At 32.4% G+C, this 135352-nt stretch overlaps 21 protein-coding genes and 5 non-coding genes across 41 annotated transcripts; 13 read left to right on the top strand and 13 right to left on the bottom strand.

Annotated features, from left to right (window-relative positions):
• The first annotated feature begins 2849 nt into the window (after positions 1-2849).
• Positions 2850-5259, top strand: LOC103482903 (cell division cycle 20.2, cofactor of APC complex-like). The gene is made up of 5 exons (XM_008439286.3): positions 2850-3199; positions 3434-3706; positions 3817-4086; positions 4185-4766; positions 4877-5259. The coding sequence occupies exons 1-5, from the start codon at positions 3092-3094 to the stop codon at positions 5018-5020; spliced, it is 1377 nt and encodes a 458-aa protein (XP_008437508.1). The 5' UTR covers positions 2850-3091; the 3' UTR covers positions 5021-5259.
• Positions 5260-6029: 770 nt separating this feature from the next.
• Positions 6030-9792, bottom strand: LOC103482904 (short-chain dehydrogenase TIC 32, chloroplastic-like). Its single transcript, XM_008439287.3, has 8 exons — positions 9565-9792; positions 8942-9173; positions 8655-8734; positions 8382-8535; positions 8019-8097; positions 7498-7582; positions 7187-7233; positions 6030-6329 (listed from the first exon to the last, which is right to left on the bottom strand). The coding sequence occupies exons 1-8, from the start codon at positions 9668-9670 to the stop codon at positions 6153-6155; spliced, it is 960 nt and encodes a 319-aa protein (XP_008437509.1). The 5' UTR covers positions 9671-9792; the 3' UTR covers positions 6030-6152.
• Positions 9793-10282: 490 nt separating this feature from the next.
• LOC103482905 (short-chain dehydrogenase TIC 32, chloroplastic-like) lies at positions 10283-15966 on the bottom strand. Of its 2 annotated transcripts, none has more exons than XM_008439288.3 (8): positions 15354-15966; positions 13986-14217; positions 13727-13806; positions 12991-13144; positions 12432-12510; positions 11951-12035; positions 11125-11171; positions 10283-10751 (listed from the first exon to the last, which is right to left on the bottom strand). In XM_008439288.3, the coding sequence occupies exons 1-8, from the start codon at positions 15457-15459 to the stop codon at positions 10593-10595; spliced, it is 942 nt and encodes a 313-aa protein (XP_008437510.1). In that variant the 5' UTR covers positions 15460-15966; the 3' UTR covers positions 10283-10592. The 2 variants fall into 2 exon arrangements, with proteins under 2 accessions (XP_008437510.1, XP_050945901.1); XM_051089944.1 differs by lacking the exon at positions 15354-15966 and adding an exon at positions 14470-14588.
• A 1457-nt stretch (positions 15967-17423) lies between these two features.
• LOC103482906 (SKP1-like protein 21) lies at positions 17424-24047 on the top strand. Of its 5 annotated transcripts, none has more exons than XM_051089946.1 (11): positions 17429-17639; positions 17731-17804; positions 19600-19948; positions 20935-21156; positions 21290-21481; positions 21573-21683; positions 21981-22056; positions 22332-22444; positions 22573-22754; positions 23015-23145; positions 23467-24047. In XM_051089946.1, the coding sequence occupies exons 3-11, from the start codon at positions 19913-19915 to the stop codon at positions 23481-23483; spliced, it is 1080 nt and encodes a 359-aa protein (XP_050945903.1). In that variant the 5' UTR covers positions 17429-17639; positions 17731-17804; positions 19600-19912; the 3' UTR covers positions 23484-24047. The 5 variants fall into 5 exon arrangements, with proteins under 5 accessions (XP_008437512.1, XP_050945903.1, XP_008437514.1 ...); XM_008439291.3 differs by having other exon boundaries at positions 17434-17639; positions 23462-24047; XM_008439290.3 differs by lacking the exon at positions 17731-17804 and having other exon boundaries at positions 17424-17639; positions 23462-24047.
• A 1374-nt stretch (positions 24048-25421) lies between these two features.
• LOC103482907 (uncharacterized) lies at positions 25422-26865 on the bottom strand. Its single transcript, XM_008439293.3, has 2 exons — positions 26262-26865; positions 25422-25989 (listed from the first exon to the last, which is right to left on the bottom strand). The coding sequence occupies exons 1-2, from the start codon at positions 26703-26705 to the stop codon at positions 25699-25701; spliced, it is 735 nt and encodes a 244-aa protein (XP_008437515.1). The 5' UTR covers positions 26706-26865; the 3' UTR covers positions 25422-25698.
• Positions 26866-27195: 330 nt separating this feature from the next.
• Positions 27196-27267, top strand: TRNAD-GUC (transfer RNA aspartic acid (anticodon GUC)). The gene has a single exon. It is a non-coding gene; the product is annotated as a tRNA-Asp (tRNA).
• Positions 27268-28936: 1669 nt separating this feature from the next.
• On the top strand, positions 28937-29008 carry TRNAD-GUC (transfer RNA aspartic acid (anticodon GUC)). The gene has a single exon. It is a non-coding gene; the product is annotated as a tRNA-Asp (tRNA).
• An 82-nt stretch (positions 29009-29090) lies between these two features.
• LOC103482908 (30S ribosomal protein S9, mitochondrial) lies at positions 29091-35938 on the top strand. The gene is made up of 4 exons (XM_008439294.3): positions 29091-30008; positions 34090-34530; positions 35496-35576; positions 35678-35938. The coding sequence occupies exons 1-4, from the start codon at positions 29405-29407 to the stop codon at positions 35767-35769; spliced, it is 1218 nt and encodes a 405-aa protein (XP_008437516.1). The 5' UTR covers positions 29091-29404; the 3' UTR covers positions 35770-35938.
• Positions 35939-36634: 696 nt separating this feature from the next.
• Positions 36635-36718, bottom strand: TRNAL-CAA (transfer RNA leucine (anticodon CAA)). The gene has a single exon. It is a non-coding gene; the product is annotated as a tRNA-Leu (tRNA).
• A 361-nt stretch (positions 36719-37079) lies between these two features.
• On the bottom strand, positions 37080-40778 carry LOC103482909 (protein DETOXIFICATION 35-like). Its single transcript, XM_008439514.3, has 7 exons — positions 40194-40778; positions 38921-39546; positions 38526-38582; positions 38012-38250; positions 37807-37925; positions 37541-37627; positions 37080-37316 (listed from the first exon to the last, which is right to left on the bottom strand). Exons 1-7 carry the CDS (start codon positions 40446-40448, stop codon positions 37236-37238), a joined length of 1464 nt encoding a protein of 487 aa, XP_008437736.2. The 5' UTR covers positions 40449-40778; the 3' UTR covers positions 37080-37235.
• A 669-nt stretch (positions 40779-41447) lies between these two features.
• On the bottom strand, positions 41448-46898 carry LOC103482910 (cucumisin-like). Its single transcript, XM_008439297.3, has 10 exons — positions 46735-46898; positions 46527-46627; positions 45935-46029; positions 45472-45718; positions 44736-45252; positions 44096-44199; positions 43759-43980; positions 43538-43649; positions 42835-43048; positions 41448-42142 (listed from the first exon to the last, which is right to left on the bottom strand). Exons 1-10 carry the CDS (start codon positions 46825-46827, stop codon positions 41607-41609), a joined length of 2241 nt encoding a protein of 746 aa, XP_008437519.2. The 5' UTR covers positions 46828-46898; the 3' UTR covers positions 41448-41606.
• A 1496-nt stretch (positions 46899-48394) lies between these two features.
• Positions 48395-50951, bottom strand: LOC103482911 (uncharacterized). Its single transcript, XM_008439301.2, has 2 exons — positions 50441-50951; positions 48395-49202 (listed from the first exon to the last, which is right to left on the bottom strand). Exons 1-2 carry the CDS (start codon positions 50784-50786, stop codon positions 48499-48501), a joined length of 1050 nt encoding a protein of 349 aa, XP_008437523.1. The 5' UTR covers positions 50787-50951; the 3' UTR covers positions 48395-48498.
• A 13117-nt stretch (positions 50952-64068) lies between these two features.
• Positions 64069-66756, top strand: LOC103482912 (scarecrow-like protein 8). The gene has a single exon (XM_008439302.3). It carries the CDS (start codon positions 64501-64503, stop codon positions 66295-66297), a length of 1797 nt encoding a protein of 598 aa, XP_008437524.2. The 5' UTR covers positions 64069-64500; the 3' UTR covers positions 66298-66756.
• A 5702-nt stretch (positions 66757-72458) lies between these two features.
• On the bottom strand, positions 72459-78417 carry LOC103482913 (uncharacterized). Of its 3 annotated transcripts, none has more exons than XM_008439304.3 (7): positions 77632-78417; positions 76964-77092; positions 75740-75850; positions 74680-74835; positions 74198-74439; positions 73235-73566; positions 72459-72856 (listed from the first exon to the last, which is right to left on the bottom strand). In XM_008439304.3, the coding sequence occupies exons 1-6, from the start codon at positions 77684-77686 to the stop codon at positions 73243-73245; spliced, it is 1017 nt and encodes a 338-aa protein (XP_008437526.1). In that variant the 5' UTR covers positions 77687-78417; the 3' UTR covers positions 72459-72856; positions 73235-73242. The 3 variants fall into 3 exon arrangements, with proteins under 3 accessions (XP_008437526.1, XP_008437525.1, XP_008437527.1); XM_008439303.3 differs by having other exon boundaries at positions 76964-77190; XM_008439305.3 differs by lacking the exons at positions 72459-72856; positions 73235-73566 and adding an exon at positions 73773-74197 and having other exon boundaries at positions 74311-74439; positions 76964-77190.
• A 151-nt stretch (positions 78418-78568) lies between these two features.
• Positions 78569-81747, bottom strand: LOC103482914 (uncharacterized). Of its 3 annotated transcripts, XM_051089949.1 has the most exons (6): positions 81586-81747; positions 80833-80905; positions 79790-79878; positions 79384-79457; positions 79168-79294; positions 78569-79090 (listed from the first exon to the last, which is right to left on the bottom strand). In XM_051089949.1, the coding sequence occupies exons 3-6, from the start codon at positions 79790-79792 to the stop codon at positions 78779-78781; spliced, it is 516 nt and encodes a 171-aa protein (XP_050945906.1). In that variant the 5' UTR covers positions 79793-79878; positions 80833-80905; positions 81586-81747; the 3' UTR covers positions 78569-78778. The 3 variants fall into 3 exon arrangements, with proteins under 3 accessions (XP_050945906.1, XP_050945905.1, XP_008437528.1); XM_051089948.1 differs by lacking the exon at positions 79790-79878 and having other exon boundaries at positions 79384-79480; XM_008439306.3 differs by lacking the exon at positions 79790-79878 and having other exon boundaries at positions 81586-81746.
• A 67-nt stretch (positions 81748-81814) lies between these two features.
• TRNAR-CCU (transfer RNA arginine (anticodon CCU)) lies at positions 81815-81887 on the top strand. Its single transcript has one exon. It is a non-coding gene; the product is annotated as a tRNA-Arg (tRNA).
• Positions 81856-83383, top strand: LOC103482915 (septum site-determining protein minD homolog, chloroplastic). The gene has a single exon (XM_008439308.3). It carries the CDS (start codon positions 82038-82040, stop codon positions 83013-83015), a length of 978 nt encoding a protein of 325 aa, XP_008437530.1. The 5' UTR covers positions 81856-82037; the 3' UTR covers positions 83016-83383.
• A 2732-nt stretch (positions 83384-86115) lies between these two features.
• LOC103482916 (probable polygalacturonase) lies at positions 86116-88544 on the top strand. The gene is made up of 4 exons (XM_008439309.3): positions 86116-86384; positions 86633-86968; positions 87253-87619; positions 87708-88544. The coding sequence occupies exons 1-4, from the start codon at positions 86352-86354 to the stop codon at positions 88412-88414; spliced, it is 1443 nt and encodes a 480-aa protein (XP_008437531.1). The 5' UTR covers positions 86116-86351; the 3' UTR covers positions 88415-88544.
• A 1108-nt stretch (positions 88545-89652) lies between these two features.
• Positions 89653-89743, bottom strand: LOC127151079 (small nucleolar RNA SNORD96 family). The gene has a single exon (XR_007823818.1). It is a non-coding gene; the product is annotated as a small nucleolar RNA SNORD96 family (small nucleolar RNA).
• Positions 89744-91995: 2252 nt separating this feature from the next.
• On the bottom strand, positions 91996-96917 carry LOC103482918 (protein REVEILLE 6). The gene is made up of 8 exons (XM_008439311.2): positions 96583-96917; positions 95688-95745; positions 95054-95177; positions 94777-94944; positions 94402-94506; positions 94109-94218; positions 93854-93913; positions 91996-92488 (listed from the first exon to the last, which is right to left on the bottom strand). The coding sequence occupies exons 1-8, from the start codon at positions 96783-96785 to the stop codon at positions 92381-92383; spliced, it is 936 nt and encodes a 311-aa protein (XP_008437533.1). The 5' UTR covers positions 96786-96917; the 3' UTR covers positions 91996-92380.
• A 4711-nt stretch (positions 96918-101628) lies between these two features.
• On the top strand, positions 101629-103242 carry LOC103482919 (heavy metal-associated isoprenylated plant protein 39-like). Its single transcript, XM_008439312.3, has 3 exons — positions 101629-101933; positions 102043-102118; positions 102661-103242. Exons 1-3 carry the CDS (start codon positions 101928-101930, stop codon positions 102999-103001), a joined length of 423 nt encoding a protein of 140 aa, XP_008437534.1. The 5' UTR covers positions 101629-101927; the 3' UTR covers positions 103002-103242.
• Positions 103243-107234: 3992 nt separating this feature from the next.
• LOC103482920 (uncharacterized) lies at positions 107235-113118 on the top strand. Of its 4 annotated transcripts, none has more exons than XR_536520.3 (10): positions 107252-107848; positions 109377-109471; positions 109638-109717; positions 109858-109899; positions 110045-110172; positions 110504-110684; positions 111158-111336; positions 111439-112022; positions 112352-112415; positions 112680-113118. XR_536520.3 is itself a non-coding variant. In XM_008439313.3 (8 exons), exons 1-8 carry the CDS (start codon positions 107397-107399, stop codon positions 111947-111949), a joined length of 1668 nt encoding a protein of 555 aa, XP_008437535.1. In that variant the 5' UTR covers positions 107235-107396; the 3' UTR covers positions 111950-112262. The 4 variants fall into 4 exon arrangements, 1 of the variants encoding a protein (XP_008437535.1); XR_536519.3 differs by having other exon boundaries at positions 112690-113118; XR_536518.3 differs by having other exon boundaries at positions 112352-113118.
• A 6929-nt stretch (positions 113119-120047) lies between these two features.
• Positions 120048-121718, top strand: LOC103482922 (probable WRKY transcription factor 27). The gene is made up of 3 exons (XM_051089950.1): positions 120048-120666; positions 120886-120995; positions 121146-121718. Exons 1-3 carry the CDS (start codon positions 120181-120183, stop codon positions 121591-121593), a joined length of 1044 nt encoding a protein of 347 aa, XP_050945907.1. The 5' UTR covers positions 120048-120180; the 3' UTR covers positions 121594-121718.
• Positions 121719-124683: 2965 nt separating this feature from the next.
• Positions 124684-126821, bottom strand: LOC103482923 (60S ribosomal protein L9). The gene is made up of 3 exons (XM_008439316.3): positions 126315-126821; positions 125171-125293; positions 124684-125060 (listed from the first exon to the last, which is right to left on the bottom strand). The coding sequence occupies exons 1-3, from the start codon at positions 126687-126689 to the stop codon at positions 124974-124976; spliced, it is 585 nt and encodes a 194-aa protein (XP_008437538.1). The 5' UTR covers positions 126690-126821; the 3' UTR covers positions 124684-124973.
• Positions 126822-127025: 204 nt separating this feature from the next.
• On the top strand, positions 127026-130075 carry LOC103482924 (uncharacterized). Of its 4 annotated transcripts, none has more exons than XM_051089953.1 (6): positions 127026-127254; positions 127729-127967; positions 128233-128347; positions 128924-129042; positions 129814-129874; positions 129970-130075. In XM_051089953.1, the coding sequence occupies exons 2-5, from the start codon at positions 127744-127746 to the stop codon at positions 129863-129865; spliced, it is 510 nt and encodes a 169-aa protein (XP_050945910.1). In that variant the 5' UTR covers positions 127026-127254; positions 127729-127743; the 3' UTR covers positions 129866-129874; positions 129970-130075. The 4 variants fall into 4 exon arrangements, with proteins under 4 accessions (XP_050945910.1, XP_050945909.1, XP_008437541.1 ...); XM_051089952.1 differs by having other exon boundaries at positions 127739-127967; XM_008439319.3 differs by having other exon boundaries at positions 129814-130075.
• A 1664-nt stretch (positions 130076-131739) lies between these two features.
• On the bottom strand, positions 131740-133457 carry LOC103482925 (membrane-associated kinase regulator 5-like). Its single transcript, XM_008439321.3, has 3 exons — positions 132528-133457; positions 132098-132172; positions 131740-132003 (listed from the first exon to the last, which is right to left on the bottom strand). The coding sequence occupies exons 1-3, from the start codon at positions 133333-133335 to the stop codon at positions 131966-131968; spliced, it is 921 nt and encodes a 306-aa protein (XP_008437543.1). The 5' UTR covers positions 133336-133457; the 3' UTR covers positions 131740-131965.
• Between the last annotated feature and the right edge of the window lie 1895 nt (positions 133458-135352).

Here is a 135352-nt window from a genome sequence, read left to right on the forward strand (position 1 = left end):
GGTTAATTTACAGATACGAATTAAATAAATACACATGCCCAAATTAAGACTACAGAGGCTTTTCCTCCAGATGAAAATTTGCGGTTCATGTTTTAAAGAAAAAGGAAATGAGGAATTCCTACGTGAGGATTCGTTCAATACAAAAGGCTTTATTGTTTTATTAACGGAAATGATTTTATTATTGCGGCTACGAAAGAAAAAGCTTACAAGCACTGAAATAGCAATATTTTCAGACCCTGAAATTCAGAAACGAAAAGAAAATTGCAGAGATACAGAAAACGAACAACAGTAGAGAACGGATTCATATACTATTATTAAAATTGATAAATAATTAATGCAATAGCAACCAAACAGACTCACAGAGTTGACCGGAAACGTTTTAAATAGTTGAAACACCTATCTAAAATGGAAAAAACAAAAAAGAAGTAGACGAACTAAAGGGAAATAGAAGTACACAGCAGCAAAATTAGGTCAAAAGATTTCTGATCCTTTTGCGGAAACCTTTCACTATTTCACTGTTTTTGCAACTCAAACATTGATCTAAAATAATTAAACAAAATCGATCTCAGTTTCAAATGCCTGCACTACGTAAGCCACAAATGATCAACACACTTAAAACAATCGATTCAAACTTAAATACACACTAAGAAACCTATCCAGCTCGATCAAGTTAGATCAAAAATTAACGAGGACCAACAAACCAATTCCATATCTAGTTCTTGAAACACCGTACAGATCAAATAAAGTAAGTGTCAGTATAGGAACATTCCAACAAATTAAAAAATGGAGGCAAAAGTCCAGGAAGTTCAACATTGGAAGAAAAGAGATTAGTATACTTACTTGGAATAAATTTCAAAAGTACGTACAATCAACAAAATGATGGTATATATATATTATTAGTTAAAGACATGGATGAACTAACATTCCAAACAAGAACCAAGAAAGAAAAACAATCAATAAACTACAACAAATTAAAATCATAAACTCGATTGAGAGATCAAGAAGAAACACAGTAATACGTAGAGATTGAATTCAAGACTCATATTGATTGATAATCATCAGAAAACAAAAACAAAAAAAAAAAAAATCAAAGGATTGAAGAACCTTTTTCAATTTTCCGATGGAAAGCTGCTGAGGTTTAAGGGAGAGAATTAAGAAAGAAATGGAGCGTAATCGATTTCAGTTTTGAGATCTCTGCATGAAACTGAGCGAAGAGGGGAGTGATATTTGAAGGAGGGAGAAGTAATGATTAGAATTTTTACCGGACGTGTTGCACCTCACGTGACCTTGGCCTTCCCTTCCATTCCATGTTCGTGGTCCCCTATCCTACCTTCAACAAACACCGTTAAATTAATTAATTAAAATAAAATATTACAATTTATAACTATTTTCATAATTACAGATTTACCCCCAAACAGAATTCTTCCTTTTTATTTCAATCCTTTTAATTTTTTTTAGTTTAGTTTCATTTAATCTATTCTTTTCAATTCCAAATTTTAATTTATACACTTTGCTAATAAATTTTCTCAAAATTTGTTATAGTGATGAACTTTTCTTTACAGTAAATTAGTGAGACCTTAATTCAATTATATATCATCAATGGAAAGTGATAGTTAGTTAAAATAAAAAGTGTCATAAATAAAATCTGCAATTTAACATTTTTAAAATCATATACTAATTTAGTAAAAAGAGAATCATATAAACTCTTTTATTTTTTTAATTATCAATATATATATTAGGAAGTGAGAACAATGACAACTTCATTTCTTGTCTTTTTAAACATTCCTTACATAATAATTATAATATATATCCAATGATTTAAAATTGCTATTTCTAACCCTTTTTTTTCTCTTTGACTTCTCAAAACTAACCTTTGTTTTCAAAATTAGTTCTTTTTTTCAATTTTTTTTGGGAAGGTCTCACGTTGTGATGTTACGAAAATACCCCTATGGAAATAAATAAACGTTTATGTTCCTTTCCTATAAGTAGAACCATATGAAAAGGCAAATAAATGTTTTTAGAGGGAAGAGATCGAAACAAAGATTTGTAAGTAGGTTTCAAAGGGAAGGAATATTTGATGAAATTCACTTTATTAATTAGGACTCGTATTCAAACGAGAATGTTTTTAATAAAAGAAACGAGATTTAACTTTATGGAGTTCAAAATTTTCTTTAAGAAGTCGATAATTTTATAAAATGAATATTTTTGTAAACTTTTCCATTGTTTTTTTAGTAGTAAATGATCACCAAAGCCTTATGAAAAAAAAAAGAGGAATACAATTAAATTTAATTTTCTAAAAGAAACCATAAATATCTTTATATATTTTTCTTATAAGAAAATCGATCGGACATTCAAACACAAGAAAACAAAAATATAAAGTTTTAGAAATAATTTCTTTTTGAAAGGGCAACATGCATACCCAACAAAAATATCTTATACGTTATATTTTAAATTCGTTTAATTAAGCTTTAAGAGTAATTTATAAACTCTTTTTTATTAGTATCGTTAAATCGATGAATTAAATTAAACCTTTGATCTCTAGAGATAGATATTATGTCAATTCTAAACTAAGTTTATTTTCGCTTCAAACTCCTCTTATTAAGTATGATATTTCTTTTACTTTTCCCAAAAAATGGAATGAGCCATGACAACGGCTCTTTATAATTAATTATTGTTATTTCTTAAACAATACGAGCGGATTCGGTGACCATATTATATTGTCGATAACACCCCTTTCATACACACTGGCTAATAATAACATGAAAGGGTACTTTCGTCAGATTGTTTTAACGGTCGAAATCTAAAATGGTCTCTTTCGCCCTATATAAGTCCCACATCAAAAAACTCCTTAACTATCCGCAATTCAACTCTCTCTCTCTCTCGCTCGCTCTTGCTCTTGAATTTCCTCACCGTGCTCTAAGTTTGATTCTTTGGTTGTTGTTTGATTTCATATACAGTTTCACGAATTTCTTTTATTCAAGTTTTTGCATGCAGGGGTTTCTTTGTGCTGCAGCACCGCATTGATCTGTTCGTTCATCTTTTTTTTTTTTTACTGTTTCTTTTTTGTGCATTATTGTTTTGTTTTTGGGAAATGAACGTTATGGATGCAGGATCTTTGAGTAGTTCTTCTTCTAAATCCAATAGCACTCGCTTTCCCCTTCAAGAAAAGCAACTTCAGAAAAAGCATTCCAAAGAAAATGTAAGTGTTTCTTTGTTTGTATTCATTATTTACCTTAAGATGAGCAGTTTGTTTTATAGATTTTTGAAGAAATTGTTGGATTTTCTCTGTTTCCATATTGAATTTTAATTGGGTTTTCTTTAGCCGAATCAGTCTTGATTTTTTTTTTTCTATATGTTTTTATTTTTCTCGATCAAAGAATTCTCTCTGTTTCGATACTGAACTTGAAATGGTTAATTTTTTGTTCGATTACAGTTGGATAGGTTCATTCCGAATCGATCGGCTATGGATTTTGATTATGCGCATTATATGGTTACTGAGGGGATGAAAGGTAAGGAAAATCCTTCTGTCAGTTCGCCGTCTAAAGAAGCTTATCAGAAGCGATTGGCTGAGACACTGAACATGAATCGAACTCGAATCCTTGCGTTCAAGAACAAACCTCCTGCACCAGTTGAGTTGATACCTAAGGAGTTCTTCTCCTCTGTTTCTTATGATAAACCCGTCAAGGCCCGTCGTCATATCCCTCAGGTGAGTTGCAGTTCAAATGTTTGATAATTTTCCTCAATCATAAGATGGTAGATTTGTGTGAAGAAATCATCAGTTGGGTATTTTTTGATGTTTGAATTTTGTTATGATAGACCTCTGAAAAGACATTGGATGCTCCTGATCTTGTTGATGATTACTACTTGAACTTATTGGATTGGGGCAGCACCAATGTGCTTGCTATAGCTCTTGGGAACTCTGTCTATTTGTGGAATGGACAAGATGGCTCTACTTCAGAACTTGTAACGGTTGATGACGAAGTTGGTCCTGTAACAAGTGTGAATTGGGCACCTGATGGAAGACACATTGCTGTTGGGTTGAACAATTCTGAAGTACAGCTTTGGGATTCACTATCGAATAGACAGGTTTCTTTCTTAGACTTCCATTTCTAAAATGCATTTCTTATACACATTCACCAAAACGCTTATTGATCTGAATTCTGAATTGTTTTGGGCGATGGCAGCTAAGAACTTTGAGGGGTGGCCATAGGATGCGAGTGGGCTCACTGGCATGGAACAATCACATTCTCACAACTGGAGGAATGGATGGGAAGATCATTAACAATGATGTGAGAATTAGAGATCACATAGTGGAAACTTATAGAGGACATGATCAAGAGGTTTGTGGGCTTAAATGGTCATTATCTGGACAACAATTAGCAAGTGGAGGGAATGACAATGTCCTCCATATCTGGGACAAATCAACAGCATCTTCAAACTCAGCTACCCAATGGCTTCACAGGATTGAGGATCATACTTCTGCAGTCAAGGCTCTTGCATGGTGTCCATTCCAAGGCAACTTGCTCGCATCTGGTGGAGGCAGTGGAGATCGTTCCATTAAGTTTTGGAACACCCACACTGGAGCATGTTTGAATTCTGTTGATACTGGCTCTCAAGTGTGTGCTCTACTATGGAATAAAAATGACAGAGAACTGCTTAGCTCCCATGGGTTCGCTCAGAACCAGCTCACTCTTTGGAAATACCCTTCAATGGTGAAGATGGGAGAGCTCACTGGTCATACATCAAGAGTTCTCTTCATGGCTCAGGTAATTTCATTGCTCACAAATCAGGAAAGAGTATGTTCTGATGAATTTGAACAATAGTAATAGTTTAAATCAATAAACTAAGCTTTGTGTTGGTGTGATGTTCCATGCAGAGTCCAGATGGCTGCACTGTGGCTTCAGCAGCAGCAGATGAAACATTGAGATTGTGGCAGGTTTTTGGGGCTCCTGAAGTAGCTAAACCTACTCCAAAATCTTATAATACAGAGCCTTTTGCTCATATCAATCGTATTCGATAAATTTTGTGTGTGTATGTACATACTTCCTCAATACAAATCATACGGAGGAAAACCTTGAAATTATGTTGATAAAGAAAGATTTATGTTATACAACATCTTTGTTGTATTTGTTATATATTAACGAGTTTTTTTTTTTTTTTTTCTTTTTTTGCGGGGGCAGGCATAAGAGAAATGCCTTTGTATGTACTTTGCAAATAAAGTTTACCAGAAGAATAATAATAATGTGATGTTTAATTTAATTTTTGTTGCGTACTTCCTTAATTCTGTGTTATCAGATTTATATATATATAATATTTCAAAAAACAGAAAAATCGACAAAAATAAAATATTTGACAAAATATATTATTCTTCGTAGAAAAATAAAGAATTATAAATTTTGTCTATTTAGTGATTTGTCAATTTGTTTCTACTGTAAATAGTTTGTCAATTTTTTCTATTTGTAAAAGCTTTATATATTATATGTAGATAGTTTTTCAAAAAGAAAATATAGTAAAAAGAACTTTTTTTTAAGGAAGATTACTGAACTTTTAAATCTTCAAATGCTAAAAAGTTTAATATAGATTTGATTTTTTTAGTAGGGTCAATTGGAGAAAAAAAAACACTTTCTAAACTCATTCCAACTTAAAAGTTTTTTTCTTAAAAGTTTTTTTTCAAACAAAAGCTTAGTTTAACTAGTACCTATACGTATTCGAAGACAAAAAAAAAAAAGATTCATTCAAGGTTCAAATCTTATGCTCCCGATTTGTAAAAATGTTGCCATAATATTTTCCTTCATATTAAGTTCTTTCTACCAAACCATTCCCTACTTTAGTTTCTTCTAAAGCTCTCGTATCAATTAAAATTATTGTCCCCTCATTTATATTTGATTGGTCGTCACTTTCTTTTCTAACCAACGTGAACTTTGTTTGTACTTCTAACCAATAACATATTAACGACAGAGACCCTATGTTTATTCTCCTATAAGTTCCAAATTGATTCTTTCAATTACATCATCGTAATCATCCAAATGTTAAAGAAAACTTACACATTAATTAAACACAGGATGTAAACTGAAAATCTCAACAGTTGGAGATGTTTGATTTACAAATTTATTCAAATTCACAGATGAATGAGGAGTGCATTATAGAAGCTTTTAAGGAATTTGTAAAGCACTAGATACCAACTTCTGGGTGAAATCCCACAGTCTCTTTGCCAATTCACTATCATTGGCTTGTGAACTTGCTTTGGCAATGTTACTGTCAGCAAAATACTGGGCACTGATCCCATTGACTTGTGGATGCAATGCAACATAGCATGTCGTCGCTGCTCCCTGAAAACGGAACAATAATCACAATTATTTCTTCACTGTTCATATAAATCGATCGTGTTTTTGACTTTCTAATTTTAAAGGCGACTTTCTAATTTTAAAGGATAGAATGTCCACGACTAGGATCGTCTAATTGAAAAGTTCAAATGGGAAACATAATTGTTCCCATACCAAAGGCAGGAGCAACTAGGGAGGCTATCAAATTTGTTAAATGAATGAATTTGATAGAAACCGGGCTTCACTTATAAAAATGATTCAACTTCTATTCTTGTTCATGAATTTTTCATTAGAAAAACTATTTTTAATTTTTAATAAACTATTTAACAAAAATTTAACACAAACATCTTTTTGTTTATTTATTTATTTATTAATTTCTTTCTTGAATAAGAATTTTTATTATTATTTTACCAAATTATATAAAAGTAATTTAAGACTAATTATGAGATTTGTTAAAAAAGCAGGACAATGAGTCCCAAAACACAACCAAATGGTTTTACTGAAATATTTTCTATACAAAATTTAGCAACTATTAACACAGCCTTTAAGGTTTAGAAATTAAGACCAAATAATTACAAAAAAGTTATAGAACATAATAGGATTAAAATCACCAATATAGCATAGTTCAATAGTAATTAGCATGTGCTATTTTTTTTTCTTTTTTATCAATTTGGAGATTCAGATCTCTGCGTAGGATTTTACTAAAATAGGTTAGGGTTCTGGAAACCCGAAAATCTATCGGTCAAAAGTAGCAAAACCCTTAACATAAGCCTAAATTTTGTAATCAAGTTGATTTATTAAACATGCAGAAGTGAAAGGCCTACAAATTTGTGCATATAGCTTTTTCTGAAATAGACCATTACCTGTTGTACATTCTTCATGACATGTTTACCCAGAACGCCAAGAAAACCTGCACAAAATTCGGGACAAAGACAGAGAAAATAATTTTTATAAAGACATGTGATGTAGCAGTAAGACAACACTGAAACAATAAATTAAAAAAAAAAAAGGTAATACTGCAACAAAGCATATTGAGAAACAGGTAAAAAGACCTTGGAGATGTGAAAAACATGTTATTAGTGTCAAGGAGCACAGTATTGCAAGTTGAAATCCAGAGCTTTATGAAAATGATTAGATAACGATACCAAAAATAGTACAATAAAAGATTTAGTACCGTCGATGAGGCTATGATAACGAAATAGGTTAGTAGGAATGGCTCCAGGATGTAGTGAATTTGCAGTGATCTTCACCCCTTCTTCCTGTTTAAAAAAGCAAACGATTGCCTGGTAATAGTGTCTGTTTGCCCTAAAAGGATAGAAAAGGCAAAAAATGGTAGAAACAACACCAAAGCCTGGTTTCAATGAAAACTGAAAAGTGTTAAACTACTCGATATATAAAACCCTTAAGAGTGCTTAACACTTCCCTTGTTTGTAGAGTTGAAACAAGAGAGACCCAACAAGTGGATTATCGATAATCATTTGAAGGCAACAATGTGCAACGAGAACTTGAACCTAAGACATCCTAATTTAAGATTATGTTAAATTACTGCTCAACCCAAACTTCCAAATGTTTTAAAACGTTCTTTGTCAGCCGAAAGGAAACTATGTATTCTCTAAATGATAATAATACAATCCGTTACATTTTTTGATTGCCTAAATTTATAAAAAGAGAAAATTTAACAAACATGTCACGAACCTTCAGCTGTCTTGCAAGTTCGGAAGCATGCAAAATATTAGCAAGCTTTGATTGACCATACGCAGATAGACCATTATAGCTGTATAGAATGAATCAGTAGAGATTATATGGCTCAAATTTGATACAGTATTCGCCACAACCATAGCATAGCAACGACATTATGCAGGAATTTGATTCTAAATTTCCTCAATTTGAAGTTATAAGCCAAGAAATAACAAGGAAATAATCCTCATATTTAATGTTGTGGACATCCCTCAGACTCTTCACAAACCTCTAAGCAGAACAAATATGTTCTGAAGGAACCGTGAATTTAGCTTATGCTGGGAGAAAAAGAACTATAGCAAAGGGTGATAGAAAGAGGACCCTGATTGATCGTTGATTTTGTCAAATCGGATGCCTTCACGATACGAAAATTGGTGCCGTCGTGACGAGACATTGACAATCCTTCCTTCTCTTTCACTATCTTTTGCTGTCTTTTTCAATGTCTCCAACAATAGATTTGTCAAAAGAAAATGTCCTGCAAAAAGAACTATCACGAATTAGGGCACCATAGAACAAGAATGACTAGACCATCAATTTCCTACCATCCACTACAAAAGAGAGCAGCAATCAGTCCTCTATTGATGATGTACTTACCCACATGGTTTGTTGCAAACTGCAATTCTATCTTGTCCTTCGAGAGCAAGAAGGGTGAAGCCATGACTCCTGCATTATTACTGAACGAACAAAAAAAAAAGGATAACTACGAATGGCGAAAATGTTCAGCTTTCTCCTCTTTATGCTAATAGCATATACGTACATATAAAAGCACTTAGGCAAGGACAGCTTATACATGAAGATCATTGGCTAGATGAAGAAATAAGAAGATCCATATATTCAGATCGCAAAAGTAGCAGAGAAATTCATGCAGTTCGCCATCTTACACAAGAATATTCAGTGGAAGACCTGAGGACTTGAAATTTGATGTAAAATTCCGAACAGATGCCATTGAGCTCAGGTCCAACTCCATGGTGTCAACTTTGGCAGTTGGGTTTTCCTTGACAATGACTTTTTGAACCTCCCTACCAGTTGCTACATTTCTAACCGCCATTATTACATGTACTCCGCGCAGTGCAAGAACACGAGCAGTTTCAGTGCCAATGCCACTTGAAGCACCTGTGTTAATGCAGAAGACCTTATAATGAGAAAATCCAAGCTCCTCAAAAACTGAAACTTTAATTTTCATCAAACACCAAAGGCAACCAAAACCCTCAGGATTATGCTCATTGTCTACACATTAATTTACCTTTTTGATCAGTGAATATATAATTTGGACAATCAACAAAGCAAAACATTGTATAATACATAGCTGTGAAACATTTTGGCCATTTGGGCATATCATATTTTCAATCAATGACACGTGCAAATACAGGTTCTCCCATTTAAAAGGAATGAAATCCAGTAACCCCTTAACCTCTGATAAGTAACAGAAACAAAATTCATAAGAAATAGGGCGATTTCTTTAATCAATTCAACAATAGAGAAATGAAGTAAGGTGGAAAGTGACCTGTAACAATGGCTGTGAGGCCATTTCCATTGATTCCTTGTGTAACTTCTTCAGCCGTGGAAGAAGCTGAGAACCCAGATGGCCCCTTCCTGTTAACAAACCACATTCCTCTCTTTCTATCCGATCAATCGTCACGGCCACTCGCCAAGTGCAAATTGCTTCGTTTAAGGATTTTTTTGGAGGGGACAGAAATTTTAAGAATTAAATCACACGGAAGGTTTGAATTGTGGATATCAATGAAAATACAGGTGTGAATTTTTAAATATGGAAATATTATGAAATGTTGATTTGGATTGATATTTTTCAATTTAAATTAGTAGATAAATATTTTGTGATTTTTAATATTACATATACAAATATTATATTTACTCTAATAATTAAACTATCGATTTATCAACAAAGATGTAAATATTATCAAATTATTAACAAAATCCATCTTAAATTTATTTTATGATTACAATACTGGCTAATTCAAAAATCGAGGTTAGGGTCATAAAATTTGAATATGTGTAAACTTTTATAATACATTCTTCGACAGGAAAATAAGATATAAATATAAATATTTTGTTATATTTAAAAATAGAAAGTGATAAATTTTACCAGACTCGAAAAATTCACCTCAAAGTTAATGAATCATTTTTTTAAGAAAAATCATGTCTAAAACTTTTTGGCCACATGTCAAAATAAAAGATAAAATAGAGACAAGAAGAAAAAGACATACACGAGAAAACTCAATAAAGATATATTTAACATCGGTCTTAACACTACACAATACCTTACAAACACCAATCTAGAAATCACATTAATAGTAGGTCCAAATCTACTAAATAAGGTAAGGCTTTAAAGACATATACAATACAACTTAACACAATCTAGTGAGATAGAAATATCACATCAACAATCTACAAACAAAAGAGAGAGATTGGCCAATGAGCATAATTTAGCTGTAATTGACATATACTCTCTTTTAAAACTAGAGTTTTAAATCACCATATTGTATCAGAAAATAACTTTTAAAAAAAGTTGGATTATTTGAGTAAATTGGTGGTAAACTCCCAAAGTTTCTTAGCCAAGTCCATATCCTGGCCATGTTGGGTTGCCTTGTGTAGGTTACTATTCATAAAATATTCACCACTCACTCCCTTTACTTGTGGATGCAATGCCACATAGCAGGTCGTTGCTGCACCCTGCAAATTCAGACGTGTGTTAACAAATAAAAGCCTACAAGGAGAGAAATATGGAGAAATTTGGGAGAGAGAATATGATGGAGAACAGCATCAAAAATGAGAACAAGAAAAAAAACGTACATGTGGCACAAACCTATTTGCAGATCAAGATAGGGAATCGTGGAGGAATTATAAACTAATTAGATGGTTTAACAACAAACAACATACCCCAAACGTATTGATCGTTTCAATATTAGTAAAGCCATGCACGTAGTTGAAGTTTCATTTAAAAGTATTTTGAAGAAGTAAATTTTGTCTAAAGTCTTCATTAATGAGGATGATATCTCAGTTTTTGAAAACCACCGTAAAGTAGAGGCGACAGAATGAAGCTTACCTGTTGAACACTTTTAAACATGATTTTGCCAACGGTGTTTACTATACCTGCAAGGAAAACAAACGCTGTGTTGGATAGAAGCTATTTCCTAATGTAGAAGATAGTTATCGTAGAACATAAACATTGGATTAGTAAAATTCTAGGAAAATATTTTCGACAGTGATGTCTACTAAACTGATCAACTACTGCATTTAAAAGTCATGTAGAAAGAAATTGTCAACAAAAAAGATGGTAAAAAGAAGCAAGAAAATCACAAGAACTTAACAAAAGAATCCATCTGAGAACAAAAAAAAAATAAGGCAGAGGAAATATCAGCAGAAGTTCATCTATGCAGTAGTAAGAACATCAATGTGGTATGAGATATCAAGTTCAGTTCAATTAAGAACGAGAATGATTTCTTCAAAATTTTGCTGGTTTCTTCGCAATTTCTTTACTGTGATATTAAAAACTATACATTGTTTGATAACAATTTGATGCTTAGTTTTTAAAAATTAAGCTTAAAAACTTGTATCTTTCCTCTGTTACAGTGGTTTCAAATTCAAGCCAAAGTTTCAAAACTAGAACTTAGATAAGGGGAAAAGAATTCTAATATTTACTTAGATAAGGGGAAAAGCATGGTAAAGAATTTGTGAAAATTAAAAACAAATACAGTTTATGAAAACCAAATAGTTAGGAAGTACAATTCTTTAGTTTCATAAACCTCACTTGAATTTGTAGCTATTTTTAGGACGTGGAAAACAAAAAAGACAAAATGTGTCGTTAAGGTTAGTTTTCAAAAACAAAAATCCAAAATCAAATGACTATAAAACAAAACCTAAGCTATTACCATTGCCATAATTGAAGTGGCGGAAAAGATTTGTGGTGATTATCCCCGGGTGGAGTGAGTTTGCGGTTAAGTTTAATCCTTCTTCCTGTACAAGAAGAAACCACCAAAATTAAATGGTTTGCCACAACCATCCTCGGTAAACATAAGGAGAAAAATGAACGAAATTGTAAACTAAGTCAACAAAAATGAGCTCCTGATCTCAATGAATTAGCACATAAATACCTCCCTACAAGAAGAACATCTCTAGCAGACATGCCAGTAAATACAATCCCAATTTTATCGGATGTTCTCGAAGCCCGTAAGGACGTTAGGGTAGAGAAGTAATAACAGAATTTACCAAGTTTCGGACAGTTAAGAAAAGTTTTAAATTTTGAAGACACTGATTGAACTCAAATTTATCATCTTGTGTCATTCAAGATTTGTTATTTCTTGACTCTCATTTTTGGTTTTTTATTTTCATCAACTAGAGAAGTACTCAAACCTTGAAACGTCTGGTAAGTTCATTGGCATGCAGAATATTAGATAACTTTGACTGGCCATAAGCCTGCATTTTGTTATACCTACAATAAGAGAATTTGAACAACCATCAAACTTTACATGAACAAATGATCTTTTACCAAACTTAAGTTGATAGGCAAACATTTGATCTATTATCAAATTTCTTAATAGAGGGTAGATTGAATATATTATACACACAAGTTATCCTCGACAATATTTATAGACGGTAGATTGAATATATCACACACACACGTTATCCTCAACAATATTTATAGATGGTAGATTGGATGTGTCAAAATGAGTAGAAAGTAATAACAAGGCTTAATACCGAGAAAACAGAAAGAGGGCAGAAATACCCAAATTGAGTTATTACTTTAAGTTTCTAGTCTTCAGACAAGACAATGCAAGGATTGCAAGTCATCCTCCTTTAGGTAGGAGATAAACAAAGAACCGCAAAGCACTTAATTCCCAATTCTCAAGCAATGCTTCCAAACAACAAAAACTCATCCCATGCTTACTTTTGTATGGTTAAAAAAATTTACCTTGATTCATCATTAATTCCATCGAATCGGATGCCTTCAGGATATGTGTAACGATGAGCTTCGGAGGAGACATTTACAATTCTTCCTTCTTTCTTACTTTCAGCGGCAGTTTTCTTCATATTTTCCAAAAGTAGATTTGTCAAAAGGAAATGGCCTGCATGGACTCAAAGTATTAAACAGAAATAACGATCGGCAGAAAACCAATAAGTTAAGTTCCATATAGTTGGTGTACACCAAGGAACTATCCATCAATTCTATTTTCAGAAAAAAGGAAATGCGATTTTGGTTGAAGGGAGTCTCAGTTGCTATAAACACGAGAGAAAGATACAGAGCAAGACAAATAACAAGACATATCTTTTTACATGAAAATCACGTAAGCTCAGGCAGAGAAGAAGAAACAAATCCAGTATAATGAAAGTTGGTATAATAGTTTCTCCGGGTAGCAGCCAATATATTGATGCAATAAACAGAAGTTCCTAAAGCTAAGCAAGGCCTAATGCCTAATCTCCCCATGGCCACAACCTCCAGCCTCATGCCCAGTCATAACAGGTTTGGCTCGTCCATATTTAACAGAAGTGAAATCATGTGTCATCACGATGCAAGTAGTTTGTTTTCCATATCCATTAACAAAACTCTAGATGTGTCAATGGTCTTGAGTGTATCATGTACATCTTCCCGCAAGTTCACAGAGATTACAAGTTTTCCTTATGCAAGAAATTATCTAAACGTAACTTACCTACGTGGTTTGTCGCAAATTGCAGCTCTATATTATCTTTTGAAAGTCCAAAAGGGGTTGCCATTATTCCTGCATTGTTACTTCCACACCAAAGGAAGAAAAGAGATGAAAAAGAATCACTACCTTGTCCTACATCTTCATCAATTGGATAAGCTACATATCATGGCAAGTAAATCCACAACTAGCAGGAGAGATAAATAAGCAGTGAATCAATACAGATACAAACTAGTGAACACAATTAATGCCTTTCAATTCTTACACGAGGATGTTAAGTGGAAACCCAGACGACTGGTAATCTGAGGCAAATTTTCTTACAGACGCCATGGAGCTAAGATCCAACTCCATGGCATCAATTTTTGCAGAGGGATTCTCCTTCACGATGGTTTCTCTGACATTTCTACCAGCTTCTAAATTCCTAACGCCCATAATGACATGGACTCCACGTAATGCGAGAACACGCGCAGTTTCAGAGCCAATACCGCTTGATGCTCCTGTAACATCAGCAAGAATAAAAGACTAGTATTTTGGAAAGAGCAACTAGCAAAGTTTGGTTCCAAAGCAAAAACAAAATAAAATTTAGGAAACTGCAGAAATGTAGTTAAAGCATTAATCCTGTGTTGAGTAATGAACATCCAGCCAAGAGAACGCTCGCTTAAATAGCAAAACTAATCACCAATCATACTTAGAAAAACACGTAGACGAGGATTAAGAATGCAGATTAAATATATAAATAAGTCATCAACCTTTCATTTCCAAAGAAAGTAGAAACCAAACAACTATGCTCGTAAGTCATATCACCTAACAACCTTTCGGTTGGAATTTCTTTCCTCGACCTCTTTCTTACAGCAATAGAAATCTGAAGACAAAAGCCGTATCGATATTTTCTTTTGTTAAAGCATATTCTTTTAGTCCCCATAGTTTCCTTATCATAATGTGTCGTCTTCAGATGTTCTTTTGATTTAGTGTTTGTAGTTAAAAAGTGTGAAAGTCGTCTGTCTTTACTATTAGAACTCTCACCCACATGCTTATAGTAAAACAAGCAGAACTACTACCGTCCAAAATAAATTATTATAAAAATATATAAAAGTACCAAAACTTTCCTAAATGGGGAAGCAATTGGACTGAAAATAAAGACTAGATTACAAACATAGCTCTCGAACTTTCCCCTGTACTTAAAAAATAGCTCTAGAAATCCGCTAGTATGTAGACAAGAATTGAAACTGAACAACTTCACACCGTTTCAAGGACATCACCGCCATGCCATACACTTTAGTTCCATTTTCATGGATTTCCACCTCTTTTTACAAGAATACGAGTATTCACGAAAGTAGAGCAGAGGTACTTCCTATATAATTTTGCTACAAAAAGAAAAAATGAAATCCCATCTCTCAGTACTGCAAGTCGAATCACACACCAGATTTGTCCTAGAAACACTTGAAGAAGACAAGCGCAAGTCCCACGAGTTTCGAATACATAAGAATGATTTATGAGCATAAACTGAAACAAATTCAAGAAACTCAGATGTATAATTGAAGGGTGTACAGTAATTAAGGGAAATTAGAATGAGACCCAATTCACAACTCACATAAAACCACAAAATGAAGCAGTGCTTTAAGTAAATTAGGACCTGTAACAATGGCGGTAAGACCAGTGCCATCGATTCCATCAGTAACTTCCTCGGCAGTGGAAGAAGACGAAAATCCAGATGGCCCTTTTCTTCTGAATAACCACATTGCCTCGATTAAAGAGAGATGAAATCTGAAAACCCAATCGGGATTTATCCAAATCTGCAAATTCGCCTGAAACTTTATGCTTCTAATAACCAACCACCGCCGGGCAAATCACTGCGTTAATAAGAACCATGCATTCTGCCACCTCTTTCCGCGCATGACACTCGTGTCCAAATTCACGTTCTATTGTAACAAACTATCAAGAAATGTCAATTGCCAGCAATAATTGCTCAATTTAACGTTGAATTACTTAAAAAAACGCCATTGATATCGATATTAAGAACCCATTACTAACACACCCATATCGCGATTCAGCTGCTCGATTACCAGCTTGATTCATTCTTGTGGAAAGATTTAAGCAACTTTTAAAACGTCGGCCAAAATATGAGGGGTTAATTTTCCAAGATCATCTATTACGTAATAGTATTCAAATTGGTATCATTTTCTTTTATTTGTATAGTTTGTATGTTACATTAAAATATCGATATACTTCTCGATATCAAACTAGAAAACATATCAATAGAGATATTACTCTATACAATAAGATATGATGAATTTGTATTTAAACGAAGTATTTTAAATCTAAATTGTAATACATGACATTTTCCATTAGTTTGCAATCTAATGTATTACTCATTTATTGATTGTGTCCAAGTTGTGGAAGCTGACAAGGATGTGATGAATTTTGTTGGCCTCAATTAATGCTATTTTAGGTATTTTATCTAGTTTGTTTTCTTTAATGAACTAATTCTAGAAGAATCTCAAGTCTCCAAGTAATGTCCATTATAAATTGCCTATTTTGAAAGTAAACAGCTAACTGTATGACCAATGACTAATACGCTAAAAACATATAATTGCAATGATCGAAAACAAACACACAAACATTCAAATGATATAAGAAAATACTATTAGAAATAACACTATTTTATCTTTTACCATTCACACAATTTTAGAACATTTATTAAAATGATATTTTTCGTTCCTTTCGATCGTCGATTTGTTTTTATTTAATTTTCAAGCTAAATAAGTCAATTTATGATTTGAATATTGTAGTTGACATCGAAAAAAATATTTTTTATATTTTTTTTAAAAGTGTGCTAATCATAAAATGTGAAAATTAAATAGAATTGTTTAGGTAATTTTTCTTTTAAACTAGATTGCAAGTGTATTTAATTTTGAACCTACCTATATCTCCCAAATTTATATGGGTGGTAATTTACAAAAACGAAACTTGTTATATTACAAGTTGATTTTGATTTAAAATTCATATTCATGTTAGGTGCTAGCATTGATTTGGGATGGGTAATTTAGTCTATTACTTCTTTAAGCAATAACTTCACGTTCGTTCCTCCATTCATCTTCTTAAGAAAAGAAAATAGTTGCATCGTGTACTCAATTGTAAAAAAAAGTCGTTCACTATAACCATACTATCAAACCTAAAAATCAAGCCTTCAAATTTACATAAATGCATAAGTAATACGAATGATGATCAAATTTTGCTACCCATAAGAATTGGGTGGTGGGTTTGGGCTAACAAAGAAAACAAGGAATAGACTCTTAACTCCGTCTTTGATGATCAATGTCTATCGTGGAGGGTGAAAGTTCTTTTTTTTTTTTTTTTTTGTTTGTACTATTTCATATGTTAGAGGTGTAACATGATTTATTTCTTCTAGAAAAAAAACGTTAAATTATAACGTTAACTTTTATAATTTGGAAGTTCAATTTCTTGGGAAATAATCCAATTTTAACATTGAAATTTAAGCAATTAGGGTAAAAGTTATTTTGCAATTTAGACCAACTAAAAATGAGAATTTATGAAAGTTGTCCCCATATTTTTCGGAGTGAGGAAGGCCCACGCAAAAACCCAACCCGGCCCAAAAGATTCCGGCGAAGTCAAGACTGATGGCGCTACTTCGTCTTCCACCCGAAACCCTAACTACCATCACGTGCGGCGGTCAGCTTCGTTGATAGAGCTCACGTGCCGAACACGAACCGCACACAAAATTGTTAAGCTGAAGCCTAAGAGAGAAAAATAAAATTTTTAAAAAATTAATAATAATTAAAAAAAAAAAAATTCTGAAAGTGCAGAATATCTACAGAGGCCTTGTCTGAAACCCTAGCTTCACTCCCCTCCTTCTTCCCCTCCAATCTTTCCTTTGTTATGCAACATTTCCATTTTCAAGGTACAAATTTATGTTTTTCGCCCTACTGTGTTTCATTTCCCTATGTTTCCAGCTCTTTCGTGTATTACCGTTTTTTAATTTGTCTTTTTAGCTCTTATTGGTTGGGATTCTGATTCATCTCATTAACTTCAAGAGGGGTTTTTTGATTATGAGCTTGGTTTTTAGGTACGAATTGCTTTTGGTAGTTTTTTTTTTTTTTTTTTTTTTGGTTTCATTGGTAATGAAGTCTGTTATTTTTTAATTTGTCGTGATAGGATACGATTTGTTATTCTAATTAATTAGATTTGTTTGTTTTTATGAAAAGAAAAAGAGGAAATGGGTGTTGAGTTTTCGCTTTTGGGTGGTTTTAGTTTGTTCGTTTGTTGGCATGTAGCTGCAGTGGGCACATTTTTCCGTTCTCTCTTAATTGGAATCTGGGCAACGGAAATTTTTGGATTTTCTCAACTTTTGCTGTATGTACTATGTTTTATGAAATATGCAGAAATATTGAGAATTTCTGGAACATATCCTGTGTTGTGGCTGAAGTGTGGTCAGAATTTAGAAATGGAGGTTCAGTAGCTACTATTATTGAAGTTGTTTCAAATATTTATGCAAGGTGCTCTTGTTGTAAGCCGGTGCACGAATATTTTGAAATTTATTTATTCTTTGCTTTTGACACTTGATTTTGAGAGTGAAGTTTTATCAGTTCTCTTTGAGATTAGCCTCTCGTGACTAGGTTTCAAATTTTGGATGGATAATTAGATTTAATTATAGAGTAATGCACTTAATGGGGCTAAAGTTGAAGGATGTTGTTGAGCTTGCATTTGTAGTTGACTGTTGACCATAGTAATTGAGTGTTTCCTGGAAGGCTGGAACTTGTAAGGTTCATCCTGTTAGTCAATCAAATCGAATTATTTTATCTTCTATCCCAAAATTTTAAAAATATTATTATTATTTTTTGAAATTACTACCTTTGTTGAGAAAGAATAAAAGAATACAGGGGCATAAAAAAAACCAAACCCACAAAACCCTCGCTAAAATAAAGGGGTTTCAGTTTCAACTAAGTAAAATGTTACTTGGGGAATAATTTCATAAAGTCTTTGAAAGTGAATCTCCAAAACAAACATGAAACCTCACGAAGGAACAAACGTCACTAGAGTCCCTCTCCACACTTGTGAACTCTTTGTTGTTCCTCTCCCTCGAAAAGACCCACATCAAAGCTCACACTCCTGCAAACCACAAGACATGACCTTTCTCTCTAAAGGCGGATTGAGGAGGAACTCCCCTAATCTTTTATTCACTCTAATATCCCTTCTCCACCGAGCTATCGCAAAATTATAAACAATTATTTTTGGCGTACCATTTTATGGGTTGGAAGTTTTGTCATATTCTCCACTCCAATCGCCTATGTATTACCTTAGAGTCCTGACATTGTCTCAAGTAGAAATTTTATAAAACAAATCAAATTTGATTATCTTATTTTATTTATAAGAAATTGATTGAACCAAAGTTTATTTATTTTATTTATCCAAGACATGGTGCTTTGCAGGGGTGATCATCGGTCGGTTGGAGTCGGTTTTATGGAAGAAAAAAAAAATTGACCATAGTCGGTTTAGTAAAGTGTCAAACCGACCTCGACATCGATGAGTAAGGGTCGGTCAGTTGGGTCGGTTTAACATTTAAAAATACTTTTTGGAAATTCTCGATTTGAAACTTTCTAAACCGACCCTGACCGACTTTAGTTTGGTCGGTTGGCTCGGTTTTTCGGTCTATCATGTTCACCCCTGATGCTTTGTTCTTATTCTTTTTATGAAATGGTGCTTTGTTCTTATAAACAAAAATTTTTCTGTAAGGTATGTCATGTTCTTTTATTTTGACATGTTACAAGTGTAATCTAGTATGTCTTTTCATGTGACGAGAGGTGGATATATAGTTTGTGTATCTTTCCAATAATGCTTGCTTTCATTTCTTTTGAACTCAGGTCTTTTGGCCATTTGCCAGTCCTTGGTTGCGAGCCCCTTCTGTGTTGTGCCGCTAGCTCTCTAAACTTCTAGCATTAATAAGAGACATGTTTGTATGGGTTCACCTTTTTATCCACTTTGGCAGTATTGGTAAAGAGTTGCAAATCTCAACAAGGTCAAGTTAGGACGTTGAAGAAGTAGAAGTTTTATTTCTATATGACTTCGTAATACCGTCAAGAGGTTCAAAGGGCTTATGCTATTATTCTTCAAAGAGAGTGATAATTGCTAACGTGACCTTCATTTGTGTGCGGCAACCGCAAAGTGCTACATCAAATGTCTGAAAGTGCTATGGCTGTAGTCAAACCTGAGGTACATTGCTTTATGAATGGCTTAAATACTATTTTTAACCCTTATACTTTCAGCTTTGATTCATTTTGGTCCTTGTTCTTTCAAAGTGTCTATTTTGGTACTTGTACTTTTAAAAAGTGTTCTGTTCTTTTTTTTTTTTTTTCCAATTGAAATTCTAGCATGCGGCTCCATTCCCTAAATTTCTTAAAATGTAGCCTTAAATTTGTATTATTATTATAGGGTTTCTATTGTGTGTAAAATTTTGTAGATAGGGATCAAAACGGTTACTTTTTAGAAGTACAAATTCCAAATTAGACATTTTGAAAGTATAAGACCAAAAATAACAAAAGTTAAAAAAGTTAAAACATGTTTGATAGTATGATATTCCATCTTAAAACTAATTGACAATGAGAGGAGTAGCTCATCTATCTTATAAGGAGTGTGAGTCCCCTTGGTTTTTCCAATGTGGGATTCTTAACATCTCAACATGGCCTCTTCGAGATGGTGCCTCTTTGGGTTCACCAATCTTGATCAAATCTCAATTTCATTTTATTGGACTAAATACCCATTTTGAGCTTATGGGCTTATATCATGTGAAAGTTAGAGCAAAACATGAGAGAACTCCCTTATTTCATTCTATACAATAGAGTTCAATATATACAAACCCTAAATAAAGATCAGGAAATTACAATAGAGGACAAAGGACAAATAGAACGAAAATCAAAGTACATGGACTAAAGTAGGATTTTAACCTTTATAAATTTACACCAAGTCCAAAAAACTGTCTTGGCTTAAGGCCAAGGCACAAGATTTTTCCTGGATTTTATTTTACCTCACGCAGACCCTTTGCATGATATATCTAATGGATTTAGAAGATCATTTTATGAGTTTTATGATTAGGATATAGTAGGCGATAGTTAAAGGAAAATTGACACTTATCTAAGTTGCTGCATCAACCACTTCATTATTTGTTGCTTGATTATCTTGTGGAATGTTGATTTTCCCAGATGAAGTCTTATATTTGGCTTCAAACTGCTGATGGCTCAATACAACAAGTTGAAGAAGAGGTTGCTATGTTTTGCCCTATGATTTGTCGGGAAATACTACAAACAGGGATGGGATCCTCCAAAAATTATGCAATATCTCTTCCACAGCGAGTGAATCCAGCTATATTAGGTTTAATTCTTGACTATTGCAGGTTTCATCAAGTACCAGGTCGCTCCAATAAGGTCAGTATATCTCTGAACCGTTCTGACCTTTAACCACTATCATCTGTTATGGAGCTATGTAGATTGAATGATGTTACTTATGGACAACTCAGTAGTTGTTTTACAAATGAATATGGGATATTCTTTACCTCAGGAGCGTAAAACATTTGATGAGAAATTCATTCGCATGGATACGAAAAAGCTATGTGAGTTGACGTCTGCTGCTGACAGCCTCCAATTGAAACCTTTGGTTGATCTAACTAGTCGAGCACTTGCACGAATTATTGAAGGAAAGACTCCAGAGGAAATAAGGGAGACATTTCATCTACCTGATGATCTCACAGAGGTGTGTCCTACACACACACAAACTCTCAGACCCCAACACAAACACACCCACATATTCAGTTCAAATGTCTCACTCAGATTTAATTCTACAGGAGGAAAAGCTGGAGCCCTTACGAAACATAACAGATGATCCACGCATTCGGCTCTTAAATAGATTATATGCACGGAAGAGGAAAGAATTAAGAGAAAGAGAGAAACTGAAGGTGCATTACCTTTTCTTTAATGGGAAGCAATACTGATGTGACAGGAGGCTTTTTCTTTGGAAAAAAAACAATAAAATACTGGAGAAAGAGGATTATGTAATCTCTAATAAAGAAAAAAAAACCACAAGATCAAAAGAGCCTATAATAATCCCAAAATCTATACGTTTTGCTACTTTGTTCACATCCTTGTTTTTAGCACTTTAAGGCTCTGAGTTGTATACTTGATCTGACCTTGGGTTGAGTTATTAATTTTAATCCCCCATTAGTTCTTTACCATGTCATTTCCACAACTTTCAGAATGTTGAGATCGAGGAGCGTGTGGATGATAGATCAGTCGATGACCTTTTGTCTTTTATAAATGGAGGAGATGGAGGTACTTGAGAATTATTCACTTGCTTTTGCTCTCTGTCTCATTTCATGGTCTCAACTTCTAACTGGGCTGTCTTTTTATTTTGATCCTATAGATTTCATATTGCACCTTGGATTTTATTCACTTGCTTTTGTCAAGTGTGGTTTTGCAATCTTTAAGATTTTGCAACAAAATACCTGTAAACAAGTTGCTACCGATCCTTGCCCTTTTGAGATTTTCAATGCTAGAAGTCTCTTATTTTATTCTTTGTATTTCAACAACCGTTCTTCCACATGCAGATTCAAAGGCAGTTAAAACAAACAAAAACAAAAAGAAAAATCGGAGGAGAAAAGATCAACAGAAGGATTCTTCTTCAACCACCAATGAAAATGGGAACCATGATAAAATAGAGGTTTGTATCTGTTCGTAGGTTTTTGTTTTTGGCCTGTCTAAATATGTGCCTTTTGTCTAATAAAAACTTCCTTTTTCCCCATTGGAAGTAGCTCTGATAATTGAACTCTGCTATCTTATATTGTTTAGGAGTTGGATGCTCTTCCTTCTTGTTGCCAGAATAATGAGTTTAACAAGATTTTGGGGGCATCTCCGAGTAGAACTGTGAAATCACAAGATTCAGCAGCTGCCATGTATTCATCAAAGATTGAGTTCGATGATGCTGATATTTACGATGATCTAGATCCTGCTATGAAAGAGGAACTTGATAGGTTAGATGTGCCAAATGTATTTTGTTCTGAACCCTTTTTTCAAAAAATTTCATTCAGTAGTCAACTGTTGTAACGATAACCTCAGTTGACAATATTTTTCTTTGTGAAAAATTTGTTATACTTCTTGTACTACTTACTAGTCTTCTGTCATACAGAAGTCAATCATATTTTCCAGTAGTGTGTAGTATAGCTGACAGGAGTCATCCTCGAAATGAACTTCTTTTGGTTACCATTTAAGTTGGTCATTCTCTTGGATGCAGGGAAGTAGAAGACTTTGCTAGAAGATTGAATTCAGATTGGCCGGAAAGAGTGCAAGAAATTTTATCTCTAGGCCAAGAAAGAAACTTGGTGACAGTATTAACTGGCAATGGTTCATCGCCCAGATTCACAAGTAAGTTTTGTGTTAATCATTTCATATCCTTAGAAGACATTGTCTTTAACGACGGTAATATCATATCTGAAGTACAAAAGGCTGGGTGCTGGTTGATTCAAATAGGCAATAATTAGTTGAGAATTAAATATCCCGCATTTTTTGTCTTCCAAATATTTTATTAAGTACAGGGTGATACTATCGAAATGGGTCGCCACAAAGATTTGAGGGGTGAAGCATTTCAGTTTTAGATAATCGCTAAACTAAACCGTGCAATTGAGAATTAGATAAAGTAGAGCTATTGGAGTGACTGGTGCATTTTATTTGATATGTCTAGAACAGGTGCTGATAGGAGGTAGTAGTCTTCCTGTCGGTGTTCAGAGGTAGTGCCAGTTAGAGAAGATCTCTGCTTTCCAGTACATGAATACAGTACCCCAGTCGATTCGAATGAAGCCAGATTCTGGGAGAAACCTACTGTTGGAAACTTGGAAGGAAGCAAGAGTTTGCAGGATTTCAGTGTAAATGGTCAATGGGAAGATCTATAAGCATTGTTACGTGAGGAAGATGCAAATTTTTGTTTTGTGAGATTTTGTATGGCAGAGAAATGAAAGAGAGTCACAAAAGGAATGGGAGCGAGCGAGGAGAGGAAAAACTGGCGCTGTATCGCTGAGAGCATAATTGGTTCATCCCTTTTTCTTGAGCCTTTTTCTTTTCTTTCCTTTTTTTCGGTTTTTTCCATTTTGTTTGTTTGTAACTTGAGCCAGCATTATTTTGGCTAAATGTATTGTTGTTGAAATTAATGTCCGTTGCATAAAAAATGGTAATCTTGATTCTTTCCATTTGTTTGTAACCCCCAATTTTGTTATTCAATAGTGAATCGGTTTTGGTGATAATGCAAGAGACGATGGTCATTTGATTCTTTATTCTTTTAGTAATCGTCACTTGCTTTTGTACGTATTGTCTTAGATATGAGCACTTCTCACTATCTTAGCAACTAAAACATATATTTCAACTTGTTTATAAATTTATAAAGTTGATTACTTCGAATGGGGGATTGAATTTCTATCCTCAAAATTATCATGTGTATTTTTACAACAACAATGTTAAACTATTTTTAATAATACTTGGTTAATGTAACAATCATAGCTCAGTTAAATGATCAGAAAGAGTCACTTTATCTGTTTAAAAAGACTTGGAATGAGTTTAATTATTCATAGCAGTCACTTACCTAAGATTGAATATCTTAAACGATTTTTCTATACCTAAATGTTGTAGGATTATGCAAATTATATTGCAAGAATAGTTGAGGTATGCCAAGTAGGTTTGAACATTCATCTATATTAAAAAAGAAAATTACTTAAGAAAATGACTTTTCGATCTAACATCAGTCAAGTCTTTGGATAAGTAAATGACTTTTCGATCTAACATCAGTCAAGTCTTTGGCACTAGTTTCACGATGCCACTCATTTACCATAATTCTAAATTTAAGTTCTTTATTTCAAATTTGTTTGATTTTTGAGTTTTAAATTTAATTATCAAATATAACAAAATAAACCAAATATTTTATAAAATATAATAAATATTATCGTCGATAAACCATGATAATTTACTATCTATGTCTATCATAGATAAATTATGATATTTTGAGATATTCGTAAATATATTTAACCTAAATTTTGTCATTTAAAATAAAATTTCATAAATTTTATACTAATCATCGTTAAAATCTAAAAGAATTGAAGCATAGATGGGAGGTTAAAATTTCGAAAGACTCCTAAACATGCACATGCACTTAAAAGCAACATTTTTTACTTTACAAGATTTAAACTACAAATTAGAACTTACATAAAAGATTAAGGACCATTCGTTATATTTAGCACTGTGTCTGTAATGTATTTCAATCAAACTCAATTACAATATATCTAAAACAATTAAATTAAGATACCATTTTAGTTTTCATATCTGTTGTATGATATGACATAAAGTTAACAACAAATTACCATAGAGAAATTATTCTATCGACTTTAAAGGTAAAAAGAAATGAATGATAACAAAATTGATATGGTAGTCTAAGAATTTAAATACGTAATTACACTTCATAAAACCAAAGCTTTAAAGAAGGGTAAATTTGTTCGATTACTAAATTTTTGTCACACGATACATTAAAGTCGGGCATTTACTATATAATCATAAAGTTGGCCAATTATCTGAACTAGCATAGTCGTTCTTGTCAATAATAATAAAAGTTCAATGGTCATTCTATCTTCACCTCCTGTATATATATATATATCCATGAATTAGAAGAGAGAAAGAGAAAAGGTCATTTCTTTCCATCAGTCATCCACTACAAAACATGGACATGATCATCACTCAGCTATGCAAAATTAGGAAACTTCCAACTACAATGCAGAAACCCAAACTATATTCAAACTCACGTTGCTACCTTAATTAAAAAAAAGAGATTAAAATGAGTGTCTTCCACAATGATTATTTTGAAGATCAACAACGTTGGGAATCGGCAATAATATATGTGAACCAACCAAAAGAAAAGAAAAAAAAAAAACCAAAGATTTCTCAATCTTTGGATTTGTAGAGAGAATAATATCTCTTGAAAGCTCTTGGCAAATACACTGGCAATAAGAACCCAAAGAGATTGAAGCTCCAAAGCGCCATGTTGGCCACGGCAAGGGCTCTTCCCACCATCAGCCGCCTCACCGACCCGCTGTACTCCTTGTCTTCTTTGGCGAACTCGTCTCGTAGCCACTCCGTCAGGGTGAAGATCCTTCTCGAGTTGTAGAAAACGGGCACAAACACACGGATTGGCGTCGAGAATCTGTCGTTCGCCGCCACGCCTTCCATGAAAACCTATAAAAACAACAGTTTTATACAATGATTCAACATGTATAGCATGGCGCATAGTCTTAATTATATATATTTGCATAACCACAGCCAACAACAAGAGCTTAGCTCATCTGGTGGCAACTGTACCAAAAAAAATTCTAAGTAACCATCCTTTACTTGTAAGATTGGTGATGCTCAGAATTGACCCAACTATTAAAAAAAGAACATATATATACAGTCAAATTTTTAAACAAAATCTATCCTATTCTGTGTCACTTCTGAAAAAAAAAAAAAACCTGGCTAGCGAGAAGAAAGACATGTGGAGAAGCAGCTTTAATGCCTTCTTTATCTTCTTCAAAAAACCCTTCAAGAATATAAGCTATGGGAAGAAACAGCCCAATCATGGCGGCGAATAACACATAAAGCCGGAGCACTCTATTCTCCGGGCCAAACACCGCCGCATCTCCGGCGCCTCCCATCCTCGGAAACGCCACTCTCGAAATGAAATACATATACATAATCGAAAACACCACAAACGCCAAATCTTCTGCGCAAACCATCCCACTTGCCGAAAATATAATCACCACCGCCAGCGCATTCAGTTGCCGAAGACTCAAAAACGCCGCCGCCTTCCTCCGCCCAACGCCGCCTTGCTTTGGGTCCCATGCTTCTTTGTGGATGCTCTCTTGCTCCTTTGGGAGGCTTATGTCACTGCACGTAGGTCCCACCCCACCAGACATTTTCTCTCTTTCTTTCCTTCTTTTTACTCTACTCAGGAGTGAGGAAGGAAATGGAAGATGGGAGTTTAAGGAGTGTGGCGGGGAAAGCGGGACATGTGGCAGGCTGCGAGGGATTTGCGGGTGAGAGTATGTACGTGCCGGGTTCTTGTTGGTTCTACGGACACGTACTGAAGGTTTTTACCACGGGAAAGTTGGATCTTAGCCATACGAAACTATTGTGGGGCCGGATTATTTGGGCCTCGCCTTCAATCCGAAATTCCATTTCTATCCTTTATATTAATTAAAAATATCAATCAAGCTTAAACTAATATTAATCGTATAAATTTGATTTTTTTTTTTTTTTTTGTGACATTTTTGTTGTATTTTGATTTTTTAATTCTAGAAACAAACTCTAAACCACATAACTTAAAAAAGAAGTAGATATTGGACAAAAATTTGATATCATATACAAAAGACAAAATTAGTAAACTGAAGTTCCAATATCAAGCAAGTCGTTGTAGTATAGTGGTAAGTATTCCCGCCTGTCACGCGGGTGACCCGGGTTCGATCCCCGGCAACGGCGTAAGATTTTTTGTGAGAAGTTTTCGAAACCGAAACGACGTCGTTAGGAACTTGGTTTTCTTCCAATTTTTTAAATTTACGATAAATTCCAATTCTCTTCCACGGCCACAGCATTTTTCGAAACTATACCTCTATTTTAAATTCCAATTATGCCCTTATTTTTAATCTTGAATTTTGTCGGTTTTGTTTCCAGCTATACCCCCTGTATAAGTAAGTCTTGTACTTGTATAAGTTTCAAACAAAATATATCAAAGCTATATAAATTAAAACAATATTTATTTATTTATCTAACACTATAAGTATATAATCTACTCTTTAAGCTAAAATTAAACCATCATATTTGATTACATTTATGCATGATTTTGTTTAGCTCACTCTAGACTCTAAATATTTACGCTAATTTTAAATTAATATAGAAGATGACTATATTGATGAATATTATGTGTATAAGTACTTTTCATATCTTCTTCCTAACACTTCGGTCTCAATGAAGGGGAGAAAACTTAAGATTAGGGGTATAAACGGGTTGGGTTGGGAGACATTTTCAACCCAACCCATACTTTCGGGTTTGATGGATTGTCAACCCGAATAACCCGAATTAAGTTTCCAACCCAACCCGTAAAATATGAGTTGGGTTGGGTTGTCGGGTTGTTTTTTTTTTTTAATGTTTGTAAATGGAAATCATCAACCGTAAATAGAATGTGTTTTGCATCAAGTTAAGTAAAAAAAAAAAAAAAAACTCTTGTAACTCAAGATTGTTTAACTTTTATTAAATAAATAAATAATAATGAAATATAATATATATTTATTTATTAATATTTATATTTATTATATTAATTTGGGTTGGTCGGGTTATTCTTACACCCCTACTTAATATGAACCTCATGAATTAGTCTTTCTCTCTAATTTTGTCTCTAAAGAGGGGATAAAACTTCTTGTGTTATTTCGAATTGGTTCTCCTCTACCTTTGTTGGGAAGGTTTGTGTCTCTTGTTAATTTTGATTAATGAATTATTCTTTTTAAAATAGACGTGTAGTTTTTTAGGTCAAGTTATTGTTAGCTTTTAATTTTCGATGTTTTCATAAATATATTTTATAAATTTCATAGAATTTGAGTAGGAAATGACGATTCAACAGTTGACATTGAAAAATTGTGACATGGAGAAGTGTTTAAGAACATCGAAGTGTTAACAGAGAGTTGCAACACGAATTCTCGAAAAGACAATGTCTCAACATTACATACAACTTAACCTCAAAAACTACATAACAAGCATCTCAATAACGATACTAGCACTATATGATTTAAACAAGTATATTTTTATCTAGAGCCATTGTTTCTCCAAAAGTTGGTCTTTGATTTGGCAAAGAGACAAACGATCCTCCATACAAATGTTAAATCGTAATAGAATCATTGTTGTATACCTATTTTTAGTTTAACATGTGTGACAACCAATTAAATCTATATAAATCAAAACAAATGTACGTAATATTTTTTATTAGTAAAAAGAACAATATATACCTCTAGTTTCTCCATACTTCTCTTTTAAATGCACGTATTAATATTTTTTAATTAAAAAAAAGTTAAAATCATTTTACTAATCCTTTTGAAGGGTATTAAGTAAAAAATGTTATTAGTGTTTTATAATTTGAATAACTTCCTCTGTCAAAATAGTCGTTGTAGTATAGTGGTAAGTATTCCCGCCTGTCACGCGGGTGACCCGGGTTCGATCCCCGGCAACGGCGCCATGTTTTTTAAACCTTTCTTCTAATGTATATATGAAACGACGTCGTCATGAACCCCAATTCGTTCGTTTTTCAATTATTATGCTTTTAAACTCTGTCTCTCCCATTTCGCAGAACTGTTCGTTTCGGTAAAAACCCTTCTAAATTCTCGTCGCTCATCACACCAGCGTTCATGCCGCATCTTCACATTTCCATAGACAACTCTGTCGCCGTCGCCGCCACTCGCCACCGTTGCTCGCCGTCGTTGCTAGTCGTTTCTCTGTCCTTTTCCGCCATTTAGATCTACTCGTGTTCGCTATAGTCTCCCCTACCTCACGAAAATCTTCTTCTCTCTCTCTCTCAAAATACTCAGCGTTGCGGCCCGCTCTCTGCTATCGTAGCCATCTTAGTTTCACAATGCTTTCTCGTTTACTTCCTAAACCTTCCCATATCAGATTACTCGCCTTGATTTCCACTAAACCACCAGCTCAAACTCCTAGTTTTCATCTCCTTCCCCGATTCTTCTCCACTAATAACAATGGAAGTAATAACAATAATAACAGTGGAAGCAGAGACCAACCGACGAGCAATATCTGGAAAATTTCACAGGAAAACGATGAAAATTTTGATAAATTGTTCACTCAGGAAGCTGACAACCTTGACGGCATTGCGGAGGAAGACTCTGCTCCAAGAAACGACGATTCATGGGTGACATCGAAGAGCGGGGATCGGGATGCGGAAGGGGATATTTTTGCGAGTTTGGAGAAGGAAGTTCAAGGAAATAAAGATGGAGATGGTTATGATGGATGGCCTATGGAGAAAAAATTCGACGTGTGGAGCCTGGTAGAGGATGAAAAGAGTGATGTCTTCAACATTGAGGAGGGTGGAGGCAAAATTGGTGAATTTAGAGATGAGCTTAAGGAAGTGGATACTGAGAGCATTGAGGATGCAAGGAAGCTCGAAAAGGAGAATGCAATGAAGCTCGAAAGGGAGGAGCAGGAACTCACTGCCATCCTAAAAGGCAAGTTTTTCTTCTCCCCCTAGATTTGGAAGACTGTATTTCAAGTTCAACAAATTAATGCATTTGAATGGGTTACTAATTCTGAGTATGTATGTATCGTTTGGGGATTTAGGTTCGTTAAGTGTTGGTGTCTTCCAGATTATTTGATTATTTGATGACTATCCTGATTGACAATTCATAATAATGGTCTGACTCATTGCTTTTGTGTTTAGCTCGAGAACGGCAAAGATGTAGGTTTGATGCCATTGAACTCTTTATTTTTTTTCATGTGTAGTGGTTTAAAGGGTTGTCATTCGTTAATTTTATTGGTTCGTCACTCTTCTGTGATGTATATTAGCTGATATGCCCCTCGCGCTCTTTAATATTTTAAACACAAGGTTTTCAAATTTCTAAATTTGTAGATGTGTATTGGGAAGTATTTTCAATCAAAATAAGTAATGGTGCATCTTTGAGACAAAAGGCTCTAGTGTGGTGGGTCCAAAAAGTGGGCGACTCTCGTATCTCCTTCTTTCACAAATCTTCTCTTTTAATGAATTGCAAGCTTGAGGAGACATAAGGCTGCCGTTACCTCCCTTGAGGCTGAGAATGGTCAGGTGGTTGCTGGGGTTGAAGTAGTTGGGGAGGACATCTTATGTTTTCTTAAGTTATGCTTAGGAGTGCTTTTGGTGTGGTTAAGAGCATGTTTCTCCCAAATTTGTTTTGTTTGTGAAAAGCGCACATTTTTGGTGCAAATGCTTGACCAAGAAATACTTTCAATAGTTGAAAACCAAACGGAAAAGTGATTTGTCATCAATAACTATTTTTAGAAGGTTTAGATTGACAATGCATTTTATTAGGTACTGATGCCTCTTTCTCTCTGGAGGAATTAGGAAGACGATCCTTAGTCTTGAGAGTGGTGATGCAGTAGACCTTCATGGTTTCACTATGACATTCTTTGAAGAGAATTGAGAGCTCATAAAGGAAGATATGGATGAAGTTTTAGGTGAGTTTCACAAGTGTGGAATCATTACGTCATCCTTGAACAAAAGCTTAATTTGCATTATCCCTAAAAAGGTGATTGCATATAGAGCTAATGATATTAGACTTGTTAGTCTTATCATCGGCTTTTATAAGGTAATTGCTGAGATATTTCTTGATAGATTTAGATGTCCTCCTTAACAATGTTTCTGCGAGTTTTATCATAGGTTGACTGATTTTCAATAAAATCCTTATTGTCAATGAGGTAGTTGATGAGTACGAGGCTTGTATGTAGGAAGGGGTTGTCTTCAAGATAGATTTTGAGAAACCTTGTGTTAGTAACTTGTATTATTGTCTATGCATCTATTTCTCTTAGATTATGAGTAAATTTGGGGCTCAACCTTCTAACTGGATTTCACTTCTTGGGCTAAATGTACTTGTAGACCCTTAAAGATATCTCCTTTAGTCTTAATTCATTTTTAAACTAATAGTTTGGACATTCTTTTCTGGAAGATGGTTGGTTCAGAAATTCCTGTTTTTTGCTATTTTCCCAGGTCACTTTTCCCTATCTTTAAAATCTACTCCTATAGTTCATGTCTTTCCTTCTTTGGAGATTTGGTTTTCTTTAACTTTGGTTTTGTATCCCCACTTCCATTTCTTCTTTTCATTTCCTTATTACTAGGGTTATGTTCCATCCTGGCTGTAGGAAGACTCTTTTGGAGCCCAACTTCAACCCTTCAGGTGGGTTTTTCTACTAGTTATTTATTTTTCCTCTCGTGTGGTTTTCCCATCCAAACCCTTTCTGTTTTTCTGATGGAGGTGAGGGCCCCAAAGGTGTTAGATTTTTTGCCTGAAAGCTCATGGAGTAGAGGACCCGAAGTTGTATATCCTTTCGTTTGTCTGTGAAATTATGGTTTCTTTAATTAAAAAAGAAAAGTAATTGAAAAAAAATCTGTGGAAGCATTCTTGGGTCAACTATCACCCTTTAACTCTCTGCTTTCCAAGAACTAAGAAAGCAATGCAAAAAAACATGCAAAGTCCTAGGAAGTATATGGTAGAAGAGGTTTAAAAGAGAAAGAACTAACTATTCTGGTATTTTGGAACTATTATGAAGATCTCGTTCTAGAAGTAAAATGGAAAGGTGCTCGAATTTGGAGTTACGGTTCTTTTTCAGTTAAGTCATTTAATGAGAATGTTGGAGTGACTTTCTTAGGAAATTCCTTTGTTTCAGCTTTATGCTGGTTAAATATTCCAACAAATTTAAATGTTGACTCTTGGTTTTTCTCGAGGTTCTGCTCCAAGCAACAGAATTCCAAGAAAATCTCCAAGAAATCCTAGTCTTTTTCCTCCTTGTTTTAATGCTGGAGATTGGAGAAGATCACCTACCCTTTTGTTATTGTTATTGCAAGAAATTACGGGACAGAAATTTCAGGGTTGAGTGTTATGGGTCAATATTGTTAAGTTTTTTATTTGAGAAGCACGTCCTGAAAGAATTAGGCTGGTTTTCACGTAGGAAAGCATTAATTTAGTGAAAGTTTATATGGCTTTCTAGAGTACTCTATCCATAGCGCTTCGTAGCTATTCATTGATTATTTATTCTTGGGATGCTTTCTTTTCTGTACTTTTTCAGTTTATAGCTTGCTTGGCTTTGGTTTTAGAGTTTTTTTTTATATATATATATATATATGTACAATTTTTTTATATGTTCTTTACCATTTCTAGTTTGTAACTTTTCATATATCCATCCAAATTTGGGTTGCCTATCCAAGAATAGGGAAAAGAAAAACAAAAAACAAAAATAAAAACAAAATGGTTATAGTTATGTTACTTGGCTGGCAGCCTGACACATCTGTGTGGATGAGTTTGCTCTCTGCTTCCATATTCTTACTGATTATTAAATATCAACTATCTCTATTTGCTAAGGATGAGTATTTTTAATATGGCGAAAATAGTGTTCTATTGACTTTTATCCCATTTGAGGTTATTGTGGAAATTGGGAGAATACTATTTTGGGAAAATAAGGGGTGTGAATGAGCGAAACAGTAACTTTAGCTCTAAGATTGTTGTTTATTTATGCTATTTCCATTTAAAAAGAGGTTTTTCATTGTCCATTGTTGCAATGGGATACTACCAATGTTTGACTTTGGGATTAGGAGTTGACTCTTCGATAAAGAGATGAGAAGCTTGATCAACCTTGTTGTTTTAACTAGAAACAAACTTTTCATTGATAAATAAAAAGGAAGAAAAATGTTCAAGGATACAAACTCCTAAAGGGAGAAAAAGAAGGAAAAGTAAAGAAACAAAATACTGGCTACAAGAGATAAGAACAGTGATAAAACATGAGCAATGAGAACTATAAACAAATTTGCTACACCCTTCTGGTTGCGAAAACTGCTCTAAGCTTAGAAATTTTTGAATGAAAGATAACATGAATTTGTATGAATCACCAAATCAAGGTGCACCAGTGCATCAAGAAAAGCTAAATGCATCGGTATATCACGTTCAGCAACTGAAACCATGAGCTTAAGAAAGGTGGTTCACATTATTCTTCACTGTCGGTTTGAGGCTAAAATGTGGTTTCTTTATGCAATATTTTAGAAGGGCTTGATGGAAAGGTTTTTGGTGGTAGGGGCGAAGATCTCCGGTCCTTTGGAGATATGCAATTTGCTCCCTTCTTTGGTGTCTTTAGAAGGAAAGAAATAGTAATGTTTTTAAAGATAAATGCTCCTTCTTTCATTCCTTTTGGCATTTGTGCAACACATTTCTTCTTGGTGTACACAAATCACTACAATTTTTTTTTGTAGTTGTATCCTTTTGATGATTATTAACGACAGAGATACTCTCTTTAACTAAGTGGAGGGGTTATCTCAACCCCTTTCCGTTAAATTGTTCTTTGTTTTGTTTTGTTTTTTAGTTGAATATATTTCTGTTTCTTATCAAAATAATAATAATAATGATAAAAGAACAATTATTTCTGCATCAGTCGGGTGAATTTGTCTCTTTTTAGAAAAAAAAACAAAAACTGAACTTTGTTGATGGTTTGGAATATGGATCCTGGGTGCGCTTCTGTAACATTTCACTTTTTTTAATCAATTATTTTATTCTTTGAATATGGCAACTGCAGGTCCTGATCGAGCATTCGGAGATCTTATTGCTGCATCAGGAATCACGGATGATATGATAGACAGTTTGATGGCTCTGAAAGATTTGGAAGGGATTGAGGGGTTGCCCCCTCTAAGTGAAATAGAGGATATGCGTTATGAGAAAAACACAAGAAAATCCTCAAGAGCTGAAATTGAACGCCAGAAACAAGAAGAGGTTGCAAAAGCAAGAGTGAGACAGGTAGATGACAAAGGAAGAGCATATGGCACAGGTAGAAGGAAATGCAGCATTGCTCGTGTATGGATTCAACCAGGAAATGGCAAGTTTATAGTGAATGATAAAGAATTTGATGTCTATTTTCCAATGCTTGATAGTCGGGCTGTTCTTCTTCAACCTTTCGCTGAGACCAAAACATTAGGCCTTTGGGATGTCTCATGTACTGTTAAAGGAGGTGGTACAACGGGTAAGCTTAAGCTCACATTTAACACTTCTCATTACGTCTTTAGATTTAGATATGTCTTTTTAAATTTTGTTTTCATGGTTTTTGTGTTCCGCTTGCTGTAGCCCATTTTCTTTTCACTATCCGGCATTGAGTGGGTTAACACTTCTTATCACCTTGTCTTATTTTGTGTAGTGTCATCACACGTGATTAAACCCGGCTATTAAAACATAGAATATGCATAAGTTAGTGATCATGTTATGATTGAGACAAAAATAAATGTTTATGTCTTCAGTCTGTGCTTAAGTTCGTTGCCTTGAAATGAGTGCTGAGTGCATAAACTTATTTGATCTTTTCTCCTACCATAAAGGTTCAAATAAATTTGAGCTTCATCATAGAGTTCCTGGACTTATGATGCCCCACCCCTCATTTCCAAACCCGAGTACCTCTGTTCACGGGAGAAATTTTCTTTTTTACTCCCATTCAATAAGTTCCTCATTGTTCACCCCGTTTGGGGACTTGGGATAATAAAGTTCCCCGTTGTTCGCATCACAGCTCTCTTACATTATATGACTTGGACATAAAAGTAGGTTGTTTATAACAATCTAAGTGCTGCCTCCTTTAACCTATTTTCATTAATACACACCTTTACTATTGGCGTTTGATCATCTGATCATCTTATCATATGTTCATTAAAACTGACAGATGTAGTATACTTCTTTTATCGTCATTATCATATAAGATCTATTGCTGCCAGCACCGCAGTCTAATGGTTGGATGGAAGCATTTATGCTTTTGACTATATTAGGAAGGATGAAATAGAGTTTCGACTTTGCTGTTTATATGTTTATGCTTCTTCTGGAGTTTTGTCCCGTCTCTAAGTCATAGAAAGTCAACTATTTTTGCATCCATCTGCTTCAAATACAAATTTCCTTCTCTCTACCCTCTTCGTATGTGTTTTCAAGTGACTGAATGTTCTAAATCTTCAGGTCAAGTTGGAGCTATTCAGCTGGGGATCAGCAGAGCCTTGCAGAATTGGGAACCCGATTTCCGTCCTCCATTGCGAGCATGTAAGATGAAACAATTACACTTTTTCTTGGTTATCTATGATGAAAATGATGCATCAGCATTTTATTTGTATTTTTACTGACCAAATTTTCTGGATTGGTAGGTGGTTTCTTGACCCGAGACTCACGTGTCGTAGAAAGAAAGAAGCCAGGTAAGGCGAAAGCAAGAAAGAGCTTCCAATGGGTGAAGCGTTAGGATATACATGTGTACTTGTATGGAACTTCTACTTTATTCTTCTTCAATAAATTGATTAAAGGTTTACAAACAGATTGGTTCTTGCATCGTTTTTGTAATGTATACACAATTTGTTTGTTCCAAAAACCCTCTTTGTTTTTAGCAGATTAGCACTAAGCTATTGAATTCACTCTTTCCCTCTTCTTTCTCCATGGGGATTTATTCTATTGCTCGATGGTTATTACTTTTGATATTATTTTTCTCATACTGGAATGTAACGAACATTTTATTATGTTACAACTCTCTTCCTCCAAGGACACATTCTAATTCTATAATTGTTTTCATTTTCTCATTGGAATTTAATGGGCCGGTTTCTTAAGTCACAACCTTAGTTTACAATTTGAGAGGACGTCGAGAACGGATAAGATGGCTGTATGTATTGTGTTGGGTATGAGATCAAGAAGTGGATTGATATTTTCGGTCCTGCTCTCGCTTCCACTCTCTTTTCGGCTTCATATCATGAAGACTTCTAACCTTTAGAAGTACACTAAGGAGGCACAACAACATCACAATAGATCTTGGAGTTTTTTAGTTAATATTAACATTTTCTCTTGATTTTCTAAAATTTGTATTGAAAATGGACCATTTTTTATCTAGATGTTGCTTATTTTTTTTAGATCTATCCCGATTGATAAATTCATTAATAGCTTTATTCATGATTTTCTTTTTTCAAAAAAAGAAAAAAGAAAAATCTGTCGGCAAGGATTTTTTCATAACGATATTTTCATATCTATGCATACTATACATTTTAAAAAAAATTATGCATACTGACTTTAATAATAAATAAATTAAATTAATGAGAGGGAAGAAAATAAAATGAAAATATTGTCAGAAGTGGGATTTGAACCCACGCCCTCTCTCGAAGACCAGAACTTGAGTCTGGCGCCTTAGACCACTCGGCCATCCTGACTTGATGTCTGATTAGGTTCATAACTAATTATATACACCGACTAATTATTTCTCTATGTATACCTTGCTAATTAATAGCAGGCAGTTAATTCTATTCTTGCACCCAGTTCAAGGAATCAATTTAACTCTTTAACTTACAATTTTGTCTAACACCTAGAATTTGAATAAGTTACTATTAAAATTTGTTCAAAAATTAAGTTTAAAACATCATCCATGGATTCTTATCCTTCTTGGATAATTTTGAAAATCACCACTTGATATTTTTGACTATGGTAGATAGATTGGCCAGTTGAAACTATGAACAAATAGAAAGAAAACAACTAACAAGGTGTCTATGTAAGCGAAGGGAAGAGCTTGGTTGCTGACTATAAGGATTTTTTTAATTATTTATAATTAAGTTATTTTAGACTGGCATGAAGAACTAAGGAGGAATAGAAATAATTTTGGAACCAAAAGAAAAAAAATAATCAAAGCTAAGTTAGAGCAGTTGGTCAAGATGTTTTACTGACTAGTGTACTTCATATGTAATCAGCTGCTGCAACGTCACTTTTCACCCCTTGTCCTCCCCATCTTTTCATCCGTTCTATCGACAGATTCACCTGCCAAATGTGGTTTCCTTAATTAATTTTAGCATGTTTGAAAGTGAACTTCAGAATCACTTTTGTTATGTAACAATTCAAATCAATTTTGATTGTATGGTATCACATTTGAGTACAATACAATTGTGAATATGAGAGATTGGACCTTTGATATGTGAAACAGAGTTGAACTGCTATAATGTGATGAGAGGGAGAGATTTAGGATGACTAGAGATTAAACTTACCTCATGGGTCCAATTTGTTTTATAGAGTGTGATTAGAAGCAAAATGGTTTGGAGAGAAAGTCCACAGATCATGCCTCCCCACAGTCCCTGTGATTATAAAGAATATATGTTACATTTGGTATGGCTGATCATGCATAATATATAAGATGTATTCTACATCTATGGTTGTTGAAAACTCCCCAAAAGACTCCCATATTCGTCATTTCAATTTAAGTTTTGATCGTTTTGTATTCATTTTGGTGAAAAGGGAAAGGAAATTTAATGACCTGAACTCCAAAATGTTTTGTATAACCAAGAAGATAACCAAGGGGAAGACCAAAAACATAATAAGAGCCAAGATTGATACATGCTACCAACGTTTGCCAACCAGCTCCAATAGCAACACCTGAAAAAACTCGAAAAAAGTTAAAAAAGAAAGTGAGAATCTTATTAACTTATTGATGACTTGTAAACACATGGTGGATTTGGTACCTGAAATTACTGGCTGGACACTATTGAGAACCATAGTGATTCCAAGAAGGTATGCTAGTTTAGAGACGGCAGCTTGCATTTCTTCGCTGCTGGTGTAAATGACAGCAAAATGATCCTTCGTGATTAAGATAATCACCATGGAAAGTAATCCGAGAAGGAGAGACTGAAATACTGTTACATAAACAGAATATTTGGTTGCCATTGGATGTCCTTGTCCAAGTTCATTGGAAACCCGCACGCTGGGAAGATGACACAATTGCAAATTCAATACATTAGTAATAGTTATTATCTACACAGATCGATCAATACATTTTGACACTACAAATAGTGGTATGTTATCAAATTGTTCTGTTTTTTCTTTACACCATAGTTTATTTAGAGAAAGAGATAAACTTTCAATTGAACTATATACTATTGAGTATATTTATGATTTAAGATCTCTGATATTAGAATTGTCAGATGCAAAAACAGGCCATCAGAGGGACAAGAAATTTAATGGATGAAAATCACATACCTAATGGCAGCATTTATACCTATGAATAACATTGCCTCGAATCCGTTGATGTTCATGCTGTAAAAAGTAGAAGTAACTGGATTAGTCAAAACTCGACATCCTTCATTAGATGTACCTACTTCAAAATTCAAGTTCGTAAGAAAGGTATCCATTATTTCTGTATGCTTTACAACTCACGAGGTTTTATTTCCTTGCCCTAACCGTATCTCACCCTGTAATCTCATTATTATGCCATGAACTTGCTATCCATTCTCAGCAATGCCTATAATCATATTATTCAGCATAAAACTTAATTTTTGTTGTCGAACTACAGAAGGGTGCAATTGATATTAGTAAAACATAATGTCATTCAATTAGCCAAACATAGAAAGTATGGCACTAAGTTCTGTTCTTACCAAATTGAAAGGGAACCAACAGCATACACCGCATTATCAAGATGGCCAGTAAGAATAATTATACTCATCATATACCAGAGTTCAAGACAAATCATTACTGCAGATGAAAAGGAAAGGCCAACAAAGGCCCATATATCATTGAAAGCCGCGCGAGACAAACCAGTCCATCCATCTTTACACCAGCCAACAACATAGATAACTTGTGCTATAGCAGTAACCCAACTGGAAATGTTGCTTGCAATAGCTGCACCAGTTAGGTTCGAGTTGAATACGAAAATAAAGAGCCAGAGCATTGCAGCATGTAATAATAAGGCCATTAACCCAATATAGGCAAGGACATTGACCTTGCTCTGGGCTTGAAGAAACTTTTGGGTGGGAAAAACAATCGCCATTGAGAAGAGTTCAGGAATTAGCAACCTTGTGAACCATCCTGCAACTTCAGCTATTTCATCTGCTTGTCCTAGAAGCTTCAGGACTGGTTCAGCATACCAGTAAATCGGTAGAATGAAGAAGCTGGAGACTGTGAGAATAATCCATGAACGTTGCATATAAACGCCAAGCAAGTAAACTTGTCCAGCGCCATAAGCTTGGCCACACAGCGTCTCCAGTGCACTTCCCATACCAAGCTACATTTTATAGAAAATCAACTTCAATGATAGTCAAGAATAGAAAAATCAGAAGAAGAGGTATACAGTTTAAAGATATTCGTCTTCTGCTTAAAGCAAAATTAGACAATTATCTCAGGAATAACTTCTCCGAGAAATCATTCAATCAGGTCACCACTGTGGCTGCTGCTTAAGGAGCCACATTTCAATTAATTTGAAATACTCGTATAAAATTCTCTCATACATCAAATCACCAGCCGCATCACTGTTCTAAGCCCCTTCCATTTTCATCTTAGCTAGATAAAAAAAAGCAGCATAGTAGAACACAGAAATTCTTACAGGATAGATACAAATGAACTAAGCGCATATCTAAAGACACAATTCGCATTATCAGCAAAAACTTTGCCAGATCCAGAACCTGGAGAACAATTTCTTTGTAATAAACATTTAGCTAAACGAGAAAGAAAGTCACTCTCCCGTCGTGATCTTACATGATAAAGAATCAATCTGGAAAGAGAAGACGGACATAATCAAAACAGCAACGATATAATACAATCAATCCTTCCTCATAAAGTAGTCCATAAACAAGCACTAAGAAATCATTGATTCTTATTATACATACAGAAAACTAAAAAAAAAAAAAAATCGAAAGAGAGAAGGAAACGGACCATGAAACCAAAGGCGAAGGTTCCAATGACGGAAACAGAGATAGAAACGGCGGAAAGCTCCACGTCGCCTATATGGCCAACGAAAATGCTAGTGAGTGAATTGATTCCGTATTGACAAATTATACCAAAAACAATCGGCGCCGCAATCTTCCAGAGCTTCGTCGACTCAGCAAAGAAGACACGATTGAGGTCGCTGAAAGTTTTGAGTGGCGGATAGTCGGCTTCGGCGACGCCATTGAGCAAAGGAGCTTCCATATATTAATATTTCCTGTGTATTTGGGTGGATGTGTAGCAGTAGAAATGGAGGTTAGGAAGGATATTTTTGAGGTAGAAGCTACCATGGGAGTCTGAATCTGAAGGTCATGAAACTCGAACATGGCGCCTTTCCGAAAGCTACTCGTTGCTACTTATATTGGCCGTTAGGATCATGCAACTTCTTCTTCTTCCCTTTGTATTAGCTCCACCTCACCACCCCAAATATTACAATATCATTTGTCTTTTAATTGTCCTCTGTTGTATTTTCACTAAATGTTAAATTAAAATATCTTTCTACGTTTCTTCTCAATTTATTTAATTATTATTAAATATTTGCATAATTTACGATAATTTCAAGAATAATAATTAAGTATATAACAATATTTTAAAAAATTATAAATTATAGAAATATATATATATATATATATATATATATATATATATATATATAAGTGATTGATTTTTATTGTTGATAGACAAACATTATAAATCAATGTTTGTAATATGGCCTATCATCAATAGATTTTAACAGATTTTACTATATTTACAATTTTTTTTAAATGGTGTTATATACCCAATTATTTTGAATCTAATTGTTATATTTACGATAATTCCTCATTTTTATGACATGAAATCCAATATGGGAATATAATTTCCAAAGTTGATAATAAAAATTATAATATTTGATGATTTTTTCTAAAGAAATAAATAAACAATTATTTTATCGAATAATTTAGACTAAACAGAAATAGTTGTAATTTAAATCATATATATTTTCATACAATTATCTCACATCAAAGGATTGTTTTTCAAATATAGTAAAATAAGTTCATTTATTTACCATTACACTAAAATATCGCTACCACTAGTGATATACTATTATCATTTATCACCGATAAACATTAGTGTAGATGTTTATTTAGTGTGTCCATTAGTTTAGTATTAATTTAATAACACTATTTTAGTCAATTTTTTTAAAAGCCCACCAACAAAGAATAATTATTATTCAAACTACGGACTTTTATTAACCACGAACTTCTTGATTATTAATACAATCATATGTTGGTCGAACAAAGTTTGTTTCGCTGAAAATTTATTAGCCAATAATAATTTGGAAAACACATAGGTAATGAGATAATGGAAATTACAAACTTGTTATTAACGAGGGAAGGTATCGGAGTCGAAGACAATGATAGGACTCCTAACCTTGTGAACACCATCATCCCAAACCAAGGAAGCCGATGCAATGCTTCCATTGATTTTTCCTTCGATTGTGACCTCAAATTTTAGCTCTTCTTCCAAGGCTTTGAATGAAAGAGTGGAAGGATTGACAGTAATATTAAGCTCTGAAGGAGCAAAAATGGTGGCTTTATAGGTAGAATTTGTTGACCCAACATTAGTGACTCTTCTTTTGTAAACTTGACTAAATGGGGTTGAGATATATGTGAAAAGGGCAAACGAAGGATAGTTTAGGTCATAAACTAGGCCAGAATTGGTTGGAGAACATGTAGAATTATCTTTTGTGATTATTCGGAGCAAAGTGGTGTTGTAACCTTCACCACAAAGAAATCTTATGTAGTCGATTTCAGAAGCATTGTAGATTAATCCAGGATTTACTGCGCCTAGTGGATTTATATGGCCAGAACCATATGCAAATTCTGCCTCTGGGTAAAGGTCGCCTCTCATTGGAAATGCTGCATTACATACATTTAAATTGTGTTAATTAACTCTATTTTTTTTTTGACAATAATATGAAAAAGAGAATCCAATTAGAAGTTGAAACACTTTGATTCTATGAAACATTTTGGCCTTTGTTACTGTCATTTTAGAACAATAAAGTTAGACTAGGACCAAGACGTACAAGATTAACAATGATGGAGCTAAAGGTGAGGAACGTAACTAGGCCCGACTTCTCCTTGGCTTTGGAGTTCGAGGTCAAGGTCAACCCCGGACTCTTCGAGGCCAAGGAATCCAACTTTCACATGGTCGTACTCATTAGATTTTAAAGGTAAAAAGACAATACCCAGATCAATTTCCTCTGTATACAAATGCATATGCATCAGTATAACTTCATATGCAATAATCGAGATCCTACGGTTAGAGTCTCTACTTTTCACATTCTCTCACTCTCTGATTTTAACCCTTACAATGTGTGTGCAAACACCCATCTAGCATGCATATTTATTTTTTACAAACCATGCTTTTTTCACCTTCAAACGAATTCATTTTAGTGTATCACGTAAAGGTTAAATATGTTTTCTTTGTTTGAATTTTCACATCAGTAATTTTTCTTGGTTCATTTTAGTTTAAATCTACCTTCATCTGTGTAAGTTTTTTGGATCATAATCGATGATTTAACAAAAAGGAGAAAGTATTAATTTATTACCTGTCGTGATAAGTGCTGATTTAAGGGCAGCAGGAGACCAAGAAGGGTGAAATGATTTAACATAGGCAGCAACTGCTGTAGCATGTGGACAAGCCATTGAAGTTCCTGAGATTATATTAAAAAGAAGTTTTCTATTGTCGCCTTTAGCATCTGAAGGTGAACGTATAGGACTCCATGCTGCAAGAATTTCAACTCCTGGACCAATCACATCTGGCTGCACTTCCAAAATAAAATGTATCATATCACTAAAATAATCACTTACAAAATATTATATTTGTTATATACGAGATTTTTTGTTTAGAGCAGTCAGCATCGTTTAGACATGGCTATTCGAAGTACTCTAGATATGAATCTTCTTCAAATCGGACTTTGAGGACAAAGCATTGCTTTCATAAAGAAAGGTATTGTGTTATAATTTTGAGAGGCAAATTACTCAATCACAAAATTTTAGACACATTAGATCGAGTGAGTAAAAATATCTTTATGTGTACAAAGTTCTGTATTATTTTTTGATATTGTGTGATATAATTCATATAATAAAAAAAAATTCCTTAGGTTTTCATTTAGAATGAGATGGATATGTAAAGAACTCGATCTTAAGAATGCGTAAATTACTCCTTCATAACTAACTGATTTTGAAATGGAACATATATTATCTAAATAGTATTTTAGTATTATAAAAAAAAATTAGAAGTTAATTTACCTTGAGAATGTCGGGGGTTGTAGGATTCGGACCTCTCGAAGAGAAAGATGCAACCAAAGGAGCTGCTTCAAGCTTCAGTTCAGTGCTTTTTAATATAGTTGCCGTTGGAATCCTGAATCAAATCATTGAAAATAGTAAAAAATGGGTTAAACTATCCTTAGAATCTAAAAATCGATAGAAGCTATCATGGATAGAGGTTGGTAAGAAGTCTATGATCTTACCTAGTTAAATTGAGATAAGAGGAAATGAGAGGTCTTTGTTGTGTGCCAAGGTGAGAGGCAGGTAATGGAAAAGCAGCTGTTAGATCTTTTGGACTTCCGTCTTGCATTATAATTCCAAGTGCACTTTCTAAAGAACCCACATCTGATGGTAACACTATACTATCACAAACTGCAATTTTACCCTTCACCAATTCCCTGTCCACTGAGTTTCCTAAGCAAAATCTTTTTTCACCAAAAGAAAAAACACAGAATAATAATATTATTAAATCTTAAAAATTATTATAAACTAAAAGATTGTTGTACAAAATATAGCCATTTAAATATTGATCAGTGTTACCTTGAGATGGATCCATTAAAGCCACCAGTAACATTTGGTATATTTCCAGCATGCACCAATGGATATTGTGTTCCATTTAAATCAAATGTATTGATTGTTACCCCCTGTCATAATATGAAAATGAGCAAGATGAGAACGAGATAATACATGCATGTGGAAAAAATCTTGCTCTCGTTCTCATCTTTTTCTCACTCACAAATCACTACCGATCTCTCTCTTGCTCTTCTTTTTTTTTTTTTCTCACTGACAAATCACTAGCTCTCTTCATTTCCTCACTCACAAAATCACTCCTCTCTCTCGCTCTTGCTTATATCGATTGTTAGTCGCATCAGAGGCTGCTCGTGTGGACATGCACTTGCGGTGCTGGAGAAGGAGAAGATGTGTAGAGGAGAAGAAAAAGATAATGTGTGGAGGAAGAATAAAAGAGAGGGAGAAAGACAAGGCAACGCTAGAGAAGAAGAGGAAAAGAAAAAAAAATCAAAAAGGAAAGAGCAACACAGTAACTTCATATGGTCATGACATTAGCAAAGGATCATTTGACATTTTTTTTTTTCAAAAACTGGATCATTTGCTGTTTTTTTAAATCGTGCTGCACGTTCGTGTATTTTTCAAATTGAATTAGTTTTAACATTTGACTTACATTGAATTTTCTTCCATCTCCAAGTTGAACAGCAGTTAGAAATCTCCTATCGGTAGTACTGGCTGCCACCGATAAAGCCCAAGGTGAAAAATTTGTAAGAGTGAAAGGTCTTGGACCTTCATTGCCGGCGGACGATGATGTAAGGATCCCATTTCTCATTGCATGGAAAGTTCCAATAGCGATGGGGTCATTAAAGTAATTAGGTATCGGTCTTTTTGGTCCAACAGACAGAGAGATAATGTCAACTCCATCGGCAATAGCATCATCAAATGCTGCAAGAACGTCAGCACCAGAGCAAGTGTCTGACCAACATACTTTGTAAGCTGCGATACGTGCCGACGGGACTCCCCCTCTTGCCGTGCCGGTGCCGAGACCAAGCATACTTGCTTGTCTAACCAACCCGCCTGCTACTGTCGATGCTGCATGCGTCCCATGGCCATTTGAATCCCTTGGACCTTTGATATCGTCTATTGGATACCGACCATCGCTACGATATGACTGAGCTCCGATGATTTTACTACATATACAACATGTCCAAGATTATGTTAGTCTCCATTATGGCGTGTTTTCAGGAATAGTGATGGTTAACAAATTGTTTTCTAAACAAGTGATTTACATCTACTCATAATTTTAATATGTAATCATATATGTTTAGGTAATCAAACAAGGAGGAGAACTTAAAAATGAAGTGAAGGAGAAAACTTGATGGTAAATTAAGTGAATTTAAACAACGTACTTGTTACAAGAGAAATTAAGTGAGACTTCACAAGAACCCTTCCACTTTGGCGGCGGGGGGCCATATCCATGGTCAAGGAAACTAGGAGATTCCGGCCAAATTCCGGTGTCAAATACTCCCACAATAATATCACTTTCCACCGATGGTACTCGCTCAACTTGTTCACTAAATCCCATGAAATCCCATGATCTTGTTGTGTGAAGTTGTAGTTCTTCATTTGGAAATACCGAAATTACACCCTCCATTTCTAAAATTAAGAAACAAAAGGAGATACATTATGGACCATTAACATATGCAGAACATATCAACTGCATTAAATGTTTCATATATTTCATGAGTGGGAGACATTTTTGCAAAAATAGTAAGTCCAGGTTATGGACGGACCTTATACTTTTTAAAAACGTATTTTTGTCAAATTTTTTCGAAGCCGAAATATTAAATAATATAAATTATATGTAAGTACCTGAGACTTTCTTGGCTTCAGTTTCAGTAAGCTTTGCAACGAAGCCATTGAAACTTCTCTTGTAGCTATGGAGCAAACAGTGTGGAGCGAAGGTACTGAAAAACGAAGGTTTTTTTTTTTTTTTTTTTTTTCTCTTCATAGTTTAGTACATTTGACTATATTCGATCATACAAATAATGAAATAATTATTCAATATTGAAACATTTGTCAAAAACATGTTTTTGAGATTTTAAAGAGTCTAATAGATTCCTCGACTTTAAAAAATATATTGTCCAATAAATTTTCTTTTATCTTATCCTAGCAAGTCAACGTTAGTATAATAATAATTGAGTTTTAGACTTCAATTTCAATTTCAAATTCCACGTAGCTACTATATCATAAAACGACATTGAATATGACAAAAACTTATAGCTAATTAAAGAAGTTATGAAGACGACCATCTAACTTACATATACTTTTCAAAGAAGGTCTATATAGATATTAAAAAACAGGAACAAAAAATTCAAAGACTAGAGAGATGGATCAATAATTTTAGTCTAAACCCTATTGAATTAAAGTTCATATATCTATATATAGATTACATGACCATCACCTGCCAATGGCTTCTTGTAGCAGTCTCATATGATGATGAGATGATAATGGAGTTGAAGAAACTTGGTCTTTTGGATGACTTCCCATGTATACAATATATGTCTACAAATTTTTTTATATAGTAACAATAATCATATAAATATATATATATATATATATATATATAACAGATCCAAAATAAAAACAAAGATTAGAGTTTATATATATACCTTTCGATATTGGTCATCTTCTTCAGAAAGTGAGCTGAAAAACAGGAGAGAAAAGCAAAAGCAAAGGAAAAGAAGCCTTGAAAGAGATGACATATTGAATAATAGTTTAGTTTTGAGAAATATAATAATGTTTTTGTGGTGTGTTTATAAATTATATTGAAATGATATGAATTTGTATTATTTATATGCCAAAGTGTGATTGGAACTTTTGTGGAAAAATCAAAAGCTCACTTTGAAATGTCAACAATGAAAGTATTGTGGGGTTTTTATTTTAATTTCTTTGAAAGTAACGGTCACGACCTGTGTATAAAGCAACTACTTGGTCTTCGTATATAACGCGGTAGTAAATTAATCAAATACCACATTTGGAATAAATTGTGAGGATGTTTTTGAAAGCCACAATAAATATCAATTTATTACTCTAAAATTAAAGTTTAAATTATTTAGTTTATCAGTTTAATTGTTACACTTAAATTGATTCACTTTTCGAAGTTTACATCGATATAATTATTAGTTTCAAGGTTAATTTATATTAATCCTAAAATAAAATGGTATTGTTTGTATTCGTATGTTGATTGCTTTATCTATCATAGCTTGGAAGTGTGGTTCACATATATATACACATATGTATCATGTCTTAACGAGTCAAATCAATAGATATTATATATGTAAGTCGGTGTGCATGTAGGAATATTTTTACATATCGAGTTACTTCATTTTCAATTCTTATGCTAAAACCAGTATCAATTGGTAATTAATTTATCTTTTACTTTTCAAAATTAAGCTTTTAAACTTTACTTTTCTCATCGTTTATGAAAACGTATTTTCATTTTTATATTTTGACTAAATAATTCACATGTTTCTCAAAAGCAAGTAAAAATTATGATAAGAAAATTGAAGGAAAACAAAGCACAAATTTTTAAAACAAAAATATTGTAAATAAAATGGCTATTTAAAGCAAATGTCTATTTGTCAATTTCAATATAGTTAAATAGACAATAAATCTTAGTTTTTAAAACATGCCTTGATTTTAAGCAATAGTAATAAATAGAAGATTAGAAAGGAAAGAGGCGTCCGTAGACTTAATTTTCAAAAACTAAAAACAAGAAACCAAACGGTGAAAAATAATTGATCTCGACCAAAGTAAACCATCATTTACATTATGAAAGTGTCATTCTAGTGTGGTTGGTAGTTGAGTTATGAGTGCATATATATAAATATATATAGACAATAAATACTTCTAATTTTGATTGAAAACTTTCTTTACAATAAGATTAAATTGTTACAAATTTACGAGGTAGATTACTGTAAGAACTAAATTGTAAATATTATTCAATATCAGTGACTTTATTGTAAGAGAAAAGTTAAATGTGACTTGGTCATAAGGTTCATTGAATTAATTGGGGCAATAGAAAAAGATGACACTAACCAACACAATAAATTCCAAGTTGAAGGATCCATGAAACTGTCTGTTTTGGCTCCTTCTTTAGAATCATTTTCATACTTCAAGTTTCCAAAATTTTCATTTTAGATTTGAATTTGCAAAGATTATTCTATGTTAACGTGAGATCCTTTGTTTGTCACTTTCTAATTAACGTACGACTCCTTCTATCCATTATTCGTTACATATCAACATAGTTGTAGATGATTAAACTGGAAAGACAGAAAATTTTAAAATATACATTGAATGATAAATTAGAGAGTTTCTCTTCTTTGAAATCAATATCCTTGTGAAAGCTAAAATCAAAATTGAAGTGTTTGTATTCATACAATCATCCATGTTAAGTGCCTATATCCAGCCCATTTGGCAGCAGCATGAATTCCAATAGCTAAAGCTACACCCAAAAGAGGCAAGGGAACATCCCACCGATACACACCCTTTTCATCTTCATCCTCCTTCTTTCCTTGTGAAAGCTTCTTCCAATGGTGAGTAATGGCCAAAGCCAGAAATGAACCCATAGCCAAGATTCTTACCCATGGTTCTCCAATGGCAGCAAACACAACAGCAGCAGGTAACGCAGAAGTTACGTCATTTCTCTTTTTGACAAAGCTGGAGTAACCGTATACACACAACAGAATTGTCCAGAAGAAAGGCTCGGAAATGTAACCTCGCACAGCTAAGTAGCCAGCAAGGCCTGATAATGTTAGAAGATACGGTTGACTGCTGACGGAATCAGGGGCACTGGCTTCTGATATTGCAAGCATGGCTGAGGCTAGTACGATTATTGTGGTCAGTTCAGGAATCGGAGCATATGCAACTATGCTCGAGTAGAATGATCGAATCGTGTAGAAAGCTGTCTCAATGCCTCTTATCATAGAAGTGATAGGATCTCCAATAACATAGAGGATGAGGGCCAAGGCACCTTTCAATATTGATGCCACAAAGCTAAAGAGGCTAACAACAATCTTTCTCCAGTTACCAAGTTCAAACAAGACTGCTCTCCACGCATAGAGAAGAAATGGTAGAGCTGCATCATAAATAAAGGTAAAAGTAGTTATTTTAAAAGCAACTCATCTTCCAATTACGATATCGAAAGATAAAGAACTCAAATTTTTATATAATAAAGATCGAATTATTCTGATTAACAACAGAAGTGGAAGCAAAAAAAGAAGCTGCTAAAGCTGCTCATATTGTGAGGAGATGTGGTTCGGGACAAAAGAAAATACCATATTTGCACGAGGCTCAACGGGAACTATGAACAAGATTAAGCTTAATCCACAAGCTTTCCAATTCTTCTCGTCATATGGGAATTATCATGAACCAGATTCAAATACATGACAGAATCCAAATCCAGCATGTGAAAATGATTGAAGGAAACAAAACTCATAAACTTGCTAAATGGTTTAGGCTAATTACATATGGAATAGGGAAAGTGTCCAAGTTTCAAGCACGCTCACACGTCCATACCAAAATTTCTCCTTTTTATTCCGGTAAGAAACTGAGCTTTTATTGAGAGACAAATGAATAAGGACATACGAAAAAAAAATAACCAACAAAAAATGAGAGCGCAAGAACTAGCAACAAAAAAGATCCAAATCCAACAAAACCAAACTAAGATTGTAATAACAAAAAGGCCCAGAGATTGAGGTATTAAGTCTCTCAACCAGTCTAAAGATCCTTAGAACTTAGAACTCAAGGACATAGTTGTAAAACCTATGAAACAGATAATTTTCAAGTAAGGTCGTAACTTGTTTGAAGATCCAATTATAACGCTCAATCCAAATATCCTATAAGATAGCAAAGAAACTAGCATGCCACAGAACTTTGCAGTTTGCCCTTATCACGAAAAGGCGGTGGCAGATTATGGGGTACCATAACCTAAGCAGTGAAATTCAAAACTATAGAGCTTAGAAACTATTGCAGATACAGGTGTTCTTGTTAAAATGAAAAAAAAAAATCCAAAAGGATTTATCAACAATGTTAGGATCTTACCAAGTACCAACACTCTTAAATGAATTAGGCGGCATAGTAAAAGTATTTGTTCTTCGAAAACTACAACTTTGGCAAACTCTTCTACTCTAAATTTAACTATCGCAAGCTCACCAACAAGTTCTACTCTAAATTTAACTATCGCAAGCTCACCAACAAGTTTTTCAGATTAAACTGACATGAAGGGTTAAAATTCAACAAACCAAAAACAGAACAGATTCTGAATCATCTAAAACAACCAAGAAAAAAGAAAGCATAAAGAGTAGAAAAAATTACCCACGAAGAAAGGCCACCTCACAGGAGGATCAGGAGCTTCTTTGGTCAAGTACCTGAACCGTTCAGGCAGAGTACTCTCCTCTCTATCATCACTTTGAGCTTCAGAATCTGCAGCAAAGACGGTAAAAGATTCCAATTTCCTCGAAATCAAAAACCCACTTCGATTATGCGATAACACATTACAATTTCTTGTGGGATTGAGCCAGAGGGTCTGAATTTTGAAGGGGGAGTTAGAAAATGGAACGGTTTGGGTTTGGAGTCGAAAGGTTGAAGGGGAAGATGAAATTGCAGAGAGAATAGGAAGTTTTAGGTTTGAAGAAAGGGCAGCGATGAGTGAAGTGGCCATGGTTGGTAAAATTAATGAGCTAATGAGGGTATTTGGAGGGTTTTGGGAAGCCTTGACTGCGAAACCGCCGGAACCGAAAGAAGAGTGAAGAATGCTGAAGGGTGAAGATGGAGATGAGATAACTTTTTTAAATTAGTTTTTCTAATTTAAAATGTAATAAAAGAACAATGACTTCAAAAATCTACTAAACCTACTCCTTCAAACAATTACAAATGGATGGTTTTGGGTAAATTTTTTACCATTTCATTCAACATATACTTTTTTTTAATATAAGCAAAGAGAAAAGAAGGAATATAGAGTTGACAATCGAACGAGAATACTCTCATCGTACTCGATCGAAGGTTTATAGTACTCTGATTAATCAAATCGAAAATTTCTCGTCAATGAAATGGAGACTCACACCTCATGGAGATTTATGACAATCCTACCAATATCAATTTGGAGGAAAATAGTTGATGTTCTTTATACAATAATGGTTGAGGTAAATTTTAAATGAAAATGTAAATTTCTTAAAATATATACCTTTGAAATATGTAGTAATCCTAAAAATAAGTTTATAAGAACTTGGCCCATAAATGAATCCAAAGTGGGATCGTAGGACCGAGCCCAACGCCTAGGAAATGGGCCCAAATCTTGGTGGGCCTTCGTAGAGAAGCCCAATCGAGGTATATTTATTTTAAGCTTCTGTTCCAAATAATTCGAATTTGGCAAAGTTTAGAACTAAAAAGTAATTTATTTTCAATTTTACATATTAGAGGTTAAATAAAAAAAAAAAAAAAAACTAAGAACAATAGTTTAAACCTTTTCTTACAAATTTTCTATTCCTAATAAGTTTGAATCAAATTTTTTTTGTGCCCTTTTGCCTTTCTTCATTCTTTCTTTTTCCCATTTAATGTATCAATTAAGACAAAAATACTATATATATATATATATATATATATATAATTTTTTTATATAAAAAAAAAAAAAAAAGAGAGAGAAATCATATTTCGACATTAAATTAATGTCTACATTATTCCTAAAAAGAAAAGGAAGATAATTCCCCAACAAACCCCTTCCACACATAAATATTCCCTTAGAATCTCTATCTTTGTCACTACCCTTACAAAGGATTTTCTTCCCAACATATACTATTTCCCCTCCTCTTGCCCCTTTCCATTTTAAATTAATTTAAATTACTTTTCTCATCTTCAAACACAATTTTAGACATAGATATTACACTTTTAAATTCAAACATCATTTGAAAATCTTTTTCTAGATATCAAATATCGACATTATACTTCTTAACGCAACTCTTAACTAAACTAATTTCGACTCTAAACAAAATACATGTTAAACTAAACCAACTTGAACTTTCTAAAATATCCCCACTATGATATGAGTTCAAAGCATACAAATTAGGGGTTTTTTTTTCTTTTTCTTTTTTTCTTTTGTATATACCTAAAAATATTATAAATTTGTTTTAGGGAAATTCCCTAGTTTTTGGTGGTCAAGATGCTTGAACCACAACCAACACCCTTTTTTTCTTCTATAATATTATTATAAATGAAAAAAGATGATAGAGAATCTATTTCTTTGTTTGTGATTGTGAGTGATCCATGGGAGCACCAATTTGAGCCAATCTTAAATACCAAGAAAAAGGAATACAATGCATGGCATGTGACATGTTTGATATAATGTCTATGAGAGTGATTTGTGTTTCTTATATAGTTTTTATTTTTATTTACATTTCATTTTTTGCTATTTAACTTATTTATTTTTATTATTATTTTGCCTCTAAAAGGTGCATGGGTTTGATCTCTTTGAAACACCATTCTCCAAGGAAACTACTCAGTAGGAATTGTGATCACTAAAGCCAAATGTGTTGAGATGAAAAGAAAACAACAACAACAACAACAACACCCACATGTCCATTTCTAATTCTTCTTCTCAATTTAAAAGCCAAAATTAATTTAATGAATCAACATTCTCATTTATGTTAGTTAATATTACTTTAGTAGTGTGTAAAATGATAAAAAAAAAAAAAGTATAGATAAATACTTAATGATGTTATACAAAAGATTACTATAATTTTTTGTTTGAGATCTAGGAGAAAAAACATGTTCTTTGAGACAAAAATTATTCAACTATTGATAACCAAAATATAAAACCTTAATTAAATGTAAATAATTTTGTAAAATCAAATGTATTTCTTCGTTCATTAAGTTAGTTCTACTACTTTGTTATGACTTGAAGAAAATCATAGGTTAGTTTATTTTATTAAATTATAAACTTAACTTTATATATTATTATTGTTCTTTTTTTATATATATATATTAAAAAACACTTATTTAAATAATTTTAAATATACCTATAAACTTTAAACATTTTGTCTTTACAAATTTTCAAGGAATTAACGAAGTTATCTATTATATATATATAAATTTAAGTTTTATCGAAAACTTAGAGATGAATATTACTAAAAATTTTAGTTTAAACTATTTTCTTAAGTCTTTATATTATTTTATTGATTTTTTTGTTTTCTAATTTATTAATTAAGGTTAATAGTTAATTAAATCATTGTTCATTCAAAAGAGAAATCTTTAAACTATATTAGAATAAAAGCCATTCACAAAGGCACCAACAAAATAAAAACAAAAACCAAAGATAAAAATAGAGAGGGGAAAAAGGGAAAAATGAATAGGGTTATAAGTATATACATGCATATATTATCTTTTTGGGATAATCACATCAAACCCACCTAATTTAATTTTCTTTTTCTAAAAAAAAAAATAATTAGCAATTGAAAAATGAAAATTGATAGCTGTTTTTGTTAATGTGAAAAGGATTAATTGACCCAAAATAATTAATAAGTTCAAATTGAGCTTATTGGTATGGGCACAAAATCATATCTCATCATTTAATAGATACTGCACACACAAATAAATCAAATTTATTATAATTTATGCATTAAATTTTTAAATTCTCCTTCGAATCTAAACCCAATCTCACCCTTAATTTTATATATTATATACTGCATTTCTTTGAAACCATATAGTTTGAATAAAAATAATTTTGAGATCATAAACTTAATAGAGTTTACTCAACATGAAATTACAAAGTTACAATAAGAGAATTAAAGAGAGAAGAAAACGGACCAGAAGTTGACCAAAAATAGTACGAACGAACCAACCCTAAGCCAACCTCTACAACCAATAATTATTATTATTTTTGTTTAGAAGTAAAGTTTAATCATAATATAATTAAAAGATTGTTCTTTCCAAAAATTATATTAATTAATTAATTGATAAGATATGATAAAGATTATTGTTTATTAAATTTAGGACCACATGAAGAAAGTATCTTATTTGCTTTACTATTATCAGAAATAGTGATAAGATTGCTTCTTTATTTATTTCTATTATTATAATTTTCCTATACTTAAATTACTTATAAGATAAGCTTTTTATGTTTGTGTCTATTTAGTCTCCTTCTTAATTTTTCAGATTATTTATTTTGCCAACGAAAGGTTCTTCATGTAGTGTTAGAAGTGTGTAGCAAAGTCTTCAAATTTTTATCAAAAAAAATTTAAGTTTTAATATTATATCTAAAAGGTCGATTAACCTAATAGACACAAAATCACAAAACGGTTTGTTAAGTTAAATTTTAGGTCAAATCATTTGTTTTTAGTGCATTTCAATAGAATATATATACATATATAATCATTTGTTAATCGTAATTTATCCAACAAACTAAAATATTAGTGGTAAGCATGAGTTGATTTATTAATGGTATTGATTTAACCTTCGTTTATAGATATTAAAGGTTCGATCTCCGACATCGTAGTGTTGTAGTTATACAAACATCTTTCGATAGAGGAGTAAACTTGAAAATTGAAAATTTTGAATATGTACGGGTTTTTATGTAAACGTATATGGATATCAATTAAATTAAGTTAACCTAAATTAATGTTATTTGGCAAGCCTTAGCTTTTTCCAAACTATGAATGTAATACCTTTTTGGTACCAAAAGGTAAAAAGCCACAATAATAATTTGCTACTGATGTGTAAGATATATATATATATATATTATTTGTATTTGAAAGATGAAATTGGGTCAATAATTTAGTTCAAAACTGAATAGGTCCCTCCCAGTTCCAAAAAAATCCCAACATTTAATTACACTGTGTTGGATAATGCTTTCATTTTTAGTCTTTTTTTTTTCTTCTCTCTCTCTCTCTCTTAAATAAAACACTTGAATTTCTAGTGTATTTTTATATATAATTTTTTTAAAATGTTTTTGCCTTTTCTAACTAAATATGTAAATTCTTGATTAAATTTTAAAAATAAAAAAAAAAATTAAAAATTACAACACAACAAAGATAGATAGTAAAACAATAAATAAATAAATAAACAATAAATGAAAGTCACCTTCATTGTCACAATTTTCAAACATCCTAAAACAACAAATGACGAACAATTTTTTCGATAACTATTCGATAACTAAAAATTTAAGTTAAACTCAAATAATAATTATTATTATTATTATTATTATTATTTTAATTTTCAAATTTTGGTTTGACATTTTTATATAATTTAAAAAATAGATAATAAAACACAACAAAAAATATTTTTCAGAGACTTAACTTTAAAAAGAATATACATATACATACATACATATATATATATAGTCTATCTTATAGAAATAAATTAATGTTGTTTCATTATTTCTTTTGTGGAAAATTTATGTATAAAAAAAGTAAATTGAAACTAATTTATGATGATTAATCATAAGATTCATTAAATATAAATTAACTGACTTTGATTTGTTGAAAGTACAATAAGCAAATCTTAAATAAGGTAAAGAAAAATGCATAACTTTGAGAGATTAACGAATTTTTTCATACTATAATAGTCCTAAAATCTTTTTAAGATTTTTCTTTGATCTCTAAAGATGTCTTTTAGATAGTATTATGCTTCGAAGTTATAGATAATTGTTTGGTTTGTTAGTTAATTGTTAATCTATCGAAATTATATTTTAAGTTTAAAAATTAGCATTACCATTCACTAAATTTGTCACTTGTTTACTTTAGATGTCATATAATCTCAATATTTTTAACAAACAATATTTACTTTTAAGAATCGTATAAAAGAAAAATTGAAAAGTTTAGTGATGTAATTGATTATTTTAAAATTCATTCAATATATGAATGCGACCGTTAATTAATATGTTTATTAAATTTACGACATTACTTTTCAATACAACTTTCGAGATAGAATTGAACTAATCACTTTTCATATATATGAATCTCATCTAAACGGATCAATATCTAACTAACAATATTTTTTCACATGAAAGTTAGATTTAAAAACTCTTAGATGCGAAACCTAATACGTACTTGGTTAAAGATAGTTACTTTGATGTATTAATTATCACGAAGTAAATTAAAAAAATTTAATCCTATTTTTCTAAATGTTTTAATTTCCTTTTTTTTTTTTTTTAATTTTCAATTTAATTCATACTATGAAGTATGAATAAAGTTTTAAAAGGATATGATGTATGAATTTAAAATGGATATAGTTTAAATTATGAGGAGGTGATGGTGTAGGGTAGTATCATTCCTAATGGGCCCTTTATAAAATCAAGCAATTTGAGACTATTATTATTAGTTTGAATAAAAAGCATTCTTTTAGTTAATTAAAATCAACATATTTTTAATATAAATCAAGTGGTTAGGTATTACTAATAAGTTTTGAACTCAAAATTCTCTCTCTCATTTATAATGTAATAATGTAAAATAAATTTCCAAACCAATCCATATATTATATATATTTTTTATAGTCACAAATATCATCTCATTGATAAAGACTTTGTTTTAACAAAATGGGAATCAAAACTTTGAAAGAGAATTAAGAATGAATTTGAGAATTAAAATTTTATATAATTATTTTGTTTTGATCATATGCAAATTAAAAAAAAAAATTGTGTTGTTATTATTTGTAATACTATATAATTTAAAATACGTTAGTTAATATATATTTTAGTTTGTAACCCGACATATTTTAGCTCTATATGTTTTTTTTATTTTTATTTAATATAACTCAACGTTTTAAAATTCAAATTTTAAGATTTGGGTACAATAAAAACACGTAAATATTGTTTTTAGAATTTGCACTATTTTAGATTACAAAATAAACAAGGAGTTCTATGGAATCAAAATAATCTCCAAATCACAAATCTTAATCGGAAACTAAATGGTTTGAAGCAAATCTTATAGAGTAAGTTTTTATTAGAAAAATAGGAGGAAAAAAAAAACTCTCTAAAAGTAAGATTATATATGTGGATGTAATGTGTGAATAGGGTGAAGTACTTGTCAAAATATAAACTATAGTCATAGTTTAAATGAGAATAATATAATTGAATTAAATTATTGGTAAAGTAACTATCTTTTTTATTATGAGAATTGATCACATCCTTAAATTTATTGGGGGGGGGGGGGGGGGGGGGGGGGGGGCACCAATCTAATGATTCTCAAACCAAACCTACACCCAACTTGATACATTATTATAAAAATGTTCATATTGAATAATAATACCAACAATAATAATCATTTTTAAAAGACTCAACTAAGACTCTCTTAAGACCAAATAATAGTTCTTTTTTTTTTCTTTTTTAATTTGGTTAAATGAAAATTTTTAATCTCTATAAATTTAATATAACATTTTAATGTATGAATTTTAATTTTGTATTTGAGAGAATATATATATATGTGTGTGTGTGTGTGTGATGTGAATTTGGCTATTTGACTTAAATTGCAAAGCAAACAAAATTAAAATTAATAAAGAAAGAAATGTGATGTCAAAGGAATTGGTGGCGTTTGCGCGTCAACTTCGTCATTTGCGCGTGAGATTCTTTAAAGTCGGCACTGCGTGAAATGCTTCTCGTGACCGGTTTTTTCCAAGTTGCCGGTCATCCAGTTTCGGCAGGTCAAAGCGCCGCATTATGTTTCGTTAAAAAGACTATATTACCCCCCGCAATTTCTTTTTCCAACTTTACCTTTATTCCTTTTTATATATATATATATATATATACCTCTTAATTTTTGGATTTAGATTATTCTAACTTTTCTTTTTAAAAAAATTGCAAAAATGTACTTTTTGAAATATGGTAAGTTCAATTTTTTCTATCCAATTTAAATATTTATAAACTTTGACGGTCTATTTTTTACTATTAAAAGTTTTAAGGTATAATTACAATTATCTTCGTATTTTATGAGGAATGATTTTATTTTTTTTATTATTTTTGTGATGAATTAATTACATCATGTTGGCGGTCCTTCACCGACTCCTGAAAAATTTGCACCAAATAAAGATACAAAATGACGATATTGCCCATATGTCAAAAAGAGCTTTATAATTTGTCAATTTCATGCGAAGTATGAAAATGATACATATATATTAATATGACACGTGGCATTATTACTATTTTTATAAAGCTATGCCTTTTGCCAATTTGGATAATATAAAATTTTGCAATTTTTAAAAAATGGTCTCTCTCTCCCTCTTTCTCGCTTTGTTTTATATTGAGGAAAAGAGAATTCAGGGGATTTAATTATTCTTCTTAGTTGATTGGTTGGTGAATTTTATATCAATCTTTTCATTTTTTATTTTTTGAGTAAATAATATGATTTTCTCTATAGAATATATAAATATCTTATTGGTTAGAAAAGTTCAAAGAGGAGTATACATTCCAAAGATAATATATCATAAGCAAGTCTTTGACAAATGTTTTAACATAATTCTTCATACTTTCTCCGACTTACTTATTCAAAACTTATAGTATAATTGATGTGTTATAATTTAGTTTATCAATACAATGTAAAAATGTACCTAGAAACCACAATTTTTTTTAATTGAATATGACAATGGTAGAAATAATGCAAAGATAGTAGATGGTTTGGTTAATCTAAAAGTTTTTATTAAAATTGGACACGTTATGTTATTAAGATAAACTCGTCTTTAAGAACATTTAATTAAAAATTAATTTATTGGCTAAATCAAGATTTGTTTTTTTTTTTTTTTAATTTGTAACGTTAAGAGATGAATTCATTCTAAATTGGGAATAAATTTGAAACCAAACTCTTTCTTTTTTTCTTTTCCTCTCTCCAAACTAGTCTAGAAGGAAAAGAGTTATAGGCAAATTTGGAGTTCTAAAGGAATCTCTCTTTCTACCTTGGAAAATAAAGACAATAATAAATGGATTAGAGAGAGAGAGAGAGAGAGAGGAGAGAAAAAGTGATTTGGGTTGGAATTTTGAGTTAGGCATAAGGGGCCATGTGTGAGAAACTGACACGTGTCATTAAGTACGAGAGATTTCAAGGAAAAAGATGAAGATAAAAGTAAGTTAGTTGGTAACTAATTTCTCATTTTGATTTCCCCACACGCTATCACAAACAAAACCGAATCTTTTAATCCATCCATCCATACCTTATGTTAAAAAGTACTTAGGATTTCCTTAATTAAATCAACGATTCAACGGTTAGATTAAGATACACCAGTATACTGTTGTTCATACACACGCTAATACAATCGTTTAAGCGATTTTGTGTAGCAGTTAAAACCTCTAACAAAACCTTCCGCTTAATACGAATGATTTTATTTAGTTTGATTATCTATTTTGTCGCATTGGTATAATTGGAAAAACAAAATGCTTTGTTTTAAACGTTCAACATCAATTTTGTCCAAAATTTGATTACAACCAAAAACCCTTTTACCACCTTTGTTTTAAAATGTTCTAACTCTATCCTAACCCTATTTTTTTTTTAAACTTATTAATCTCAATAATTTCCTTCATAAATAAGTGTTTTAAATGTACCGCTCTTCTATCAACTTCATGTTATAATTTATATGTTTTTTTTTTCGTTATACAACTTTTTCTTTAACTAATCTAGTTAAAGTCACCTTTTAATATATTACATCAATTACTAATTTATATTTTAACACTATAACGTTCATTGAAAAATTATAGTTAGAAAGACACAGTTTATACATAATATCTTTCCAAAGTTGAGAGGATCAAATGTATACTTTATGTTAATTTATTATGTTATTATTATTTAGTTTAGCTTAGCCTTGAAACTTTGTATATTTATATTAATAATTAAAACTTGAGATAAAAGATTTACCCTTTGCAAAAGTCTCCTCCTATTAAAACATGCCTCTAATTAAATAAATAAATAATAAAAAAAAAAGATAATGACTTATAGAAATATATATTTTTCTTGAAATCTTCTAACAAAATTTGATGTAATATTCTGAAAAAGACAAATCCACGTTGATGAGTGATTTGCCAATATTGAAAATTACTTTTTTGTTTTGATTTAAAAAATTAATAAAAAGGAATATTATTCCTATCTATTATTTCTTGGGTTGCTCTTAAATTTTGAAAATTGATCAAATAATATAATTTTAATTAGAATGGAATTGGCACAAAATTACAAAGTGTATTAGGAAAATACAAAGTATATAGTTGGTCCCTTCATCGATATGAAAAATAAAATTAAAGTAATCGAAACGACAAAAGTATTATTAATGAAATTAAATTCACTTCAATGGAAACCGGCCTGCTGTTGTAATAAATGGAATGAATTTATTATCTAAAAACTGATTATCAAATTTATATATGAAAATTCAATGCACATAAAGTCCGTTTTTTTTTTTTTAATAATAAAACCGCTACAAATATCTCTTCAAAAGTTTATATATATAAATAAAGATTATAAGTATAATTAAGTATAATTAAACATTTTGTTTAGTTAGTTTATGTTTTTAATTATGCTAAAGAAAGTTTATAAAATTGACCCATTGTGTGTAAATATAGGTGTAAATTTAAAGTAGTTATTTTCCAAAAGAGTAATTACAAAATCATTATTGTAGTTTCTCTAATTTATAGAATATAGTCCTATATTTAAAAATTATCATATCCAACATTCTCTTTGCAATTTCAAGAAATTACTTACTTTTTTCTACAATCTCTCATTAATATTTTAAGAATATATACACATTGTTTATTTTAAATTTCTCCCATGTATTTAAAGAATCGTTTTGAAATAATTGTATGGGTTGAAAAAACAATATTTGTCAACAAAAAAAAAAAAAAACAAGTAAAATTATATAAATTATGACTTCTAAATTTAAATTAAAAATAATATCGAGTTTAACTATTTATTTTGTTAAAAGAATCCACCTAAGATTAGGTTTAAGTTAATATTTTTATTTTTGTGGAAGTATATGATTTTAAAAAAATTTAAATTTCTTCTATAAATTTAATGTTACTCGTTTTAGACTTTGGTAGGCTTTAATAAGTATGAACAATTGGTTAATCACATCAATATCACACTAGACACCATCACCATTACATCACACTTTCATTAATTTATTTAATTAATATCACCCACTATATGGAATTGATAAATTAGAGATTGAATTTCATTTTAATTTCAAAATTAAACCCTTAAAATAGTTTGATATGATGCATAAATGTGATTCGATTATCTTTTCACGTGTTTATTTTAAAAAAAAATAAGTATTTTTTTAAAAAGGAATTTATATAATAAATCGATTTATGATTTATCTAAAATCGACAAACCCCATGTTTAATTATTATTTAGTTTTAAAATTTTAGTTGTTTAAAATTAAACCTAAAAAAATACATTTGACCCTTTTTTAATATGATTTTAGAAAATACAAGTGAAATTTCGATAAACTAAAAAACAAATTTCAAAAATTGTACATAGAGAAAAAAGAAAGTAAAATATTTGGGATAGGGGGAAAAATAAAATGGGAAGTTGTGTGGATGGGGGTTGGCCAAGGCGTTGGAGGGAAGGGAAGGGAAACCGGGAAACCGACAGGTGACGGTAAGGGCTGTGAAAACCGAAAAGAGTCTCTCATTTTGGCAACTGCTTGAATGAAATGAATAAATGAATGAATGAAAAGGAATGAATAAGAAAATAAATAAAATGAAATAAAATAAAGTGAAGTTGGCTGTGACAAAGTACTGCTGAATGTTCCTCTCCCCTTTGTACACGTGTGAAACTATATTTCCACTTAATTTCATTTCTATGGGCTTTTCTGTCCCTTTATTAAAAAATTTAAAAATTTAAAAATCACCTGTCTGTCAGTTTATCACTCCCCAATTTTGCCTCTTCCTCCTCCACCTCCACGCCTCTTCCCTTCGCGCGTCACTCTCAAACTCCTTCCCTCCCATTCTCTCTTTTTTATATTAAAATATCATTTTTAGTCCTTTCACACTAAATGTAATAAAGATTATTGAAAATTAGGTTAAAAGTCGGTTATTTATCGACTTTTTTAGTTTTATAAAAAAAATATAGCATGTAAATGTATTTTTCAAATTTATAATGAAAATATTCAATAAAAGAAAATTCAATAATAAACAAAATGGTAAGTACTTATTTAAGATTGAGTTAAAGTACATCGATTGAAATTGGACAAATTCTAAAACATTAAGTTTTTTAATCCTTGCCTTTAATATGCATTTTCTTTATATTTAATAGGGACATTTACGCAAAAAAAATTATGATAATAATGTTTATGTCACTACCTTTTCTAAATTGTAAAAGTAGTAGATTTAATAGCAAATAACTCTTGATAACCATCCATAGCTCTATGGTAGTCATTTGATAGTTGTTTGATATATTTAATTACTTGTCATATTTAAAATACGTAAAAAGGAGGTGCCATCGGATACTTTTTTATAAAAATTTTACTAAAAAGAGCAATACATTTCAATTACTTTTTAGACCAAAAAAAAAAAAAAAAACTTTTTCAAGATAAATGTATATTCTTCTTAGTTGAAAGATTAAAATATTATTTTGAGGGATATTTAAAAAAGGGTAAGATATTAAAATATTTATAAAATATAACAAAATTTATTAAATTCTATAATTTATTTTTTTTTGGTTAAATTTTATAAATAGTTTTAGTAGAAATAAATAAAGTATCTGAATTTACATTAAAAAAGTTTGTATTTTGTGCATAATGGCCAACAAAAAATGCAGTATATTAATATATTGGGACTGAAAAATACAAAAAGTATTTATATCATAAGGAACAAATGGAATCAAATTGGCATATTTTAACAAAATTTCTTTATCAAAAACAATCCCACTACCTACGATGACTTATATTATAATATATTTTTCTTTTTCAAACTCCAACATAATAATATTTGTTTTCTCATAAGTACTTACACATTTTCAATTTTTAAAATCATAAAGTTCCAACCACATTATTATTTCATCCCCATCTCATAATAATTCCTTCATCACACACCAAAACTTATATCTTTCAAGGGGGAAACCCACAAAAATAAATTAAATCATTTTAAAACAATTTTTTCCCATTAGAAATTAAAGAGGCGAAAATTATATTTTAAATAGATTTTATCGATAACTATTCGATGAAAATGTGGAATCTTCCCCAATTCAATGTGACTTAACTAGAAAGGATCCAATATTTATTTTAGTGACGTATTTGTAACAACTATTTTTCTTTATTATTATTATTATTATTTTCAAGTTTATTACCATAATTTTAAATAAAATTAAAATTAGATTACTCATTTTGAATAGTGTAATTTTTGTTTTGGTTTTATTTGTTCCTATTACACATTCTAATTTGGTATGTATGTATGAATGATTAAATATTATCATTTGATCTCCTTGATTTTGCTTAAATGTTATTAATTATGTTCTTAGGCACTAATTTTTCTTTCTCTATTTACCTTTCTTTTTAAAAGTTTGGCCAACACAATGAGCAAAATAGAAAAAGAAAAAAAAAAAACATAGCCCCTATTTAATATAATAACAATAGAAGAAAATAGTAAAGTTTGACCAAATTTTATGTATCATAATAAAACTATACGAGACTATAAAATTAAATTATAATATCCAGTTTGGTAATTACCTAAAATCCAAACTTTTTTTTTTAAAATAAATTTGCTACGTACTTTTAATAAAATAAAACAAAAAAGTTTAAAACTAAAGAAAATAAAAATGGTAAGAATATTTGATATTTTGTTGTTGAAGATTATTTATTTGTAAAAATGGTAAAATTGAAATAGGAAGGGAAGAGGGACGCGCGTAAAGATGAGAGTAGGGAAAGAAGTGAAGAAGAAGAAGAAGAAGAAGAAGAAGAAGAAGAAGAAGAAGAAGAAGAAGAAGAAGAAGAAGCAAAAGTTTCGTGGAAAGTAAGGAGGGATGGGTTGGGTCTACCCCTCGTTTTATCACCACAAATTCTTCTTAACTGTCGCCACCCAACCCCATCTTCTCTACATCCAACGGCTCACCTTTTTTTCTACATTTTTCCTTTTCTTCTTCTTTTTTATTATATTTAAATTAAAATAAAATAAGAAAAAAAAAACATAGAGCTATTTGATACATTTCTTCAATATTTTGAAAAAGTTGAAATCTCTCTCTCTCTCTCTCTCTCTCTCTCTCTCTAATCTTCTTCCGTTATATTCTCAAGATTTATTTAACTGTTTCTTCTTCTTCTTCTTCTTCTTCCTTGATATATATATATATATATATACATTATATAATATATATTCTCTCTTTGATTTCCATTCCCATTTCATAATTTTTTTTTTCTAAAAATTGATTCTTTGTAATAATTTCGTGAGAGAAATACAGAGAGGGAAGGAATCGGTTTTTGTAACGATGCAATCAGGTTTCACCGGCGGTGGAGCTCCGGATTTCTATACCGCCGGCAGATCCATGTCTTCCAACCCTTCTCAACAAAATGCTTACAGATCCCAACTCTCCGGGGGTTCTTTCATAGATCCTGCGGCTACTCAGATCGCTCGTCAAATCCCTTCTTCCCTTCTTGGAAAACGGAATCTTGCCGATCTTCACTCTCACAATCAACATAATCATCACAATCTTCCTCTCAATAACTTGTTTCTTCGGTCTGTGAAACCCAGGGCCTTCAATCATCCCATTTCTCCACTTTCTAATTTGGATTTCTACTCCACTATGACTTTGCCGTCGCCGGATGTTCAGGCTCACCGTCTTTATGGGACGAGTTCAGGTGCGCTTCTTCAGCAGCTTCGTCAACAGCCCAACGGTGGGATTCCGGTGAGGGATTTGCAGAGTCTGGAGTCGGAGAAGAAGATGATGAACCACCGGCTTCAGGAGTTGGAGAAAGAGCTTCTTGAGGATAACGATGATGACGATGGGAGTGACGCTGTTTCTGTGATTACGAGCTCGAATAGCGCATGGTGCGAGACGATTTATAATCTGATCAGTCCGAATCCAAGTCCGACGGCCCAGAATCCGAGCCCGACTTCCTCTGCTTCTTCTTCCTGTTCTTCGTCTACCTCCTCCTCTGTTGCGTCTCCGGCGTCCGATTCCTGGAAACAGTCTGTAATCGAGGCCGCTACTGCGATTTCCGAGGGGAAATTAGAGGGACTTGATGAGATTCTTGCGCCGGTGGTTAAGATTTCGAATGCCAGAGGTAACTCTGTACAGAGATTGGCGGAGTATATGGTTTTGGCTCTCAAATCGCGGGTGAATCCTGTGGAATTTCCGCCCCCGGTGGTGGAGATTTACGGCGATGAGCACTCGGCCGCCACTCAGTTGCTGTATGATGTTTCTCCTTGCTTCAAGCTCGCTTTCATGGCGGCGAATCTCGCGATTCTTGAGGCGATTGGGGAAGAGGATCGGAAATTGCACGTTGTGGATTTCGATATAGGAAAAGGCGGTCAGTACATGAACCTAATCCATCTTCTCTCCGGTCGCCAGAAAGGGAAGGTCACCGTGAAGCTGACGGCGGTCGTGACGGAAAACGGCGGCGACGAGAGTTTGAAACTAGTCGGCGAGTCGCTGACTCAGCTCGCGAACGAACTCGGGGTTGGTTTCAATTTCAACATCGTGAGACACAAACTCTCTGAGTTGACACGCGAGTCACTCGGCTGCGAGTTAGACGAATCACTGGCAGTGAATTTCGCATTCAAGTTATATCGGATGCCAGACGAGAGCGTGTCGACGGAGAATCCCCGTGACGAGCTCCTCCGCCGTGTCAAGTCATTAGCACCCGCGGTGGTGACGGTAATGGAGCAAGAATTGAACATGAACACCGCACCGTTCGTAGCACGGGTGACCGAGTCGTGCACCTACTACAGTTCGCTCTTTGACTCCATCGACTCAACCGTGCATCGAAATCACTCCGACAGGGTCAAGGTCGAGGAAGGACTCGGTCGCAAGCTAGCCAATTCCCTAGCGTGTGAGGGGAGAGACCGAGTCGAAAGATGCGAGGTTTCGGGGAAGTGGCGTGCCAGGATGGGAATGGCTGGGTTCGAAGCGAGGGCGATGAGTCAAACGGTAGCGGAGTCGATGAAAACTCGGCTGAGTTCAGGGTACCGAGTGAACCCAGGGTTCACCGTGAAAGAAGAAAACGGAGGGATATGCTTCGGTTGGATGGGACGGACTCTTACCGTCACAACGGCGTGGCGTTAGTTAATAACCTCACTCATTGTTATTGCTATGTTTTTTTTTCTTTCTTTTTTTAATTTTTAATATTACCTTAATTTCCTAAAGTATTATCAATATCAATATTAATATTAACATTTTCCCGAGAAAATGGAAAGGAAAATGCTACCGAGAGAGAGAGAGGGTGGGGGGGGGGGGGTAGTGTTTGGATTCCAAGAAAATTCTTGTAATGTAAAATTATAAAAAAAAAAAAAAAAAAAAAAGGAAGAAAAGAGAGAAAAAAAATTGATAAATATTTTCCTAATTTTGGGGTGTGTGAAAGGGGAAGTTTGGTGTAGTGCCAACTTGTTGTAGTGTGGATTCCCCTCTCAAATTACCAAACTAAATGGCCCCCACTTTTTTATTTTTATTTTTATTTTTATTTTTCTTCCTAATTCTTATTTTTATTATATGGTATGATGATATAAAAAATATATTTGTGAAGGACGTGTCGTTTTGTGATTGGTGGTTGCTATGTTTTCGTTATTCTTTTTCACTTTTTTCTTTCTAATCATTAATAATAGTTTACCTAATTCAAAAGTCAAATTTAGTTTGGAATGTAATCGGATTTTGGCCTTTGGTTTGTAATGTGAAGCAAATTTAGTGTAGTTTTAATTGACTAAATTAGAAAAATAAATTTATTTAATGTAAGATTTCTTTTTATACGTTAATTATTGATGTTGTTATTCATTTCTTCGATTAAAATATTAGAATTAACCAAAGTTTTCTTTGGGTTTTAATAAAAAATAAGTTATTTTACCAAATATAGAAGAATTAATTTGGAAGGTTTCAGAAGCAATTCAAACAGATTGTGAATTTTGAAAGAAAAATTGATATTAACTAATGCAATTTATAGGCGTGAAAAATGCATAATTAAGTGTAATTTATTTATGATTTAGAGAATTAATGTTTCAAAAAAGTATGAGTGAAGTAAACAATAAATAATGGTGGGAATTGGTAACTTTTGTAATTTACTCGTGCATTAATTATTTTGCAATGTTTTACGATATAATGTTTCAATAACTTCGTTGAATTTTATTGTTACCTAAAAAATAAGATTGCTTTTGATTGAGTAAATTTCAATCTTTCTTGATCCTTTCTTTTCTATGTGAAATCTAAAATTTTATTACTTGAAATCTTATCATTTAATTCCTCAATTCTTTTCTATGTTTGAATTAGTCTTTAATTTGAATATCTAACTTCAAGATGAATAGGAATAAAATTAAAATTAAAAGGAAAAAGGAAAATTTTAAAAAAAAAAAAAAAAAGGTGAATATTTAAAAATGAAGTTTGGGGAAATGGAATTAATTGGATATTCATTCTCATTCATTTATTGAAAGAATGGGAGATGGGGTTACATTCATATATACATACATACATCAATAATGCAAAGGGATTATGGTGAGCCCCAATATGTTTGTCCACTCCAATCTAATTTCTTTTTCTTTTTCTTTAATATTCCAATTCTCCATTCTCTAATTTCTTCATTAAACAAACTTAATTAATCCCCAAAACCAAACATTTTAATCTTGCTTTTTCTATCTTTTCTTTACTTTTGCTTTATTATATAAGTTTAGTCATTAATCCAATGATCTAACCCCCCCCCCCCCCCCCTCTTTACTAATTAGTTAGGAATAAAAGAGTATTATGATTTATTTTTTTTAACCAAAGTTTGGATGAAATTAGAAGAAAGGGGTCAAAGTCAAAGGGTTTGGTTAAAAATGATTTTTTTTTAATAATTATGATTATTTATTATTAGTGGAGCCCAAAGAAGGGGTTTAAGGCTTTTAGTATATGAAATGACTTGACATGCAATGGAAGCACACAATTACTAATGCTTTCATTTTTTTTTTTTTTTAATTCACTTTATTTCTAAAAGTACTTTTTTTTTTTTATTATTATGCCTACTTCCTAACACTTCTTTCAATTTTTTTTTAAATATTAATATTAAAATATGGAACAAACAGTTTCAATATTCATTTTGATTTTTCTTTTGTTGGAATAATGTAATTTAGAACTATTACTTTAAAAGGTTGTGGATTTGTAACTCTTACCTCTTTTGTTCATGGTTGTTTCTCTAAAAAAGGAGAAGAAAAAAGAATAGTTTAATTTGTGAGGAGTAAATATAGAAACAAAAGGTTTGGATAAGTTTTTAGTTCAATAGTTTCAAAACCCTATTATGTTTGATGTAGATTATTAAAGGTTTTGTTCGATAAATATTTGATTTTTTTTCCTTATAAAATTAAGTTTATATACGCTATTTTTATTTACAAATTGTTATGTTTTTGTCATTTACTTATTGTTCTTGGTTTTTAAAAAGAAAAAAGAAAAAGAGAAATTGCATCCGACGATAAAAAATGTTTAGAAGAACGGTCCATAACACCTTCTTTTTGCATATTGCGAATATGATAAATATGATAAGTAATTAATGATATCAGACGGCTATCATACGTTATCTGCTTTTAAATTTGTTATTTTTGTAATCTAGAAAATGTAGTGATATGGACCTTATTATCTTTTTCTTTTTTTTGTTGCTATTTTTGCAAGTGTCCAAAGAAAATATGTTAAGTTTTGATTTAAAAAAAAAAAATTAGTTGTTACGTACTTCCAAATTCAAGTGTTTATTTAAAGGAATTGAAAACAATAATTGAAAAAAATGCGAGAAGACAATCACAGATTTCAAATAATAGAAAAATTGAAAACGAAATAGTTATCAAATCGGGCGTTGAGTTTTTGTTTTGGATTTTCTTAAAGGTGTGATCGATCGTTAAATGATTCCTCATCAAAATTATTAAACTAAAAATGTCGATTGATCATGGCCAAAATCCATGTCTTTAACAACCTAGTCGAAATCAAGTTTGAATCCGTAAGTGATTTCTCATTAAAATTTATAGGCGGATCGAGGAAGTCCACGAAGAAAAAAATGTACATCACCACTTATAACTAATAAGCGAAGTGATCAAGAAAGACCCTAAAGCCACAAGAAAAGTAATTGACATGAGAAGAGGAAGAGGAAGAAGACATTTGTGATAGAGATCAAAATTTTTGAAATTTAATATAATTTGATGTCACTTTTTAAAGGGAAAGAGAGAGAATGAAGGAAGAAATTAAAAGATGATTCCTTTGGAGAAATAAACTAAAAGGATAGTTGTAGTAAAGTAGTGAATGATTTTTCAAACAAATTAAACTAATAGAGAAACATACAAAAGATCATAGGGTAAATTATATAAATAATTTAGAAGATGAGATGATGATTATTAAATGATGCTATTAATTAGAAAAGCACTTCTAAAAGCTGTTTTTGACAATTCAAACTTGGAGAAGACAAACATGGTGGGAGACTTTCCACAACAAACAAAAAATCCATGAATTCGAAAAAACACTTTTTCAGCTCTAATATATATTTCTTCACACTTCCATTGCTTCAATACTTCCAAAGAACAAAAAAAGATCAAATCATTGTTTGGATAACTTTTAATTTACAACTTAGTCCTTCCATTTATTTATATTTATTTATTTGATCCCTATACTTTAGAAAATATCTAATAAATTTATTTCAACTTTAAAAAGGGTTTGATACGTTATTATCTATATTTTTAATTTCGTTGAGTAATAACTCCGTAAACTTTTATTTTTGTGTCTAATTGGTCAATTGATTCAACTTCATATCTACAATAGAAAAGTTTTGAATATAAATATCAATGATCTACATACTACACAGATAATTAAAAAATTGATATAATATTCTTCGAGTTCAAGAATCTATAAAATGTAAAAATTGAAAAAGTCGCAGTTGTTTGATGCCTTTTAGAACTCGGTGAATGTTTTAGAGATCAAACTCTATTTTTTTTTTCTTGTTAGAAAATGTAATTGGTATATTTTGTTCACAAAGCTACGTTTGAATCGACAAATAGAGACGTCAGCATTGGTGGAAAGAGACGATGAATGATATGTAGTATATAAAAGAAAGAGTTCACTTTCAATTTGCCTTTGGTTGAATAGTGAAATTAAACCTTTCGGTAAAAAACAAAGGGTGAAAAAAATTCACTGATTAGATCTACGTGTATTTCAAAATGTAACAAATACTTGAGTTAGTTTTTTAATCGGTAGTTGAAGTTTGTAATTCGATTTCAAAGAGGTTTTTTTTATATATTAGATTTACGTTGAATTAGTATTGAAGTCATGTTAAATTTTGCTTTTCTAAGACAATAGTTCAATAGGATACAATAACGATTGACATTTGTTTTTCTAACGTTAGATAATTTAAAGGTTTTTCTTATTTTGATCCAAAATTAAGAGTACTAATATTAGATTAGATTGCAATCCCATTTGCTGTAGTGTTGACTAAGAAAAGGATTTGCAAATCTCTCAAAGTGTAAGATTTTGTTGAGAAAAAGTCAATAATGTTTATCATTAATGATGTTTGCTGTCATGCAATAATAATCCTATGAACTCAAACATCTCATGTTTGCATTTTGCAACCTCATCCCATTCCAATTCATAGGAATTTATGGCCAAAATAATAACAATAACAACAACAACAATATTTTTGTTTCGAATTTGAAACTGATCATCGGTTTTTGTAATCTAAAAAGAGTGGTTTTTTTTTCTTTTCTTTTCAATGTAAACTATAAATTTTTAGCCTTTTCAATCTTACAATCATTTTCATGCCTTTGAATTGTTGGAATTACAAGAATATTATTATTATTATTATTATTATTATTATTATTATTATTCTTCTTCTTGAGCAAATGATTACATCTAGAAGCTTAAATTTCATCTTAGGGTATCAACTTTTAACTTTATTCCCTTTACATTTCCTTTTTTTTCTCTTCCTTTACTTTCAAGAAATCTGTTTTAGTTATTTGAATAATACAATTGTTTGATCCTTGTTGATCTTAAAGTTCTTTCTTTTAAAGAAATGGAGAAAAACGTTTTAGTCGTAGTTCAATTAATATTCACTTAACCAATTTATATGACCAAAATGCACGTTACTATCGATTAAATTTTTAAGTATCACATGGACTATATGAATTAAAATAATAATATGATCTAATGATATATCGAATAAATGTTTACCAAACGTTTAATTTTAGAAAATTATCCCATGACTATATTTTCATAGAAATTGTAATCTTTTAGAAGATGGCATCAGTTGCATATTTCAAGAAATAAATGCTTTAAATATAACATAGGAGAATTTAGAATGACCTTCCCCTTCCCCCACCACACATTAATTTCACTTGGAGTTTTATTATACCTCTGTTAATAAATATGTGTGTATATATATATATAAACTTATTTGTATGTATAAACTTATTTGTTATCTTTTATAAATTTACTGATCTAGTTCGTAAATTGTAATCGATAATAATTTAGTTACATGTATAAAAATTTAGTCTCTAAGAAAAGAGAAAGAAATCCTTGAAATATAAATTTTCATGGACCAATTTTATCGTGCGATGTTGTAATATGATTAGTTTATAAATCTCTAATCAAAAGCTTAGTTTAATTGACACAATAATTGAAATCAATTATCTTCGAAATAAAATATATATCAAACTATTTTTTTAAAATAACATAACAATAATTATCAATCAAAGTAAAATTTAAATTATGTTATAAAGTTTATAAGATAAAGAAAAAAAAATCAAACCACATCCAATGCATACCAAAATCTATTAATTTTATAATATATATTAAAAATTAAAGTTGATAAAATAAATAGATATTTTCAAATATTAAATATTTTAGAAATTTATCGATATAAATTTGAAATATCGTTATATTCGGAAAATATTTTTTAAAAATAAATGTAAAATTTGAAAGTGATTCATTGAAGGAACTTGAGTACAAAGACAGCAAGTACTTTGTTACCTCACCAAATCAGAATTTAAATCCCCTACTCACTACAAATAATAATAACAATAATAATTTTCTTCAAAAAAACAAAATTTAATAATAATAATAATAATAATTGATTGACCACGTGACAAGAATAGATTCTTTTCCAAATTCAAGATAAAACAACCCCACAAGTAACTTTACACTTTTATTTTACTTTCAAATAATGCATCATTATTATCTTAAGAAGAAGAAGAAGAAGAAGAAGAAGAAGAAGAAGAAGGGTAAAATTTTGAGCTTATTCCTTTAGGAAAAAATATATAAAATTTGGTGCTCTTTTATATGTTTCAATGTGAGTCAAAAGTTTCTGTACGTTTCTGTCTCCCTTGTAGGAGTTCTTTCTAGAAAACATCTCTATTTTGACCACTTTCTAAGAGCAAAACAAAACTAAATCAGCTTTGAGCCTTCTATGTCTAACAGTGTCCTTCAAAAGAATCATCATGAATTTTTTGATTATAGTCATGCCCTTTTTCTATAACACTGCTAAATCATACCTTTTGAACTTGCATAGATATAGATCGAGTGCCTGACGAGGCGTCTCTCTCGGTTGAATCCGATCTTTGTCTTTCTCTTCCCCAGTGACAAGAAAAGGTTTGATCCTTTCATCAGTAGATGCCATCTTTGATATGCATTTTTCCATCACCTGAAGCATTGAGAATAATGTTGTTTTGACCAATATAAATAAATTCCAAAGCAATAACAGATTTCCAGCTGCTTTTATAAATCATAGGACACGTCAATTCTTTACTACTTTTCCTTGCTCTTCCCATTTTTTTTATTCATCTATTTACTGTACGAAACCTTGTATTTAGATATTCATTGATTTGTATAGTTTAAGTCCATCCATAAATCAGATATTGCTTTGGGTCTAAAAAGATCATGTGTTAGATCAATAGGGCAAACTCCAGGCTCCTCCGTTGGGGCCAAAGGGAGCCGATGAGAAGATGTTTGTTCATGGAGATACAGATTGAATTGTGTGGAAAGGAATGTGAATAAACTTTTAATGTTTAAGAAAACTTACGTGTTTTTCTATATGTGCCTGAGGATCATCAACCCGAAACCAACACCTAGAAAAGTAGCAATTGCGATACCAAAAATGCCAGCAAGAATACTAGGAACCACCAAAGATCTCCAACCCTTGGCAGTTGCCATTCCACATGCTGTTGTTGGGCCCCCAATATTGGCATTTGAAGCCAAAAGCAACAGCTTTAAATCAATCCTGAACAGCTTTCCAAAACAAAGAATAATAGCAAGATGGACTGTAACTTGAACTAGAGCAAACATGAAAATGCTCGGTGTATTGTTGATGACATACCATACACTCCCACTAGCACCCACAACAGCAAAGAATACCTGTCCAAGTCAGATCAAATAAACAAGCCAACTGAACTTTCAGATGTTCCTCAGTTAACTTTATATCTCATGCCATGCTCTTGTTTTACCCAAATCTACAAGTTACTGAATTTATTATGGACAAAAATATTTAAAATGAGCTCAGAGTAAACCATAGTACCTAGATTTTTTTCCACTACTTTCCTGTTCTCAAATTTGCTCATTCATTAGTGGAAACAAAATAATGAAGTGTTATTGGAAGCCAAAGTTACAAGATCATGTGTAAATGAGATGCCATTAGGGGACAAACTCGGTCCCAACATGCATTCTTTTTTCACTGAGTTGTAATGGCAGACCGTGACTGTATTTTCTTTGTTTACTTCGGGTCCCAACATGTACTTTTTTCAACTAAGTCAAACTGTCAAACCAACATGCTTCCCCCACCCTCCTAGTATCCAACGGAGATGAATAGAGGTGAACCAAATCCATAGGCCAGGCAGAACAAATGTATTAAACTTTTGGGAAGAGGATTGAATTGCTCTCTACAGTAATATTACAAATTCTGTGTGGTGGTTATTATCATTAACAAGCAAGAATAGAAAATGATGCACAAGCTTCCGTAACAGATGCAACTAACTAAAGCTTCATATACCTGCATAAGAATCAAGGCAATGGTATCAGCTGCAGGTGCTAAATAATTGAACTGTTTTGGGAGAATGGTAGCTAGAATGACTACAACTGCAGTTATTCCAGGAAGATTAGCACCTTGAATTTTACACATATTAGTAATCCATGTGACAAACTTGCATATTGCAAAGGATGTAACAACAGCCGTAGCAGTCTGCAACACAGGGAGCTTTGTGCCGTGATCAAAGTCCTTATCGGTTGAAGCATCTGGTAAAACTTACAGGTTTCTGAATAAGAAGTCATGGATTTGGCGGTAGAAAACCAGGAATGGCACTATGCTTTTTTGCTTTCAAAAACTTCCAATTTTGAAAAGATATAAATAGCATGGGTTATACGTGGTTAATGGTGCAACTGCAAGATAGCTTATTATCAAACTTTGTGCAACACACGGATGCAAATTTTCTGAAAATGATTTGCATGAAATTGAAACTAGAAGAAACCATATACCGTCAGTTGATGTCAGAGGTTCAGGAGGCGTTCTAGAAGCCAATGCAAAGAGCGCCACAAAGTATAAAGCAGTGATGACATTGTCAGCAGCCACTCCTGCTGCTAAAACTGATGGAGAAACACCAAGAGCCTCTGAAATTGCAACATAATTAACAGCTACATTGATCAACCGCGAGGAAAGGCCAAAGAAAAAAAAGAGTAGTGTCACATTAACGAGATACTTCAGAACAGAAATATCAAATTGAGAAAATTGCATACAACATGAATAGGATGTATATAGGATGTATATGTTTCTTAGTTTTGGAAGAAAAAATCAGTTGCTACATGCAAAATAAGAGCCATATGTAATTTTGGCAAGGTAAAAGCAAAAGTTATCGGTATAGCCGCAAATTCTGGTTACTAAATATACATTGATACAATGAGTGAAGATAAAGAACCAACGACATGTGCTCCATAGACAATTGTGGTTTGCCATATCAACATTCAATAGGGGAATGGTTGAGTTCTTATATTCATTTCTTTTGAATATGAGAAATTCATTTCTTTCACATCCTGAACATAATTCATAATATTTTCCAACATAGTATCTAATGGAAGAGAGGAAATTACACCCACATTTCATTGCATTAATGCACAATGTGGACAGCTATATTTTAATCAAATTAATTTCCTGAAATCTGCAAGAGCAATTGTAACTTCACCAATATCCGTGAAGGGAATGCATTTCACTTGGATTAAATAATAAATATCTTCCCTTTTCCAATGCCACTGGGAAAATATTTTTAAAGATATGTCCAATTAAGAAAGAAATAGCAATGTAAAAGTGGTCCCAAAACGTCTCTGTAGCAATATAAAGGGCAGAGAGGTTGGATTTTCAACAAGAATCTTTGCCACTAATAGGAGGCTACTTGCCCATATGATGATGACAGGTTTTGATATCATTCAATGAAAAGAAATTGTTCCAAGTTAATTTCATCTAATCTCGTTCGAGTCATAAAGAAAGGCCTCACTTGAGAACCAGATACAGAAGTAACAGAGCCAAAACTTTCTGACAACTTACATCCACCGATATAACTACCCATGAGAGCAGCAGCTATTTTCCAATTGTCAGGACCAAGTGATCTCATAGGCACCATGAGAAATGCTACTACAGTTCCTATAATAGTCGCGACTGCCATTCAAAGAGAAGAAAGTAGTTAACAGGAAGCTTGCAATTTTAAAACAATATAAAGAATGCACCTGAACTTTCAATTCTAAAAATCAGGATGTCAAACGTTATTTTAATTGTAACAGACCTATTAATTTATGTTAGTTGTGTCCAGTTTTTAGCTTTCCACTAATGCACGAAATATCTGACCTGAAACTTTATTTTTTTTTTTCTAAATTTGTTTATTTATTTTTCCCCGCCCATTTGGCCTTCAAGAAATTTCCAAATTCAAACTTCTCAAAATTTATGCTAATTTGAAGTTACAATGAACTTTGAAATATACATGCGCGAAAATACATACATAAGAGAAAAATAGCAAGTTGATTAGTAAATAAAAGAAAAGAATCTAGAGACCTTTTATTACAAGTTTAGCACTCCTTTTTCAAACGCAGTATTAAAGAAAACAAAACCTATTCTGAACTTGGACCCGTATTAATGCAAGAAATTAGAAATTCAATAGACGATAAACTCACTGGACGTAAGACTAGCAGAGAAACTACAGAGACATGAAAAGATTTTGAACTTCAGAATCAGGATCGATTGCTAGTTGGAAGGGAAAAGTTAAGAAATGTGTAGCACCACTTTGCAATAGACAAAAGTTGTTATGTTTTTGTTTACGTAGACGTTTGAAATTTCTGCACCTTTAACATTTTCAGTTACGGTTACAGGTTTTTCTTCATTCTTTTATTTTAAAAAGAAAATAGAATGTATAGAAAGAGAGATATGGGGGGATCGTAAAAGCAAACATTGACCATTAAAAATAACAATTCTTTATTTACCATAACCAGCTAGCATAAGATTATAACTACCGGAAGAACTAAGAAATAGTAGACGTAGATTCACACTAATTTTGAAACATAAATCTCTAAATCATTGTGAACTCAATTGTCATGAAACATGTACTATTAACTTCGAGTTAGAGGTTCAATTCCCTACCCACATATTTTTTTTGAAAATGAACCTTTAAATTATTAATGTTTAAACATCAAACCATTTCTCCAGAGAAGAGGTTAAATTACCAAGTCAATGCTGCCATTAAACATAACTCTATCAAGAAACTGAAGAGAAATAAATTACCTGATCCAAGCAGGAAAACTCCAAGCAATGTTCCAGTTGTTCGGAGTATATGACGAATGTCTGCTCGAAACAGTAGCAATGGAACAGATAGTGGTAGCAGAAATTCCATGACAATTGAATAAGGCATAGCTTCATAAGGAATTATGCCAAAGTTACTAGCTGCCAAGCCAACCAAAGTGCTAACTAAAGCAGCACTCACTGTGCTACCAATCTTGGTCTTCTCAGACCTTTGAATCACAGCCTTTCCCATATTAGCTCATAAAAAAAAAAATCTTTAATACTCATTAATAGGCAACAACAACAAAAATATGCAAACAGTAAGCCTATCAATTCAATTTTATTGGTCATTTGAGAGATTTACTTAGTATAGACGAAGCAGAGTCTCAGAAAAATAAAAAAGATAATTTCCATGTTCAATTAATCAGAATGCTTACTTCTAAAAGTATGATTCACGAACGAAACTAAATTTCTTATCCATTTCGATTTCCCACTAGTCTCTAACTCGTGTTTACTTTGTAATAAAATAATCCTCAGCAAAACAAACACAAACCAACACCAGAAAATACATTCCACGCGTTCAAAAATTCCGTAGCTTTCATTAGCAATAAATGCGAGTCACAATCATTATCCATTTTGAACGAAGTAAATGAAGAATCGAGAGAAAGTACCAGATTCCCAAAGTGCCAATAGCAAACAAAGCAGTCCATGTGCCCCAATAATCATCTGCCGCAATAATTGGATGCCTCAGCTGCGACCTAACTTTCACATTCTGAGACGAGTTGCGGTAGCTCGAGGAAGACGAAGGTGAGAGAAGGTGTCTGTCACCATTTGCTCTCCGGAATGAGGACTTGGGTACGGAAACAGGAACGGGAGCAGAGAGGCGACCATGGAGAAGAGGGAGAAGCGAGTGATGGCAAAATGAAGGAAGTTGGAGCAATGGAAAATGAGGCGCGAACATGGCTGGGTTCGTTATCCTCGAGGACGCCATTAATGGTGAAGTCATCAGAGAATTTCCTCAGTCTGTTCTTTTCTTTTCTTCCAATTATTTTATAAAATAAATATGAATATGATTTTTTTAGTTTATTAAAAATGAAATATAAATTTCTTGTTTTTCTTTCTTTTTTTTTCTTTTCTCAATTTCCTTAAAATTCTTTACTATTTTTTTAGTAAAAGAATTCTAACCCTTAACCAAATTCAGAAAACAAAACAAAGTTTATGAAAGTATTCAAAATTAAACATAATTTTTTAAACCATTATTAAAAAATGAATAACTAAAGAAGAAATTAAGAAGTGAGCAATATATTTATAAACTTAATTTTAAAAACTAAAAATAATAAAAAAAAATAGTTGCATATTAAAATTTGAAAGTTACATCCATTTAAATATTTTTAGAGGAATAACTCTCTCAACTAAATAATAACGCTGAAATGAGACTAAAAATTAAAAAAAAATAATAAAAAAAAAAAAAGGTAAAATCGTCCCCGTGATGACTAATTAAAAGTTTAAAAATAAACATGAGTAACTAGACGCCACAGTAGAGTTATCTTTTAATAACTAGATGTATGTGATTAAAAGATCTATGTCATTGTCTTCGGAAAATCTGCATACAAATTTAAATATTTTTTGCAATTTCTCTTTTATTCGACTGCACGAGTTCAATTTCCCACCAGTTGTTGTCGCAGAATATCAGGCTATGTTATATGTCAGCATCATATTTAAACTTTAACACTATGCATCAGATTTGCCTATAGAGGTTTGATAATTGTAGAAGACATTTGGGTAAATACAAGCTACCAATCTCAGTTTTCTTCAACATCAAGATGTCTTGAGAAATGACTTATCAATATGATCCTTGAAACTGATATTATCTTGCTTCGGTTTTTTCACACTAGAGCTCTCCCCACCTCCTTCCAAAGCTCTCAATTTATTCTTTATGGCAGCAATCTTATCGCTGCGAGTCAACTGTCCATAACTGCTGCCACCGAGTCTTGATTTTCTTGACTCGCTTGCTGCTTTTGAAGTATCATTTGCTGTGTTCACCATGAGCTTTTCACTAGCGAGGCGGACGACCAACGGACGACCGCAAGCTAATTTCCCATGCATCTTCTCTTTAGCCAATTTAGCTTCCTGCATACTCACTTTACAAGCAAAAATAAGTAATTGCTTGACAGAGGCTATCAAGGGGTAAACACCAAGCAACTTACCTCCTTGGAGCTGTACTCGATGAAGGCAAATCCTCGTGGCTCTCCACGCTTCGGCCCACGGGTGTGCCACAAGAAATCCTCAGATATTATCTTCCCAAAAGGAGAGAAGAGTTTAATGAGGGCCGCTCTGAAACAAATTGATTCAAACTTTAGTATAGAAGCGGGAAAACTAGAAGACAAATACATTGCAAATGCTGGGACAGTAGTTTTCCTTACTCCGTAATTCTGAGGTCAAGATTGCCAATATAAAGTTTGCTTTCACACTTCTCATCAACAAAACCGTTTGAATCCTGAGGCGGTAATTCCATAAGATCAAAAGTAGCGTTACATCATCCCAACCAGAAGAAGGGAGAAAATGTCTACAGAAGCTCCACTTAAATTTAAGTACCATCACATGAGAAGCAAAACAGTTCTCAATTATATAGGCTTTAGACTTAAAGAATATACTCGAGAAATCCAGAATCTGCGTTGAGTGATTGAGTCGTTGCCACATTAAATTAGACTGATTTTTGAACCTTAACACTAATACAGAGTTCACAAGTGGAAACAAAATATGACTAGACTAAGCACACTAAGGATCAATAAATGAACGTAGAACTAAAAGGTTCTTACAAAATATTACCATTATGCTACGGTTGCAGCATAGAATAATGTGAGTGAGGTAGGGGAGATGCTGATGGAGCAGCCCACAAGATTTAGTGGTCAAAGAATCTAAAAATAAGAAAGCAGAAACAAATTACCAACCAGAAGACAGTTCTTCTTAGGATGGTTTCACTAACGTACTTGACCACCAGAGCAATGCTCTTTTTGGAATGAAGGGTAGGGATTCCGTTAATGCAAACGTTTGAGCGATTCTAGTCTAGGGAAAAATCTTGAGAAGAAACCACAAAATTATCTTTGATGATGTTCCAAGACTTCAGATTCAAAGGCATAAAAGTGCCCAGGACTTTGAAACTACAGGAGGAGGAGAAACTACTCATATCTCCCTCTATGAAGTTTTACTTAAAAGGAGATTCTAGCACTAGGTAAGAATTTTTCCCCACTCTCAAGTTATTGGAAAAGGTTGAAAAAGAATTCAAGATCTACCCCCTTACTTGGTGATTAAATCCCTCTCGTCAAAATTGAATACCTCAGTTTCTCCTTCTTTCTCTACCAAACTAACAGCCTTAACTTTGAAGGAACACCCAAAATTTTCATCTCCCTGTCTGAGAGCCATTATTGTTGGCATCTCTACAAAATCTTTCCCCCTTTATTGTCAAAACAAGAAGACTGTTATCATGTTGAATCTTAGTTAATTCTCCCCTCACCCAATTTACCACTTCCCTCTAGAGAATCCAGGGACACTAGTTTGTCTTTTAGTTCTTTCATTTCGACAAAAAATTGTCAAATATCCCATCTGTTCAAACATCCAACTTCTCCCTGAGGGCTTTCAACTTTAGCACGAATAAGTGATGTGGCCAGCCATGAGACACCAAAGTTTTCCACCAATCTCCAATGGGGGGAGAGGTTGTTATAAAAAAAAAATAATAAATAAGGAGAGTAAAAGAGTGGTGGTTCAAACAACATGTATGCTATAGAAAACAGGGTGAAGGGCCCCAATTTTAACTGAGTTTTTATCAGAATGAGGTAGTAAAGGCATAAAAAAGAAAAGGGTCAGGAATATACCATAACATAAGATAGAAAATTTGTAAGTTTCAGTTCCACAGAGTAGAAGAAATTTTCTGGACTCCACGCATATCTGCATAAATTTGTACATATTAAAATAACAAATTAGAAAGCATTACTTATTTGGAAACACCCAAATTCACACAAAAATACTTAACTACCGAACCAACAACAGATACAATACAAAACACCAGACACATATTCTAGAAATAAGTTGCAAAAACCCAAGCATAGATAAGACGAGTTGGGAGCAAACATTTAGTCTGAACTAAGTCACATAAATTTGGATCACACCTAACATTTCAAAACAATCAAGAATTTAACTAACACTTTGTACAGTCTAAACCTATAATCTCTTCCTCCAACTCAATCTACTTTTCGAAGTATGCGCACATTCTCAACTCTCGTCCATCAATATACAAAAGCCACGTTCTTTCAACATGTAATGGTATTAATTTAAAATAGTTGAAAATTTTCTGTTCACCTTCGCCACAGCTGAGAAAGATTCTAATAAATTTAATGATCCCAACAAATCAAAGCAAGAACTAAACAACGACTAACCGATCAAACGAGCTGACCTTGTGACACAACAACTAAAGATCAAGAACGATTCTTGATACGAAACAATGAATACGCCAAACATCTCGACTACCATGAAAAGGGGTGGCTAAAAACCCTAGAGGGTGGAGATTAGAGAAAGAAGAAAAATGGAATGGTGCGATGGCTGTGTACAGTGAAGAAGAAAATACTTACAAAGTTACAGATCAAAGAATAGAACGCAGATTGGGAAGATGGGTTTACGATTTGTACGAAGAAGAAGATCGCCGAGTTCAGTATCGACACTCGTAAGCGTCGTCGTCCCACCCAACAATATTGGAACTTTGACCGCCACTCCAACTCCAACCACTACTCATAACTATTGGCAAAAAAAAAAATGTCATCTTGGTTATCAATGGAATTGTTAGCTTGTCATTAACATCAAGCGCCTGTAGCTCAGTGGATAGAGCGTCTGTTTCCTAAGCAGAAAGTCGTAGGTTCGACCCCTACCTGGCGCGTTTTTTTTCTTTCTAAATTTAATTTTCCATTCTTATTATTATTTTTTCTTTTTTTGCCTTCAAAATATCCAATCTCTCGGTCTCATCATCTCTTTCAAACTGATCAAATTCCTTACTGTTGTTTTGCCCTAATTCTTACATTTGAAGGCAATGCGAAGCCTTCATCTTCTTCCCAATCCATTCTTCTGCAATTCCTTCCATTCCAAGACCCTAACATCCCCAATCCCTAACCCTAAATTCCTCCCCAAATCTCCTTCTTTCACCCCGATTAAATCCGTCCTTCAATGGAATCGGAAGCCCGAGCTTGCCGGTGACACTCCCCGCGTCGTCGTCATCACCTCCGGCAAAGGTGGCGTTGGAAAAACAACCACCACTGCTAATGTCGGCATTTCCTTGGCCCGTCTTGGGTTCTCTGTGGTAGCCATTGATGCGGATGTTGGCCTCCGAAATCTCGACCTTCTATTAGGGCTTGAGAATCGTGTTAATTACACGGTTGTTGAGGTTTTAAATGGGGATTGTCGGTTGGACCAGGCTTTAGTGAGGGATAAACGATGGTCAAACTTTGAATTGCTTTGTATTTCTAAACCTAGGTCGAAATTGCCGATTGGTTTTGGTGGGAAAGCCTTGGTTTGGCTTGTGGATGCGTTGAAAGCTAGGCAAGAAGGTTGTCCTGATTTCATTATTATCGATTGTCCTGCTGGAATTGACGCTGGTTTCATTACCGCCATTACACCAGCTAATGAGGCAATTCTTGTGACCACACCGGATATCACGAGCTTGAGAGACGCCGACAGGGTGACTGGTTTGCTCGAATGTGATGGCATTCGGGACATTAAGATGATGGTGAATCGCGTTCGGACTGATATGATCAAAGGGGAGGATATGATGTCTGTGCTAGACGTACAAGAGATGTTGGGATTGGCTTTATTGGGTGTAATCCCGGAGGATTCAGAGGTAATTCGTAGCACAAATAGAGGGTACCCTTTGGTTTTGAACAAGCCACCTACATTGGCGGGTTTGGCCTTTGAGCAGGCAGCTTGGAGGCTTGTTGAACAGGACAGTATGACGGCTGTGATGGTCGAGGAGGAGCCAAAGAAACGAGGTTTTTTCTCATTCTTCGGAGGCTAAGAGATCAAATTCTCTTAGGAGAAAAGGTTGTGTAGATCTGCTCTGATCTTAAGGGTGGCCATGTATAAATTGGAGTAGAAGGATTTTGGTAGTGTTAGAAAAGCAGCTGCAACTCTGCCATTATTTGTTCAAGAGGAGATGCTCCGGTGAGTAGTTTTGTATAGTTGGTTTGATTCTGATTCTCTTTAATTTCACTCGTAGATATCTAATATATTAGTTTTAGACTTGTGTTTATGGTGCTTATGTTTGTTAGTGAGAAAATTTTTCACCATCTGTTTTGAGGTTCTATTATGTTCTTGTGATAGCTCTGCTCTGATTGATTCCAAAGGCACTTCTTGATGGAATGAAATATCTTGTTTGGCTTTCAACTTTCTTGCACATTTATCACACTTGTTAGTTAATACTCGTACAAAGTCAATAAAGGTTCAATCTTTATTAGACATGTGTATTGAATACTTTATTCTAGACAATATAATAACATTGGACCAAAATAATTAATTTTGCAAGGAAAAGATATCAAACTCATTTTTAACCATATAATTGCATAATTGCATAAAAAACTTGACTTTGAATTTCCTTCCCATATGAAAATGATATATATTTTAATAGACTTGTCTGTTGTTTAGGTTGTGTCTAATCTATGAGTTAGCTTTATTAAATTGAAGAGTGTGGTTGAATCAAAATGATATGAAATTGTCTATGATTATAAGACTTTGTGGTTAGATTAGATGGTCAAGGACATCCTACTTTTTAGAATTGCAATAAAGTCCTTGACAACTACAAATGAGGGGAGCTTATGCAAATAAGGAAGTATGTTAGGTTCTAAGATCAAAGAAGAACATGTTTTGCTTAAGCAATAAAGTCCTCGGTAACTACAAACGAGGGGAGCTTATGCTTATGCAAATAAGGAAGTTTGTTAGGTTCTAAAATCAAAGAAGAACATGTTTTGCTTAATATTACTTGGCTCATACCTTGTTTTAATTCAGTATATTACTTCTTGGCTTGCTTATTCATTATGAATTTGTGACATAAAACAAGAAACGATAGGATTTTTAAGGTTCAATTTACATTTTTTTCTTTTGAATTGAGTAATGGTTCCATGTCATGAAAAAGAAAATCAATTAGTTGAACTAATTCTTTCTTAGAAGTTATTTGAGAGTGAGTCGAAGAAAATTAAAAGTCATATACATTAACAAGTTCAATTGATTGTGTGTTCATTTTGTCGTCCAAATTTTAAAATTAGCACATCGATGTTAGGAGTAAAATTTGAGGAGAGTAATTAACACTTAGGTATAATTACGACGAATAAACTACAAAAGTAGTTTGAATTTGTGTTTTTTTGAGACACAAAGGTTTTTTTAAAAATTTATATATACTGTTAATACGAGTAAATGTTGTATAGTCAAGCATGTTGTTTTATATATACATACATGTATGGTTACTACGAGGCAGTTACAATGGAATGGATGATAACATTTTCTCTCTCGTATGTTCAAGACAAGTTATACCCACCCCTCCATGACATGCAATCTCCACCAAACTCTTGCTTGATCAACAACATAATCTTACCTTACACTAAAGTAAACATAACCTAATAGCTTGTTTTGAAATTGGAGGTTTAATTTTCACACCCCACCTGTCATAGTTGAAATGCATATACAATAGCAACTTAAATCAGACCTAAAAAGCTGGTAACGTAATTTACAAATACAATTGACAAGGTTTTTTTTTTATGTTTTCAAAATCAATATATTAATGTGCTTCTATAATAATAATAATAATAAATAAATAAATAAATAAGACACATTGTTCATATATAAAGATATCTAGAAGTGACATGTCTGTTAAACAAAAAAACAATCCTCAAATAAGGTCTAATAAAATCCCACATGTGTAACATAGTTGTACATTGACTTAGAACACACTTCTAACAACCACCATAAGCTAAGATGAGATTGCAATGTAATGGCGGCTAACCAATAGCGATTTAAAAGTCACAAATTATGAGAGTCTTATCAAATCATGGAAGCTATTTATGAAAGTTTGTCGAATTTCTAAAGATTAAATTCTAAATCTCTCAATATCATATAGGTTAATCAAACTTACGACATGAATTGTTTCTACAACGTAATTTATTGGTAGCCACATAGTTCCATATTCGAACCAAATCAATCCATCCATGAAAATTTGATTTGGTTTTTCTAGTAAAGTGTTGGACATGTTAATTTGTTCGGTGTGAAAACTGATTTTTGTGTTCTAGTTCGACTACCATTGAAAAAAAACCGTAAAAAACCAATTCGAACGAACGTCTTAACATCGTCTTAGTTATGTGGAATGGGTAATTCAACTTTTACATGTCGAAGAAAATGATCGATTATTATTTCAAAGACAAAAAACAAAATAAAATTTGAATTCCAATTTAGAAAAAAAAAACGAGAATGTCAAATCCAAAACAGAAGTCAAATAAAAACGAGTTAAAGAAAATAAAAATAAATCTCCGCAACAACCCGAACTACTAGTTTTGTTATTTACTAGACATCGGTTTGATTTGGTTCTAACTCACCCCAAAACCAAAAAAAAGGAAAAGCTAAACAATCATCCCTTAGTGCTCGCAGTAACATACTTCAATTCAACGGTATCGTAGATTGCATACTACATTATACGTACGTAATGAACTAACAACACATCCATCAACCTAACTTATAATCAAAGCATGTTCATATATACATTGCAATGCAAGTAATTATATGGCCATGTGAAGAGATACATAGAATCAAAATATTTTCAGCAATAACATTATTGATCAAGAGACAATAGTCTAAAAACTGTCGAGACAAACATAGTATACGATCGCGTTATGTACTATAAAGTTTGTGATTTGAATTCCGATTATAGAAATTGAAAAATTACAACGTTTTAGCTTATAACAAAAGTTTTATAATGATGGATTCAAATTGGAAGCAGCTTATGACAAAGTTGTTCATAACTTGCACGATTCATGCAATAAATCTTATAGATTAAATGATGATGATAACAATTTGTTGATTTTAGCAATCCAAAACTAAGAAAGAAAGAAAAAACAATGATAAAAACAAATTAAAAAAACAAGATACTAAATTAAAATCCATTCCACTCTTTTTATCTTTCCTTATACGTTATATTTCCCTTAAACAGACCCATTTACTTCTATTCTATGCAAATCCATTGTTTCCAATTTTTCACCCTTTCGATTTATTTTCCATTTTCAGTTCCTAATTTCTCCTATAAAATCCTTCCTCTCTAATCCAAAACATATTCATCATATCAAATCTTTTTAATTTTCTTTCTCATCAATCCATGGATCTTCCTCAAAAACCCACAAAAACTCATGTAATGTTCTTTCTCTTTTTCATTTCTCTTTCATTTTGTTTCACTCGTTTCTCATTTTAATCATTGAACGTGTGATTAGTGGGTTTTTCTTCAATTTCCTCAAGAACAATTCTTTCTTTCTTTAGATCGTTCGAAAATGCATCCGATGGAAAGATGAAAAGGAACCCAAAAATCGTTTTTTTTTCTCTTCGTTCGATTATTTCGAGAAACAAACACATGTTGAATGATCAATTTTCTTTTTACGGCAGGATGCGGCGGCGAGAATTTCGGCCGTCATTCTACTGGCATTGGTGAGTTTAGCCACCGTAGAAGGTAAACGGCAATGCCCGACAAATTACTTACAAGTTCCGGCGATCAATTGCCGACAACACACGGCGGTACTTACGGACTTCGGCGGCGTCGGCGACGGAGTAACTTCAAATACTCAGGCGTTCCGGCGAGCGATTGAACATCTCAGCCCACTGGCAGCGAACGGTGGTGCTCAGTTGATTGTGCCGCCGGGAAAATGGCTGACCGGAAGCTTTAATCTGACCAGCCATTTCACACTCTTTGTCCATAAAGATGCAACAATCCTTGCTTCCCAGGTTTGACCTTCAAACAATATATATGGAAATGCATTTGTTTCATTTCTATATGTATATATGGAAATGTAATCTGTCACATGTGGGGTTTTCTTACTAAAAAAGAGTCGAAATGTTAATCATGGTTTTTGGATTAATTTGATATTAAATATATATGGATCTTAGTATATAGTTTGGATTCAAAAAGGTGATTTTGGAACAAACAGAAAGTGGAAAAAACATATAAGGAATTGTTTAACAAAGCAAAACTATATATTTATGTGTGTTTGCATAATCCAATGGTGTAGGATGAATCGGAATGGCCACAAGTCGCAATTCTGCCATCTTATGGGGTAGGAAGAGATGCTCCTGGTGGAAGATACAGCAGTCTCATCTATGGAACCAATCTCACTGACGTCGTCATCACCGGTAACAACGGTACGATTGACGGCCAAGGATCTTATTGGTGGGATAAGTTCCACAAAGGCGAGCTTAATTTGACACGGCCATACATGATTGAGATTCTGTATTCCGATCAAATTCAGATTTCTAATCTAACTTTGGTCAACTCTCCCTCGTGGTTTGTCCATCCCATCTACAGTAAGAATGTGATTATCCAAGGTCTCACCATTCTTGCTCCCATCGACTCTCCCAACACCGACGGAATCGACCCAGGTTTCCTATTTCAAATCCTTCAAATGGGTTAAGGCTTTTCTTCTTCGTCATTCCCTTCTCCCTAATTCTTCTTTGCATTATTTCACAGATTCCTGCTCCAACATTCGTATCGAAGACTGCTTCATTGTCTCCGGCGACGACTGCATCGCCGTCAAGAGCGGATGGGACCAGTACGGTATCAAATTCGGAATGCCAACTGAAGACCTCGTCATTCGCCGTCTCACCTGCATTTCCCCGGATTCCGCTGGCATCGCTCTCGGCAGTGAAATGTCCGGCGGTATCCGCAACGTCAGAATCGAAAACGTGACGGGAATCAATACACAATCTGCTGTGAGAATTAAAACCGCTCGTGGACGTGGGGGTTTTGTGAAGGATATTTTCGTCCGTGGAATGTATCTATCGACGATGAAATACGTGTTCTGGATGACCGGAAACTATAAATCGCATCCTGATGAGAAGTTCGATCCCGCGGCGTTGCCGGAGATTACGAACATTAATTACAGAGATGTGGTGGCGGAGAATGTTACTTACTCGGCGAGATTGGAAGGGATTTCGGGAGATCCGTTCACCAATATTTGTATTTCGAATGTTAAGATTGGACTGACGGCGAAGCCTAAGAAGTTGCAGTGGAACTGTACGGATGTTGAGGGAATCAGTAGCGATGTGGTGCCGCCGCCATGTGCTCCTCTGGCGAAGGCGGCGAAAAGCGGCGGATGTGACTTTCCTGCGGATCAACTTCCGATTGAGAAGGTTCAGTTGAAGACTTGCTTTGTTCAAAATCCCACCGTCGATTGAAGCCTTTGATTTTTTTTTTTTTTCTTTTTTCCTTCTATGGAATAAATAGTGCTTTGGATTTTATTGTCCATCCAAAAATGAAATGATAGATACAATATTATATACTAATTCCAAAAAGCTTTGTTTGAAATGTTTATGATTATTTAGTATCAATGTTAAACTTCTCTACAAAAGTTTACTGACCCAAAAGTCAAAATTCAAAATTTTTATCAATCCGTAATCATATTGGGATTACTAATGAATAGGTTGTAAAAGTTCTCAATTGCAAGTGCAGTTAGATTACAGAGATGAGGTAGTTTGCCAATCCAATTGAATGAACGGTATTGCAATAGTAATCCACCTTTGCCATTTTTGATTATAGACCTAGGAGTGAAACCCTCATATTTTAAGGTCCAAAAGTGAAAGGAAAAAGAATCCATGCCACGCTTGCTCATATAGAACAAAGAAGACCAAAGAAAAAAAAAACAAGTGGCTAAGCAAAAAAACGGAGTCTTTATAGAACTACTTCCTCCTTGATCAGATTGGATAATAATGACTGATGTTAAGAGTGATTTTACGGCCTAACTATTGATTATATGCCAATTCTTTGATGGGCCATAAAGCATCTAACAAAGCTTCAGTTTGGAATCTAGTTACTTGGACTGCTTTGATGATATCTGGGCAAGGACAGCCATGGAAGGGTTGAGATCCAAAGAGAATTCCACACATTATTGTCAAGAGCAAAAAATCTCAAAGAGAACCTGAGGAGATTTATAGACCATTGACAGAATCAATCTAATTTTGAAGGATGCATGTTATATTCATTGACCAAACTGAAGTTAGATGTAGAAACGTAAATTATAAAATTTGTTAAAAGTCCAATTTTTAAAGGTTTACGGTTGTGTCAAATTCCCAATATAACATGATTACTCTGAGATGCACATCATAGTGATCAAGCTCTTGCATAGACACAAGGCCATCCAGCACAAAAAAACTACAAAGTGAAACGTGAAGGAGACTGAAATTGTGGGAACATTCCATTTCTATGAATAAAAATTTATATCATTAATTGTCAGTGAAGATCAATCATATGCTACATAACGAGGCTTGGAAACAATGTACATTGTTAGGTTTCAACTCCCTAAACACAGCTTCCACAGTCGTAAGGTAAAGATCAATGGAGTCCGAATGGCAAAAGTTTTCACTTCCAAGAACACCTGCAAAAGAAAAAGAAAACAGAGAACAAAAACACGAAAGAGAAGCCTCAGATTATCGGATTTGACAGCAAGGCTTGAAAAGCCATTCAGCCCCGAAAGATGGTATTTTGTTAACCGATATCATCATCAGCAGATTTACTAAAAGATTAAGAATAAAATGTAGGTCTCATGGCCAGTCCCAAGAAGTAAAGGCAGCAACGCTGCTCCACAAGGCAATGGAATATGATACCAACAATCGACGGAGATTCCAAAAAGGAGCCATCGACATCGACTATAATTACTTTGTGACGTTAACTCCGGTAATATACGAACATAACGCGTTCGCTCCATATCTAGTAAAGGATTGGATCTATAATCCCCCATCACATAAACACAATAAACAACACAAACATCACCAAAAATTTTGCAATTGATAAACTAAAATGTTTGTCTCATGGCCAGTCCAAGGTGGCAATTGCAGCGACGCTGCTCCACAAGGCGACGGAATATGAGACCACCCACAACGGAGAACATCCTTAAAAAGAACGTCCATCAACATCGTTAGGAATTTATGTGCAACGTTTACTCGGAACTTTGCAGATATAGGAATAGTCTGCTTCCTTTTAGTAAGAGACTTCCTCGCAGAAGTTTCCCGTCGCGTATGTACACCGAATTCAAGATTGAGAACAAAAAATATCAAAACAGATTACAGAAACCGAAGATTAAAAAAGAGAAGAAAAACCCTAAAACCATGAAGAAGAAGAATAGGTCGGAGGAGAATGAGGTTTGGGCCGTCTGAGTTGAATGTATAGGAAAGTTTGGAAATTGTGAACCGTTGGATCTTTTCTTTGTTTATAGAAAATCAATCTCGGCCTTAGAATTTGTCTAGGGCTACACGCTTCCATGAGGTGGGGTTAGAATCGTCAATCCGTCAAACATTTTTAATTATTTAAAATAAAATTTAGTTAGTAAAACCCTTTAGATAATTTCTTTTCCAAGAAAATAAGGAATTATCATATAGTTTTATTATCAATTGCCAATCAACATCCCAAGCATATGCTTCCTAATGAGTCATATAAACAATGTACTTTTTCTTTTTTCCAAAATCTTTATTCAAATCAAAATTTTAAATTAAGAGGTTCTCCGATCTTAACTATCAAAATTTTAAAAATAATTAAATTAGAGAATCTTATTAAATAAATATGTTTTAAATAGATCAGATTTCTTTTTTAAAAAGTATTCTAATAAAAGGAAAGATTGGTAGACTTGAAATCTCTTGTCCACGTGTGATATAATTGCAAGTTGAGCTGAGGTCATATTGGCAACTAAATTCAATTAACTTTTTTTTTTTTTTTTTTTTGCAAAATATCACATCTCTTTAGTTTTCTCGTCTAGATAAAAAATTTTGGAAACTAAAAATATTAATTAGAGACGAATATTTGGATTACAGTTTAATAGTATTTTTTAAGTTGATATAATTTTTTTTATAAGATATAACTTTTGACTCCTAAATTTAAAATTAGTGTCTATTTAACTTGAAGTTTTAAAATGAACCACTTTAATTAATTTCTAAAGTTTGTTCGTTAACTCATCGTTAATAAATAACATGGTATATTGACTGAACACATCTTAAATGAAGTGACCATTTTGTGTTTATTTTATAGATAAATTTCAATATTTACATCAAAACAAATCCTAAAGCCATCATTTCGAGGTGTAATCCTGACTTCTAGGTCGTGACTCGTGAGTTTAAGGAGATTTAAGAGAAATGGTACACGAAGGAATATGAAATGAAGATGTTTTAAGAACTTGTTTAAAGACTATCAATGGCAGCAGAAAACAAATATTTATGTTAATTTGTCTTTTTTGTCACGTTGGAAATTACACTATGTTTTAACATTTTTACCAATAAAAAATTTAATTAAATGGAGAGGAGAGAAAGAAAGAGAGACATAAATTGGTAGAGAAGCATATACGTTGTAATTTGCAATAAAATAAGAATATTTAGAATTCTAATTAACTAACTATATCAATTAAAAATGATGTCTACGTTGTAATTTTGTTTAAAGACGATGAATAATTATCAAAGTTATCAAACTCAACTAAGAAATTATATTTGACACACCATTTCGTAATATAAATTCTAACATTTTTGCAACAATAAAAGATATGTTCAAATAAATATAACATAACAAAGAGCACAATCATAAATCGAGCTTATTGAAAAATGTAAATTGTTTCACATAAACATAAGATAGGAACATCTAAAGAAAAACCCATCGTATGCAAAAACGACATGGGAAACTATCCAACCATAATAACTTGATCATACAGTCATCAAATAGGCAATGACCATTGGGTATATTCCTTCAACTCAAAAAGGGAAAAACAAAAAAAAAAAGCAAAGAAGAAAAGAAAAGCATTGCTTAGGTTTATACAAAACCGTTTACAAATAAACTGCCAAAACTTGAATACAGGGCTTCCCTACCTAACAAGGGCTATACAGCACTATTTCAAGGGCTCTCCATCTATACAAACAAAGGCCAGGACAGGATTTGGTGGTTATGTTATATACATAAGATGCATCATCAAAATAAACAGACCACATTAAAAAAATATTTATATATATTGCAAGCAACCCCACAATATTGCATCCATACTTGGGCAAGTTATCTGTCTGTTTTGGGTCGGTCTTGCTTATTATTAGCATCGGGGTCAGCATTTGTGTTGTGTTGTCTGAGGTGCACCCATGAATAGCAGCATACTGTCTTATCACCTCCTCCCGTGCCTACTAGTTGGATACCAAATTGGATTTATGATCATCAATATAGATGGGCTTATCCATATCGCCATGCCGAATTGGCCTCGAATCGATCTCATAGGATGAAAGCAACTTCTTCTGCAATGGGAAGAGCAAGTGAGAAGGTCAAGAATAACGATATAATTATCTTAAACGTTGATGAGAACTAAAGAAGGAAGAAGCCAATCACCACCCATCCCCTTTTTATATTTTATCATACAGGATTTGAGATGCAGAGATCGAATTTTCATGTAAAATGACAAAATATCTCAGTTTCAAAATGGAAGCAAATAATAACAGTAATTACATGCCTTAGTTTTGTGTGTTGTTCTCTTTACAACGTGAGTGTTTTGTAAAATAAATAAAAATTGACCTTAAAAAAAAATATATGAAGTTACAAAAAAAATGGAAGTTCAACGCTATGCATAATATAATAAATATAAATGTATAATGAAACCAAATTTGAAACCAAGCAATTATTTCATCAAATGACGTCTGAAGAATCAATATTAATAATGAAGTCTAAAGAGAGAGTGAATGCAAAGCAATAAGGTGATGTGGAGTACACGAAGGTCAGAGAACAAGAATAAGAATGATATTCTCCACATGAACGGCCAAAAAAATGTGTTTTAAATCTAGGAATAAACAACCTATAACCATCATGTTTAACATTAGATGGGAATGAAAACGAGAACTTTCCTGGGGGAAAATGATTTTGCTGTACTATTATAGTTCCTAGTAGTGTAAGTAAATAGATATCCCGATGCCTCCAACAGAATTTATCAACTAAATGAAAGGCAAGAAAATGAAAAAAAATGCTGAATCAAACCAAATTATTCAGAATGGTTCTTAAAGGACGGCCCCTAATCCCAAAACAACCATGAACTTTCTCCAACTACCCAATTAATTTTGATCCACAGGTCAACCAATCACAAAAGCCAGTCTTCAGAAACAGTCCCCAAACAGTCCTTAATATGGTATCAAACTGCTTCTCGTTTAAATACTTTTAGGAATAAGGCAAACCAAAGTGCATATGGCCTTAGATAACGGAAAGATTTGGCAGGAACAGGTAAAAAGTTTGTCCTTCAGTCCCCCGTATGAGAGAGAATGGTTTTCCTCTCTACACAGCTCCTAGGACACATGGTCCCAGAATCTTATAAAAAGAAATACTCTATGTTGTTGAACTAAACCGTAAAAGAGATACTCTGTGATCTGTAACTGTATTCGAGCAACTCATTGAAAGAAAGACGAAATGGTAACATGCTAATTCAAGTGCCTAACTAGAATGTCCACAGCTTGCACCCTAGATATGTCCCTCAAAACAACATAGATGAAAATAAATGGTGGGGGTGGGGGGAAGAAACTTGAAGGATCCGAGAATTTGTAATTGACATTCTTTGACTAATCGTTTCCACCTACCAAAGCATAAAACAACTGAAACTACAGAGTATAATTGGTACTCACATGATCCTCAAAATCAGGACTGATCAGATTGATGGATAAGTTTCTCATCAACAGCAGAACCTACATGAAAGAGATGAAATATCGTTTAGTCAAAACCATGCATATTAACATAATAATATATTTCTAAACTCCAGATGCTATGAAATTTTCTTACAAAAAAAAAACGAAATTCACACTAATAAAATTCACACAAAATCTGTATACAACTAAGCAACAGTGTTATATAATAGAGAGAAAAGAAGGTGTAAATCATACAGTTTCGACATCAATTGGGTCCATCCTCTTCAACTTTTGCAGATGACCTGAAGCATTTGGGTCAAATACACTGCCAATGAATCTGTAAACCTGTGAGAAATCTGGCAAAACTGCACAACAAAAGGGCATGTAAGTATCAAGAAAAACAAAAAAAATACAAAAAAATAAGGATTGAAGATTCAATGCAACCGTTAAAATTTTAGAGGACCCCATACCAATAGTTCAAAGCAATATCAAACTATTTGTAATAAAACAGAATTATTTGAATTACATCAAATAAATAAGAGAATTACCTCTAAGAGAATGATTGTTACTTCCTTGATCAATTGTTTCAACAAGAGGGCGTGCTTTTGAAGGGCTTTCAGTACTACTGCAACAATTATTTGCAGTTGTTGGCACTGCATGCACATATAAACCAAACAAAAAACGTTACCTAAATAAACACTTAATGGAGATATTTAACGGTAGACTCTAGAGACTCAAAGAACATTCTCACAACGCTTGATTCTAGACACGCTCATATGCTCTCCTTCCAAAATTTCCCATGCATGGTAGGTTTTTAAGGCATATAATTACATCCATCTCATCCAGAGTGATTAACTCATACTCTATGAAGTTAGGAAAAAAATTGTGTGCTTTCGATCCATATAATATTTAGCCTTTGATACCTTGAGATGAATTGAGTGGCTGGACAGAGTTCACTGTCCAGGAAGATGCAGCTCCAGCAGGTCCCGGACATGTAAGTATTGAAGATGAATCTGGCCTTATAGTGTATCCAGGTTCCACTGGAGGAGAAGTTGACTGCAATGACCCTGGCACTTGAGAAGGCATGGCAACTGACAAAAAGGTACAATTGAGATTTGTGAGCCACTGAAACAATATAACGTAGTGATACCAAGCACATTAAACATAGATAGGTGGGGGTGGGAAGTGTGGTGAACTAACCATTTTTTGATGCCTTCTGAGGATATGGATGAGAAGCCTTCCTCTTTGGTCGTGGAGGGGGCAAATGCTCACCACCTCCAGTTTTCTGAACTTTTAAGAAGTACTTTTGTGCATGACTACGTATCTGTAGGGGACATCACTCTTATCGTTTATCATTCATAAACTAAAATATAAACAGAAAATTGAACACACCACATTGAACTATAACGAATGTTAGGCACTCATGATATTTTAAATATAAAAATTGAACTCCCTAATTGACATAATTGAGAAAATTGACCCAGTAGGTAACCTATTAAAAGTTAATTGCTCAAAAGATTATAATTGGATTCTCCATCGTCTTATGCTTACTACGTTAACTATACAATTAGTTTTCACTGGTCATGTTGCAAGTATTTCTTTTTTTTTTTTTAAATAATATATAAGGTCTATTATGGAATATGATGTAAACAAATGTTGACAAAGAGGTTTCTCTTAAGGAATTTTCCCGATTGACAAGATTTTTAACTGAGACGACGAGAAATCCAGTTTTTCTAATTATAAAACTTTAAATTCGTCACTTTATTTCAGAAGAGTTCAATCAACACTCCTAAAGGGAGTAAGTTGCAAATAACAGGGGTTTGGCATCAATTACCTGTATAACAGTTTTTGATCCAACAAAAGCTTCAATTTTCTTCCAGTCACGATCAAAACTGAATGTACATTGAACAAAATAATAGAGAATCACAATTAAGGTACATGTCAATAAAAGATCAAAAAACAAGTAGTACCCACAATTCAGCTCACCATCCACCCAGATTCTCTTTTTCCAATTTTTAAATGGAGAAGCCACACATTATATTTTAGTCCATACATCAGAAGTAAGGTATTTAGAGTTACAAATTAATTTCTCCATTAACAACCCTCAACCCCAGTATCTCTTGCTTTTCCACATTTTCATGTGCCTAATAAAAACTCCAATTAACTACCCACAGCCTCAATATCCTCTTGCTTTTCAAGCTTTACTAATTGCCTAATATCGAGCAGGATCAATTATGAGTCCTACATGTTGGGAGCTTGAAACATAAAATTTCCTAATATAGCGACAGCAGTTAAACTTATCAAGAACAGTCATAAACCAAGTGGTGGATTCAAAAAACCCCTAATTAAATAATTTGTCAAACAAATTTCGAAAACCAGATGAACACCAAACCCCTTCGCCCCATCAAAACTCTACTCAAATCCCTCATCATTTCCGTTTCAATAGAAATTACAAATCACAGCTCCCAAACATTTTCCACCAATTAACCATACCTAATATCCCACACCTATCACTCCATCACAAACCCCCACAAATTCAATCACTAAATCCCAAAATTAGCCTCCAATTCCCCACATTTTCAACATTTCCTTCACCACCAAGCTCCAACTAACAAACAAAAACCGAAAACCGAAATCCAGCGAAGAGAAACAATTACGAAATTCAAAAACCCTAAAACGAGAAAGAACCCAATAGGAATTGAATGGAACAAATACGAAAAAAAACGTACAGCTGAAGGGCTTCAAGGAACTTGTCGTGCTCAGGTTCAGTCCAGCTCTCTCTAGACTTGGTAATTGTGTAAGGCTTACGAATCTTCTTAGACATATCCTCAGACGCCGCCATGGTGGTGGCAAACGGTCCTAGTCCCGGCAACGCCATTCCGGATGGATCTAAGTAGAATCCCTCAGAGGGATTGGGGTTGTTAGACACCATTGATGAAGAAGAAGAAGAAGAAACAGTAGAAGGGGAAGAGATTAAAGGTGTTTACGAAGAAGATGAAGAAGAAGAAATGAAAAATCAAAAGTGTGTCGATAGAACGATAGTGAGAAGAAAATAAAATGCGGCTATTCCATGGGCGGTTTCAGAATTTATAGATAAAACTCGAGTTCTCGTCCTCTACGATTACTCTAAGTTAGGTTCATTTAACTACCCAATCAATGCTCGAAACGTGGCATTTATTTATCATTTTTAATTCATAGATTATATGAATAATCATTTTGTTAAAAGATGGAAAAATAAAGCAAATATTGTTTAAATCATCCATAAATTAATCTAATAACTATCATTAGTCATTCTTTTGTACAATTTTTTTACTACAAATTTTAGCATATCTACATTTGGATCGACCATAATTTCCTTTGTCTAATTCATATAATCATGGCATAGTACATTATTTTATTACCGATGTTTCTTATTATAAAGGTTAAATTAATTACAAATTAGTCGGTATACTCTTACGAAATCTTAAAAGTTAATTTTGCTTTGTTTACTACAAACACAAAGAAAAAATTTATTCAAACCACAAATCCATCACTCAACAACATGTTGTATGTCATTTGAAATGTACATGTTTTTATCAATATTACGAATTAAATAAAAAATATCTTAAAATAAAATAATCTTCATATCAATCTAAATTTCGAGTTATCTTCACTCGTATTTTTTAATCTATATATCCCTTTTTACGAATAAAATCAAACAATGTTAAATAGATAATTTTTTTTTTTTTCAAGATATTTAGGCTAAAATCTCATTGGTGTTTTTGTGGTAGTGAAGAGTATTATGCAATTGTAGTGAATAATTACGTGGAAATAAAATAATAAAAGAGAAAAGTGGGAGGGTGTTGGGGGGGTTATGGTGGTCCGCGATGTAGGGAAGGGAAATGTGAAGAAGGAGAGAGAGAGCAGAAGAGAGGGGGGGAAAGTCGGTTATAACGTGAGAGGTTGAATTTGAAAGTAAGGAGGATGGGACACGTGTCACTTAATCACCCCTGCTTTTAATCTCCCTTTCTCTTTGCAATTTTATGTTACCAATACAAACCTAAATAAAATATCTCTCTTTCTTTCTTTTTCTTCCTCAATTGAAATATCTAACTTCACCAACTCAAAATTCGAATTAAATTTAATATATTAAATTAATATTTCGATTAATTTCATGAAACAATTATTTAAAGATGAGTATATTACTACACATATTTTGTGTAATCAATCAAAGTGTTATTTTTTTCTAAACAACACAGAACAACGAACCAATACAAATTTGAAATATCGAATATAAAGTCGTCGTCGTCGAGTAAGGTAGTGAACCACTTTATCACCATAACAATGAGAAAACTAGAATTTAAATAATTTATTATCTAAAATAATTTAGGTTAGTGATGTTTGTTTCATTTTTTTCACCTACCTTAACGTTGTTCGATCAACTTTAATATGATTCTTATAGTTTTTAAATTATTAAAAATATTTAAATTTACTGTCTACATAATACAATACATATTGTAAGTGAGCTAATGAAAATTTATGGAAATTACCGTTTTCTTTTAACGAATAGTTATAATACATATTTAAACACCAATGTCTAAGCAGTCAAAATGTACGTGTTCAACTGTTGGATATTTTATTTTTTAAACACTAAGTGACAGTAATAATAAGTTGAATCTTAACCTAACTCAAAATTTGAATTTTACCCTTTATATTTTGTTATAATATAAAGTTTTTTTTTAAAAAAAAAAACAATGTATGTTTTCTATATATATAAAACAATAGAATTTTGTGAAAAATCTTTTATTTTCAATCATTCCATTCAAACAACCCCAACATTTTTATCTCTTCGAAAGATAACAAAATTATTTCCATATTTCCCACATCACAAATTCTTCTTCTTCTTTTTTTCTTTTTCTAATTTTTTCTTTTGTAAGAGTACATAATTGAAGAAAAATATCAATTTAGATATGTTTTGAGGGAAAAAAAATATCCTTTGGTTAATAGATTTTTATTTTCTTTTACCTTTGTTGTAGATTGACATTTCTACCCTTGACCTTCCTTTGTGATCTTTTGACCGTTGTATTTTTCCTTCCGTATATCTCCTCTGCCCAAATATGTCACCTGCCCGCTGGGTCACTTCCTTATTTGATTTAGAAATTTTAATTTTCTTTCATCCCAACCATTTATTTTTACCATTTTTTCGTTGTTGATGACTTTAAAGTTTATTATTATTATTTTTTGAGTGTTGTTTGATAATTATTTTATTTTTATTATTTATTTTAAAAAATAAGAACACTTTCTTTCGAATCGATAAATTTAAATGTGATAGAAATCTTTTGAGTTAATTAAATATGATAGAAATTTAAATTGAATAATATAACAACAAGGACTTAGGTGGAGTAACACTTTTACATATTAAATGACTTCGATCTAAATTTCTTACGCGTGATTTGTAGTAAAAAAGAATATTATATATAACATGTGTGTATTTTCATAATCCCCTCTTTTTTTTTTAACCTTACTTTTTCTTAACCTTATTGTCAAAATAATAATGTATTTAATTTCAACAAATTTAAATTGGAGTTACGAGCGAAAGAAACTTCGTTTTTCACACTAATTATTGGACAAACGTCCTCATTACGTCTTCTTAATCTAATGTTTTTACCCTTTTAAGTTAAATGTTTCGTAACAATATTGGCAACTGCATCCAATCCATGAAAAGGAAATTATCCCACACCAATAGAAAAAAAAAAGTAGGAGCAAACATATTAGATAAAAAATTGAGCCGATTGATAAAAAACTAAAGACGGTCAGAGAAAGAAGGGACAGTCGGTGTCAGTTTAAAAGAAATTTTAAATCGATAAATCTCAATTTTTTTAAAGAGTTAAACTAATCTATCTTTACTCATCGATGACCAAAATCGATTTGAATACTAAATAAATGCTAACGGTAGGTGTGGAAGGTTATAATCAAACCACTTGTTTAACGCGGGGGAATAAAGTGTTTGAGTTCAAATTCAAAAGGTTTGGTGCTTTAAATGTTCTTTTCGATGTTTGAAAAATAAACGATATTCCTACTAAACCGTGTTATTTCTTTTTCAAATGTATTAGAATTTTTTTTTTTCGGCTAGAGATATTTAGACAAAGTTTGTTATATAATAAAGTGTAGAAAACAAAATCATTACACAATTCAAAGATAGAGTGACTCAATTTATAAAATAAAATTTCATGTAAGGTCCTAAAAGCTAAAAAAATAAATAAATTTGGAATGTCAATTTGAGCATAGCTTATTATTACATGTATAATTCTCCCCGTTGTGTTAGACAAACTTTTAAAAAGCATATATTGAGATTTGACTCTTTTTATTTGGTAAATTTTATAGCTATTTGATTAGAGTATTTTCATGATTAATTGGAGTGTTACCGTTCTTGTTTTCAGTACAATAAGAATTGTGAAATTTGATGCGTACAAATGTTAGTTTATCAATAATTTGCTATTTTCGTATTACTACGAAATGTTAGATGGTTATTTATAGGTTACTTTATGATAGTTTCTAATTTATTGTATTTATAATTAATTTTTTCAATAAAAGACCACCGACATCAACATTCTTTTCCTCAATATTTCTATAGAGACTTTCATAATCGAAACTCAGTTATTTATGATATCGACATTTTAAACTTGAATGACGAATAGGTATTGCATTATCATCTCCACCATTTTCCTCTCTCAATGTTGCTCTTTGGTTGCTAATGTCATGATCCATTCCACAGTTATAGTTATTATTTATTGTTATAATCGGAAGGCATTATTCTATCTCTTGATTATTTAACATTACATTTAATTCATTAACCTTTCTACCTATTTGATTCACGTAGTCTCAATTTAGCTGCGTTTCACGTGTACATGGACAAAAATATAAAATATGTATATATGACTAAGAAGTTTAGAGGTTCGAATAAGCTTTCACTATTAAATTAAGAGAAATAAGTAAAAATATTATTTTGGTCTTTATACTTTCTTTGAAATATGTTTAACTATTATCTACCTACTTTCAAGTTCAGTTTTAGTATATGTACTTTTAGTTAACATTAGTTTTAGTCATTTACCAAAAATGAAAAAAAAAATGTGAATTTCATAACGATGTTTGTTGAATAAGAAATTTCGATTAAATGGTTTGTCAGAGATAAACCAACATTTGTTAGATAGTCTATTAATGATAAACTCTTATCATTGATAGATTTTGACAGATTTTGCTATATTTGCAATTTTTTTTTAAAATGTTGCTATATACTTCCTTATTTTGAATATAATTACTATATTTGCAACTATCCCATTATAATATGCGACGACCGATCGAACTTAACTATTAATAATTTTGGCTACATCTCAAATTGGGCCTGAAATGATTAGTTGGATCATACCAAATCATTAATCATTTAGGCCCAAAGTATAACCCAATTCAAACCCATGGCTCATTTTGAACAAGGAAAAAAAACCCAACCAAAATTATAGTATAGAGATTTGAATATCTACATTTTGATCCTCAACATACACAAATGTCATTTAAATTAAAATTCTCAAACTCACTAATTAATCACAAAAATATGTAACAGAAGTTTTTAGTTAGAATGAATGTTCATTCCTCCCCACATTTACATTTACAATGGTGTTTTTAAATCAAAGTGGTTGACTTGATCACCATTTAGCAGTTGACTCGACATTTCCAAGACTTCTTTCACAAACTTTGCCGCCACTGTTGGCTAAGAAAAGCAAAAACCACTCGCATTTAATTCAACACACTCTTTGTTTATTATCAATGACGACTGATTATTCCAAGAAAATTCCTGTTTTTTGAACCCTTCTCTTTTTCTCTGCTTTGCTCATTTCCTTGACTCTTCATCGCACGACCTTTCGTCATGACTTCGTCGTCACTTTCCTCTATGTCTCTTTTCTTTTTCCCACTATAAATTTGGTTCATTCTTCAGTCTTTTCTTTTCAATTCCAAAACATTTCATCATTTTTTTTCTTTCCATTCTCTAAATTTTCTCAAACTTCCTCTTTGATTCTCGGTTTTAATCTCTCAAGCAATTATGAAGGTGCTTACGACATGTCGAGTTCTTTCTCTTTCGTGGATTTGATTGGTTCTTGTTGTTTTTCCCTTTCTGGGTTTTGTTTTTCTAATAATTTTGTTTGGTTTTTCTGCAGAAAGTTATCGTGAAATTGGATGTTTCTGATGAAAAATCTAAGCAAAAAGCTATGAGTGTTGTGTCTAGCCTATCAGGTATTCAATTTTATTCTTGTTTTGATTTCTTATCCTCTCTGTTTCGTTTGGCTTCTGAGAAAACAAAGGAATTGAAAATATATCATTTCAATTTTTTGGCCAAATAAAGTTTTTATGTGTTGATTCATTGAAAGAACTCAAACACTTTATGACTCGAAATACAAAATCAACCCCATCATCTCTGTCAATGGACTCTCTTTCTCCGTTCTGTTTTTCTCCAAATCAATAGAAATTTGTTCTTCTTCCTTTTCTTTTCATGGAAACTATAAAAAATCCATTATTTCACAAGCAAAACTAAAACCCATGTCTCAAAATCATCTATTTCACTCTATTTGTCTTCTGTTTGGCTTTTGAGAACCAAAAGAAAAGTTTTTTTCTTCAAACCAATTCCAGTTTTCTTTCTTCTTCTTCCTTTTTCATATAAAATAAAAAGAACCCATTACTTTACAAGATAAACAAAAACAAACCCATATCTCAAAATCACTAATCTTTCTCTCAGTGTGATGATCTGTTTGGCTAAGAAAATCTGTTCTTCATTGCAGGAGTGAACTCAATCTCAATGGACATGAAAGAGAAGAAGCTGACAGTAACAGGAGACGTAGATCCAGTAGTGATTGTAAGCAAATTAAGGAAAATTTGTCATACAACAATAGTTTCCGTTGGACCAGAGAAAGAAGAGAAGAAACCAGAACCAAAGAAAGATGAACCAAAGAAGGAAGATCCAAAAAAAGTAGCTGAGGAAAAGAAGAAAGAAGAACAAAGACTTGCAGAGTTCATCAAAGCTTGTCAAGCTTATAATCTCTATAACAATCCACCACCAGTTTTCTACCCTCCTAGAAGCATTAGCATTGAAGAAGATCCAAATGGTTGTGTTATTTGTTAAAATCTCCCTCACACTCTCTTCATAAAACAGTCCATTTCAAAAGGGTAATGATGAGTTTGGAGGAAGTTTCATTCCTTTGCAAAGTTCTAAACCTAAGTTGAAATTTCACCCTCTTTCCCTCTTTCATATTGTGTGATTTCATGTACCAATCCCTCCCCCCTCCCCCCCTTTTTTATGTATGGAAGATTGCAATTTGCTTCCTTCCAAACATGTAGCGAATAAAGGATACATATTCCCTCGATTTAAACCTTCATCGATGTGAATGATTTCACATATTTAAAGATTTCATATCGATATAAGAGAGAAGTGAAAACCAAACGAAAACAAGAAGTATTTGTTTACTAATTTCGAATTAAGATCACTTTAGTATTTTTCACTAATTTGGTAAGGTAACGATAAAAAGAGTACTTATTAACTGTTTTGTTTTAATGGAATAATACTAAAAATCAATCAATGCAATGAACATATAATAACTTATCTTTTAAGTCTTATATTGAGTTGACTTTGAACAAGTTCCTTGTAATGTGCCATACATTATATATATATATATATCAAAAGGTTAATCTTTAGAACGGACAAAACAAATTAATTTTTAAAAAAGAGACATTATAGTTAGTTTTAATTTTAAGAATTTATTAAAAAATCGAACACAAGTTCAATCGATATACAAATTAGATTATACTATATTTAGCCGGCATATAATCAAATTAAAACTAACTCTTTTATATATATATATATATATTATAGTTGTTTAGACGTCACTTTCCTTTTCTCGTCCTTTTTAGTACACCAAATAAATGAAATACTAAAAAAAATATGAACTTTCAATCTCGAAGAATAACTACGAGTTTTTATTAATAATAAGTGATATGAAACTAGAAAGAAAATTAATTTAGGTCAAAATTACCAATTTTGTCCCATAGTTTTTGCTTGAATCCCATTTTGCTTTTTGGTCCTCAAAATTGAGTATTTGTTTTTTCCCCCATAGTTTCTTATGGATTTTTGTGTTTTAAAATTTCAAATATTAGCATATAGTTTTTTTTTTTTTACATTAAAATTCCGAAAATGCCCTTAGTAATAATAGATCAAATTTCCTTAATTAATTAAAACTTTAATAGGTTTTGAATGTGATAGGGAGAGATAGAGGGAGAGAGAGAGCAATATTCAAAATAAAGTAGGAGTGATTGGTTTAGCTAATTTGTTTATTAGTAATTTTAGTAAAAAGAAATATACAAAGTTTGATATAAATTAATTGGTTCAAACCTAATTATATTTTACTTCAACAAACAAAAAACTATCAAAATAATTAACTTTGACCTAATTAAGAAATGAAACCCTAATTCAAGAGTATTTTTCATATAACACTTTTGGTAATTAAAAATGATTATGAAATGGAATAATTTTTGGGGTACAAAGACACATTGATATATGTAAGGAAGTGACATTAAATATAAGGCTAAACTTTAGATGATCTCATTTTCCATAATGAAATGGACATCAGATGTATCCAAAACATGCCGTCTTCAACTCACCAATTCTCTTTTTGTCCATATATATACATATATAATTGAAAATTTAGAATCTCATTAACCCTAAAAACAAATTTTTATATAAATAAATTTACATAATTCTTCTAAGAACTAATTATACACATTCAATCACTAAACTTTTCATCAAACTTATTTTTGGATACATTCTCTAATTCAACAAAGTAGAAGGAAAGGTCAACCTAAATTTAATAATTTAGATTTCAATGTTAATTAAACAAATTATAAGAATTTATTATTACTTAATTCGAACTCCGAACAATCTCAAACATGTTAAAATGGTTAATTTCGACAATTGTGTTATATATTTGCCCAATCACACCATTGTTCTAATTAAGAAAAGTAAATTACAAACTAATTTATTTTGAAAAAAAATGAATTTATATTAATTAATTCGACTACGGTGAACGAGGCGGAATATTTTGAATCTTTAATTTCTTAATAAGGGTATATAGTTTAGACAGTGGTTAAACTATTTTTTTTTGACAAACATGTATGCTTTAAATCAACTGGAATTTACCCATAAAGTGAGCAATCAAATATCCATTCTAAATAAGTAATTTTGCAATATTAATTTGATGAAGATGACATTTAGAAAAGGTTTGTTAACAATGATATTAATATATGGTATTGAGTGGTAGCCAGCCCATCCTTTCCATATATATATATATATATATATATATATATATATATATATATATATATATATATATATATCTTTTTATGCTTTAACTTAATCTTTTTGGTGGTATTATTATTATATAAGTATTACTCTATTGAATATCTTTTTTTTTTCTTTTTAAATAAATATTATTTCACAAATGAGAGGATAATTCAAAACCCAATATTTTGTTTTATAGTAATTTAAATAAAAGAAATAGTAAAACAAAGAAATGTATAAACATTTTGTTTGGTGGACTAAGCATATTTTTTTGGAATAGGTAGAAAAAAATATCTAATATTGCTATCATAATTAATTACGAGAAAAAAAAAATACTTGAAGACAAGAAGTTCTAAGTTGTTTTAAAAGAATCTTAAAAAAAAAGGTTTAAATTGGACACGTGGAAAATTTAAATGGAGAGAAAATAAATTAAGATTATTATCTTTTAAAAGAAGGGTTTACATTTTCTTTATATTTTTGATATGAAATAAATATCATTTGTTGAAAGAAAATTAGAAATGCTAATGTAATTATATATATAAAAAAAAAACCCTTCTCTTAACTCAACCTATGTATATATGATCGATATGAATAATTACCTCATTTTCAATTTGTTAACTATCTTTGGTGCAAGTGTGGATATGTGTGAAGCTATAGCTCGTACCATTTAAGGGAGCTTGAATCTCTCGAACGCAAACCCTAATGAACAATTATAAGTAAACTAAAATTAACATTTGTTAACCCTAATATGAACGCAAACCCTAATAAACAATCTCGTATCAAAATAAGATTAGAATTTGATTCAAAAGAGTAGTTGTCTATCATTTTGAGATTAAGTAAATTAATATATCTCTCAAGCATCAAACCTAATATACGTTTTCACTTAAAGCACGTATTATTTTTCGAATTGAAACTATGAACATACCTATATGGATTGTTTAGTAATTATTCATATAGAAAGAAGAATGAACAACTTTATTTTCTTTCTACTCTCAATTTTCATAACTTGAATAATGCCAATCGAGAAAACAAAATTTTTCGTCCATTACCAAAATATAAGAAACGCACATACTTACATAGATCTACATAGTTAATCCTTATAGAATGATACCACGACAAAAAATGTAAGCAAACTTCTTCCAAACGATTAGGGTTTAAACATCATCAAAGAAATTAAAAGGAAAAATAATGAAAACCTCGATCACCTCGTCGACCATAATTGAGCTATTAAAAAAAAAACAAAGATTTTCAATTTAAATTGACTTGAAATGACAAAGAGTTCTAAAATTTTCGTTCCTGAATTCTCCGACACTTGTTTCTTTTATTAATTTAGTCTTCTTTCTCTCGTCCAAAATACCAGAATGAGTACAACACACTTATCGAATCATACTCATTTTGAAATTTGAAATCCATATTCGATGATGGTTTAAATGATACAAAGATTGTCTAATTTGTACTAAGCTTAACTATAACTTCTATGCCTCGAAAAGTTTTACGTATGACACAAAATATACTTGGAGTCTTAAAATTAGTTTACAACTTTTAATTTTAGTTGTGGATCTTTTCTTCTCTTTTGAAAAATATTAATCTATATCCCAAAACTAAGCAGATCTTAAACTAATAACTATATCAATTAAAACTATAAGTTTTGAATTTGTGTCAATTAATCTCCAAACTAATAATTATCAATTTAAACCGTGTATTAATCAAAAGTCTAAATTGATACAATCATGTAAATTCGAGGTTTAATTGATATGTTTAAAAAAATTCAAGATCTAAATCGATACAAATACCATAATTTATATAATATAAATTGTTATACTGTATCTAATTAATTATTATCTTTCATTTGAAAGCATTGGTGATGAGAAGCACATCAATCACCACAAGAATTTACATGAACTGTGTTATAAGTAATGTTACATGTGGGTTTGATTCCTACTCAAACTTAAGTTATAGTAATGTTATGGGAAAAAGAAAAATAGCATATGGTTAGATATGATATGATATAACATTGTATAATATGAATTGGTTGGTTATGGTTTGAATGAAATTCATTTTGTTTTTCACATAATCCTCATCCCCTTTTTCTTCTTCTTCTTCTTCCCTCAATCTCTATCTCCTTCTCTGCCTAAGTTAAAAATGCAAAGAGTCTGACTCGCATCACAAGGAATTTGTCAAGCTTTCATGGCTTTTCAGATTGAACCTTCTAGTGAACCCCACGAACAAAACCCACTTAATTTCATTACCCATTTCTTCCATTCTTCTACCTCCAATTTCTCAACCCTTTTCGCCAATCCTCAATCCATTCCTCCATTTTCCCTCCAATCCTCTTCTTCTAAGCTATGTATTCCAGTCGCATTCCCGCCCTCCCCAAAACCCCCTTTTCTTTCCCATTCAGGCTTTCACTCAATTCATTATGACCTCGATTCCTCCAAATCCGCGGCTGTAAAGGGTTTGTCGTCGTCGCCCGACTTTGACTCTGGTTTTCCGACGACGCTCAGGATTTCAGGCCTTAATTCCGATGGAAAAGCTGGCGGCCCAGCGTTTGTTGGCCAGGTCTTCAGTATGTGCGACCTTTCTGGGGCTGGTCTAATGGCCGTCACGCCTAATAATAACATTCCTTTCGTTTCTAAGAGGTTCCCCTCCTATCTCTTGTATTTAAGATTGACTCTGTTATTATTATTAGCTTGATTGAAGAGGGTAACTACTGATTTTGCTAATGGGCAGCCAATCATGGCTGTCTAGACTGTAAATTATATAGATTATATTATACGAGAAGAGAAGTACTGCTCAGGGTTTTAGTTTATGAATATGTGATTGGGGGGGAATGTTTATGTGATTCATGTTTGAGTAGCTTAAGTATGGATGAAAAAACTTTACTTTGATTAAGTAACAATGAAAGAATACGCACTGGCATAAAAAAATGAAAATCCCACACAATGGAACCAAACTACAAGTAAGGGCCCGAATCAAGAGAAATAAGGTGAAATGGATAACAACGAAAGAGCTTAGCAACTGAGGTCAGGGAGATTTAAAGAATCTAATAAAGGATTAAACATTGCTATAAGAACTCTCACGCCCTCTAAAGGTTTTCCTTACCCGAAACTCTTACAAAATAACACATGCCTTAGTCTGCCACAAAAAAAACCCTTTATCACAAAGGGGGATGGAGAATAAGCTCCTCAATCGTCTCCCCACAACTCTGAGAGTTGACAAAACTAAAACGAAACATCTCAAAGTAATCGCGCCAGGTTGCATGAGCGAAATCACCGCTCACTTCATTGATCTATGCGTACTGCATCGTTATGGAGAACTGCAGCTTCCTTTTGGAGAAATGGTGTTAAAAGGAGCATCTTTTGAATGATGTAGTGAGGGTTAAGAGTTAATACCATACTACTATGTACTAGTTTTTACAAAAAGAATTTAACGTTCTATCATTTATGGATACCTTGAGAAGACTGGAGCTAAAAAATAAGACGTTTTCTCCTCCTTGCCGCCATAATCAGTTAAATAAACTTGAATTTTCATCTTCTTCTTTCATCCATTGGAGCTTGCATATTTGTTATCCGTAACCTTCTGTAATTTGTTATCTCAAAAGTTCACCTTTGAGATTTCTTACAAAGCAGCTACTTGTTTTTACCATATTTTGATTGCATAACTCCAAACTTTTTGAGAATGGAACGAGACCTACCCACCCATAACGGCAGTCTTGCTCCAGAAAATTATGACATAGAAGAATATGTGAAAGCCATGAACTGAAAAAACTAAATGTAGGACCCCATAAAAAGTTTCCAGACTCCAACAGAAGCTACGCTTTCTTTTTTCAACAAAATTATTACCCACAATTTGGGGGTCGTGTGGCATGCTGGTTCTGTTTGAGTGAAGCTGGCTTATTATGTGTTGCGCACAATTTATACCAACCCAATATCCAATATCACCGTGGCAGTATTTTCATTACCAGCTAGGCATGTTGTGATGTTGGTTTAATCTTTCGTTGGATTTCCACTTTCACTAAATTAATTTTAGTCGCTGAAATTGAAAGAAAGAATAGTTGCAGTCTTTCTTCTTTCTATTAAGTAGTAGTACTGTTCTGAGCGAAGTATCCTTTCAAAATTCCTTCTCTTTTAAAAATTCCTTCTCTTATTTGTGATTTCATTCTTTTAGAACTCAAGAGTGGCTTAAGAAGATGTTCTCAACCATTACTAAGAGTAAAAGAAATGGCCCCATATTCCGCTTCTTTACCGATTTAGGTGATGCAGGTATTGACTCCTTGCTTCTCTTTGTCTTCGTTCCTTTGGCCGTAATTATGTGATTTATGTACTTCTGGACTTTCAAATGCATTTGGAGCATAGCATCTTTATCAAGTTTGTCATTGTTTTTTACCTTTTAGTATCTTAATATTGACTTCTCAATTTTGCTTCTTAGTTACATATGTTAAGCGACTAAATATTCCAAGTGCTGTGGTGGGGGTATGTCGTCTTGATTTAGCGTACGAGCATTTCAAGGTACATCTAATATTGGTGGGCCAATTCTAATTGTTGGTAGTACTATATTTTCCAAAATCTTCTGAAGACTTGCACTTGCTTCCTTGTTTCTGGGCATTGTCTTCCATGTTCTAACTTCTAAAGTTACTTGTAACTTGCAGGAAAAACCTGATCTATTTCAGTTCATTCCGAATGAGAAACAAGTAGGATTTTTCTTGTCTGAAGCAATAAAATTTCATTAATACAAAAAATATTAAAAGATATTGTGAGCATCAAGCATGCTAATCAGCTAGAACATCATGATAGTCACTCATGCCATTGGCCCTTGAATGCTTTTCTAATATGTAGGTTCAAGCAGCAAACAAGCTTCTTAAAGGCCTACCTCAAAATGGTGGAAGCAAAAAGATTGATGGCGTTCCTGTGTTCAGTGCTCAGAACTTGGATATTGCAATAGCAACCACTGATGGGGTAAAGTGGTATGTCATCTTCTCTTTCTATTTTCTTTTAAATTTTTAGTTTTTACAGGAACCAGCTATTTCTCATGTTAGTTATCCAGTTTTTGCCACTTTGAGTAAGTACATTGTTGTTGTTGTGAAGTGCGATCCTTGACATATCAAATCATAAGTTCATAGTGTCTTCAAGAATCAAAAGGCATTCTTTTTATACTTGTGACTGTTAGAATGGCTATTCTTAGTTACTAATTTCTTTATCTATTAGCTCAGTAATTTTATGAACTTGTGATAATTTCGTTATTTTGAAGTTTTTCTCTGCATATTTTATCTTCAGTATTTTCATTTTGTTATTCAGGTACACTCCTTATTTTTTTGATAAAAACATGCTCGATAAGGTTCTTGAAGAATCTGTTGATCAGCATTTTCATGGTTTGATCCAAACTCGGCGTTTGCAGCGCCGGAGGGAGATAGTTGATGATAATGCAGCAGCAGAAGTTCTTGAAGAGATGGGCGATAGTTTGTTGGAGCCTCCAGAGGTATGATGGTTAGATAGTGTTCGTGTAGTTTCTTTCCCTATGTTTGTGATTATAGCCTCACACCTCCCATTGCAAGTTGGGATTGTTTTTTGTAACTCTTGGGGCCTACTTTTCCCTCATTTGATATCATACATCACTGAAACGTTGTATCATGTTTCTCACCGTTTCTCGGTGAGAAACGTCGTATACATGTTTCTCGGTGATTACAAAATAATTTAGGGTGGGGCGGAAGTGCAATCCACCAAGAAACTGTACGTATCTCACTAATATAAAAGGGACCAAAAGGTAATAACTTATCTTATAAAATATTTTAAAGGGAGGGGTTTTGGTAACTCGTTTGGCTTTTTAGCAGGATAGTGGCTTATTCTCCTACTTTTTGTTCACTCTGAGTTCTCTGAAAAACTATTATCCTGGGATTGACTATTGAGCAGAGTGCACCTACATATGTCGTCTCACATATTCTTTCTTAGTAGGTTCAAGAAGTGATGGATGAGATGGGCAATCCTGGAATACCCTTGAGTGTCATCTCCAAGGTTGCTGAAATGCAGCTCCTTTATACCGTTGATAAAGTAATTCTTGGAAATAGATGGTTGCGTAAAGCTGTTGGTATTCAACCCAAATTCCCTTACATGGTCGACTCATTTGAGAGAAGGTATGTGTTCGGGTTTTCCCAATTATTACATCTTCAATACTTGGTGTATCAACCAAACAATTTAACTAACAGCTTTGATGCAATTTACTTTCTTTGTTTCAGGAGTGCAGCTTCTCTCCTAAGAATCCAAGAGTCTGCTAGTGGTCTTACCAACTCTGAATCAGTGAAGGAAACCAAAGAACTTCAGTGTAATAGTTCATCACCTCTCAACACTCAAGATAATAATAGGGAAGCCAATCAAGAACCTAAGCAGCATTCCTTCAATCCTTTTAGAAACTGGTTCGGTCATCTATGGTCAAAACAACGCCAAAGGGATGACTTCTCTAAGGAACGTACAAAACAAAATGTGCAGCCAAGTCCTTTTCTCCCCAAAATAACAATGGTGGGCATATCTACTGGTGAGTCAGCGCACACAAGCAAAGCCAATTTAAAGAAGAAAATGGAAGATTTGACTAGAGAACTAGAACATATAGATCAGGCAAATGCTGCTAGTCATAACGAGTACGAGTTCAACAATGAAGAAAGGGATCCATTATTTGTTGCAAATGTCAGTCATTTCTCCTCGGGCTTGTCAAAGGCAGGATCGGCACGGTGGGTTCGAGGAAATGATTAAAGGACCTTTCTAATGTGATAAAGCCGAACTACTCTTTTTAACAACTCCAGTTTTCCCAGATGCTGAGAGCAGGGTATGAAGTTATGGCATATTTCCCTTACTGGGTGTAGTTTCTTTTTCAATTTGCCAAATGTAAAATCAACCTGACATTCATATGCCTGTGTATGGTAGTTGCTTAGATAGATTGAAAATGTGGTATATGTGTGCTGTATCAACAGAATGAAAAGCAAAAGAGGTAGAAGGAAAAAATCTCTCTTGTTATTCTTTTCAGACAATTTTGAACAATAATGAAATGGAGTTTTGGGTTTCAAAAGAGAGGAGCTTTAACTATTGCATTGCTTTTCATGATCTTCAATAAGTCATAGGATGAGTTGAGTCTCTGACAGATCAAATTGATTCTAGATATCAACAATCATCATAACAGAAGCAAGCAGAGAGAGAGAGAGACAGGCTGGGGCTGCTGCTTGTAAGTATAACAAATCTATTTTTTGTCTACACTTGCTTCTTTTTTCTCTTAACTTACATGGCTCTAGAATCGCAATGATTGTATGTTCAATTTCAGTGGTCTGTCTATTCATGTGGAATTGGAACTGTTATGTTATAGCTTCTTTCTTTAGATAATGGATTTGAAAGAATCTATACTAAAGATTAAGAGGGATATTGCTTCCTTTTTGTGGCCAAGCATTTACTGAAATTGCTATGTACATGAGTTATGATGGGTTTGTTCTAGTTTTGGTCAGAAATTGATGGTGTTGGATGCAGCAAAGAAACAAAAATTACCATATTCAAGGGGGAGAGCAAAAGGCAAAGCAATGATGGGTTAAAGAATGAGGTATGGTATTGATAGTGGGTTTGCTTTGTGGTTTTAATGCCTTTCATGCCTTTCTTCCATAGTGTTTTGCACTTCCTTCCACATTATGAAGTGTTAATATTGACACATTAGCCCCTCCTAGAAAAAGATATTGCCATCATTGTATTAGGATCTTATAGTGTCTTTTCTTTCTTTTTTTCTTTTTCTTTTTTAAATATAAATGGATTTATGTCATGAGTCAGATTAGAAGTACTTTTTGTTATGAACTTAAGAAAGTTCATGGGATAGGTTGAGTTGGACTAAGTGACCCAATTTTTGTAAATTTAATTTTTATTGAGTTAAGCTTTATCCAATACTATCTACATGAACATAGATTGATTCGAGTTATTTAAAAAAAAAAATGATAGAAAAAAATAATGGATTTATTAGTACCAACAAATTAATCTCCATGTTCGTAATTCGAGAAGTGAACCAAACCCATTCCATTAATAATGGTGTAATTTATTTTTTTTACATATTTTCAACCTTAAAGTGCCTTCTTACTTATTCCACCTAAGTAGAAAGTGGACATTTATTTTAAAAATGCCATTTTGGGATATTTATTACGTATATTTAAATCAACAAACTTTTGATGGGAACATTATGGTGAATTACTAAAAGAACAGTTTAAAAGAGTACATTAAGACATCAAAATAACATATTCATTAAGAGCTTATAGTTTCCTTTTTTCTTTCCTTTTTTGTTTGTTTGTCAATCTTGTGGGGTTGGAAATTGGTAATGGGTTGACTAATTCTTTCCTACCAAGGGCACTAGTTTGACTTATTTTAAACTCAAATAATAATAACTAAACTAAATGTGATTAGAAGTTTGACATAATTTTGAATGATACTTATGCAACACAACTCAGTCAAATATATATGCAAAAAAAAAGTGGATGATAGTGGAATTCCAATTCCTAAAGAATTTGGTACTCTCTAGATAATACATCACTTCCAATCCAATAATTATCGAAAATTCTAAAGATGATTTTGAAATGATTCATAGGTAGTTATACTAAATTAATCTTTCCTAAGCTCATACTATTACTAACTACATATCTATATAGTTGAGATTAGGTAGCACTAGTTAGGGTTTATGACTTCAATATCCAATTGCCATCTTAATTAATCCTCTCTTTTTAATTCTTACATTTAATTATAAACTTATTGAATGAAAATAATTAATTACTATATTTAATGTTGAATTAACTCTAAAATCTATTTATTATTTGTTTTTTTAATTAACTTCTTGTGTTAGTGCACACATTACTCTTTTAAAATGGAGTTAATATGAGTTGTTTGATGTACTAAATTTTGACTTAAAACGAAAATTTAAGGTTTGAAAGTCATTTCAAAATGTCTTTACTTTATTTTTTTTTTCTCTCGAATAGTCTTGGAAATGTATATATTTCAAAATTTAGATTATGAATGATGAATATATCTTATAAGAAAACAATAAGGTCATAAGTTCAATACTTAAACTAAAACTTAACCTAAAGTTTAATGGAATAATCTGTAGCTCTCTTTCATCTTTATTTTAATGGAAAAGTTGAAAATTTAAAATTCAAAAGGTGAAAAAGAAATGGAAAATTTGAAAATGGAAAGAAATTAAGTAAAACATAATTTATGAATAATAATAATAATAATAATAATAATATTGTAATTGTGTATATATCTCTGTGTAGAATTTAAAGAAATTGGAATCTCTTACAACAAACTCTTACAACATTGACCTCTAGAGGAGAAAATGACTCTACATTGCATTAATTGATAACAAGACAATGAAACATACCAAACACAAAACAATCCCAATAATATTAAATAAACAAATAAGAGGAAAAAAAATAAATAAATAATAATCAAAATGAAACATATTTGAATTCTGCCTTTTAATTCAAAAGTTTTTTCCATCGCCACAACAATTCTATATATATATTCTCACATTGTTTGAAATATCACACACACTGTTTTTGAAACCATAATATATATAACTTAGAATATTGAGTTTTCTTTCTAGCTAATAACTCTTTATTTATCGTTTATGAATGAGAGGAAAATGGTTCAAATATGGAACCATCAATGGTTAAACTCCCACCTTCCACCACGTAAACACAGACTAAAGACTATATCATAGCTTAAGCACATAGAGAACATCCATTATTGAGTCCATAAACCATCACCAATAAGCTAAGGGAATCAAAGGTTCAAATCCTATCATTGAACCAAACCCCACACAATTAGGTGTGCCTTACTAAAACATATGTGTATCGAGAAGACATCGTTTTTGGCATTTGAACACCGACTGACAAACTCCTCATTCAAAACTCAGCTTGTTCTATAGATGTATACTATCTTCAAAGTTCAAACCCTTAAAATCGAATTTGAGTATATACAAACTGCATTCATGAAACAAACATAACGTATGGGTATTCAGGTGAAATTTGAAATTAGGGGCAGCGTTAAAAGTGCAAAGCTTCCTCACATCAAACCCCCATTTATTCTTCTTCTTCTTCTTCTTCTTCTTCTTCTTCTTCTTTTTCTTCTTTTTCCTTTTTTATTTTTAGTACATTAAAAGAGCATCTTTTTCTTTAATTAAGAAGCCCATTTTTCACGGATCCAGATTCTCTTCCCTACCACACACACACATACACACATAGTAATTAATAACAACAACAACAACAACAATAATAATAATTTCCCTATCCTTTTCTTATTTCCTTTTTCTTTTTAAATATTACATCACTTGTGATATGAGAATTTTAACTAAATAGGCTTAGTTTTTTCTTAATAATCTACAATTAATTTAGAGAGGCATAATATTAGGAGAAGAAAATACGTTACCTTGTCGACAAAAGCAATTAGAAAGACGACGAAACATAAAATTCTCCTCAACAGTTCCCTTTTATGGAAATACAATGAACCAAACACTTCTTTGGATCTTTTTTTAAGGGATAATTACTAACTTTTTCCCCTTTTCTTTTTCTTCTTTCTTTTCAAATTTAATTTAATTCATTACTGAATTGCGAGGAAAAATAGTTAAATTATAGTTAACCAATCTTTACATTAATCATTAATTAGCTACCATTATTATGGGTAAATGAAAAGAAAAATACAGAACGAAGAAATACATTAATGGGTCCTTATCCATAATCCTAATTAAGGAAATAGAATCTAAATTACCCATAAAAGAATGTTAATATATATATTGACACGTGAAGTTACATCCAAGTTTTGCTCTTGATTTTTATATTCTAAGTTAAGAGATGATGTCACCAAACTTAATGGTTTAATTAGGGTTTGAATTATATCTTCAACTTACTTAATTAATAAAATGTTTCTTTAAATCTTTCGCAAATACTTTATAATATTTGATTAAAAGATTTAGAAATCCAAAATGTAATCATGTATAATAATAACTATATCTTTCCTAATAAACAGTCACATTAAAACTAAATTCATTTATTTTTTAGGTTTATATTTAATTATTTCATCATAGATTTTAGAATTTTAATAATAGATAAAAAAAAAATCTACAAGTTTTGGAAATTTTATACTATATGTATATGTATATATATATATATATATATTAAAACGTTTGAAATGATTTTTTTTCACTATTTAAAATATCACTTGAAAATTTTATTTCTTTAGCTCTTAAATTAGTCTACATATTTTGTGGAGGACATTAATTAATTTCTTCTATTAGTTTTGGATTTAGTAGAAAATAATGTTTCTACATGCAATGTTCATCCATTTATATGTGTGTATATGTGTGTGTATGTGTGTGTGTGTGTGTGTATAGACACACACATATATATACATGTAATTTACAAATTTTGTTTAATTGGATTACTTTTTATAAGTTATTAAACATCTATCTCTTTTAATTTACTTCCTACGTCACTATGAAGTTATAAGATTTTGTGAATTTATGACAGAAATCCACATGTTGAGTATCGCATGAGAAAGTGAATAGACTACTAAGTAGGGATGTTAATGTTATGACACTTTTTTCTTTTTTATCTTACAGATGCACTCAACAGATTTGGATTTATTCAACTGTGAGAAATTCCAATTTCAATAAACTTTTCTCACTTTTTAAAATTAAAAGTCAGTTGAGTATTCTGATTCACTGAATCAGATGAGTCATTTATTCATATAGATACACTTCAATCAATTTATGTAAAAAAGAAAAATATTGTTTTGTTTTTTGATTGTAATCTTTAAGTTTCAAAATGTTTGTTTCTATTTTCCTATAAATCTTGAATTTAGTTTCGATTCGGTTATAGGTTTCAAGATTTTACCCCTTTACTAGAATAAGATTGTATGAATTAACTTGAATAAAAAGAATCCAAACAAGATGAGAAATTGTAGTTAAAAAAAGCAAGATTGAAAAGAATTATTTGATTTGATGTGAGGATCAAAAGTTTTTTTATTCTTCATTTATATATGTAAATTGAATACATTTATATCACCACACATTCGAATAGATTATCAAAGTTAAACCATAGGGTTACTAACCAATTAATGTAAAAAGGATTAGGAGAACTAAAAGGTCTATTTTGGTATCCGGAATGCGACCAAAATTCCATATCGATTTATTGTTGGGGCCGTTGTCTTGTAAGATTTCACAATTGTTTGTTTATTGTGATTTTTACCCCTAAAATTTTAACAAAAAGCGACTCCTTAATCTTGGATTTTATTCCTCCTTAATACTTGAGATTTACATATTATATCTTACTTTAGTCATTGAATTAGTTAACAAAAAGATAACGAAATAATTGATCACATATAATTAAAGAGACTATTCGTTGACAACAAAAACGACAACTTTTCTTTAATATGACACACCTACCTTAATGTCAAACAACGACGTAACCAACATCACAACAATGATGATACAATGCTAACGTCAATAATTAATTCGATACACGTAAACAACCATTATAGCTAACTCAAAAACCATAGGAAAGAAAAAAAAAATCGAATTCTAACCTTAACCTTTCCTTAAAAACTCTAAAAAAAAATGTTTAGAACTAAATTGTGAAAGTTTAGAGACTAAATTTGTAAAATAAGAATTAAAAAAAGGAATAAGAGTTGTTGATTTAGGGGATTTTGTAAGAGTTAAATTAGGTTAACGCGTGAAGAACGATGGGATGATTTGTCAAAACAATCAAATAGAAAAAGGACACATAACCTTTCTTTAAAAAATAAAAAGAGTTTAGGAACTTAATTGTGGAAGTTTAGAGATTAGATTAGAATTAAAAAAAGGAATAAAAGTTGTTGGTTTAGGGGATTTTGTAAGAGTTAAATTAGGTTAACGCGTGAAGAACGACAGGATGATTTGTCAAATAATCAAATAGAAAAAAGACACATCACATTTTCTTTAAAAAGTAAAAAGAGTTTAGGAGGTTAATTGTGGAAGTTTAGAGAGTAGGTTTTGTAAAAGAAGGATTAAAAAACGGAATTAGAGAAGATAAATTAGAGAAAGTTATAAACCTAAAATTAGGGTAGCGCGTGAAGAACGACAGGGTGACCTGTCAAACATGCAATAGAAAAAGGACACATGTGTGGGAAAAGTGGAGTTCACGCGAAGAGGAAGCGGGTGGAGAGAAGAAAAGGGTATTTCTTCGGGTAATCCCTATAAACCTACGGACCAATCAAAACAAAGAGAATTGGAATCCGTTTTAGAGTCAAAAGTTTTACGTTCGTAACGCTCTCTCTCTCTCTCCCACAACAAAACAAAACAAACAAACACTCATTTCCCTCTCCCCTTTGCCACCTCCCCCTCCCTCCCTTTGTCCCCATTTGACATTTTTCATAAAGTCAAATTTTAAAAATACAAATTATTATTATTATTAATTCATTTTCCTCTCTTCTCTTTTTTTTCTTATGGAAATTATTGTTTTTATTTATTTTACTGAATTTGGTGAAAACTAAATACTAAATTCAAATGGGTTGTGGAGTGTTAGATGAAAAAATTAAAAATAAAAAAAAAAAAATAAGAAAGAGATTTTTAATACATATATTTTCTATTTTTCAAATAAGAGTAGTTTGTTTATATATAATTTTTAGGGTGGAGCCAAGAAGAATTTAATGAAATATATTTGCATGAATTAGGCTTTATCTCTTCACCACCATTTAAAATTTGACAATTATTTTCTTTTCAAACTGAAAAAACTTACTTCCCTTCTCTCTCTCTCTCTCTCTCTCTCTCTTTTTGAATATTCAGTGAGATTTTTTTTTTCTTTACATAAAATAATAGAGTTAGGGGAAGAGAAGGTTTGATTATAAATTCTATGTGATTTAGAAGACATTAAGTTCTGTGTTCTAAGGGCTTTGATTTGATTAGAACATCACGATAGAATAAGTGTGAGTCAACGTTGCATGTATTTATTTCTTTGAAATAGAAAGATATTTAAATGTGTTAACGACACGTTGTTGAAGTTAAGAAAAAGTTTAGAATTTTAGTTAGAAAATTTGAAACGTAACTTGTAAGTGTATATATGTTTTCAAATGACGAGAACGGTGTTTTTTTTTTCAATGATCGTTATTAATACTATTTTTGTTTTGGGTAATTTTTACTGCTTGTCGTATATATTAAAAGTTTAGATAAGAATCCAAAAAATAACTTTCGCTAGAAATAGCAACTAACAACAATTTGATTAATTAAAAAACAAAATGTTCATTAAATAAGTCATTAATTTTCTATCATTAGTATAGTATGGCACGTGATAATTACATCGAAGATTTTTAACTTTTGACAATTAAGTACCGACCTACCTTAGAACATAATAACACATACAAAAATTTCAACTCTAGAGTTAATTATAAAAATTAAAAATAATTAATTACCGAAAAATTACTCAAACAAATTATAGAGGAAATATACGAATTATAAATTATTAAGATTTAGATATATTTTCATAAACTAATTAACACTAATTCACTTTAATTTACTCTTTTCCCAATTTGCTGAACAAACCCTAGAGGATAAAGCAAAATGTCTAAGAGAAATAATACCAAATGTCAAAATTTTCAAAATTATAATTTTAATTTCTATTGAGGTAAAATTTTTTCTTTTTATTTTGTTTTTTTTATAATTTAAAATTTACGTATTTTTACATATATATATATATTTTTTAAAAAAAATTATGATTTTCTGTGTTTATAAATACATAATTAAGAATTAGTGAATTTCAAAAGTCAGTGCTCTTTCTCTTTCATTTCTTCTTCTCTCTCTCTAAACATTAAAAAGTCAGCGCCGTCCTTTCTGTCTCCAATTCTTCGCCCTCTTTTTTTACCAAATACCTAAAATTTTTGCTTTGGTTTTTTTTTTTTTTAATTTTTTTTTCATTTCGATTTGTGTATAAATTTCATCCATGGCTGCCGGAAACGACGATTGGGATCTTTCCGCCGTCGTCCGGAGTTGCAATTCAGCAGCTTCCGCTACAGACCCAACTTCCGCCGCCGCGGAATCCGCCTTGTCTTGTCTCGCTTCTTTAACATTCGACGACGATCCAGACGACGTTGCATTCTCCTTTTCCGACATCTTTCAACCCAAACAACCAAACGGCGGCTTCCATGAATTACACCAAGCCTTCGTCTCTTTTCTCCCTAACCCCTCCGCCACCGACACCACCACCACCACCACCACCACCGTCACCGCCGTACCCGTCTCCGAGCCCGAGATCCCTTACCCAACCCCCCCGAATCGCCATTTCCGTCAGGGAATCAAACCCATTCGCCCAAACCCACCTCCTGTGGCGCTGCAGCAGCACCCCCACCACCGGCAACCGCCGTTTTCGCCGGACCTCCCTAATTCGCCAATGACGCAATCTCTCATACCTAAATCGAGAAAAAGGCAAGTAATTATTTCATTAATTAAAATCTTCATTATTCTTAAATTTAAATGATTAAATTTCAATTTTATATTTACCCTCTTTATATCTTTCTAAATTTCAAAATTTTAAATAAATCTTTTGAAAGTTTGAAGACTAAATTAGTAATTTTAGATAGAATAAAATATTGGAAATAAAAATTGAAAGTTGTATTATATAATAAAATTATGTTTAAATTATAGAAAGAACCAACAAAAGAGAAGGGTATGCCATGTTACGGCAGATAACCTCTCAACGGACATGTGGGCTTGGCGTAAATATGGGCAAAAGCCCATTAAAGGATCTCCGTATCCAAGGTATCCCTTTTTGTTCTTCGTTTTCAGTAAGAAATTTGGCTTTGTTTATTTCTTAAAGTTTTCATTTTGTTTGTGATTTCTGTTTGTTTCTCGAGAAAATTCGCACTTACTCATCCCCCTCCATCATTTGAATTCATGTTACCATCACAGGAACTATTACCGTTGCAGCAGCTCAAAAGGGTGTGGAGCAAGAAAGCAAGTTGAACGCAGCAACGTCGATCCCGAAACTTTCATCATCACATACACCGGCGACCACTCTCATCCCCGTCCAACTCACCGTAATTCCCTCGCCGGAAGTTCCCGCAACAGGTCCTCCTCCTCCTCCTCCCGACACCCCACCCCGGGAGATTTCGATCCCTCGATGACCGCCTCCGCTCTCGTACCCTCTTCCTCTTCCCCTGCAGCTTCTCCCATCACACCGCTGAACGATTACGAGGGTCCAACCGGAGAGAAAGATGGAGAGATGTTTGAAGACATGCCGATTGATAGTGACGAGGAAGAGGACGATGAGGATATTCTGATTCCGAACTTGACGGTGAGAGATGAAATCTTTGTTGGGTTTGAGGAGGTTGGGAGGGGGAGGGGGAGGTCATCGTAACCCGATGGCGACCGCGACAGCGTCAAGGGTGTTGGAAGTGTAATAATACTTTTCTTCTTTGTTAGCGTTTTAGACATGTAATTAGTTTAAGTTCGGTCTTTTATAAATTTACAAGTGTTAATTAATTAGGCTTAGCTCTATTTTGAATGTTATAATTAAGTTAATCTCGTTTCAATATTAACTAAATCTAAACTAATTAGGAGGAACCAAACTATATATATACATAATTATAACATAAATAGTTCTATAATTTATTCCTTATTTAATTTAATTATAAGAAGTTAAATGTGGGATTTCCCAACCTAACATATACTTTATATATATATATATATCTATATATATAAAGTTTTTGTATGAGAAGAGACAAAAGAATCTTCTCTTTTGGCAATTTAGTATGTTGTGTAATTATAAATATTTACTTTTAAAAAAAAAAGAAAAAAGAAAAAACAAACTTTGAAATTTAAATATTATGAATTTGTGTCTCCAATTTTATCAATTTTTATATAAAAAAAGCATTATATTAATTAAACCGAACTAAACCAATTCATATATACTTTTACTTCATCCAAATTCAATATATATGCGAACTCTACGTTAAATGAAACTAATTGATTTCATCGTCCCTTAAAAATGTATATCTATTTCACATTCACTATAAATACATTAAAAAAAGAAAGTTAAAACTATAAATTATGCTTAATTTCTATTAACTCCCTTAGGTTAACACCTACCTAGTAAATGAACGCTAATTTGACATGTTTAATGAATATTACACACATAGGTAATTTGGACCTTAGTTTGAAATATGTTGAGTGAACTATAATAGCTGAATCGACACTTGGACCGTGTGTTAAGAAAATGGCAGTGAAAGTTCCTTTTAACATCTATTTTTAACACCTATATATTTTGCATGTTTTAAATGACTCCATCCATCAACAATCAACTCCAGCAAACGGTCAAAACTTCAAACTGTTTCTGAATGTCTCAAATATAGATTTTTCAACTTTACAAAACTCTTTTAGTTCATTTCTATTTTACACTTAAGACAGCTCCACAATATATGGATAATGATATTAATAACTCAATTATAGAAACCATTTGAGATAACTGAAAGTGGTTTGTGCAAAATAGAAATGAACTAAAAGGTTTTGTTTTGCAAATATGGAAAAATATAGGGAGAAGCAAAGTGGAAAGGAAATGTTGAGTGTGAGAGAGAGAGGATAGATGTCATTTAAAGAGAGTCTTAGAAACACAATCCAAAGATCCTCTTTTTTTTATGTTTGTTAACTAAAAGTCAAGTTTCTTTTTATAAATAATTTTCTCAATGTTTCTTCTTAATCTTGTTCTAATTTCCTAGATATTAGAGTTGGTCAAATATATAATATTTCAACTTGTATTAGATTAAAACATTGTCAGATTCAAGTTGTCAACTTGTATAATATCCATTTATAGATATATTAATTAGTGTTTAGTTGGGGAGTTTTATTTAAAGAGACAAAAAAAATTAATACAAAGTGATTTTAAAGTATATAGTAAAAAAGATTATTTGGAGAATGTAAGAGTAAATTTAATTACAATTTGCCGATAGAATTAATATGACATTCAAATTTAGATTTTTCCTATGTTGTAAAAGTTTAGTCTTTCACAACTTCACTTTATATCAATTAGTCTTTTTTACAACATGGAGATGGGAGGTTTAGACTCTAAGCAAGATTGAAAATCTGTTTTTAAGAACATTTCAAGGTTAGGAATGAGTTTTCATGTATCGTTCTTAATTTGATTTGAAGGATATTTTGTTTGGAGGTAAGTTAAGTATTGTAGTATTAAGTTTTAGTTTAAAATTTTTTACGTTTATTTATTCTCTCTCTTTTTGTTTTTTTTTTTTTCTTTTTTGTGAAATCTTTGACGAAGTTCTTTGTTAATCTTAAAAAATATATATATTTAGACTATGATATTGAGAACTTGGAAATTTGACTGTTTGATAACATTCATAATTTTGCTGTTTCTTTCTCTCTTTCTCTTAACATAAGAATTTGGTATGTGTTTTTGTTATTTTTTTTTTCTGAAACATTTGATGAATTGTCCATAAACTTTGAAAACCAATGAAATCATTTTGATTTTCTATTTTGAGTAATTCTAACCGAATGTGTTTTGAAATATACAGCTCAACAGATTCAAAAAATTGAGAGACAAAAATGATTCTTGAAAAGAAAGGTAGACTATCCAACAAATTCAAAAGTCTTATCTTAGTTGAAGAACTCTCTGTATATGTTCATTTTCATGATATGATATTATTCTTCAAGTTTATTTTTAGCTAAATAAAGGAAAAAGTATAATGAAAATATTTCATCAAAAAACATATGATATTCAAGCTCCCTGAACTCTTTTCTCTTAGTTTAGTCTTACTTTTTTAGCTAACTTACATAAGAGAGCTAATATTCCCTTTGGGAGTGTCAAATGACGATGCTGGACAATTTATATAATCATGTTTTTAGTGTCAAGGTAGGTTGTAGAGTGTAAAACCGAGCACGACTTAATTATTCACTTAGTAGGTTTGAAACACTAGCTTCACTCTTTCGATGTACAATCCCCTTTACTTAGATATGAACCAGGTCTTTGATCGTAAGATGAACCAAGTCAAACTAACATTTGTTGACATGGTCCCAAAGAAATGCCAATCCACCAACTCTTTATTTGTGTCTAGGAAACTGTATCGCTTGGAGCTTAAATACTTACCCGTCTCCATAACTCTTAACAAACATTTGCTACATTATGAATTTAGCTCCACCAAACTCAAATAAATAAAACGACACTCATGCTCGACGACTTACTGACCAAAACTGATCTAAAGGAAAGGAACCTTCAACCTCATGTCGATTAAAACAAAACTTAGTTTGTGAAGTGTTTATAACAAGCATAGTTTCTAAAACCAATTGAATGATTATGAATTTCGAATCATAACATGGCCATCAAAATCCCCAGGAAATTCAGATTTAAAACCACCTAATGTTTGCCTAACATAAAACATTCACATCAACAGAAGTTGAAGTTAATATTGGAGAAAAAATCATGGCCCAAATGAACAATAACTGCATCCAAAATCAACAATAACTTCACTATAAATTGAAAGATGAACAGCATTCTTAAATCTAAAGTGAGGAACAACATTAGGTCTTCTGGAAATCCCACAACAAACCAAACAATGAAAACTGGCATTTACTCCATCGACCATTACGATTGGTGTCCAACTAAATGCTTTACGATAAATTTTGTCCCTTCAAAAACCAGCTCTCATGATTTTGTCTACGAATTTGATATAAATATATAAAAAGAAACTATCACCGAACGCCAATGCATGGTTAAACAAAACTACTCTTTCATCACTCTTCTTCAACGACGGTTCCCTTTTCGCTAACATAAATACCATCAAGAAACTTCCTGATATCTTTGTTCTTCACATGGCATTTCTGTCACCCAGAAAAGAAACAAAAAGTGAGTATTAAACCAACTACACCTGTGCAGGCGCAAGCTTTGCAACAAAGAACCAATCAAAATGTAGCATGGGTGAAGAAAATACCTGGTTAATCAAGGCAGCAGATCGAGATACAAGCTCAATATCGTTACCATCCAAGACTAACTCATCCTTGACTTTCTCAGATCGAACAATAGATACTCCATCAAGCATATCTACTTTCCGCACCTATTGCACAAAGAAGATGGAAATATTGAATCCACAAATCATACAAATATAACAAAAACATATCAAACATGGAATTTTTCATAAACATTAATTGGAATGTATACCAGATATATTAAAATACTTGTTTTGAATAGAGGATGCCTGAACTATGGATAAAATAAACAAATGACTGTATTCAAAGCAATCAGTAAATTATGTCCTAAAACAATCAAACTCGATGTCATGTTTCTAAAGATCCTCTCTTTCACATACTCCTCAACCCTCTGACCTTTTTCCCTCTCACCAACTCCTCCCAATTGTTCTTAGAACTATCTCAACAACCTAGTACCCAAAAGTTGTTTCACCAAACAATGTTTACAATTGCCCATTATTTAGCATTTTCCATGTAGTCGCAAGTTGTAGTGACTGATTTTACGGCGTATAGCTTCCAATTCTGATTCCTAGTGGATAATTTTATGTTTCTATTGAACGTTATTGACTAGTTCAGTTATTTAAATCCAGCAAATGGTTTGTGGACTCTTCTTGTATTTAGTAGTTTGAGTTGTTGGCTTGCTGCAAACTGCTTCGTAACAGAACCTTATATCGTTCCATTTGGAAAACATTTTTCAAAAAAAAAAATGTACATACTGATGAATAATTCTGCATAATAAATTTGTTAATGACTGTTTTTTAATTGATTCTCAGTACCGAAGCTAAGCTACAACCCTCATGGAGAATCAGAGAATCAAGTGAAGACAATCCAACAGATAAACATTTTTCTACTTCTAAAAAAAAACATGCTCTTGATTTTAACTTAAATACTCAACAAATCATAAAAGCAGGAGGAGAGAAGATGAGACTTCACAGTGCTAGGAGTTCCTAAGTAAACAAGTTAAACACAGCAAGTAAAATCAAAGTTAACCCCAAAACCTTAAACATTTCGCATTCAATTAAGCTATACAAAAGCAGCAAGCATGAATCCAGTACCCAGAATCCAGAAAATGCAATTAATGATAAAAGGGCAAGAGAAAAAGAGTAATACCTTCTTCTCGCCAAGAAAGTTTCGGATCTCGATGGATTTGTTGGAGTTGGTAATGCTAGCATTGATGGGAAAGTGAGCATAAACAAATCGCATCTTGTACCGGTAGCCCTTGGTGACACCGGTGATGAGATTCTCAACATGGCTAAGAGCAGTGCGAATGGCAGCCGAAGTCTTCCTGGAGCCAAACCATGCATCAATCTTCAGCTTCTTCTTTCCGGTATCCTCGTCAGTGATCAACTGGAAATCGAGATTCAAATGCTTGAAATTGCGAACGAGCTTCCCTCTAGGCCCTTCGACCTCGATGATTTTGGCGTTCACTTTGATCTTCACCCCGTCGGGGATATCCATGGTTTCAGATGAGAGGATCGTCTTCATGTTTTACTATTGCAACTTACTCTCTCCCTCTCTCTGGGAACGATGAAGGGGACGGCCAAGAACGAACAAAAACCCTAATCAGGAAAATGGTGAAGATTTATAGTATTGGGAAAGAGAGGAAGAGAGGAAATTAGGGTTTTTTGCTTATTCTTTTGGAGGCCCATATTTATCACCACCCATCTTGGGCCTCCAATAACAACAAAATAGGCCCAATTTGATTTTTGCAATTTTGTGTATATTACCAAATGGTCCTTTAAATTATGTGAAATTAATTTTTTTTTGTTAATGTTTATAAATTTTAATATAATATTTATTTTTGATATAACAAAAATCAAATGTATTAATGCATATCGAAACAGTACTTTGGAGTTGGACTCCGAGAGATCGATTTGCTTACACCGTTCACAAACGACGTTCGTTCACTCTGTCCTTGTCGGAGGGGTCTCCGGTGCCGTAAGGCTCCGATCTGCTGACGTTGTTGTCGCCGGCAATCATTGCCTGACGAATCAAGAGCTTCGTCGTTGAATTGATCGCTTCCTTTACTTTGCAGTCTCTGCTCTTTGAGGTATCTTTCTGCTCTCCGTTGTTTGATTTTGATGCTTCTTCTTGAATCTGTCACCATCCAGCTCATTGGTGATTATCTCTCCATTTTCCCCTGCTCACAGTCTCTTATACGATGCATAAGTAAAATCCATTTTCCTTGGAATTATGTATGAATAGGACTCCCAATTTTACACTAGATTTGTTTCTAACTATATTGAGTGGTTCTGTAGAGAGGCCAAAGGGAAATGCATCTGGGTTATTTTTGATCGAGTCATACAGCTTCTTGCTTTAGTGATTCCTGATTTGGGTCGGGTTAGATTTTACCTGTTGACAATTCGCTATTTTATTTTTAACCTCAATGAATTATTAGGAATGATTGAATTATTAGTTGCTTTGCTAGGTTACTGATTGTAGAGTTGAGTGAAAATGTTGGGGTTTTGTTAGAATCTTAGATTCGTAGATCATTTTATATGACAATTGATTTGATTTAGTTTAGTTTATTCCAGAAACCATGCAGTTCTTTGGTGGGTCAGAAATTAGTCCCTCGCCTCCGGTACCGACAGCGACTGGAAACAATGTGCATATGATGTATATTTTCAATAGGAATGGAGTTTGCTTGTTCTACAGGGAGTGGAATCGGCCTCTCCGGACATTGAATCCCCAGCAAGACCATAAACTTATGTTTGGTTTGCTCTTCTCCCTTAAATCCTTTACTGCCAAGATGGACCCAACCAGGTTCATGTTTCTTCCTTCTCTGGGAAACTACTTTAGTTTATGCTGTGCCTAGTATAAGTAGTGATCCAACCAGATAGGAGATTATTGCAAACCATAGTCTTAATAACGTGACAAATGCATGGTTCGTGGCAATAACTATTAAGAAGTCTAATTTGATTGTAGATTTGATTTTGATCTTTCAAAGTATTAACTTACTGGAAAATGATGAGCTGCTTTTGGGAGTTGGGTTTTGAAGTGATAACTTTCTTTACTTTCTTTGATACAGTGTTGATAAAGGAAATCTTGGGGTGCCTCAATTACCTGGCCAAGGTTGTTCATTTCACAGCTTTCGTACTAATACCTACAAGCTCAGTTTTACTGAAACTCCATCAGGGATAAAGGTTTCCTTAACCCTCCTTCTTCCATTCTTGTTTATGTTTTCCATAGTAGCTTTATGTATGTCTACTTGAATTGTTAAAATACTGAACTTGATATATGACTGTGGCATAATCGGAGCGGACTACATATGAATTATTGAGATTTAATGAAAACAATATTTATTTTATGTCATGGACTTGTTTATTTATTGCTATTGTCATGGTTATTGCCAAGGTATATGGGAGTTTTAGAGGGTTCTTTCCTCTCTGAACTTGTTGTGTCACGTGGATAATTTAAGTTTTGATTTGTAGCCTTGCAAAAAATGTTCTTTCTTTTCTTTCTTCTTCTTAGACAATTCATTTTCCTTGGCGATGATTAGTAGTTTTGACAAATTTTTTTTCTTATTTGCTTCTTGTTTTACTCTTGAAGAATTAAAGTTGAACTTTTGGGAAAAGCCATGTGAAGCTGCTGTTTCAAAATTGTTTCTGTTTTGAAAAAGAAGTGACCAAACGATGAAAATTGGGATCCTTGCAACTATAGGGTAAATTAATTTGAAGTTCGTTGTTGTGTGCATTGATGGAGAGTTTCTTTGTTTTCAGATTATCCTGGTTACCCATCCTAGAACCGGTGATCTGAGGGACCCATTGAAGTACATCTACAACTTGTATGTTGAATATGTAGTGAAAAATCCACTCTACAGTCCAGGAACTCCAATCAGGTAAACTGTTAGCTTTGGTTGATGCATATGTCCTATATACCAAACGTAGTAATTTAACTCAAAGAAAGTGAGTTTGAAATCTTGCCGAATCAAGTCAATATCTTTGATGAATTTGAATTAGTAATGCATGCATTCATTGGTCTCAATTTACAAAAGATTAAATGGCGTCTGGGAAAAGGAAACTTATTATTGGTTCATGACCTTAATTATAACTTATTTAAGTCTGTCCCAGAGGCCTTTTCTGAGATATTTTAGGCTTTTCTAGATTCTCCCTTTAGACTAAATTACCACTTCAAATCCTGGGGTTGAGCTTGGTTTCAATATGATTCCTATGATCTCACGAACATCTATGTGTGGTCACCATATGTTAGTTATTTTCTTACTTCAAATGCTTCTTTATTTAACCTTTAGATGTAATTATATTGAATGGTAGCTCATCGTCCTTTTCCACTTACAAAGAAAAAGAGTAAGAAAACTATCACCCCGAAAATGGTAAGATTTATGGAGCGAAATTGAAACCAAACTCAAACCATGTGGACAATTCAATCCCTCTTTTATGTAGGAGAATTTTTGTTACATTCTCCTGTTTACTCTTTTTAACAAAAGATTTGAAATGTTTCAAAAACTTATTTACAGACTTAACCCAACCTCAAAAGTCAAACCATTCATGCTTTTGTTTGCTATGTTATTGTTCTTATGATGAAAATAAAGTTACTTTATGTTTGTCCTGGCAACACAATATCAACTCTCCCTTGATTTTGCTTTCTGCAGGTGTGAGCTATTCAATACAAGTCTTGACCAATATGTAAGAAGTATATTGTAGAAATCAGAGGTAGCGACTACTCTGCCGATTTAGTTTCATTCAATTTGTATGCTTTGTCTATCTTTTATCTATGAATGAATGTGATTCACTGGATAATGGTGCAGTTGCAGGCAATTAAAATGCCTACATGGGAGTTTCTATTTGTTTTCTATTGGTTTGACTGTAGACAGTGCACCGGTATGAATTATTCTAGCTAATCTTTTACCTTTCCCCCTTTCGTCTCCCAGCATTCTATGGATAGTAGTGGTGGAAGAAAAATGAAAAAGAAAAAAGGAAATTCTAGTGCAACTGTTTGCTGCTCATGTATAATTTGTAGTAATGCAACTACAGTTCTTGTTTCATTTACAAACGTACAAATTAGACTTTGTTTGTGTAAAAATGTGAAAGGTTTCAAATGTGAGATATTCCCTGTTTATTCAACCCTAGGATCCCACCCATCATAATATGGGAAGATTGTCCATCTTGAGGAATGGATCTTGGTGCTTTAAGGTTTATAGGCCTCAAACCATGTTACGATACATTTGTAGGGGAGCTAACCGAAGAATTTTTTGCAATGACGACTTATATCCGAACGAGATTAGACAAATTCTGTGCTTCCTTTGCTTTGATTCCTGATGTCTACCAATTAAAATTCTTGTTGCCTGGCATGTGCGATTGTGTGTTCAGCATATTCGCGTTGTTGTTTCTTCTCGAGCACGCTCAGAGTTTTTGTTATTTGCTATTAGCTTTATCGTTTTACTAAAATACTAATCGACATTTTCATAAATTTGAACCTCGAAGTTTTCATTAGCATTTTACATTCCATCGTTTTAGATAAGTGTAAATATCTTATTATTAATCTTACATTTGCATCGGTGGTATTTTGTTATTATATTTGTTATACTTTATCCGTTTTTTATAATATAACAAAAATGTCAATTTGCTTCTTATGCCAATGCTGAGCTCATAGACATAAAAACAAAACAAAATGTATTGTCGAAGTGAAAAAGACTACAAGTCAAGGTCTTTCAAGTCATACTACACCTATACAACACAACACATAAATATATATTTGCATATCTAAACTCGTTGGTTATTTGGAATGGCTGTCCAATTGGATTTCAAATCAAATCATGAATAGTTAAGTTAAGTTAATGAAGGAGACAAGACCATACAAGCCCATAATACATATAGGGAAATTTTGAGAATGAAACATTGAGAGTTGATAAGTAAACGCTAAAGACCAAGACTAGACAATGACAATGTGTCAAATTGGAGGCATTATGAATGTTGGAATTGAAAGGAAAGACTAATGACAAGTATGCAACTTTGAAAGAAAAGAGAGAAACTTTTTATTTACTTTTTTTGCGAGAAAAAAATACTCGACAAGCATAGTTCGACAATAATTGACATATAAATTTTTTACCAAAATCAAATTCATTTAAATTACTAGTGTTTTCAACTTTTAATTCATTTAAATTTGCATCTATGAATCCAACATCTCTATCATCACAAATTTGAATCATCTCAACTAATTAAAACATATATTATCTACCGATAAATCAAATAGTTAAAAAGAATGCAAACAAAGAATATCATGATAAGAAAAATGTAAGTGAAGATAAAACATCCTAAAACAACATAAGTCGATTTGGGAGAACAATCTTTACTCTTGGAAGAAGTTTGAGATAAGTAGGTAATATAATCAAATATTGATCTAATTTGAATGAAAGTTAGATTCGTTAGGTCATGAATCTTGATCTAAATCTTGGATCGGAGCTTTCCGATAATGTGTGAATATATGTAAAAGAATAGAAAGGGAAAAGATAGTGTTTTGGGAGGGGGTTGATGTAGTTGGGGGGTTTGGAAGAGACAAAATCCAACACAAAGGCAGATTTTCAGAATCAGATATCTTTTCAAATTCTTTGATAATAATTATGAGCCCTTTCCTCTTTACACATCCCATCCCAAACTCACTCGCACCCTAAAACCCTAAAAAACCCAATTTTTTTTTCTACTTCATCATCATTTTTCTTCTTCACCCAAAAATTTCCATTCCCTTTACAAACAACAAAACAAATTAACCATTTCTTTAATTCCACCCTTTCTTCATCATCCTCTTTAATTCCCTTCCTCCTTGCTTTCTTTGAAACTAAAATCTGCCAAAATCATCATAATCACATTTCATTAAGTTTTATTCAATACTAATTAAATCAATGAAGAATAATGGTAGACATAAATATATAAAATTACCTTTGCAAGATAGACTTCTTGGCCTTTCTTGTGAAGCTGTAGTTTCAGACCTTGATGACAAAGACAGAGGTTTCTCTGACCACCAAAATAAATAAATAAAAAACATTAATGTCTTTTGAACAATTAAACCATTTTCTTTCAAGTAATTTTTCTTTTTCTCTTTTTGGTTGAATTACAACTTTCTTCCCCTAAATAACTTAAACTTACAAAGTTATCAAAACCCACCTAACTTCCCTTGCTAAAATTTAGATTAAAAATGTCTAATGTGTATCTAAATGTTGTTTCATGACATAAATTGATTAAAGAAGTTGGACCAAGATGTTCAAGTGTTGATTTAGAAGTAAATAAACAAAATTGTGTGAAATATTTGACAAAATTAGAAGTTTTAAGTTCAAGCTTTGATTTTTCTTAGTTTTTCTTTTCCTTTTACCTGAGGAGGCGTTGAAGGATCTTTTGCAGTGTAAAATGGCGCTTTGAATCCCGTCGTGTTGTTGCAACAACGAATCATCCCTCCGGTTCGGCGGAGGAACCACCGCCGCTGCCAATCCTCCAGCCGCCGACGCTGATTTGCTCTTACCCAGATGTCGACACACCAAACGAATCCCCGCCGGAAGTCCATTCTCGTGCTTCTCCCTCACCGGCGAATCCACAGCCGCCGCCGACGACGACGATAAATCGCTGCCGCTGTCGGTGGGTTTTCTCAAAACCTTAGGCTTAATCAGTTTGAAATATTTCCGCACCGCCTCCTTCGAGAACCGCCTCGTCGGAGCCGGAACTGGAGGTTCACATGGGTCAGACGGAAAAATGCCTCCGAATCTTCTCGTGCTGTTGTCTCTAGTGAGCTTGGAGCTCGGAACTCCGCTTTGGTCTCCTTCTTGTCCGGTAGGTGCTTTGTTTTTGGCCATTGATCTCTGTTTCTTGAAGATGAAAACAGGGAACTTGGGTGCCGATTTGAGGAGCTGAATCGGAGATTGCGGCTTCGAAGTGGGCTCGATTGGAAGAATCTTTCTTTTGGAAATGGAATCGGAACAGAGGTTTATATGGTCTCCTAATTTGGTCGGAATTTGAGGTCTCTGTTCTGGGCTTTGAATCTTTCCAGCGGAAACAGAGAAAAACTCGATATCAAAGAACGAATCTTCTTCTTCTTCTTCTTCTTCTTCTTCCTCCTCCTCCTCCTGTTTCTGTAATTCGTCGGCGCCGGAATGTTTGAAGAACTTGAGAAAGGCGACGGAATCCATGGTTAAATGAGAGAGGAGAGGGAGAAAAATGGTGGGGGGTTTTGTTGGGTTTTATAGAGAGAGAGATAGAGAGATTAGTTTCTTTCAAATGGAACTGAAAATGGTGTTGGGGAAAAAAAGAAAGGGATGATGTCAGCCTTTTTTATTTATTTAAACTTTGGGGTTTTCTTTTTGGAATTTTTTTTTTTGAATTTGAGAATTGGAATTTGGTCTTTGTTGATGTTGGCCTCATCAATCATTCTCATATTGACATAATTTCCAATGTTTTGTTACAACTTTTCAATTCCACATACATCATTTGTTTTAGTTAAAATCTAATAAATAAAAGTTGTAAACAAAAAATTTTGTTACAAGAAAACGAAATCTCTATATTAAAAATAATCAAAATTCCACACAAAATGAAAAATGATATGAAAATACATAAAACAAAACAAATAAAGACATAAAATATTGTGAAAGGCAATGATTTGATTTAGGTATAGTTCCAATTCTATTATAATTTATACAAAATGATAAAAACAATTACCAATATTATTTTTAAAATAATAAGAGTACCTAAATCAATAATTATAACAATCAGTCCACAATGACTTTATTATATATTGTTACTAATATTGACTATTCCATTTCCAACTATACATTCAAATTAGTATGTGGCTAAACCCATTTAATGTAATATAATCAAAATTTAAAACATTTTGGGAAAGTTTTTGAAGATTAAAAATATTCATATATAGAGAGAGAAAATATGGGAATAAGAGAGAGAGAGAGAGAGAGAGAGAGAGAGAGAGGGAAAGGTGAGTCCACAAAGCAAAGGGTGGAAGAGGTCAGAGTTAGGACTTTCAGAAAAACACACTGTTCCTCACCATACCATTTCAGACTTTATTCTTTTCAAATCTCTCTCTTCTTCTTTTTAATTAATTTTGCTTAAGTCTAAGCTTATTTTTCAGTAATCTGATTATCAAAGGTCTTGTAATCTGAAATTTTTTAATAATGTGTTCATGTAGTTTAACCTCCAAAAGATTTTATGGAAACTAATTGAGTGTACACTTTTATTATACAAACAATAGTTGGGCATACAATATAATTAAATCTTGATAAACTTTTTAAGAGTACTTTGTAGAGTTAAATTATAAAATAGTGTGTATATATATATTCTTAATGAAAAAAGTCATTTGTACAGATAACATAAATGTTTTCAATGTCAATTATATTTGATAAGATGACCTATTCTCAAGTCCTAATTACTCTTAATTATTTCCATCCAAGTTGCCATTTTTAGACCAATTTAGTTGTGGATACAGAATTAATAAATTGAAGTTGTAGAATTAGGTCTTGAATTATTTAATCATTGGGTTCGATTGAAATATGGTTTGAATTTTTAGTAGTATATATATATATATTTGAAATAGATTCATAATTGCATCTTGTAACTCATGTTTCTTATATCAACAATCAACTAATTTTTCATATAATTAATTTAACAAACTCAATATAACCTACGGGACATAAATGCTCATATTAATGTGATTCTAAAGCTATATATATATTTTAATGAATTAGGGTTACGACTTGAGAGAATATTCTTTCAACCATCTACAAATCTATGTATTAATTCTTATTAATTGAAAAAACTTGGTCTTTTTATTAAATCTACTTAATAATCTGTCATATTAATAGCAAACTAATCTTCAAAAATTGGATCAAATTATAAAGAAAAAGAAACTTTACTAATAGAAAAAAAAAATGTGAAAAGGAGAGTAAAGAAAGTAATTTTGAGCTAAAGGGGAGCTTAAAAGTGAGAAAAAAAGAAAGGAAAAGAAATTAAAAGAAGAGGGAATTAGGTTCCCTCTTTATAAATGAGAAAAAAAAAACAATTAAAATTAAAACTTATAAAAAAAGTGTTTGGTAAGAAAAAAAAAGGGGGAGAAGTTTAGGAGAAGATGACAAGAAACTTCCAAAAAGAGGAAGAAAATGAGCAAAGCCAAAGAAAAAAGATTCAACATAATAGTGAAAA

This window comes from Cucumis melo, chromosome 9, assembly GCF_025177605.1.
Source record: "Cucumis melo cultivar AY chromosome 9, USDA_Cmelo_AY_1.0, whole genome shotgun sequence".
NCBI classification, from domain to species: Eukaryota; Viridiplantae; Streptophyta; class Magnoliopsida; order Cucurbitales; family Cucurbitaceae; genus Cucumis; species Cucumis melo.

What these genes read in the sequence shown, in the direction of transcription:
- LOC103482923 (XM_008439316.3), bottom strand. Translation starts at nt 126,689, where the DNA reads ATGAAGACGATCCTCTCATCTGAAACCATGGATATCCCCGACGGGGTG. An exon ending in ACTTTCTTGGCGAGAAGAAG is followed by an intron (nt 125,294 to 126,314) that starts GTATTACTCTTT and finishes TTTGTGCAATAG; the next exon opens with GTGCGGAAAGTAGATATGCT. An exon ending in CTGCTGCCTTGATTAACCAG is followed by an intron (nt 125,061 to 125,170) that starts GTATTTTCTTCA and finishes TCTGGGTGACAG; the next exon opens with AAATGCCATGTGAAGAACAA.
- LOC103482916 (XM_008439309.3), top strand. Translation starts at nt 86,352, where the DNA reads ATGGATCTTCCTCAAAAACCCACAAAAACTCAT. An exon ending in CAACAATCCTTGCTTCCCAG is followed by an intron (nt 86,969 to 87,252) that starts GTTTGACCTTCA and finishes CCAATGGTGTAG; the next exon opens with GATGAATCGGAATGGCCACA. An exon ending in CACCGACGGAATCGACCCAG is followed by an intron (nt 87,620 to 87,707) that starts GTTTCCTATTTC and finishes ATTATTTCACAG; the next exon opens with ATTCCTGCTCCAACATTCGT.
- LOC103482913 (XM_008439303.3), bottom strand. Translation starts at nt 77,966, where the DNA reads ATGACTTCACCATTAATGGCGTCCTCGAGGATAACGAACCCAGCCATG. An exon ending in GGGTAGTTATATCGGTGGAT is followed by an intron (nt 74,836 to 75,739) that starts GTAAGTTGTCAG and finishes TGATCAATGTAG; the next exon opens with CTGTTAATTATGTTGCAATT. An exon ending in ACCTCTGACATCAACTGACG is followed by an intron (nt 74,440 to 74,679) that starts GTATATGGTTTC and finishes AAGTTTTACCAG; the next exon opens with ATGCTTCAACCGATAAGGAC.
- LOC103482919 (XM_008439312.3), top strand. An exon ending in TGTTGTGTCTAGCCTATCAG is followed by an intron (nt 102,119 to 102,660) that starts GTATTCAATTTT and finishes TCTTCATTGCAG; the next exon opens with GAGTGAACTCAATCTCAATG.
- LOC103482906 (XM_008439290.3), top strand. Translation starts at nt 19,913, where the DNA reads ATGTCTGAAAGTGCTATGGCTGTAGTCAAACCTGAG. An exon ending in TACCTGATGATCTCACAGAG is followed by an intron (nt 21,482 to 21,572) that starts GTGTGTCCTACA and finishes TTAATTCTACAG; the next exon opens with GAGGAAAAGCTGGAGCCCTT. An exon ending in TTCATCGCCCAGATTCACAA is followed by an intron (nt 23,146 to 23,461) that starts GTAAGTTTTGTG and finishes TGATATGTCTAG; the next exon opens with AACAGGTGCTGATAGGAGGT.
- LOC103482908 (XM_008439294.3), top strand. Translation starts at nt 29,405, where the DNA reads ATGCTTTCTCGTTTACTTCCTAAACCTTCCCATATCAGATTACTCGCC. An exon ending in ACTCACTGCCATCCTAAAAG is followed by an intron (nt 30,009 to 34,089) that starts GCAAGTTTTTCT and finishes TGGCAACTGCAG; the next exon opens with GTCCTGATCGAGCATTCGGA. An exon ending in TAAAGGAGGTGGTACAACGG is followed by an intron (nt 34,531 to 35,495) that starts GTAAGCTTAAGC and finishes CTAAATCTTCAG; the next exon opens with GTCAAGTTGGAGCTATTCAG.
- LOC103482909 (XM_008439514.3), bottom strand. Translation starts at nt 40,448, where the DNA reads ATGGAAGCTCCTTTGCTCAATGGCGTCGCCGAAGCCGACTATCCGCCA. An exon ending in CCTTCGCCTTTGGTTTCATG is followed by an intron (nt 39,547 to 40,193) that starts GTCCGTTTCCTT and finishes TATAAAATGTAG; the next exon opens with CTTGGTATGGGAAGTGCACT. An exon ending in CAAAACATTTTGGAGTTCAG is followed by an intron (nt 37,628 to 37,806) that starts GTCATTAAATTT and finishes TTATAATCACAG; the next exon opens with GGACTGTGGGGAGGCATGAT.
- LOC103482912 (XM_008439302.3), top strand. Translation starts at nt 64,501, where the DNA reads ATGCAATCAGGTTTCACCGGCGGTGGAGCTCCGGATTTCTATACCGCC.
- LOC103482903 (XM_008439286.3), top strand. Translation starts at nt 3,092, where the DNA reads ATGAACGTTATGGATGCAGGATCTTTGAGTAGTTCTTCTTCTAAATCC. An exon ending in AAAAGCATTCCAAAGAAAAT is followed by an intron (nt 3,200 to 3,433) that starts GTAAGTGTTTCT and finishes GTTCGATTACAG; the next exon opens with TTGGATAGGTTCATTCCGAA. An exon ending in ATTCACTATCGAATAGACAG is followed by an intron (nt 4,087 to 4,184) that starts GTTTCTTTCTTA and finishes GGGCGATGGCAG; the next exon opens with CTAAGAACTTTGAGGGGTGG.
- LOC103482905 (XM_008439288.3), bottom strand. Translation starts at nt 15,459, where the DNA reads ATGTGGTTATTCAGAAGAAAAGGGCCATCTGGATTTTCGTCTTCTTCC. An exon ending in TTTCCACTTAACATCCTCGT is followed by an intron (nt 13,807 to 13,985) that starts GTAAGAATTGAA and finishes TTGGTGTGGAAG; the next exon opens with TAACAATGCAGGAATAATGG. An exon ending in CCACTTCAATTATGGCAATG is followed by an intron (nt 11,172 to 11,950) that starts GTAATAGCTTAG and finishes TTTTCCTTGCAG; the next exon opens with GTATAGTAAACACCGTTGGC.
- LOC103482907 (XM_008439293.3), bottom strand. Translation starts at nt 26,705, where the DNA reads ATGTCTGGTGGGGTGGGACCTACGTGCAGTGACATAAGCCTCCCAAAG. An exon ending in TCTTTCTTCTCGCTAGCCAG is followed by an intron (nt 25,990 to 26,261) that starts GTTTTTTTTTTT and finishes TTGTTTTTATAG; the next exon opens with GTTTTCATGGAAGGCGTGGC.
- LOC103482904 (XM_008439287.3), bottom strand. Translation starts at nt 9,670, where the DNA reads ATGTGGTTTGTTAACAGGAAGGGGCCATCTGGGTTCTCAGCTTCTTCC. An exon ending in GTTTGCAACAAACCATGTGG is followed by an intron (nt 8,536 to 8,654) that starts GTAAGTACATCA and finishes TTCTTTTTGCAG; the next exon opens with GACATTTTCTTTTGACAAAT. An exon ending in AAAATCAACGATCAATCAGG is followed by an intron (nt 8,098 to 8,381) that starts GTCCTCTTTCTA and finishes CATTCTATACAG; the next exon opens with CTATAATGGTCTATCTGCGT.
- LOC103482918 (XM_008439311.2), bottom strand. Translation starts at nt 96,785, where the DNA reads ATGGTGTCTAACAACCCCAATCCCTCTGAGGGATTCTACTTAGATCCA. An exon ending in TTCCTTGAAGCCCTTCAGCT is followed by an intron (nt 95,746 to 96,582) that starts GTACGTTTTTTT and finishes ATGTACATTCAG; the next exon opens with TTTTGATCGTGACTGGAAGA. An exon ending in GCCACTCAATTCATCTCAAG is followed by an intron (nt 94,507 to 94,776) that starts GTATCAAAGGCT and finishes ATGTGCATGCAG; the next exon opens with TGCCAACAACTGCAAATAAT.
- LOC103482910 (XM_008439297.3), bottom strand. Translation starts at nt 46,827, where the DNA reads ATGTCATCTCTTTCAAGGCTTCTTTTCCTTTGCTTTTGCTTTTCTCTC. An exon ending in CTACAAGAAGCCATTGGCAG is followed by an intron (nt 46,030 to 46,526) that starts GTGATGGTCATG and finishes TTCGTTTTTCAG; the next exon opens with TACCTTCGCTCCACACTGTT. An exon ending in TCTTATCTCAATTTAACTAG is followed by an intron (nt 43,650 to 43,758) that starts GTAAGATCATAG and finishes GATTTGATTCAG; the next exon opens with GATTCCAACGGCAACTATAT.
- LOC103482925 (XM_008439321.3), bottom strand. Translation starts at nt 133,335, where the DNA reads ATGGATTCCGTCGCCTTTCTCAAGTTCTTCAAACATTCCGGCGCCGAC. An exon ending in ATCCTTCAACGCCTCCTCAG is followed by an intron (nt 132,173 to 132,527) that starts GTAAAAGGAAAA and finishes TTTGGTGGTCAG; the next exon opens with AGAAACCTCTGTCTTTGTCA. An exon ending in AAGAAGTCTATCTTGCAAAG is followed by an intron (nt 132,004 to 132,097) that starts GTAATTTTATAT and finishes TGATTTTGGCAG; the next exon opens with ATTTTAGTTTCAAAGAAAGC.
- LOC103482922 (XM_051089950.1), top strand. Translation starts at nt 120,181, where the DNA reads ATGGCTGCCGGAAACGACGATTGGGATCTTTCCGCCGTCGTCCGGAGT. An exon ending in CTAAATCGAGAAAAAGGCAA is followed by an intron (nt 120,667 to 120,885) that starts GTAATTATTTCA and finishes AATTATAGAAAG; the next exon opens with AACCAACAAAAGAGAAGGGT. An exon ending in AAAGGATCTCCGTATCCAAG is followed by an intron (nt 120,996 to 121,145) that starts GTATCCCTTTTT and finishes TTACCATCACAG; the next exon opens with GAACTATTACCGTTGCAGCA.
- LOC103482924 (XM_008439319.3), top strand. Translation starts at nt 127,744, where the DNA reads ATGCAGTTCTTTGGTGGGTCAGAAATTAGTCCCTCGCCTCCGGTACCG. An exon ending in GCCAAGATGGACCCAACCAG is followed by an intron (nt 127,968 to 128,232) that starts GTTCATGTTTCT and finishes TCTTTGATACAG; the next exon opens with TGTTGATAAAGGAAATCTTG. An exon ending in AGTCCAGGAACTCCAATCAG is followed by an intron (nt 129,043 to 129,813) that starts GTAAACTGTTAG and finishes TGCTTTCTGCAG; the next exon opens with GTGTGAGCTATTCAATACAA.
- LOC103482915 (XM_008439308.3), top strand. Translation starts at nt 82,038, where the DNA reads ATGCGAAGCCTTCATCTTCTTCCCAATCCATTCTTCTGCAATTCCTTC.
- LOC103482914 (XM_051089948.1), bottom strand. Translation starts at nt 79,475, where the DNA reads ATGGAATTACCGCCTCAGGATTCAAACGGTTTTGTTGATGAGAAGTGT. An exon ending in CTTGACCTCAGAATTACGGA is followed by an intron (nt 79,295 to 79,383) that starts GTAAGGAAAACT and finishes AATTTGTTTCAG; the next exon opens with AGCGGCCCTCATTAAACTCT. An exon ending in TCGAGTACAGCTCCAAGGAG is followed by an intron (nt 79,091 to 79,167) that starts GTAAGTTGCTTG and finishes GTGAGTATGCAG; the next exon opens with GAAGCTAAATTGGCTAAAGA.
- LOC103482911 (XM_008439301.2), bottom strand. Translation starts at nt 50,786, where the DNA reads ATGGCCACTTCACTCATCGCTGCCCTTTCTTCAAACCTAAAACTTCCT. An exon ending in GAGGTGGCCTTTCTTCGTGG is followed by an intron (nt 49,203 to 50,440) that starts GTAATTTTTTCT and finishes TTTATGATGCAG; the next exon opens with CTCTACCATTTCTTCTCTAT.
- LOC103482920 (XM_008439313.3), top strand. Translation starts at nt 107,397, where the DNA reads ATGGCTTTTCAGATTGAACCTTCTAGTGAACCCCACGAACAAAACCCA. An exon ending in ATTCCTTTCGTTTCTAAGAG is followed by an intron (nt 107,849 to 109,376) that starts GTTCCCCTCCTA and finishes TCATTCTTTTAG; the next exon opens with AACTCAAGAGTGGCTTAAGA. An exon ending in TACCGATTTAGGTGATGCAG is followed by an intron (nt 109,472 to 109,637) that starts GTATTGACTCCT and finishes TTTGCTTCTTAG; the next exon opens with TTACATATGTTAAGCGACTA.